Source organism: Pseudorasbora parva, chromosome 1, assembly GCF_024679245.1.
Source record: "Pseudorasbora parva isolate DD20220531a chromosome 1, ASM2467924v1, whole genome shotgun sequence".
NCBI lineage: Eukaryota > Metazoa > Chordata > Actinopteri > Cypriniformes > Gobionidae > Pseudorasbora > Pseudorasbora parva.
The window spans coordinates 64,597,784-64,741,962 of NC_090172.1; the positions used below are offsets into that span (position 1 = coordinate 64,597,784).

The 144,179-nt window shown below is 41.8% G+C and overlaps 4 protein-coding genes and 1 pseudogene across 4 annotated transcripts; 3 read left to right on the forward strand and 2 right to left on the reverse strand.

Moving 5' to 3' along the window:
• Positions 1 to 2,291: 2,291 nt before the first annotated feature.
• Positions 2,292 to 2,408, reverse strand: LOC137088869 (5S ribosomal RNA; annotated as a pseudogene).
• A 25,760-nt stretch (positions 2,409 to 28,168) lies between these two features.
• On the forward strand, positions 28,169 to 64,308 carry LOC137080530 (C-type mannose receptor 2-like). Its single transcript, XM_067447578.1, has 5 exons — positions 28,169 to 28,227; positions 52,033 to 52,071; positions 52,164 to 52,517; positions 63,404 to 63,748; positions 63,913 to 64,308. The coding sequence occupies exons 1-5, from the start codon at positions 28,218 to 28,220 to the stop codon at positions 64,275 to 64,277; spliced, it is 1,113 nt and encodes a 370-aa protein (XP_067303679.1). The 5' UTR covers positions 28,169 to 28,217; the 3' UTR covers positions 64,278 to 64,308.
• On the reverse strand, positions 32,232 to 33,862 carry LOC137087776 (zinc finger BED domain-containing protein 4-like). The gene is made up of 2 exons (XM_067452082.1): positions 33,409 to 33,862; positions 32,232 to 32,791 (listed from the first exon to the last, which is right to left on the reverse strand). The coding sequence occupies exons 1-2, from the start codon at positions 33,747 to 33,749 to the stop codon at positions 32,677 to 32,679; spliced, it is 456 nt and encodes a 151-aa protein (XP_067308183.1). The 5' UTR covers positions 33,750 to 33,862; the 3' UTR covers positions 32,232 to 32,676.
• A 43,472-nt stretch (positions 64,309 to 107,780) lies between the features above and the next one.
• On the forward strand, positions 107,781 to 125,668 carry LOC137080546 (C-type mannose receptor 2-like). The gene is made up of 3 exons (XM_067447579.1): positions 107,781 to 108,070; positions 124,571 to 124,915; positions 125,080 to 125,668. Exons 1-3 carry the CDS (start codon positions 107,827 to 107,829, stop codon positions 125,442 to 125,444), a joined length of 954 nt encoding a protein of 317 aa, XP_067303680.1. The 5' UTR covers positions 107,781 to 107,826; the 3' UTR covers positions 125,445 to 125,668.
• Positions 125,669 to 136,949: 11,281 nt separating this feature from the next.
• Positions 136,950 to 143,076, forward strand: LOC137087792 (C-type mannose receptor 2-like). The gene is made up of 5 exons (XM_067452083.1): positions 136,950 to 137,057; positions 140,837 to 140,875; positions 140,968 to 141,327; positions 142,110 to 142,457; positions 142,602 to 143,076. The coding sequence occupies exons 1-5, from the start codon at positions 137,039 to 137,041 to the stop codon at positions 142,964 to 142,966; spliced, it is 1,131 nt and encodes a 376-aa protein (XP_067308184.1). The 5' UTR covers positions 136,950 to 137,038; the 3' UTR covers positions 142,967 to 143,076.
• Positions 143,077 to 144,179: the final 1,103 nt, after the last annotated feature.

Genomic DNA, 144,179 nt, shown 5'->3' on the forward strand with positions numbered 1-144,179 from the left:
CCATGACTGGAGCATGGAGTGAAGATCGGACTAAACGGATGTGTTATTTTCAGAAAAATGTATTATTATTTTGGGGAATTATGGGAAATGTAGGGTTTGGCTTAACATGTGTTTGGATCATTTGTTGGGGGGGGTGATCTTGTTAATTTGATGGATATATTTGTGTGTATACCAATATTTTGTTTACTTTATGAATGCCTCCTGAAAAATTTGGAAAAACCTGACAAGATGGTAAAATAACACACTGTTTCTCCTGTTTCACTTCAGAGATGTAAATATTGTCCATCCTGAACGTCTAAATGTGGTGCGGACATAAACAAATGAGTGATGAAGATGTGTTTACATGCAAATGTTTTCATATTTTATAAACAGCAACAAAACAAACAGTAAACAGCAGGCATATGACCAAGCAAAATAAAAAATTTCACAAAGAGAAGATTTTTTTTTTTAAAGTGCTTTGATTTTAATTTTCTGATGTTTAATTTCCAAAATGAAATGAGAGTTATGGGTTAAAGCAGGGGTTTTCAAACTTTACGATGCCAAGGACCGCCATATATGATGCACCTTTATGGGGGACCCCCTTAAATCAATCAATATATTTTTATGTATTGAAAAACATTTAAACTGTTCGATAAATAGTAAGTATGATATTTTAAATACAACATTGTTTCCAAATTTAAATTGGATATACTTAAAGTTGGACGTATAAACCTGACGAAGGTGTTCAATTAAAAATGACTTGTACCAGCAACTTTCACAATAAATGTATGTACTTGTAAGCAGATTGTGTACCGCATTAAGAATTCTGCTCTACGAACCCAGTGAGCATGATAAGATGGGCTATAGTGAGAAAAATTCACTAGCAAGATACAAAGCAAACATACACAATTCTGAAAGGTAAACAAGGTGAGAAACGTTTAGAAATTAAACAGTTAGATTGGCCAGTAGACTTTATCCATTTTTGCTTTATCTTTTAATTATCAAACATTTTTCTGGGGACCCCTTAGAACCTTCTGGAGGACCCCTGGGGGTCCCCGGACCCCAGTTTGAAAACCCCTAGGTTAAAGTATTTATATAGAAGAAATTGTAATATGTACAGTATTATGAGCCCTTTTAACAGACCTTAAATCACCACACAGATAAACTTTGAGCATGTTTTAGAAAATATATGCTTAACGCTCTTTTTATTGTTAACCCTCCTCAGCTTTTGACTCTTAGATTCATTGAATGAAGTCCATGTTTTATTTGTGAAGATGGCATGTCTGAAAAAGACATCAGGTTTTGAAATGGATTATTAAAAGAGGTTAAAAAAATCAGGATCAGACTTATTTCAAGTGAACAAGATTTGATTGCATCTTTTTATCCTTCAGTTTCACGTCAGATATGTAAATATTGTCCATCCTGAATGTCTAAATGTGGCGTGACAAACAAATGAGTGATGAGGATGTGTTTACATGCAAACATATTCATATCTCATAAACAAAGAAACAGACAGCCTGCACACAGTAAACAAAACTATATAAGAATTTTCACAAAGAGATTAATTCTAAATTAAAATAAACAATGTTTTAATGTCTGCATTCCAGCCAATCACATTCAAGTATTCAGAGGAAATAAAGAGAGATTTATTCTGAAGTAGATGATGTTATTATTTCAGTGAATAATGCAAGTTTATTAACTTTTACTAACATTATAAATGAAATGAACCCAGTCCTTCAGATGAGATATTAAACTAAGGTCCTGACTCTCTGTGGTCATTAAAAATCCCAGGATGTCCTTCGGAAAAATGAGTAGGATGTAACTCGGGCAAATTGGCCCATTGGCCTGTTTGCCCATTGGTTTCATCACTCGGTCTCCTCTCCACCAATCAACTGGTGTGTGGTGGGTGTTCTGGTACAATATGGCTGCCATCACATCATCCAGGTGGTGCTGCACATTGGTGGTGGTTGAGGAGATTCCCCACTTCAATGTAAAGTGCTTTAAGTGCCTTGAAAAGCGCTGTGATGAAAAGCGAGTGATGAAGCCAATCAGGATATGGGGATTATTAGGAGGCCATGATGGACAGGGGCCAATGGGCAAATTTGGCCAGGATGCCGGGGTTACACCCCTACTCTTTTTCCGAAAGACATCCTGGGATTTTTAATGACCACAGAGAGTCAGGACCTCGGTTTAACGTCTCATCCGAAAGACGGTGCTCTTTTGACAGTATAGTGTCCCCATCACTATACTGGGGTGTTAGGACCCACACAAACCACAGGGTGAGCACCCCCTGCTGGCCTCACTAACACCTCTACCAGCAGCTACCTGGTTTTCCCAGTTGGTCTCCCATCCAGGTACTGACCAGGCTCAGCCCTGCTTAGCTTCAGTGGGAAACCAGTCTTGGGCTACAGGGTGATATGGCTGCTGGTTCGTTGTGTGAGCATGCTAGGGCAGCTCTCGAGGGAGCCGCCTGTATGCATTGTGAGAAGCTGACGTTAAAGGTTCTTCGCTCGCAGCTGGCCGTGAGCCCCATGGTTCTGGGCCCGCAGCTGCTGAGGCGGCCCGGTGTTGCAGATCATGGGGCTCACAACTGGATTTGAGACTGCCGAGGCACTTTCTCAATCATCCGCTGACAGTTCAGATGATCTCCCTCCTCGCGTGGAAGCCTGCGCTGCGGCATCTTCCCCCGGGGTGGGCGGTCCAATGCTCATGCTCTCCGGTTCTGAGGAACTGGATAAGTTTGACATCGAGGCGGGTGGTGAAGCTCATGTGTCGCCACTTCATCCACCCGTCCATGAGGAGCTGGTAGAGGTACTGACCCGTGCAGTGGCCAAGTTAAAAAACGATTGGCCACAAGAAACGCATGAAATCCACTCACCCAGCCTGCTGGGTGCTAGATGAGGGCGAGGGTCCCTATCCAGAGGATATTTTAAAGCTACGGAAAGTGACTGATCTGTCTCTCCGCATCACCAAGGAGACGGCCCGTGCCATCGGCCGCTCCATGGCGTCAATGGTGACTGTGGAAAAACACCTATGGCTAAATCTCTCGGGGATGAAGGAGAAGGGTAAAACCCTCCTCCTAGATTCCCTGATTTCGCCTTCGGGTCTGTTCGGCAATGCTGTTAACACCGTCGTCGACAGATTCCAGGAGGCAAAAAAGCAATCGGCAGCTTTCCGGCAAATTCCTCCCTCGCCGCTCAAAGCCTGGGAAGCCGTCATCCAGCTCCTCGCACCGGCAGGTGCAGAAAGAGAGCGTCGCTTTTAGAGCCCCTCCCCCGGGAGCCTGGCAACAAAGGCGGCGCTCTCACCAGCAGTCTTTGATACCGAAGGGCTATCTGAGGAACAACTTTCTGGCTAAGAAGGCTGCTGGGAAGAAGTCCTAGCTGCGGCAGGACTTCTGAGAGCTGTCCCTCCCGCGCGGGGGCAACTGAGGTTGCATCCCGTGCAGCACTCTTGGGAAAACTATGTAGTAATCGCGCCGTCACAGATGCTTCGGGCCACATGGTTTTACCATTGTAACAATAACGAGTCTCGGGGAATAATTTATTTAAATGGGACTCATATTCATGAGTCTATAATGTGACTCGCTGGTTGTACATTAGTTATTAACTTTATAACGGGACTTTTAATCCTGTTATTATCAAAGTCGATTTCAGTCATCCAGATTTTTCTCTCGTCTCGCGAGGGGAAAATGGGATTTCTTCATCGAGTATCAATCTTACAAACTCGAAGAAATTTTAATCTGTTTGATCAGGACAAATAATATTTCATAAGTTTGTACAATTTGTATTACTGAAATAGTAACACAAAATCAAGCTTAATTTGAAGCTAAGATCTTATGTCATCAGTGACTTCAAATCCATAAGCAAGACATTCACTTCAATGTAATTATTGGATTTTAATAGACACTAGAGTATACAAAACTACGATTTCACACAGGGTAAAAAATGCATATATGTGGGTAACAAAACAAACAACATACAAGGAAAAATCTAAACTTGACGAATAAAACAAAAGTAACATAGAATGAGAGAGAGAGAGAGAGAGAGAGAGAGAGAGAGAGAGGGAGAGAGAGAGAGAGACTGAGAGTGAGAGAGAAGAGAGAGAGATGGAGACAACTTTTATCACGCAGTTCTTTCCAAGAGGCCCCAGTTAAATTCATACTATTCCCGTAAACAGGAATGGTCAAGACAACCTTTAAGCGCAGTTTGATTGCGAAATAGGATACTTGCATTTAAGTTTTAGGTGTGTAGGTCTGTTGCATTTTCTTAAGGTTCTCCTCAAGGCAACGAAGCTTGGATGGCGTTCTTGGAGGAGTTTTCCGGGCGTGATTGCTGGTGTGTCTCTCGGGCAGGTTTGCCCATCTCTCCTTGCCCGCTCTCGTGCTCAATCGTTCATCTCTTCATCCCATCTCTCGAGTTGGAAGCGCCGAAGCGTGGGTCTGTCTTTGGCGGAAGGTGCTCGCAAAGAGACATTGTGGGTCTAGGTTTTTATAGATGAAATAGGCGGAGATAATTAAATCAGGAGATGAGTGGTCACAAGACCCCCTCTGTTCCTATTGAAAGCCCCCACTTCCTTGTGACTCAAACAAAGATGGGTGAGTTATTAAGAGCCGATCTTTCTTTCTTTTCCCGGAAAGTGTATAGTTTCATATTGATGATTTTGTTGCATATTTAAGCACCGAAATCGTCGCCGTTGGGCGTCTGCGATTCCAATGATACCATGAACGACAGTATTGACATTCGAGAATGCAGATATACAGAATTTACAGTTACTAGCCTACAGAAGTTGATTTTACACTCAGTAAACGTCCAAGTTACTTCAAAACATCATATAAAACATTGCATCATCACAATACATATATTTGGTACATTGAAGAGGTAATTTAATCTAAAAGTCCATATATTGCTGATCTGTGTGTTCTCAGAGCAGTTTCTCTATGTATGTGTGTGTGTATGGGTCAGAGGTCAAAAGCAGGGGGGTTGTTTGGATGACGTGTATGCTGCAACCCAAAAGGCCTAAGGTGTCCAGGACTTTAGCACACAAAATCCTTTCTTTGGGGATTATAATGTGGCGCCTCATCAGTTAATTAGTAGTATAGTTGCAGTACAAGGGACCTCTGTAGGGTGATTACATCATCCCAGGATACGTGATTATCTGAGCTCTGGTCATTCGGTCATATGGTTAATTATTAACTCACTACCATCTCCCATTGTCGCTACACCATGGACAGGTGCTGCTCCAGTCGCCTCGAAAAAGACCTGTGACTGGGCAGCATGTGTGTCCACACACCGAAAATCATTTCCAGCTGCTCCCTGCCGGGCATCTGCTTCAGGGGGCTGGGAACGAGGCTCAGTTAATACCCAAGAGGCTGATTCCCTTAGTACATTATCTCGGCGCATGAAAATGCCTTCCGAATGTATCACATGGGTCCTGTAGAAATAGGGTACAGACTGCAGTTTGGTCAGCCTCGTCTGAAATTCAACGGGGTGACATGAACTGCAGTGGTGCCAGAGCGGGTTTGGGTAATAGAACAAGAAGTAAAACCCTTGCTGGCAAAGGAAGCCATAGAAATGGTTCCGCAGTCAGAGAGGGAGGCCGGGTTCTACAACCGGTACTTTATAGTTCCAAAAAAGGTACAATATCGTGTACTTCTGTTCGGTCTAGCTCTTTCCCCTTGCACTTTCACCAAGTGCATGGATGCAGCTCTGGCTCTATTAAGACTTCAGGGCTAATCCACAGTCATACGAAATGGGAGTTCAACATCGAGATGTAGCTCTGGCCCACATTCAGTGCTTGGGGCTGAGACTCAATGCAAAAAAAGAGCGTCTTGACGCCGTCTCAGAAGACAAGTTTTCTGGGGATAATATGGGACTCGATTTCGATGCGGGCACAATTATCGCCCGCGCGAGTCGAGACCATTCTGGCGATAGTCTCAGGAAAAAGGCTGGGCCACAGTATCACTGTAAAACACTTCCAGAAAATGTTAGGGCACTTAGCAGCAGCGTCCAACGTAATTCCCTTCGGCCTGTTGCACATGAGGGCCCTACAGTGGTGGCTAAAGACCCAAGGGAAACCCTATCCGTATGATCACAGTAATGCCCTGATGCCTTCGGGCTCTAGAAGAACGTTTGGTTTCTGTCCCAGGGGCCAGTGCTGGAAGCATCATGTTGCCGGAAAACCATTTCAACAGATGCCTCCCTCACTGGTTGGGGCGCGGCCATGGAAGGCCACTTTGCGAGAGGTCCGTGGGAGGACCGTCATTCGTCCTGGCACATAAATTGTCTGGAGATGATGGCAGTCTACAAAGCTCTGAGGAGTTTTTTCCCGAACTCTGCGGGCACCACGTTCTGGTTCGCACAAACAATATGGCAGTCGTGGCCTACCTGAACCGCTGGGGGGGGGGTTAAGATCACGCTCTCTGTGCAGATTGGCGCATCTCATTCTCCTGTGGTCACAAGATAAATTGTTATCTCTCAGGGCAATGTGAAATATTCCGGGGATACAGAATCAGGGAGCAGACATCCTGTCGAGACCTCGAGGTTGTGGAGTCGATATGCAAAACGTTCGGCCCAGTGGAAGTGGATCTGTTCGCACCTTGAGAGACGTCCCATTGTCCACTGTTGTTTTCCCTTACACATCCAGCCTCACTGGGGTTGGATGCCATGGTTCAGACATGGCCAAGGCTGCGTCTGTATGCATTCCCCCTGATCGCTCTGCTCCCAGGGGTCCTGGAGAGGCCAGCTGTTGTGTGTTTTGGCTCGCCCAAGAAAGGGTTGCCTGCATCTACCCCTACTATTAGTAATTGGATTGTGCAGGCTATAGCCTTGGCATATAAGGTGCGCAATCTGCCTTCACCTATAGCCATGAGGGACCACCCCACCAGGGGCATGGCCTCCTCGGTCGCCCTTCTCTCTGGAGTCCCTATGCAGGACATTTCAAAAAGATCGGTACCAACTATTCGTGTTCCTGCTGCACCTCCAGAAGAAATGAGTGTACCGTTTGAAAAGCTCATTATCATTTAATGTATGCACTAAAATGGCTTGGTGAAAACAGAGCTGTTTTTGACCAGGTAAAATTAGTGTTTTCTTAAGGATAATTTTAATTAAAGTATATTACAAACTTTTCATTTAGACAATAAAGAATCATATTAACTTGTACAAAAATGGCATTATATGACCCCTTTAAGTCTGGAGATCTGGGATCTATTCTGATATCTGTTTTAAGATTATCTTCAGTGATATGAGCAAAGTTTTACATTTTAATCATCCTCTCTCATGTATTTTGGCTTGTTTACAACAACTCCTGTTTCACGAGTTCACTCTTAAATTACATTTATTATTACATTTTAAATTACATTTATTAAATGTATTTATTAATTATAGAGTAAATTTAAACGTGTATTTGGCGTGCTGACGGGGGGAGGGCAACACCAGGCATCTCAGTGGCTGCATTCAAAATCACATACTTCCCTACTACATAGTTGTCACAAGCTCCATTCATCATGCCTGTCTCCTCAGCACTACACCTCCCAGAATCCTCCCTGCTCACCATCAACCGCACCTGCCAGCAATTACACTTGCTATTTCACCCTACATCAGCAGTCATAATCCACATCACACGTGTAGTCTCGTCATTGTATACACTGAAAAGCCTGAATTACATACCTGTACTACTTACTAGTCTTTGATCATCTGTCTTCAGTCGTCAGCGTCCATTCTCCTGTTCTCCTGAGACTCTGTTTTACATCAGCATCTGTAATATTAAGATCCCCCTTATCATCCATCATCAAACTATACCAGCTTGCACAGGATGTAGACTCGGTCAGATGCTGGATTTTAACTCAAAACAAAAGTTGGATCCAAATTGAATGTTTGTTCGACATCAAGCTCTAATGTGCTCTTAACCCATTATACTCCATCACGTCTATTGCGGTCTCAAAACTCTGGCTGGTTGATAATACCTAGAATATCTAAATTAACTGCAGGCGGCCGATCCTTTTCCTATTTAGCTCCTAAACTCTGGAACAGACTTCCTAGTATTGTTCGGGAAGCAGACACACTCTGTCAGTTTAAATCTAGACTAAAATCACATCTCTTTACTATGGCATACACATAGAACATTTTTAACTCTCATTATTCAAATCAATTGACTGATTGTTAGGCTGCATTAACTATGTTAGCCGGAACCGGGAAAACTTCCCATAACACCTGATGTACTCTTTACATCATAAAAAGAGTGGCATCCACACTAATGTTAGTCTCTCATGTCATCCTCATTTGTCCTTGATTAAGGTCCATATTCATATTTACTGAAACAGACACAGTACGCGAACCGTGGGGTTTCAGTCAGGACCTTCACTAACGATCAACACACTCCATGCTGCTGCCATAAGACCACACACACCGATACATTGAAAATACAGTCATGCACTTTATGCACTACTGTTATCTACCCCGTTTTCAAAGTGCTTTTTGGAAAGGGAGCAAGAAACAAAAAAAAGTACACACAAAACGAAAAGGCAATTAAACTATTCATTGATACCACTTGTGGGGGCCAGAAGGAAACATGGCCCCACACAACACCCAACCCAGCACATTCACCTGCAGCACCATGGAGAGCATTACCAGAGGATTAGAGGGCAATTAGCAGCCACATAAAGGAGGGTGAGCAGAGGCTGTATGCTGTATGATAATACTGCACACCCAGTGGAGTGATCTTATCCCACCATATCCTGGAGAATAGAGGCCTAAGCAGAGGATGGGAGTAGTCTGAACCTCCCTTACTAACCCGACATCTCTTCTACCTCTCCCTTCCAGAAATAACCGTGATGCCATTTGTAGCTTCCTAGGAAAGGAAAAGCCTGAGTTATAGTTTTCTCCCCTGCCTTATGGAGAATAAAAGTTAAGTTGTTGCATTAAAACTCTGCCTGGTGAATTGTTCTCTTTAAGTAAATCTGTCTGGTATTCAAAGGTCACACACTGCATGTTTAGGCAACTGGTGAAATTAATCAAAATCAATTCACTGACACAAATGATCTCACTTAAACAACAAAAACACAGACCAACAAGAACATCAAAAGAAACACAGAAAAAACACAGCTTGTCAGCTACCGGCTTGACATCATGATGCACACAAAGCCCACTAGAACGCAGCCCATCATCAGCGCTGGCTCAGCTCAGCCCTGGTCATAGGGGTCATAGTTACCCTCAGTGAAGTGCCGCACAAATAATTTCCCGGCCTTGGTCAGGCCATCCGGCTTATGTGTAGGTCTTACCTTTGAAATGATCGTACTTCTCTCCAAAAAAATCACCTTGAAAAAGACACGCAAAGAAAAAAACAATACCTTATTTTACATAGATCGCACACAACCCACCAATGTTCCCACAGCTGATGACCCACATACTGTAGTATGGTTCTATCACTACACATCAAATTGTAATTGGCTGATGACCCACATCAGTCAAAGTTATGATCCATTGTAAAATGGCAGCTTCAACGGAAGGCTAGCTATACTACTAGTCTACGGGGCTGTGAGGGGTTTAGACAATAACTTAATAGACTTCTTAATAGACTTTTCACTCCTTTCCTCCACTTCTGCGGTCATCGTTCCTCTTAGCTGCATTCACTCATTTTCCAGTCATCTTGTATGTTATTGAAAATACAACTAAATACTTTGGGAAAGCGTCACATAAGCTGACTTCATACATTTTTATGAGTTATGTGTCACATACCTGTCCTGTCTTGTGTGCACATGTGGGTTTGGTTATTCTGAGCATGTGCTCATGTAATTGTCTGATCCGTCTCCCATTTTCATCTGATTAGTGTTTGATTTCTCCCACCTGTTCCCTCTTGATTTCTTCCCTTTATAAGCTCCTTGTGTTTGTCAGTCTGTGTTGGATCCTTGTTATGTCTATGTCTTACAATTTCCCGTGATTTCCCTCTTGGTATGTTTTTGAGTTATGTTACAGTTCTGATTGTGTTTTTTCCCCCTCGTGGGTTTTGTTTTGTATTAATGTTTATTTTCATAATAAATCACATTTTTGCGCATCTGAGTCTTCACCTTAGTTTTCTTATGTTGAGACTAGTGATGGCCAAATGAAGCGTTTCAAAGCATTATTGCTTTCTGATACAATTGTGTCGAAAATGGTTCGTTACTCGAAGCTTCATTCAGATAGAAATTGCAGCACCATCTCCTGGTGAAGTAAATGTAATGCAACAAAGCTGACAACCATAAAATGCAAGTAGGCTTATGTTCACGGCCCGTTTATTACGTGTTTACCGAGGCGATCGAAGCTGAAACAGTGTTAGTGCTGTGAAACTCATTTATGTAGGTACATTTTACAGATACTGAGGAATTTCATAATAAAACAAAACCTTGATAATAAAACATTAATGATGTGTGCGTGTGTAATTATTTCTTTAGACAAGGACAGAAGATCAGACCAGCTTTAAAAAGCTGGAAACCATCACAGAAATTCTAATGGTTTATATTAAAATACCAATAGGAACCGTTGGCTTTTACAATTTTAACCACTACAGATTTTCTTTTCTTTGTGTGTGGGACATATTCCATTAGGATGTGATGCCCCCACCAATAGAACCCAAAACATATCAGAAGAGACCCGCAGAGACCACAATAATTCCCATTACAACCAATAAAATTCCCATGAAAGCCATTAAATCCAATAGAATTTCAGTAAAATTGTTTTTTATTTATTTATTTTTTGTTTTATTTATTTATATATATTTTAGCATGGCAGTATCATGTGTGAAAGCACATAAGAAATACAGCCGGCAGGTTTCAAACCTGTCAACACTGATTGGTCTGTGAAAGCAGTCAGGTGGTTCACTACAGGTGTGAAGCAGTTTGTTTAATTCAGAAGGCATTTTCACGTGACTAGTGACGTAATGATACAAGCTCCGAAGCAGTGGTTCATTTCAAGGACCATTCGAGTTTGAAGCAAGCTTCGGAGCATCGGTGTAATTTAAAGGCGCTCTTCATAAACCATAAACCTTTCTACTCGCCACGAGTTTTCCTCGTTCGTTCTCGTGAATGTTTACATTCCTCCAGACGCGACACTGTGTGAACGCAGCACTGCAACAGCTGGCTGAACAAATAGCTGAAACAGAACAAAGGTACCCAGACTCTCTTTTAATCATTCTTGGATATTTTAACAAAGCAAATCTCTCCCGTGAACTGCCAAAATACCGACAGCACATTACATATCCCACCAGAGACAGTAATATACTGGACCACTGTTATACAACAATAAAAGATGCATATCACTCATATTCATTTATACCGACCTACAGGCAGAAACTGAAATCAGCTAAACCTGTAATAAGGACTGTAAATAGATGGACTAATGAAGCAGAGCAGGACTTACAAGCCTGCTTCGATTGCACTGATTGGACTGTTTTTGAAGCAGCTACCACCAATCTGGATGAGCTCACAGATACTGTAACATCATACATCAGTTTCTATGAGGATACATGCATTCCTACCTGGTCATTCTTATCATTCACTAATGATAAACCATGGTTTACTGGGAAACTCAAACAGCTTTGTCATACCAAAGAGGATGCTTACAGAAGTGGGGATAAGATCTTGTATAACCAAGCCAGGAACAGACTGACAAAGGAGATCAGAGTTGCTAAAACAAGCTACTCTGAAATGCTGAAAAAACAGTTTTCAACCTACGACCCTGTATCAGTCTGGAAAGGCCTGAGGAACATCACCAACTACAAGTCACCATCCCCCCGAGCTGTAGAGAATCCACAACTGGCTGACGAACTGAATGCATTCTACTGCAGGTTTGAAAAGCCCAGTCTCACACCCGCTCTGATCTGCACTTCACACCCTCACCATCACCTCCTGCACCCCCTCTCCTCCCCCCTCCTGCCATCCAACCTGAGCTAAAGGTCTGTGTGGAGGACGTGAGCCGAGTCTTCAAAAAACAGAAGACCAAGAAAGCTTCAGGCCCAGACGGCATCTCATCTGCTTGTTTGAAAGCCTGGGCTGACCAACTGGCCCCAGTCTTCACGCAGATCTTCAACAGATCATTGGAGGAGTGTGAAGTTCCCAGCTGCTTCAAACGCTCCACTATCATTCCCGTCCCCAAAAAAACTAAATGACTACAGACCTGTCATTCTCACGTCTGTTGTCATGAAGTTATATGAAATACTGGTGTTGGCCCACCTAAAGGACATCACTGGACCCTTGCTGGATCCTCTTCAATTTGCCTACAGAGCAAATAGGTCTGAGGATGATGCAGTCAACATTGGACTGCATTATATCCTGCAACATCTCGACAGACCTGGGACTTATGCAAGGATCCTATTTGTGGACTTCAGTTCGGCATTTAACCTGTTAAGCTGACTCCGAAATTTTGAAAAAAACCTAAGAAATGCATACTCAGACTAAAACAAATACAGTTTGTGAATCCTTTGCACTAAAAGCATAATTATGGTCTCATTTGAAAGCAGACACCTGGCAGTTTACTGTAAAGTCAAAATGATAATATTTTTTTTTTAAAAAAAAAGCTATAATAAGTTTCAAAGTTTTGTAAAGTTATTAGAAATTTATTTGTATGATATATCTTTATGAAAATAAAATTGAAGTGGGCCTTGGAGAAATCTAGAAATGCACTACAGCTAAAGCCACAAGTCTGACCATTTTATATTTCAGATCTGAAGATGATCAGTCTAATACTCTGAATTTTATTAAACGTTTTACAAGATCGTTTCATGTGATTTTACTTTGAGATATCTCTAAAATATCAACTGATGTTTATTGCCATGTCTTCTCAGCTTTCATTCAATCTATTGCCTCTATTGTTTAGAGGTGCAAACTGCCCCATTCAGTTTGTCTCCCCGGCACACATTCACACTTCTGCGGACTGGTTATGGCTCTAATTATTATTCTTTTGTCTGCATTATAATTACTAACGATTCTCTATTCAAACTGTTCTATTCAAACCTCATTTCTAAATCAAACCTCTCACTTTACCCTCACTGAGACTCTATCGAATGCATTTCGTCCAAATAAGCATTTCAGTAGTTTTACATTTAGAAAATGTTCATAAAAATAAAGTATTTACTCAGTGGCAGGTGCATCTAGGGCAAGCTAGCATGTTAGCTTAGCACACAAGCAAAACAACAATTTATACGATTAAAATCATGTTTTATTCAAAACTTGCTTCATATCACTTTATAATTTATAAGTCAAGTGTTTTATATAACAATATGTGATCTCATGTAGCTTCGGGTCAAAAAATCTGACAGAAAATATACAATGCTAAAAGCTATGTGGAATAGCATTGCATTATAAATATCATCTATTATGAAACCACCCAACATGGCATAAAGAACACAGACCAACCATATATTGCCGCGATTGTGTGTTTATTGTCTTAAAACGTGTCTATCTGCATAAAATAGCGATCTGGCGATCTCAGGAAGCTGTTTTGGTAATGTCAGATACTTCCTGAATGTCACATGGTGTGTCTGTTCTTCATCTATGCATATGGGAGTGAATTTTCAGTAGTACAGCTTTCCAGCGCCCTCCGGCTGCCAGAATGAATTGAAAACACAGCATAACACAGTCTACTGCGCTCATAGAGTTTAAATACACCTTCTGGTGCTACTTGGACACGTCATCAGTGAAAAACCCGGGGTCATGGGGTGTTTCGGGTCTTAAATCTTCATACACCCTCACCCGGGCGACCCAACCGGGGGTGATCAGTCCCCGGCTTGTGTCCAAGTGGCATGTTGCTCCACAGCACAGCCACCGAGAAGCCCTCTCTGCGGCCTCTAAGATGTTCGTGGTGGCTCTTTTCAATTGCAGTCCTTTCACTCCAAGGAGTTTGAGGGTTCGCAGGAGTGAGTGGCCAGCGAAGCCTCGGCACCCGACCTCGACTGGCTCGCAGTGAGTTTTCCAGCCATTGTAACGGCACTCCGAGCTGAGCCCTGCGTACTTAGCCCTCTTGCGCTCGTGGGCCTCTTCAATACGGTCTTCCCAGGGGACAGTTAGTTCCAGGATAACCACTTGCTTGGTAGATTCAGATGTTAGCACCATGTCTGGGCGGAGAGAAGTGACTGTGATGTTGCCTGGGAACTTAAGCTGTCTTCCAAGGTCAACCTGAAGCTGCCAATCACGAGCAGTGGAGAGGAGCCCCCCCGTAGAGCTATGCCGATGGAATTGTTCTTTTTGCCCAGCTCTAATGAAGGTGATTGTTTGTTTGGGGGCTGCCTGGGTCTTACTGAGCTGGATAGCTGTGCAGATGGAGTCCGCCAAGGCCTTTAGCACCTGGTCGTGGCGCCAGCGATACCGCCCTTCCCCTAGCGCTCTTGAGCAGCTGCTCAAAATGTGCTCCAGTGTGCCCCTCTTCTGGCACAGCTTGCACTCAGGAGTGTCTACCAGGCCCCAGGTGTGCAGGTTGGCTGGGCTTGGGAGGACGTCATAGAAGGATTGGACAAGAAACTTGATCCGAAATGGCTCTGCTTTCCAGAGCTCTGCCCAGGTTATTCTGCGTGGATCTGCATGTTCCCACCTGGTCCACGCTCCTTGTTTGGACATACTGGCCATTTTGGTATAGCGTTCTTCCTCCACCTCTGCTCGTATCTCGTCCTGAATCAGTCTGCGCCTCTCTTTTCCACGAGCCAGATCGTAACGTGGCTTGGGAAAACAACCAAGACCTGCTCTTCCCATTGCCACGGAGCCCAGCAGCGTTTTGTGCCTTAGTCGTGCCTCAGCTTTAGTGACGGCTTCTTGCGCCTGCCACTTTCTCCCGGTCTTCACAAGGATTCCTGCTGCTGCTACTTTTGTGTCTTTTGAGTCCCTGTACATCAATACCTCTCTGGAGCGGGTGACTTTAAACTCCTCTGATAGTCCACTCAAAGGAAGATGCAACTTGGTGGAATGGCCGTAAAGGGCAATGCTGCTCAAGGACCGAGGGAGCCCCAGCCATTTTCTGAGGAACTGGCTGATAGACTTCTCTAGAACCTCGACTGTTGATATTGGTACCTCGTAGACTAACAGGGGCCAGAGTATTCTTGGCAAGACTCCGTGCTGGTAGATCCAGGTTTTGAATTTTCCAGGGAGTCCAGATCTGTCGATTGCTATGAGCCAAGTAGTCAGGTCGCACTTGGTTTGTTTTATGGCAGCTGAGTCCTTCAGGGAGCTATCAAAGAACTTCCCCAAGCTCTTGACTGGTTTTTCATTCACTGATGGAATCATGGTCTCTCCCAGGGTAAAGCGGAAACGGTCGGACACTTTACCCTTCTTTAGGACCAGAGACCTGGACTTCGCAGGCTTGAAGCTCATCCTTGCCCAGGAGATGAGCCGTTCAAGCCCCTGGAGGAGCCATCTGCACCCTGGAACAGATGTTGTCATCACTGTCAAGTCGTCCATGAAGGCTCTTATGGGGGGCTGACGGGTCCCAGATTTTGACTTGGGACCTCTGCATTCCACCTCGGCCGACTTGACAATCATGTTCATGGCCAATGAGAAGAGAGATACCGAGATTGTGCAGCCAGTGATTATCCCCTTTTCAAGTTGATGCCAGGAGGATGTTAGGGTTAGGATGAGGATGCGGATCTTGACAGGAACATGGTGTTTTACCAGTGCGGTTTCAACGAGCTTGTCTGGAATAGACCTGTAGGCATTGGCCAGGTCAAGCCAGAGAGTTGCCAGATCTCCTTTGCTCTCCTTAGCCTCCCGGATCAGCTGTGTCACCACCCCTGTATGCTCCAGACATCCAGGTACTCCTGGAACTCCTCCCTTCTGGACTGAGGTGTCAATGTAGGAGTTCTTCAGGAGGAAGTCTGTCAAACGTTGGGACACGATTTTGAAAAAAATCTTGCCCTCAACACTGAGCAGCGAGATGATGCCAAACTGATCGATGTTGCAAGAGCCCTCCTCCTTCGGGATCCAGACTCCCTCAGCATACCTCCAGTGCGCAGCGACTTTCCCTCTCCGCCAGATCACCTTCAGGATCTTCCAGAGACGTCTGAGGAGCTGCGGGCACTGCTTGTAGACCTTATAGGGGATCCCGCTGGGACCGGGAGCAGAGCTGGATCTTGCCGCTGTAACGGCTTCTTTCACCTCTTTCAGCGTGGGTTCAGCACTGTCAAATTGGATCCCTGGTTCAGGTGGCGCCACCAAATCCCTGCAAGGTTCAAGGTCATGGTCCCTCAAGGTGTCACTAAAAGTGGTGTGGAGATGGTTGTCAATCTCCTCTACCGGGAGAGTGAGGTGGCCACTTCGCTTCTGACCCAGTAGTTCCTTGATAAAGCTGAAGGGATTGCCAATGAACGCACTACGTTTCCGAGCCCTTTCCTTGCCCTTCCTTCGGTGCCATTCCGCTCTCCTCAGTGAGATGAGTCTCTTCCTTATGATGTTTGTGAGTTCTGACAAGGCAGTCCTTTCCTCTTCCTTGGCCATCTTGAACTGACGTCTCAGGGATTTTAGTTCTTGTCTCAGCTGACTGATCATGGCTTCTCGCCTGTTGAGCTTCGCTGGATTCCTATCTCCTCTTTTTTTCCTGGACACCAAACCGCTCTACCCCCATGTTCATTATGATGGTACACATGGTCTGGAGTTTCTGGTCGACACTGCCCTTTGAGATGGATTCCAGACACTTGTCTACATCCTCGTCCAACTTAAGCCACTCCTTATTATTTGCGGCAGGCCACTTCACCCTGCGATGTTCCGATTTCCTGCTTGGTGGGGGGATTTGTGTAGCTTGGAGGTTCCAGGTACTGTGGGGAGATTCCGGACCCGGATCCTCCTCCGTCTCACCAGGTTCAGCCGCCGGCGCGACAGTAACTGCTGCCCCAGCTGCCGTACCTGAGCGTAGCTTCACTTGATCCCTCCTGAGACAGGCCATCTTTGCCTGGTGGCTCATAATCATACATCTGCGGATTTTGGATAAATATTGAATAAATAATACTTCTCTGTATAGAAATTTGAATCAAACATGTGAGAATCTATCAATATTTCTCCACATCTGCACACATTTGAAGTAAAAACCCTGAGGGAAGTTGTTTTGTCGAGAGTCTTCATGACGACCAAGGAGGAGTTTTTTATGAATGGGAGCAAATGACGCGCATATTACAATCAAAAGGTAGCGACGCCCAAGATCATATTCATAACTCCTGGCACATATTAACACATTACGGTCATAATACTACTTTGAGAATAAAACAGAGGTAAAAAAATTAAACTTTAGTCTTAGATCTTTTTAATGATGTATAGTTTGTCAAGGTAATTACTTACACCTGATAGTAATTTTGAGCTAATTTAAGAAAAGAGAGCTTCAGCACGTCCTCGTCCTTGTGACGGTTATCAGGTTTAATACCATCATGCCTGATCTCCTCACAGCCAAACTGACCCAGCTCTCCATACCATCCTCAATCTGTCAGGGGATCTCTAGCTTCCTGACAGACCGACAGCAGCAAGTGAGACTGGGTAAACTCACATCCAGCACTCTTACAATCAGCACTGGCACCCCCCCAGGGGTGCGTTCTCTCCCCACTGCTCTTCTCCCTGTACACCAATGACTGCACTTCTAAAGACTCCTCTGTCAAGCTCCTGAAATTTGCAGATGACACCACTGTCATCGGCCTTATCCAGAATGGTGATGAGTCTGCTTACAGACTGGAGGTTGAACAGCTGGCTTACTGGTGCAGTTATAACAACCTTGAGCTGAATGCGCTCAAAATGGTGGAGATGATAGTGGACTTCAGGAGGAACCGCCCAGCACTCCCCCCACTCACCATCATAAACAGCACTGTGGACGCAGTGGAGTCATTCAGGTTCCTGGGAAATACCATCTCTCAGGACCTGAAGTGGGACAATCACATTGACTCACAATGTGTGAATGACAATGTGAAAAGGGCTCAGCAGAGACTGTACTTCCTTCATCAGCTGAGGAAGTTCAACCAGCCACAGGACCTGCTGATTCAGTTCTACTCAGCTGTCATTGAGTCTGTTATATGCACCTCCATCACTGTCTGGTTTGGTTCAGCTACCAAATCAGACATCAGGAGACTGCAACGTACCATCCGGACTGCAGAGAGGATTATTGGTGCCCACCTGCCAACCCTCCAGGACCTGTACTCTTCCAGAGTGAGGAAGAGAGCGGGTAAAATCATGACAGACTCCACTCACCCCGGAAACCTCCTGTTTGAACTGTTACCATCAGGACAGTGACTCCGATCACTGGCCACTAGAACATCTAGGCATAGGAACAGTTTTTTCCCACAGGCCATTTCCCTCTTGAACAGTTAACCCCCACCCCACCCCCCAAGGCAAATGCCTGTAAGTGCAATTACTCCCACTTTTTAGTGCAATATCTCCTAAACTCAGGTGATCACTTATATTATTTATTATTTATATTTATTCTTACCACCCAAATACTGTAAATGCTCATAATCTATGTATTTCTGACTAAATATAACCGTGACCTTATACTGTTTATATTTTTCTTCATATTTTTCTTCTTAGAATTTTTTATTACTGTGTTGTATTTGAATTGTTTATGTGCACTGGAAGCTTCAGCACCAAACAAAAATCCTTGTGTGTGAAAGGCACACTTGGCAATAAAGCTCTTTCTGATTCTGATTCTGATTTTGGCATACAGTTCATGAAAACCCAAAATTCCTATCTCAAATTTTTTTTGCATATTTCATCTGACCAATAAAAGAAAAGTGTTTTTAATACAAAAAAAGTCAACCTTTTTAAATAATTATGTAGAGTTATGCACTCAATACTTGGTGGGGAATCCTTTTGCAGAAATGACTGCTTCAATGCGGCGTGGCATGGAGGCAATCAGCCTGTGGCACTGCTGAGGTGTTATAGAGGCCCAGGATGCTTCGATAGCGGCCTTAAGCTCATCCAGAGTGTTGGGTCTTGCATCTCTCAACTTTATCTTCACAATATCCCACAGATTCTCTATGGGGTTCAGGTCAGGAGAGTTGACAGGCCAATTGAGCACAGTAATACCATGGTCAGTAAACCATTTACCAGTGGTTTTGGCACTGTGAGCAGGTGCCAGGTCGTGCTGAAAAACGGAATCTTCATCTCCATAAAACTTTTCAGCAGATGGAAGCATGAAGTGCTCCAAAATCTCCTGATAGCTAGCTGCATTGACCCTGCCCTTGATAAAACACAGTGGACCAACACCAGCAGCTGACATGGCACCCCAGACCATCACTGACTGTGGGTTCATGACACTGGACTTCAGGCATTTTGGCATTTCCTTCTCCCCAGTCTTCCTCCAGACTCTGGCACCTTGATTTCCGAACGACATGCAACATTTGCTTTCATCCGAAAAAAGTACTTTGGACCACTGAGCAACAGTCCAGTGCTGCTTCTCTGTTGCACAAAAGTGGCTTGACCTGGGGAATGCAGCACCTGTAGCCCATTTCCTGCACACGCCTGTGCACGGTGGCTCTGGTTGTTTCTACTCCAGACTCAGTCCACTGCTTCCACAGGTACCCCAAGGTCTGGAATCGGTCCTTCTCCACAATCTTCCTCAGGGTCTGGTCACCTCTTCTTGTTGTGCAGCGTTTTTTGCCACACTTTTTCCGTCCCACAGACTTCCCATGGAGGTGCCTTGATACAGCACTCTGGGAACAGCCTATACGTTCAGAAATTTTTTTCTGTATCTTACCCTCTCGCTTGAGGGTGTCAATGAGGGCCTCCTGGACAGCAGTCAGGTTGGCAGTCTTACCCATGATTGCGGTTTTGAGTAATGAACCAGGCTGGGAGTTTTTAAAAGCCTCAGGAATCTTTTGCAGGTGTTTAGAGTTAATTAGTTGATTCAGATGATTAGGTTAATAGCTCGTTTAGAGAACCTTTTCAATGCTAATTTTTTGAGATTGGGGTTTTCATGAGCTGTATGCCAAAATCACCAGTATTAAAACAATAAAAGACCTGAAATATTTCAGTTGGTGTGCAATGAATCTAAAATATATGAAAGTTAATTTTTTATAATTACATTATGGAAAATAATGAACTTTATCACAATATGCACATTTTTGAGCAGGACCTGTATTAGGGCTGTTGGAACGAATTTCGGTAGTCGAATACAATTCGAATATTAAAAAAAAATAATACTAATCAAATGTTAAAACTACTATTCGAATGGGTTGAAAAAACAATAAAAAATTTAATTTGTTGACTATCTTTAAGGAACTTGTGGTAACAAATTGCTTGTCACTCCTGATCCACAATCTAAACATGGCAGACAGCGGTGAACACAAGGAGACAGAGATCATCACTCCTGGCAATCTTAGAAGTGATGTGTGGAACGTTTTTGGTTTCCCATCAAAAAATGGAAAAATAAGTAAAAAGACAGTAATCTGCAAAATATGTAAGGCTGTAATGAAATACCACTCCATCACGAGCAACATGAGGGCACACCTGATAACAGTACACCCTGGTAAGCTAGGCGAACAGTATGAGTGCGATCGACAACTACCGTTGAAGCAGGCAAGGATTACCGCTTTTTTGCCTTCCTCCTCATCACGCGGTTTACCCGCTGCCCACCAAGCAGTGATTACGGACAAATTGAAACAATTTATCTGCAAAGATATGAGACCAATTAACATCTCCCAGGGGTCTGGTTTTAAAGATTTTGTCTAAAGCCGGGTGCACACTGTGCGATTTTGGCCACGATTTGGCCGTCTGGGACAAATTTAGCAAATCCTAAAAGATTCCTCTGATCCTAGGCTAAACTCTGACGTCTTTAGTTTGATATGTTCACCGGCAGCCGATTAATGAGCGCTGCGATCAAATTTTACCTCAGACGAAATTCTGGCAGTGTCAGAAGATTTGGCACACAATCCTGCAGTGTGACTTCTCCTACGACGACAGTCAAATATCTCTGTTTTTCAAGACAAACTATGACCAAAACGAGAGCTAGAGATTTCTTTGTAGCCAGCATTTCAGCCCCGCGTGTAATGCAGCTCACCGTCACCGAACGCGTCATTCATTGATGATATAAAACTCCGGGTGAGTTTCTTGCGCGCGTCCGTTTTTAGCTCGCCTTCACTATTGTGCAGTCTGACATTACTGTCAACTGAGATCTTACAGTGTGACATGGCGATCATGTTTATACAGTCTAACAAGGGACATTCGCAAAGGATTTTAAAAAATCGCACAGTGTGCAGGACCCTTAAGAGCTTGAGCCAAGGTACACAGTTCCTAGCCGCGCAAGATTGCGGAAGAAAGCTATGAGGAAGATGAGGAGGGAGCAGCCATGGTGAAGGGGACACAGTGCAAGGAGAAAACCGCTCTCAGTGCTATGGCCGATCTTTTTGGGAGTGTTGATCTCCAAGGTACAGCCGCAGACGCATGGGGTGGTAAGCCTACCTTGGACATTGGCAATATGTTGCAACAAGAAATGCTGATCTACGAGAGTGAGACCCCGCTACCCACTGATGGCGATCCACTATCATGGTGGAAGACATCAGGGTCTAAGTACTCTCACATTGCCCAGCTGGCACGATGCTACTTGAGCATCCCAGGCACCTCGGTTAGAGCAGAAAGCGTTTTCTCCATGGCGGGGATTATAGTAAATTATAAAACGCTCTGCACTAGATCCAGAAAATGCAGATTGCCTTGTGTTTTTGGCCAACAACCTTTAGGACATAATCTTGCCCATGTTGATTATTATAGCCTAATGTTAGTGTCACTGTTACATGTTACTCACTTAACCAGCTTTGGTTTACTTTTGTTCTACATTTCTTTAATGCTAATTTATTTGGATAAGTTTGTATTTTCGATCAACAGTGACAAAAAACTTGTTCAAGATCCCTCTAAAGCCCCTTTCACACTGCGATTCCGGCAAGTACACGGATAATGTGACCCGGCATTTGTTCCCGGGCCGCTAGATTTGGTCCATTCACATTGCCAGCGAAATACCGTAATATGTGCACTTTCACACACAACCCGTAACGGTCACGGATTGAGTTGACACGTGACATCCGGACAGTGCCGTTTCTAGGCATAGGCAAACTAGGCGGTCGCCTAGGGCGCCAACAGCTGGGGGGCGCCAGTGAGCCCCCGCCCCACCAAGATTTTTTAGTTATTTCATATATATTTTATTATTAATATTTCATAGGCAAACTAGGCGGTCGCCTAGAGCGCCAACAGCTGGGGGGTGCCAGTGAGCCCCCGCCCCAACAAGATTGAGTTATTTCATATATATTTTATTATTAATATTTCATAGGCAAACTAGGCGGTCGCCTAGGGCGCCAACGGCTGGGGGGCGCCAGTGAGCCCCCGCCCCAACACAATTTTTTTAGTTATTTCATATATATTTTATTATTAATATTTCATACTTTTGCTATTTCGAGGCATTATGATTAGTTGCGATTATTGGAGTGAAGTCGCCATGGTGATAGTGGCGCTGCTGTAATAAAATGAGATTATGTAGAGAGTGGCAGGGAACGTCGTCATCCATGCTTTAGTTTCATCATCATGAAGAGGTCAAAGCCATCAGGGGCGCAGTATCGTACAAAGAAAAAAGAGGAAATATAAAAAAGAAAGCGAAATATACAAGTATGTTAGTCTACTTATTGGTTAATTGTTCTCTACTAAGCTGGTCGCTCTATCATAACGTTGAGCAAAACATTACACTGAATATTAGTAGGCTACTGGACGGACCACACGCCATGCTCATTTATTTCAGGTGCAGAACATTATAGCATAGTTAATTTGAATAAAAAAAAATTACATCAGAGATAGCCGTTTAGTGTAAATTGATCAAGTAATACTGTCATAACCATGGGCGTCACTAGCCCCTTTTTTATGAACTTATGCCTCAGCCCCCCCTAAAAAAAATATGTGATTAACCTTTAAAACATATGAAACTGGCGCGAGGCTTCGGCTACGGCTTCGTCCCGTCTTTCTTTGTGTCAGTGTGTTCTTCAATCCGCAGCGGCAACGAGTGACATGGTTTTCAAGCAATTGTTATCTAATTTTTTGGCCTTAAGAAAATCTTAAAATACACAAATGTAGATCATAGAAATCAATATTTTCTCGGGGAAGCATGCCCCCGAACCCCCCTAACATTTATGTTCTCAGTGATAATAAACCTGGCTACGAGGGTCCTATGCTTTATAAGTTATAGTTTAAAAGACGGGGGGGGGGGGGGTAATCATGCCTAGGATGTGACATATAATGTACGAGTCGAAAAAGATTGGTGCCAAAGAATAAGGAAAGGCAAAACGGAAGTGTCCTCATTGCTTTGTTAACATGGCTGTTGACCAGCAACTAGAGGCATTGTTGTTTATGCTAAATGCTCAAATTACTTCATGTTTTTCTATATTGACTTCTTTCCGGAGAGTTAATGAGATAACGTGTACGCTGGAAGCAAAGCTTGCTGAGAGTAGGAAACAATGTGAAGCCGAAACAATGTACAATGAAACAATGTAGAGCAACAAGTTTGTTCTGCAACTTGTTGCTCTAGGAGTTTCTACAATAACTACGTCATCACTACGTCACATCCGTTGCGGCATTAGTTTTGGCTTTTGTTCACACAGCGCTCATCCCGGATCGAACCCCGCAATGTTACTAGGTCCCCGACCCGGGTTCAATTCGGTTCAATTCGGTAATCAATTCCGGGACGTGGTTGCTTTCACACAGAAGGCGACCCGGCAATGTTCCGGGAATATTGCGGGTCCGACGTGCAGTGTGAAAGGGGCTTAAGATGTGTTGATATAATGCCTCTATATTTGTGACAATATCCAACAATTGACCATGCTCAGCATGCAAAACACAACAATGGTAACATTGTTTTTTTTTACACTTAAGACCATTACAAGTTCATTTGCTGTCGTTATTGGGGTTATACTGACAAAGGAGTTACAATTCCCCTGTGATTAATTTATTCGTGCTGCAATGCATTTTGGGAGTACACTTCCTTAGCTCACAGATAGAATTATGTCGACACAACTTGAATGGTTTAAGTAAGAACAACTTGATGCAATTAAGCTTACTTGATTGAGTGTTAAGTTCAGCTTACTTGAGAATTAAGGCAATCGGTTTCCTAATATTTTCCTAGTAATGTGAGCACTAATAGCTAGTTAAAGGGGGGGTGAAACACTCAGTTTCAGTCAGTGTCATGTCAATCTTGAGTACCTATAGAGTAGCATTGCATCCTGCATATCTCCGAAAAGTCTTTATTTTTTTTATAATTATATAAGAAAGATGCGCTGTTCCGAGTCTTTCCGAAAAAAGCCGAGCGGGTGGGGGCGTGTCGTGTGAGTGGAGCTAAATAATGACGTGTGCAGCAGCGCGCTGCAGTGAGGAAAGTGAGTCGCTCTGTGAGCAAAGTGATTCGCTCTGTGAGCAAAGTGATTCGCTCTGTGAGCAAAGTGATTCGCTCAGTGAGGAAAGTGATTCGCCCGCCGCGTGAGGAAAGTGATTCGCTCTGTGAGGAAAGTGATTCGCCCGCCGCGTGAGGAAAGTGAGTCGCTCTGTGAGGAAAGGGATTCGCTCTGTGAGGAAAGTAATTCGCTCAGTGAGGAAAGTGATTCGCCCGCCGCGTGAGGAAAGTGAGTCGCTCGGTGAGGAAAGTGATTCGCCCGCCGCGTGAGGAAAGTGATTCGCTCAGTGAGGAAAGCGATTCGCCTGCCGCCTGAGGAAAGTGAGTCGCTCTGTGAGGAAAGTGATTCGCCCGTCGCGTGAGGAAAGTGCTAATACAGATCGACCGCCGGCCTATCAGTGGGTAAGTCAGTAGCTACTGGTTATATCACCTGTTTAGCATCCTACAAGCCAGCTTTGATGGGCGTAGGCTGTTGCTTTCGCTCTCTCCCTCGCTCTCTCTCACGCGCTTCCGGTAGAATTGTCCGTAAGGCCCATACAAGGAAATTCCGCCCCCACTAACGTCAATGGGAACGCATGATCTCAAAAAACTTGCCGAAACTTATGACTAACCGGAAGTAGTATTTTTGACAAAGAAATACTCCCATCAAACGTCCACCTTAACTTTTGAAACTTTGTCTATGTTTAGTATGGGATTCCAAGTCTTTAACAGTGTAAAAAGATCAGTATGCATGAAACAGCATTTCACCCCCCCTTTAACACATCTAATAATTTTAAGATAAGTATACTTCATTAACAAGTTTTCTGTACAAATTATTACGTTTTGCCAGCTAAAAAATAATATGCTACTTTACTTGAATATTTTAAGGCAAATGGTTTCCTCACTTTTTTCTCACTATGTCAACTTATTACATTTATAACCACATTCTTTCCGGAACAGTTAGAATAGAATATTATGAATACAACAAAATAAACTTTTTTTTTTTTTTTGACAGGGCCTGCAGAGAAGTCCCTGATGGCCCACCAGTAAACAGACCTCAATATGCAAATAAGGAGAAAGAGTTGGACAAATACACAAATATGGAGGAAGTGAAATATGACATGGGGATTTTAGAGAAATAACCAAATGATGTGATGCGCTGAATGAGGGATGAGAGCAGATATAATAATCACGTAGTTTAAAGCTGCAGACAGAAACATCAGACTCAGGACAGAAACACACAACCTCTAAAGTAAGAACAACTCGCATGTTCATTCTTCACACACAATTAGACTTTGAGATGTTCATATTGTCTGAATGATTATGTGTTTCATTAATGCTGCTGTTAAGAAACTAAAACTGTCATATTTTACTCCTAAATGAATCAGTGAATGTTTGATTTCTGAGTTTTTCAATGTGTTTCTTCCTCAGAAATGGAGCAAACTCTATATTTGGTTCTTCTTCTCATTGGTGAGTGTGTTTGTAGTTTTATTTCTGGTTTATAGTTTCATCAGGTTTGACCCTGTTATGAAAAGCATTAAATCAAACCCTCTCTTTCACAGCTCTCTGCTCCGTATCTGAATGTGTTCAGCGTCAGTATCACTTTATAAACGTGTTGAAGAACTGGACTGAAGCTCAGAGATACTGCAGAGAGAATTACACAGATCTGGCCACCGTTGACAACATGAACGACATGAAGGAGCTGAACAAGAGTGTGACTGATGGAGATTTTCAAAATGTCTGGATTGGGCTGCAGAGGACGAGTGTTAATAAATGGCAGTGGTCTTCAGGTGATCCTGTACTCTATCTGAACTGGGGATCTGGACAAACAAATAATGGAGATAAGAGTTGTGCTATAATGAAAAATAGAGAATGGCAAGATGAGTCATGTGATCACCCCTGGCCTTTCATCTGCAGTTCATCTAACAACAGTAAGTGCAGCTCCATACAATCACAAAAACACTCATTTATAAAAAAAAAAAAAAAAAAAAAAATTTAATGCAATACGTCTACTTTTTAATGAGGTCATAAATATAGAAGAGACTGTTGATTTCATGAGTTCACACTTACATATAATTTATAGATCCTGTGGAAATCCTGAAAAACTTGACTCCACAACTGGTACGATTTTCAGTTCACGATTCAAGTAGGCATTTTTTTCTTGACGAGAAATTCTCTGGTTAACATACAATTCAATGGGATGGAACGAACTTTCTAAACCTGACATGCGCACTGCGAATTGTGAATTTTCCTGTGACGTCACCCGTGAAGGGGTCTATAACCACCCAATAGCAAAATATATGGGAGAGCGCTGCTTTAATGTGACTATATTGTATTACAATAGGTAACACTTCAAAGTCAATACCAAACCAAAACTAGTTAGCAAATCATTTATAATTGAAAGAATTTAATGACAAAATCTGGTTATGGTTACACTTTAAATAGTTACAAAACAGATGAATGAGATGATAAAACGTATACCATTAATCGTTCCCAGCATGTATAGAATGTTACCTGAGAGAGAGAGAGAGAGAAGAGCCAAAGAGAAGGCCCCTAGAAGAGAGCCAGAGAATAAAAGAGCAACAGTTGCAATCTTCTTTTATCTATCCCATGACCATGTGACTGAACCCCTGAGACATTCAAACTGACCAATCAGACCAAACTTCCCCCACTGTACTACAGGTGTGGCACCATTTGGCCTACGGGCCCTCAACATCTCTTTGTCTTTAGGAATCCCGAATGGAATAACATTTCAGAATCGCCATTTCACAGTATTACAGGGAAACATATAACAAAACATAATGGCGAAATATAAAGATGCAATACAATTACTACAAATTCAAAAGTGTTACTTAATTTTATATCAGCAAAGTCATCAAGAATATGTTCTGAATATCTAATATAACATCAGCTGTAGAATCAGTCTCTGAATGATCAGTGTTTCTGATGCTCCACCGCTGCTCTTATTCGCATCCAAACCATAAATCAGTGTAAGAATAATGAACAAACTGACTCCTGAATCTCTTTCTGTGTGTTTTTCTTAAAGTGAGCACAGGACTCGTCTTTGTCAATCAGATGAAGAATTGGAGAGACGCTCAGAGTTACTGCAGACAGAATCACACTGATCTGGTCAGTGTGAGGAACCAGAATGAGAGTCAACAGATTCAGAAGTTCATCAGTGATAGTCTCATATCTAATGAAGTCTGGATCGGTCTGTTCAGAGACTCATGGCAGTGGTCAGATCAGAGGAACTCCTCATTCAGATACTGGTTTACTGGTGAACCTAATAATGCTGAAGGTAATGAAAACTGTACAGTGATCAAACCGAACTCTCTGGGGCAATGGAATGATGACCCTTGCGGCAAGCAATATCCTTTTGTGTGTCATGAAGGTGAGCAGATCCTCTCAAACACACACAATCCATCCATCACCGCCAGATATCTTAAAGTTCACGCTACATGTCTGACATGACAGATTCCTCCACAGTGTTTGTTCTTCATGTTGTTTTTGATCAGTCTCTCTCTAGTTTTTGCTTGTGGTTTGTTTTGTGTCCAGATAAACTGATTCTGATCAAAGAGAACCTGACGTGGCCTGAAGCTCTGAGATACTGCAGACAGAATCATGTGGATCTGGTCTCGGTTCATTCAGAGGAGATGCACCGTCGTGTGATGAATGTGGTTAAAGGGGCGTCTACTGCGGAGGTGTGGTTGGGTTTACGTCACTCCTGCACTGTGGGCATCTGGTTCTGGGTGAGCGGAGAGACCGTGTGTTATCACAAATGGGCTCCAGGGAACGGCACAGGAGAGGAGGACTGTGAGCGTACAGTGAGATCTGGAGCAGTTCAGTCTGGAGGAGGAGAAGATCAGCGCTGGATCAGCCGTCCTGAGACTCACAAACTCAACTTCCTCTGCAGCAGATATGAGTGAAGGTTATGTTGGTCTTTCTTCTTTTTTTACCGACTGTTTTTCATTCTGTTTGATCATGCTCAGCAGGTAGTCCTTTTAAAATGCCTCTTCTGCTCATCATCTTTGTGATCGGTGTTTTATTTAATTAGATGAATTATACTCCTTATCGTATCTTGTTTGGGCTGTGGGTTCCTATAATGATCCTACTATTGTATTGTTATTTTATATAAATTGTATATATATATATATATATATATATATATATATATATATATATATATATATATATATATATATATTTACTTGCAAACACTTCTTATACTGTTATCATCAGATAATGTGCTTTTTGACTTGGTCGGTGTCTCGTAGGAGCGTGGCTTAGAGGAAAACAATCCTTTCCCCCTGACTGTAAAAGCAGAACATTAACCCAGTACGGTTTATGTAGAATCACTTCTGCCGCTCGACAGATCAAGATACAGTACATAGAAAACCTGAGCCGTATTGGGTCGGAATTGTCCATACAGTATGTGACTGGACAAAAAAAAAAAAAAAACAGAATGAATGAATGAGAGATTTGTCAGAATGGCCAGAGATAGCATTTTATCATCAAAATACACAATGGTCCACAAATAAAAATAAAACTTGTCTTGTGCTATGAAAAGGATATTTTCTGAATATGCTGTGTGCAATGCAAAGAGCATTTATTTATGTATATGTTTGTTTGGGCTAGAATAGAAACATAAAATGCCCAGAGAGAGTCTAATGTTAAATGTTCATTTACAGGTTTTTTTAGTTCACTACTTCATCAATAGACTGGGTGATTTATGTAGGCTATTATATTATGTAATATTTGGGGAAGCAGAATGCATTTTGACAAGAAATTGTCATTCAAGTGTCGACCAGTGTAATGGGACTGTATATGTCAGCTTGTGAGAAGAGGCACAAGTTAAGCTCTTCCTATAATGAAACAAAAAATAAAAGCTAAAGCCCGTTCGTTTAAACTAGGAGACCAAGTGTGGTTCTCTTTCCTGTGCCCGGCTCTGTATTTCAGGCACGATTCAGAGGGGCTTATACTGTGGAAAAGAAAATATCTGATCTGGATTATGTAATTTTAACCCCAGATAAGCGTCGGCATTCTCGCGTCTGTCATGTAAACATGCTCAAGCCATATCATAAGCATGAATGTGTTCAAAATGACTTGAGTAATCTTAACTTACCCGGTCGAGTCATCCGTGTTGCTCTCTTCACTGGTAGAGGACGATGACGCGGTGACTCCTCCGTCGCAGTGCGTGATTGAAGGTCGACTCAATAACTCTGCTATGCTATCGGTCATTGCAAAACATTTGCCTCATTTAACTTCCGTTCAAACAACTGAAATATTGTCGGTGATAGATGACTTCCCTGAGTTATTCGGAGATGATGCAACCGTAACTACAGTCCTGGAACATGATATAAATGTGGGTGATAAGGGACCAATTAAACAGCACCCATATAGGGTAAATCCAGAGAAGCGAGCTATCCTGCAATGGGAGGTTGAGTACATGTTAGAGAATAATATTGCTGAGCCTAGCTTTAGCCCTTGGAGCTCCCCGTGCCTGTTAGTTGGCAAACCTGACGGCACTCACAGGTTTTGTACGGACTACAGGCGTGTTAATGCCAACACTCTGCCAGACTGTTATCCGTTACCGCGGATGGATGACTGTGTGGACCGTGTTGGCTCTGCCACGTTTGTAACTAAGGTCAACCTCCTAAAAGGTTACTGGCAAGTGCCCTTTACACCTAGGGCGAAACAGATATCAGCTTTTGTGACCCCAGATGCATTTATGCATTATAAAGTTATGGCTTTCAGAATGCGAAACGCTCCAGCCTCGTTCCAGCGTTTAGTGAACATTGTTTTAAATCAGCACTAGGTAACTTTTGCTCTCGGGGTCCCCCTACAGTTGGGAAAAAAATAATGTCCTCAACTACTGTCGTAAGCTGTCAAACGCGCATGCATTTGTTGACATGACAACCCTGAGAGCCCTGAACTAGTTATGCGCGGGTCGTCTCATAACCCGCGGACCCCGTATGTCTATTTAATAGTCGCGGGTGCGGGGCGGGCTGTAAAAATATATACAGTGGTGCAGGGCGGGCCAAATAATGTCATAAAATTGCGTTGGTGCAGCACTAACCCCTCATTTACACTGAACACGTGTGCGGCGCATTACGGCTGCGACAAGGTTTTATTCCGTCCTCCACGCGGTGCTAACTCACACCGGGAGCATATCAGAAGCGGAGCGACTGGATCTGTGAGACCGCGTGATTTGCCTGTCTGACGTCTATTTCTTGTCTCCTACCAAGGATATATTGCCAATATACATGCAATACGTTTGGGAGTCTGCACAGAGTGTTTATTTTGAAACTGACAGGGATTTTTGACTTTTATTTTGTATTTCCGGTGCGACTTGGACGCGCATCCGTCAAAAATAGACTAGGCACCTATATTAAGCGAAGCGGCACGGAGAGCCGCTTCTGGGAAGCTTCTGAAACGCGCCGTGTCACGGCCGGTGTAAACACAAGCATTGACTAGAATGGGCGCGATCAGCTCCGGTAGCCGTGTCGCAGCCGTAATGCGCCGCACACGTGTTCAGTGTAAATGAGGGGTAACAGTTCCCCTTAACACTGCAGGAGGAGTTCACATGCAGGTGTTCTTCTGGCGGCGCGTGTGAAATGTCTTCATTCCAGGTACAGTCAGTGGCATATGCTTCAGCATGTCATATGAATATAATTTCATGGGTTTTATTTTTTTCAAACTCCAAATAATCTTGATGCTCACGTTTACAAGCCAGCATCATTATAGTAGTCTATTGGTTAGCGTTTTACAGAATCTATATGATACTTCAGTTCAATGTTTGAGTGGTAGGTAATCACCATGACAAGCAGGACAGCATCGGTCGGGCACGCCTCCTTCAGCTCACGCCAACGAGCAAACGCTGGTCACATGTTGATCCTCGTCCTGCCTTTAATCCCATCACTTTTTCGTTTCCTCTGCTTTTGCTTTCCTCCAACAAAACCTTTTCTTTCTTATTTGTCTGTGCTGCTTCGGACATGACTATATTATCCGACGAACAAAGTTGGGCTCGCACGTCCAAATTTAAGGAAGTGTGTGTGTTGGTGGAAGTGACGTATATGCCGTAAAGCAGTCGAATTTTGTAGTTCATTTTGTTCTCGGGTTACTACCCGAAACCCGAAGTTTAAAAGATGAATGAATAAAAACGATACAGACCCCATCAAGCTATGGCAGACGTGTCATTCAACCTATATATATATATCTTCACAAGCAGGTACGTCTAACATCGGTGGTAATTGTAGCGCCCCTTTAGCGTGTCTTCGCTTTTGCTTTATTGAAGTGCGCTCCCCAAATTCCTACTTGGTGAAAGATCTCTCTTTGAGTTATTAATTAATGCACCAATGTAAATTATTAATGTTTTCACTATATTTTGCTTTTTTATTTTACACCTAACTAAATTGCTATACTCTAATAAATATAATATTACTTTGACTGGAAAATAATTAGGTTACTTAAACACAAATAAATATGTTCACTAAAAACTAGGGATGGCCCGATACCATTTTTTCCCAAACCGATACGAGTACGAGTATTTACACTTGTGTACTTGCCGATACCGAGTACCGATACCGATATTTCTACCACGAAAGTAATTACAGGCTACCAGAAAAGAAGACAGAAGACTATTTTAGAACACAGGTTGGAAGACTGTTTTTATTTTCTCTGCTTGTTTAAACAAGTCTAAAATAAATAATAAGTAAAATAATAAATGTAAGCAATTTCAAATAAAAAATAAATTATATATATTTCTGTGTAAACAAAAAGCCTCAATACTGGCACTGTCTTCACAACTGACAAAATATAAATAAAAACGTATTGTACAGTCAACAATATGAACTCAACAATATATCAATGAAATGTTTGACAGCGTCTTCAGCTTTCAATTTAACTCAATTTCAATGTAACTGTTGTGTATTCTCAATTAAACTACTGCATATTTCAATTAAACAACAATTAAACTATGTGGCACAGTGACAGCTCCCTTATTTCAATTAAACAAACATTTCAGTCAGCAATGTGATCTGAACTAGCTTAGGTACTTTTTGGGAGAATGAAAGGCAGGTTCGTTTTGATGAACAAAATCATCTCTGCATGATCAGCTGTGATTCTGTTTCTGTCTTCATTCACAATAAGTGACACTGAGCTGAACAGCCTTTCACTGTCAACACTACTGCATGGTGCTGAGAGGTATCTGGATGCCATTTTGGCCAGAGTAGGGAAACTGACTTTGTTAACTGCCCAGTATTGTAGTGGTTTGTCTTCTCGAGAAATTGTGGTCTCCCCTAGGTATGTCTCTAATTGTGCAGTATAACCTGCTTGAGCTCTGTTTAGAGAGACTGGTGCTTGCTCATCTGCTATTTCATCAAATATACTGTCCAGGCTGCTGCTTGCCTGGTCCCTGCGTGGTTTTCTGGCAGGAGAGCATCTCCTTGGCATTTGCAGCAGTGCTGGTGTTAGAGAAAAAAAGATGTTTGTACCTATAACAGAGGGAGAAAAAAATGAGGCATCTGACAATAGGTAATTTGTTATAATAATATAGCCTAATCAAATAATTTATTAATGAAAATTAAATCCTAAAATGTACTTTTCAGCAAGACATTGGCAACTTAACTCGCTACTTAGCACACACACGCACACAGACACAGATACACACAGACACACGCTCACAGACACAGATACACACAGACACACGCTCATAGACACACACACACACACACACACACACACACACACAGACAGACAGACACACACACAGATACAGACAGACACACACACACACACACAGATACAGACCCACACGCACACAGACACACACACAGACAGATACAGACCCACACGCACACAGACAGACAGACACACACACACACACACACACAGATACAGACCCACACGCACACAGACACACGCACACAGACACACACACAGACAGATACAGACCCACACGCACACAGACAGACAGACAGACAGACACACACACACACACACACACACACACACACACATAGATAGATACAGACCCACACGCACACAGACAGACAGACAGACACACACACACACACACACACACACACACACACACACACACAACACCTACCTGGGGTCGAGTAGAGTAGCGATGCTGTAGAGGGGTTGTTCTTCCACATCAGAAAATCGTCTCCTGACAGCTGCAGCTAAAGTCCCTTTCATAGTTTTGATGCCATGGTCATCGTCGGTCTCTCTAGACAGAAATCGCTGCAATACAGTGACAGCAGGAATCACATCTGCTGCCATAGCTTCAGAAGAGCTAACTTTTCGCGTTAACTCCTCAAACGGACCCAGAACAGTTACAACCTTCTCCAGCAGTGCCCATTGGTGAGCCGTGAGATTATCAGGGAGTTCATGTTCGGACACAAAAACTCCTAGTGCCCGTTTCTGCTCAATCAGGGACTGGATCATGTAAAATGTACTGTTCCAGCCGGTCTGTACGTCCTGCTGTAGTCGTTTTGCAGGCTGACCAATTTCTAACTGAATGTCTTCAAGGCAGGAGTAGGCTAGAGGTGAATGTTTAAAATGGCCAACGATTTTGCGTCCGATAGCCAATGCATCAGCAACACTTCTCTGTGATAAAAGTCCTTCGTGGACCACCAGCTGGAGAGTGTGAGCGGCACAAGGTAGGCTGGTAGGAATTTCGTATCGCGGCTCCAGTATGCCAAGAAGATGTCGAAATCCTATATTTTCAAAAGCCGACAATGGCTGGTCATCAAGTGCAATAAAGTATGCAATTCCCTCTGTTATTTTTAGTGCCCTGTGGATTATCTCTGGACATCTTCTCGCGCTTCTGTAAAACCTGTGTTAATGTTGGCTGCTGAGTTGCTTGTTTAGCTTGACAAAATTGTGTGTATTCAGCACTATGATGCGTCTTCAGGTGTTTAATTAGATTGCTGGTGTTAAACGATGTACTTTCTTTTCCTCCTCTCGACACCTTAGCTGAACATAACTTACAGTCTGCCTTGCTGCTGTCATCATCCCTTATCTTGAAATGGGCCCAAACCGCCGACGTTCATATGGCGTTCATATGGCGTTCACCTAGACAAAACGGCGGCTCGCGGCGGCCAGTTTCGTTTCACAAAACGCACGTGGTATCGGTGCGTGGTATCGGCTCATTTTTATGAGTTCGAATACAAGTATATGAGGACGGTATCGACCCGATACCCGATGCCAGTATCGGTATCGGGCCATCCCTACTAAAAACCAAATTATTATACGCTAAATTATATTATTTACCTGAAATACATCACCTGTACCGATGTATCAAACCCAAAATATAAAGACCACCTTCACAGGAAATAGTTATGAACTATTTACTTAAAGAAAATATAAAATTTTGAAATATACAATTTGATTCAAATAAACAAATTCAGATAAATCACAACTCTCTTCCCATTAAATTCCCCAAATAAAGCCAATTCAAAGTCTAAAGCTAATGCCGGCAAATGACTACATGGCCATCAAAATGAATAAACAAAATGAATACCCTGATAGTCAAATGAATACTCGTGGCAGGCCTGTTGTGTAGCTTGAGATCGTTGAGACCTAAAACACAATGGTCGCTTCACGCCTCGGCGCAACATACAAAATAAACTCACGCAACAGAACTGATAAGTCGCCGCGTCGTCCTTCACCGCTCCCGAACACGGTCTTCCCGATACTCAACGGCCTTGAAGATTCCCTCCGCTCCTTCACAGTCTCTTCCTCGACGATTAGGCTTTTCAGGCGATGCACATAACACAGCAACTGAGCAGGCTACTCGCTAGCAACGTCCCGTTTTTTCTTCTTCTCGTGCGTGGAAACGAGCCGTCCCCACTTTCTCCTATGGGGCTCACTATAACTGCAAAGTCCACGATCTGAACGATCGCACTGTAACATAAAGTGTCTGTACCTCACTCTTCGTGCAGTATACAATATCACTTATGATAACAACTATTAAATTTGGTGTTTTACCGACTTTTTTAACTGTATCTGTCACAGCACAATCTTCACGTGTGTCTCCATCTCATAGCACCCTTTGTTTCTTTTTTTCTTCCTCATTACCTCTCACCCCGCTTCTGATTGGACACTCTCACGGGTAAATGCATTTTCAAACAACTTAATATATTAACACATATAAAGCATAATATAAACAAATGTATCAACGTGAAATGTATATTACAATAAAAATAACCAAAATAAAATATTGGGTTATTGCAATACTCTCTTTTTTTTCCCATAGGGCTACATAATGATTTTTTTTTTTTTTTTTGTATCTGGAACTCTATTGTCTGGGTTGGTTCGAACAGTGGGCTGAACACAGAACAAAAAGAGTTTACAATGTATGGCGACAGGTCACCATTTTGGGGTGAGGGTGTTACGTCCCTCAGCTCTGGTGTTTGTTGCTACACATGTTTGAGTGAGTGAGTCCATGCAGTGTGTCTCTTGATTGCAGATGAGCCACACCTGAGCGGAGCCTGTGTTAGCGCTATAAAAGATTTCCTGGAGCATTTCAGGGTGCGCACACGGATCCTTGAGAGTCTGCACAACCGTGCTCACCTGCTGGCTTTGGTTTCTGTTCAGCCTCCCACCCAGTAGAAAACGTTCTGAATTTGTTGTTGTTTTTTTTTTTGTTTTTTGTTAAACTACCTTTAAGGTCCACTTTGTTAAATAAAATACCCCTATATTACTTTTGATACGAGCTGGTTTGTGTGCATCTCTCCTTTATGTTAAGGGTGGTGTCCGACCACCCGTAACAGCCACATAGAAATATCTTGGATTACTGATTGATTCCAATCTCTCATTTAATGCTCATGTTGAGAAAGTGAGTAAAATAAAAAAATAAAAAATCAAGCTACATCTTGCAACTTTTAGATCAATCAGAGGTGAAATGTCTACAGAGGCAGCAAATATATTTTCACACTCTCTATATTTTGCTTGTCTCTCTGTAAAAAAAACTGGTTGTGTATTTTTTTTTATAGGCTGTATGTCTTGTGCCTTTATTGTTTTTTTTTTAGCTGTGTGCTTCGTGTATTTGTCATTTGCAAGTAATGTATTTTTTATTATTTTTTATTTGTTTTGCATTGTTATTAACTATGTATATTTGTGTCATATTTTATCGCTCTTTTCACATCTTGGCCAGGGGACTACAGATAAAAAAGTAGCCTCTTGGCTAATTCTGGCTTTTTAACTTATGTTTGTTCACGTGTTTTTTATAAAATTGCATTGTCCTCTTACAAATAAATGATTTTTTTTTTATATTTTTTAAATGAAATATTTTGCAACCTGTACATGTGGATGAACTATTTCAGATGAGCACAAGCTCAAATAAACTCATTTACAGGCAGCATTCTTGTGTCCTGACTTTTATATAAAACACACACACACTTCTCAGAACTTTGTGTGATGTGTATATGTTGTAATATAATATAGTGAACACTGTTAGGCGCTATTGCGTCACCATCTTCATTATAGACAGACACGAGTAAATCTCCTGTACTTTCTTTAACATGAAGAAATGAGAACGGGAGGTTACTTCCAAGGATCCAGGGGTTTGAACTGTTATCTTATCATTAAATCTTTTAAATTATATTTATATTTAAATTATATATGGGTCTCAAAAAATATTGACAGCGTGTTATTTTGAAATGGAATTTCAGTTTTGTGTAATCTTCATGGATTATAATGTGTAAAATTGCAAAAATATAAATTTGATTGGGGAACCAAGTACCCAGGGCCCGAGGCAGAGGGAAGTCAGTTTTCGATACATACATATACATGCACTAACATTTGTATAGAATTTACGTACAAATTGCTTATTTTGTTTACATTTTAAGTGTTTTATGATAAAAATGCAATACCCCACCCATTGGTATCACTATGGTATTTGGTACGGGGGCCCAGCAAGATGGTTTGTACCCAGGGCCCAAAATTTGGTGCTACTCCGCTGAGGACCGGATTTAACCACTGATTTCATGGTCGAATCTTCTCGGGTGTTATGAAACTCAATGTTTCACGTCTGCTTAATATTACTGTTATAGACGTGTTGCGGCGCTGAGCGGTCTTTAAAATTTGAACACATATATACCGACGGCGGCATTCAACGCCTGTCCACGGCGATTACATGTAAATTTCCCTCAAATCGTACATACTGATTTCACCCTGTGCTACAAGATACACTCATCGTGCAGCTCTTCTGTCAGAAGTCGATTCAAAATTGAGCTCGCGCGTATATAATGTTCACGTCTGCCTGGTGTGAGATAACGTTACCTGAGACACGGCGCTGAGCTTCAGTCCGGTGTGAGATCCTGAGACACGGCGCTGAGCTTCAGTCCGGTGTGAGATCCTGAGACACGGCGCTGAGCTTCAGTCCGGTGTGAGATCCTGAGACACGGCGCTGAGCTTCAGTCCGGTGTGAGATCCTGAGACACGGCGCTGAGCTTCAGTCCGGTGTGAGATCCTGAGACACGGCACTGAGCTTCAGTCCGGTGTGAGATCCTGAGACACGGTGCTGAGCTTCAGTCCGGTGTGAGATCCTGAGACACAGCGCTGAGCTTCAGTCCGGTGTGAGATCCCTGAGACACGGCGCTGAGCTTCAGTCCGGTGTGAGATCCTGAGACACGGCGCTGAGCTTCAGTCCGGTGTGAGATCCTGAGACACGGCGCTGAGCTTCAGTCCGGTGTGAGATCCTGAGACACGGCGCTGAGCTTCAGTCCGGTGTGAGATCCTGAGACACGGCGCTGAGCTTCAGTCCGGTGTGAGATCCTAAGACACAGCGCTGAGCTTCAGTCCGGTGTGAGATCCCTGAGACACGGCGCTGAGCTTCAGTCCGGTGTGAGATCCTAAGACACAGCGCTGAGCTTCAGTCCGGTGTGAGATACCTGAGACACGGCGCTGAGCTTCAGTCCGGTGTGAGATCCTGAGACACGGCGCTGAGCTTCAGTCCGGTGTGAGATCCTGAGACACGGCGCTGAGCTTCAGTCCGGTGTGAGATCCTGAGACACAGCGCTGAGCTTCAGTCCGGTGTGAGATCCTAAGACACAGCGCTGAGCTTCAGTCCGGTGTGAGATCCCTGAGACACGGCGCTGAGCTTCAGTCCGGTGTGAGATCCTAAGACACAGCGCTGAGCTTCAGTCCGGTGTGAGATACCTGAGACACGGCGCTGAGCTTCAGTCCGGTGTGAGATCCTGAGACACGGCGCTGAGCTTCAGTCCGGTGTGAGATCCTGAGACACAGCGCTGAGCTTCAGTCCGGTGTGCGACCCCCTTCAGGCACAATCGGCTTAAGAACGTGCATAAACTCTAGGCAGGTATTCTTTTAGGTTTATTTATCAAAATGTTCTTTTATATATTTGTGTGATGTTCTGTGTTTCGATCGCGGCTTTTAAATGTCATGAGAGAACGGTTAATTTACGAATGTGTAGTGTAGCCTAGTTTTGATCACTTTATTTAAAGTGGTGGCTGTGTGCCGTGTGTAAAGTAAAATAAAAATAGTCTTAGCCTCCTGCTGACTAGTGTCCTGCCCTTCCCAACCCGTTTATACCATTTATTTTTTTCCGGTCTATGGTTTACACACACATAGATGATTCGACTATCGGTCGACCATAGAGAGATTCGAAAATTCTGATTCGATTGTGTAAATCCTTAGTCGGGGACACCCCTATTTTCGAGCAAATATTTTTCACTTTTTTGCAGAATCTGTTAGTTGAGATTATGAAGAAGCCTCTCTGTGTTTGAGAAAGCAGTATTTGTATATTTAAAAGCGTACATTTTGAGGTTGAAATCGGCTTGTTTTCCAGAGATTCTAGCACGCAGTAGAGGCGCTATTTTTCCTGTTGCTTCAGTCATTGCTATGCAACCATGCAGCTTTACAGGGGGTATGGCTTCCCAGGTGAAACAGTCGTACTATTAAATATATTAAAAATATACTTGAAATGCAAGCAGTATGCTTATAATGCATTTGAATTTCCAACATACTTATTTGAAGTGCATAAAAAATATATTGAATTGCATTTTAATATATTTCTAAAAAGTACATTAAAAGTACTAAGGTAATAAATATACTCTTTTAATAGCCTATATATATATATATATATATATATATATATATATATATATATATATATATATATATATATATATATATATATATATATATATCATACAATCTGAACAAGTAGATAATACAGAAGACAAACAGAATGTGGGACCGGCCAGCCAAAGGAGAAGGCTGTCCGGCTGCCACATAAAACAAACAGAAAGTGTGCCCGAACAACTTATTTCATTGGAGGCAACGAGATCTGCAAGAATAATTTTCAGTTTCTTATGGAGTTACTTTCCATCAACATCAAAGTTTGTCGCTTTGTGTTCATTCTAAGAACACGTACACATTCTCTCATGTTTAGACCTTCCCATCTGATGTTATTATTTTAATCGTAATTGTTATCATCGTATCACTTGCCAAAACCCCCCATTACTATAATGGGCTTTCAGATGGTAATGTAAGCATCTGCTACCCTTTATTTTAAATAGTATGCGTTCCGATTTTTCAACCATGCAGCTTTACAGGGGGTATGTCTTATCTAAATGTAGCCCAATTGTCACTCCCAGCAGGTGAGAACTGCAAAACTTTAGAGGCTGTTTTCTCCCATTTAAACTTTTTTTAATTCCTACATTCAAATGGCAACAACGTCTCCAAATATTATCAGATTTCCATGTGTTACACATCATTGGAAAGCTTGGAGGCTACACTTTCAGAGGCCCTAGAACTGACTTGTATCCCTACTTTTCATGATTGGTCACATATCAGTCTGTGTGTAATGAATGAATGTAATATACAAATTTCACTTTTTGAATGGAATTAGTGAAATAAATAAACTTTTTGTTAATATTCTAATTATATGACCAGCACCTATACATGCTATTCTTGTCAATCCAGAGCCGAACAGCCCTATACGCTTACTACGCAAGCTGCGTAGGGCCCCACAAATTACTCAAGGCCCAGCCTCCCCCTCGTGTCAAAGCGCGTCAATCAATGTTAAACAATGATGATAAAATTAAGCGGAATTATCATTCTGGCCATGAAAAGAGAAAAAAAAACACCATAAGAGTGAATTGCGGGAACAGAAATCAGGTAAACTTGTGTTCTCTCCTCTCCAAGTTTGATGTCAGCAAATAACAGTACCCTAAAGTTAAGATGATGTGCATCTCTCTTCTGTTGTCTTGCTAACCTGGACAGGCAGGCTATGCATCTCTGGGTATGTCTAATGCCTTCAGGGCTGTGTTCTGTGTCTTTGTGCCTGAGAAATCAAATTATTGATGTTTTTTTTTTTTTTTTTTGATAAACGACAAAGGGCAACAGCGTTTGTTTACTGCATCTCAGAAAAGATACGCATTGCGCATGAACATAAGTGATGTGTCGTTCATGAACGATTCTTTCATTTTGAACGAATCTTTATTATGACTCGAGAACGTTGGGTTCTCTCAGAGATCGATTCATTTATTTTGTGTTGACCGCGAATGCACAACATCCCATATGTTCTGTACAGGAAACAGAAGTGATTAGTTCATCTTTCGAGTCTGGATTTAAGTCAATCGTTCATCATGTGTCATGACAGCCGTGTTGGATACAGTTATAGTTAATTCACAACTTTCCTCACAAACAAGTGCGTAGGTTTTTTTTTTTTTTGGCTAGTAGGCCTATAATTTTTGATTTTTCTATGAATCCTGGACACATTGGGTTGGTCAGAATGGATAGGCATAATAACAGTTTATTGCCCATATCTTCTGATGATTTTATGATAATAAATATATTACAACATGCAGTCAATAATACGACTGTAATGTTGTATATGTTGTCTTGTGAGACACTGAACTGGGAAGCAGTCATGTGACAAAAGAACGAGACTCAGAGTCAGAACCGAAGAACGACTTGAACGAGAAGACTCGAGAGAAGAACAAATCTCTTCTGTTTCCGGGGACTGCATAGTCTTGCCTATATGGGGCAGGGACTTGATGAACGAACGACTCGAAGACTCGAGATAATTAATCTTTGCTGTTTCCGGACGCATGTATTATATGAGGCTGTCACGGCCCAGATCAGATATGGTGACAAAACTAACAGCTTGACCCAGAAGTCACGAGGGGTGTACTATTCTTTCTAGGGAACAGACGTGATTAAGCCTTAAATGCATTACTTTTTCGCCAAATATTCTTACATATTCGGGTCGTTAGCGACCCGGATATATATTTAACATGGATAGACCTGTCGAGATAATATATAATACTCCTGATGTTAGAAAAACAGCTACAGAAGAATAAAACAGAACCTATTTCGTTACATTCGAGCTTGGAAGGGTTCAGTGTGGGCAGATGTTTAATACCATCATCATATGTCCTCGTCAGAGAGAGTTTGTTTACCAGTATATCTGCCTCATATTCGCGATCTCAAGCATTTTCTCCAAACTCATTTTCAATGTCTTCAAAATCAATATTTTGATAACTAACAGCTTCTTAAGCACATCCATCATCAAGAGACACTGACACTAATATCTGATTGTGTTTAGTACTTGCTCTCTGCTGTAAATCACTAACCCATTTCAAGTTTTGCAGATTATAATTATTGTTTCGTTTTCTGTCAGAGGTAACTATGAAGTGAAACGTCAAGTCATCACTGCATATCAGACATTGCCACCTTGTGGAATAAAGGTGAATTGCACCTTATTTTGTGATTATAGACTCATTTATCATTGTGCGTAAAAAAATAAATAAAATACAATCGTACACACCTCGGGTCGTTAGCGACCCTACACAATTTTGACAAAAATCTAGTGAAAAAACAGGCATTTAATTATAATTCTATTTTGTTTCTTGTTATATTGTTTAAAATGGATTGATTGAGGAATACTAAGAAGGTTAATGTCTAACTTTAAAAAAGTGAATGAGGAGGAGGGTAGTGAATGACGTGTCGGGTCATTAACGACCCGAGGTATGCATTTATGGGTTAAATGTGAAGTGACCAAAGAAGTAACGATTTGGATCGGGATGTGAGGCAAGCTAAGCAATTAATAAATAACTTCTATTCTCAAAGGTTGGCCATGACTGCATTAGCTTATAGTTTCTTTTTTCATTTTCAAAGTACTAAATGTGTTGAAAAATGTAAAAATGTAGATTCTGCTTAAATGATTGAAATGAACTAAATGACTTGGAAAAAAAATGTGTTAATTTTGCTGAACGAGATTCAGAGATCCGAGTCAGTAAAATGATCCGAACTTCCCACCACCAATGAACATGCGTTCATATACGCGTGCAGGAAACAAAACACACATTTTCCAGCAGAAATATCTGTGTGGATACCAGACCGACAGAACAATATATGGGCATGATGATCCTCCTCCTCATCATAAGTGCACATAGGATACATACTTTTAAAACAAGACAATGATTATCTTATCTTAGTCAATGTTTAACTCTAAACTACTGCACAAATTATGCAAGATGGAAAGCAATGTATTGACAATTTGATATTTGAATATTGATTTATAGGCTATATTGAATTTAAAATGTTGATATTAATTAGCTGGACATACCGGTCAATATGGATGCACATCCCTCAGTAAATAATAACCATAAATCAAATATTGCTTTATGCATAATATAAAACAAGGTAGCATGCTATGGCAAGCCATTTTAGCCTTTATCCATTCACAATTCATGCATTTTTAATATCAATAATTAAATGTTATTTATATAATTCTTGATATTAGGCATGGAATTTTTACTAGTAACAATGTCTTTTTGATATCAGGGATTACATGTTCACTTGTACAAAAGTGAATTCTCGATATCAACAAAGATGTCATCACTCACAGAGATTCTTCATATCTGAATCACTAGTTCAGTAGTTAAATATTACAGCAAGCCATAGTATAAATAGTATTTTATATTTGAAAATGTATAAAAGGAAATCTGGTGGAGCCAGTTTGAATGGGTCTGATGCTGCTTATAACTTTTGGTATCTATAATTTGCAGGTGCTATGGTTAAGTTTGTAAGTAGAGGAGATGGTGGATAATCTGCCAGTACTAGCACAGACCCAGATGATCCACATCCAGCCTCAGCCAGTACTAGCACAGACCCAGATGATCCACATCCAGCCTCAGCCAGTACTAGCACAGACCCAGATGATCCACATCCAGCCTCAGCCAGTGCTAGCACAGACCAAGATGATCCACCTCCAGCCTCAGCCAGTAGAGGCATAGACCCAGATGATCCACATCCAGCCTCAGCCAGTACTAGCACAGACCCAAATGATCCACATCCAGCCTCATCCAGTACTAGCACAGACCCAGATGATCCACATCCAGCCTCAGCCAGTACAAGCACAGACCCAGATGATCCACATCCAGCCTCAGCCAGTACTAGCACAGACCCAGATGATCCACATCCAGCTTCAGCCAGCACTAGTACAGACCCAGATGATCCACATCCAGCCTCAGCCAGTACAAGCACAGACCCAGATGATCCACATCCAGCCTCAGCCAGTACAAGCACAGACCCAGATGATCCACATCCAGCCTCAGCCAGTACTAGCACAGACCCAGATGATCCACATCCAGCCTCAGCCAGTACAAGCACAGACCCAGATGATCCACATCCAGCCTCAGCCAGTACTAGCACAGACCCAGATTATCCACATCCAGCTTCAGTCAGAACTAGCACAGACCCATATGATTCACATCCAGCTTCAGTCAGAACTAGCACAGACCCAGATGATCCACATCCAGCCTCAGCCAGTACAAGCACAGACCAAGATGATCCACATCCAGCCTCAGCCAGTACTAGCACAGACCCAGATGATCCACATCCAGCCTCAGCCAGTACAAGCACAGACCCAGATGATCCACATCCAGCCTCAGCCAGTACTAGCACAGACCCAGAGGATCCACATCCAACTTCAGCCAGTACAAGCACAGACCCAGATGATCCACATCCAGCTTCAGCCAGTACAAGCACAGACCCAGATGATCCACATCCAGCTACAGCCAGTACAAGCACAGACCCAGATGATCAACATCCAGCCTCAGCCAGCACTAGCACAGACCAAGATGATCCACATCCAGCCTCAGCCAGTACTAGCACAGACCCAGATGATCCACATCCAGCTTCAGCCAGCACTAGCACAGACCCAGATGATCCACATCCAGCCTCAGCCAGTACTAGCACAGACCCAGATGATCCACACATCCAGCCTCAGACAGTACAAGCACAGACCCAGATGATCCACATCCAGCCTCAGCCAATACTAGCACAGACCCAGATGATCCACATCCAGCCTCAGCCAGTACAAGCACAGACCCAGATGATCCACATCCAGCCTCAGCCAGTACTAGCACAGACCCAGATGATCCACATCCAGCCTCAGCCAGTACTAGCACAGACCCAGATGATCCACATCCAGCTTCATTCAGAACTAGCACAGACCCAGATGATCCACATCCAGCTTCAGTCAGAACTAGCACAGACCCAGATGATCCACATCCAGCCTCAGCCAGTACAAGCACAGACCAAGATGATCCACATCCAGCCTCAGCCAGTACTAGCACAGACCCAGATGATCCACATCCAGCCTCAGCCAGTACAAGCACAGACTCAGATGATCCACATCCAGCTTCAGCCAGTACTAGCACAGACCCAGATGATCCACATCCAGCCTCAGCCAGTACTAGCACAGACCCAGATGATCCACATCCAGCCTCAGCCAGTGCTAGCACAGACCAAGATGATCCACCTCCAGCCTCAGCCAGTACTAGCACAGTCCCAGATGATCCACACATCCAGCCTCAGCCAGTACAAGCACAGACCCAGATGATCCACATCCAGCCTCAGCCAGTACAAGCACAGACCCAGATGATCCACACCCAGCCTCAGCCAGTACTAGCACAGACCCAGATGATCCACATCCAGTACAAGCACAGACCCAGATTATCCACATCCAGCCTCAGCCAGTACTAGCACAGACCCAGAGGATCCACATCCAGCCTCAGCCAGTACAAGCACAGACCCAGATGATCCACATCCAGCCTCAGCCAGTAGAGGCATAGACCCAGATGATCCACATCCAGCCTCAGCCAGTACTAGCACAGACCCAGATGATTCACATCCAGCTTCAGTCAGAACTAGCACAGACCCAGATGATCCACATCCAGCCTCAGCCAGTACAAGCACAGACCAAGATGATCCACATCCAGCCTCAGCCAGTACTAGCACAGACCCAGATGATCCACATCCAGCCTCAGCCAGTACTAGCACAGACCCAGAGGATCCACATCCAACTTCAGCCAGTACAAGCACAGACCCAGATGATCCACATCCAGCCTCAGCCAGTACAAGCACAGACCCAGATGATCCACATCCAGCCTCAGCCAGTACTAGCACAGACCCAGATGATCCACATCCAGCCTCAGCCAGTACTAGCACAGACCCAGATGATCCACATCCAGCCTCAGCCAGTACAAGCACAGACCCAGATGATCCACATCCAGCCTCAGCCAGCACTAGCACAGACCCAGATGATCCACATCCAGCCTCAGCCAATACTAGCACAGACCCAGATGATCCACATCCAGCCTCAGCCAGTACAAGCACAGACCCAGATGATCCACATCCAGCCTCAGCCAGTAGAGGCACAGACCCAGATGATCCACATCCAGCCTCAGCCAGTACAATCACAGACCCAGATGATCCACATCCAGCCTCAGCCAGTACTAGCACATACCCAGATGATCCACATCCAGCCTCAGCCAGTACTAGCACAGACCCAGATGATCCACATCCAGCCTCAGCCAGTACAAGCACAGACCCAGATTATCCACATCCAGCCTCAGCCAGTACTAGCACAGACCCAGATGATCCACATCCAGCTTCAGCCAGTACAAGGACAGACCCAGATGATCAACATCCAGCCTCAGCCAGCACTAGCACAGACCCAGATGATCCACATCCAGCCTCAGCCAGTACTAGCACAGACCCAGATGATCCACATCCAGCTTCAGCCAGCACTAGCACAGACCCAGATGATCCACATCCAGCCTCAGCCAGTACTAGCACAGACCCAGATGATCCACATCCAGCTTCAGCCAGCACTAGCACAGACCCAGATGATCCACATCCAGCTTCAGCCAGCACTAGCACAGACCCAGATGATCCACACATCCAGCCTCAGCCAGTACAAGCACAGACCCAGATGATCCACATCCAGCCTCAGCCAGTACTAGCACAGACCCAGATGATCCACATCCAGCTTCAGTCAGAACTAGCACAGACCCAGATGATCCACATCCAGCTTCAGTCAGAACTAGCACAGACACAGATGATCCACTTCCAGTCTCAGCCAGTACAAGCACAGTCCCAGATGATCCACATCCAGCCTCAGCCAGTACAAGGACAGACCCAGATGATCCACATCCAGCCTCAGCCAGTACTAGCACAGACTCAGATGATCCACATCCAGCTTCAGCCAGTACTAGCACAGACCCAGATGATCCACATCCAGCTTCAGCCAGTACTAGCACAGACCCAGATGATCCACATCCAGCCTCAGCCAGTACAAGCACAGACCCAGATGATCCACAACCAGCCTCAGCCAGTACTAGCACAGACCCAGTACAGACAGATTCAACAACAGTAAAGCTAAATCTTCAACAGTAAATCTTAATATTCTATAGAAAATGCTCTTCAATAAATATTCTTTGTTTGAACCTTATTCTTTGACTGTTACACCACTGCTTATTGTAAACATGACACAAAATAATCAGTTAAATACAATGAGAAATGATTTCAGTCAACTATTTGTTGCTAATTATATCAAATTAACATTGCACAGTTTAGCCAGACTTCTTTTAACTGTCATCTTGAGATACATCACATGATGGCACTCGCTTAAAAAAAAATAAAAAAGTAATCTGTAAGAAACGTCTCTCCTGTGTCCTGATGGTGGAATCTGTCACACAGTTGCTAGGCCAGTGGTTCCCAAACCTGTCCTGGAGGACCCCCAGCACTGCACATTTTGCATGTTTCCCTCATCAGACACACCTGCTCCAACTCATCAGCTCATTAGTAGAGATGGCAAGACCTGAAGTGTGTCCCTGCGTCCCAATTCGCATACTATCCATCCTAAATAGTATTCGAAAATAGAATTAGTATGTCCCAAATCGTAGTATGTTGAAAAGAGTATTCCAAAGATTCCCGGATGGTTTACTATTTCCGGTCCGAATTCACAGTATGGATCGATGGGCACTCTAACGGCTGATATTGCCCACAACCCATTGCGAGTTGGACGAGGATTCGATTAGAACTACAAACGCGGATAAAAAGCGTTAAAAAACTACAAACATGACGGATGTGCGAGTTCGACGGTTAGGGTTAAGCATGCGGTTAAGTAGAGAAGTTTAGATAAAGGGGTTTGAGTGACCCTATCAATATTTAACCTGACAAAAATATATTTATTCAGTGTTGTCCACATTATATTTCACATGCAGCAGCATTATGAACTTTTGTAATGACACGTTTGGCCATTAACTTTTTAATGCATCATTATATTTAAACTGCAAACACATGTGGAGAGTCTCTGCATTAAAGACCCACACATGGCAGATCAACGAGCGGCTACATTTCTCTCCGATACGGTAGGAGATTAAACTGAATCTGGAGGATTTGAACTGTGACGAATCTGACGATGATTGACAGGTTTAAATGGTGACGGGATGCACGTAACTAAGCGACAGAGTCCGTTAAAGATGGCGAAGTAGTATGTCCCGAAGCTTGCATACTTTTCTGCTACACACTCAAAAGTATATACTTTTTCTTCACAAAAAGAGTACATACTTTTAGGACGTAGTACAAGTAGGCGAATTGGGACGCAGCAAGAGTGTCTGATGAGGGAGACATACAAAATGTGCAGTGCTGGTGGTCCTCCAGGACAGGTTTGGGAAACACTGTGCTAGGCGACAGGAGCAGTGGGACTTTGAAGGATGAAGCTCTGAACTCGAACACCGTTATGGAGTAACTTTCCTTTTGTTACAAATTATTAAGACGAAAGTGAAATGAAATATAATGAAATATGACTAGAACAATAACACACTGTTTCTCCTGTTTCATGTCAGATGCAAATATTGTCCATCCAGAACGTCTAAATGTGGCATGACATAAACAAATGAGTGATGAGGATGTGTTTACATGCAAATGTGTTCATATTTTATAAACAGCAACAAAACAAACAGTACACATCAGGAATATGACACAAAGCTAAATAAGCATTTTCACAAAGAGACAAATTCAACAACAACAAAAAAAATGTGCTTAGATTTTCCACATTTAAATACAAGTTATGGGTTTAATTGATGTAGTATTTATATAGAATAAAATGTCCTGTTTAATACTAGGAGATATACATATATCCTATATCAGTGGTTTTCAAACCTGTCCTGGAGGCACCCCAGCCCTGCTCATTTTGTGTGTCTCCCTCATTCATCACCCCTGATTCAACTCATCAACCCGTTAGTTGATGTAAAGATAAAGATGAACATATGTTCCAGCCTGAACGTCTAAATGTGGCATGGACATAAGCAAATGAGTGATGAGGATGTGTTTACATGCAAACATATTCATATCTCATAAACACACAGATAGACTGTCTGCTCACAGTAAGCACCAGGATTTCCACAAAAAGCTTAATTATAAAAAAAATTACAATTTTTTTAATGTCTGAGGAAATAAAGACATTTATTCTGAACTAGAAGATGTTATTATTTCAGTGGATAATGAGAGTTCATCAACCTTTACTAACATTTTTAATGAACTGAATGATGTCTTTAATGAATGAGCACTTTAATGTCTTCATCTCTAAACGCCTGCCGTCGTCTTGTCCATTATTGTCAAATAAGTCTCACTACACCAACTTCATTGCTAAGAACTTATTTATTAAATGATTCACAACAGTCTCCGTCTGCATCAACACACTCTCGTTCTGTATTCTGTTACTACCCTCTTAGTCCCGCCCACAGTCACTCTCAACCTATCCCAATACCAGGCTAGGTTGTCAATCAACAAATGCAAGTATACTCTCTATGACAATTATAATAAATAACACAAGGAAACATCTCTCCTTTCTGCTTGTCATGTCTTTTTTTAATTTATGAAACCTTCCTCTCAACACACAAACTCATTCCTTTATCTCACACACACTTCTCTCTTTGACTGGAGCCTCAAACTGAGGTTTTTAAAGGCTCTCAGTGCCCAGTATCACCGTCTTCACTGATGAACTCACCGCTCATCAATCAGATCATAAGTGGGTTGTGCGGTTCACACATTCAGTCCAAATCCTGATCATTTGCCTTTTGCTGATCATTTTTAATCATAGCCATGGCAAAAATGAAACACGGCAGTTTAATTAAAGGACAACTCCGGTTGAATTTTTACGTTTTTCTTGATCATTATATCTCTGTGAGTACAGTCTATAGAAAAAAAACCGAACATGATTGGTGCTTAGATCACGGAGTTATTACAGTTAATGCCCAGAGCCCCCCCTCAGCTAAAACAGCAGCATTGGGGGCATAACGTAAAGGATCTGTAATCCTCATAATCCTCTGTAAGAACTTGTAATAATAGCATATTATTAGCAAAAAAGAGCAAAGGATCCAGTGTGTATCTGCATTTTCACTCGTCAAATGATTACATTTCCAACGTGTTTTCGCCTCGATGAGTAATGTAGCCAATCACAGACATGTTTGTAGATTTCTACAACGCAGTTGGCCAATCACAGGTGTTGAATTTGGAATCCACTCACCGCTCGAGTGTTTGTCCTGAGTTCAGTAACACGTGTGTCTGGAAGTGCAGACATCTGATTAATATAGCGGAACTTTGTGAGATTGCGTTTATTGAATGAGTGACAGCTTTTAGCGATTATAAAGGGAGCGCCCTTTGCGCTCTCTAGGCAATATAATCATTATTTATTTTTATTAATAGGTCTATAATTTTTTCAGAATTTGAATAAAACTTTTGTTTTCCATTCGTGACAAGCGGCCCCATACACGCTTCAATACACTGACCCATCATATACATGCGGGATTCACTCAAGAAATGTGATGACTGCAGTTGTAAATATTATAAATGTCGAAATCAGACTCATAAAAATGTCAGGAAAAGACGATTCCTGGCTGCATGTCATTATCCATGGATCACTGAATCTGTGGTAAGTTGTAAGGAACACTATATCGAGCCCAACCTTTTCCTCTAGTAACTTCTGTCACGCAGCGGCTCTTCTGCCACTCAGCCCCGGCTGAGGAGTGTTCCGGCGGGAAAGTGACGTCGATGCATTCAGGAATGATGCAGGAAATAAGGCTGTCTTACAGAAAGCTCACCCCTTTAATGAAGCTTCAGGGGCTTAATGGCGCAAAGGTGGGAACTACGCATGAGTAAGACCACTCCTGCGCTGATATTATAGGTCAAATTGCCCAGCAAATGCGGAAGAAGTTTGTTTCCAATATTCGGAAGCTCAATTAAAAAAATTATCATCACCATTGACGAAAGCACAGTACATGGTCATGCCTATCTCATCGTATGTGAGATGTGATGTGAGCCTTCACACACAGGATTAGATGATGAGTTTTGGGGGAAACACGCTCATCAGCATCGCCACAGATGGGGCTGCAGTTCTCACTGGAAAAACTGAAGTGACTTTCCAAACATCCAGTCCATACATTGCTTGGCCCATCGCATTGAACTGGCTTTCCATGATTCTTTGAATGTGGTTGCTGGATGTAATCATTTTGAGTTTTTCATTGCCAAGCTGTATTCTCTGCACCACCAGTCTGCAAAGATTGTGAGATTGTTTGAGGAAGCAGCTGCAGATCTGAATATGCAGATTTGGAGAATTGGACAGATATTCACCATCAGATGGGTGGTGAGTAGTTTCAGTACTCAATCCAGTCCCCTTCATCACATCATGTCTGGGGCGTTCTATCACTACACATCAAAATGTGATGACCCACATCAGTCAAATATATGATTCAATGGAAAATGGCAGCTTTAACGGAAGGCTAGCCATCCTTCTACTGCCGGTCCACGGAGCTGTGATGTGTTTAGATGATGATATATGGAAAAAGCAGCTCATACTCACAAACAATAATCACATTTATTTCTGGAAATATAACTGGAACGCACTGAAATAGACAGCAATTGCATTTAGACACGTTCAGACACATTTAATTGTGGAGAATTGTTTTATTTATTTTATTTTGACAGTGCCAGCAGTGAAGGCCCTGATGGCCCAACACTGAACAGATGTCAATATGCAAATAAAGAAAGAGTTGGACAAATACAGAAATATAGAGGAAGTGAAATATGACATGGGGCTTTCTCTAGAAATAACCAAATGATGTGATGCGCTGAATGAGGGATGAGAGCAGATATAATAATCACGTAGTTTAAAGCTGCAGACAGAAACATCAGACTCAGGACAGAAACACACAACCTCTAAAGTAAGAACAACTCACATGTTCATTCTTCACACACAATTAGACTTTGAGATGTTCATATTGTCTGAATGATTATGTGTTTCATTAATGCTGCTGTTAAGAAACTGAAACTGTCATATTTTACTCCTAAATGAATCAGTGAATGTTTGATTTCTGAGTTTTTCAATGTGTTTCTTCCTCAGAAATGGAGCAAACTCTATATTTGGTTCTTCTTCTCATTGGTGAGTGTGTTTGTAGTTTTATTTCTGGTTTATAGTTTCATCAGGTTTGACCCTGTTATGAAAAGCATTAAATCAAACCCTCTCTTTCACAGCTCTCTGCTCCGTATCTGAATGTGTTCAGCGTCAGTATCACTTTATAAACGAGGGGAAGACCTGGACTGAAGCTCAGAGATACTGCAGAGAGAAATACACAGATCTGGCCACCGTTGACAACATGAACGACATGAACGAGCTGAACAAGTGTGTGACTGATGGAAGTGGTCCGTATGTCTGGATTGGGCTGCAGAGGAAATGGCAGTGGTCTTCAGGTGATCCTGCGCTCTATCTGAACTGGGGATTTAAACAACCTGATGGCAAAGACGAGTGTGCTTTTATGAAAAATGGACAATGGGAAGATGGGAAATGTAGTGACAGATGGACTTTCATCTGCAGTTCATCTAACAACAGTAAGTGCAGCTCCAATGACAACAAACATTAATTTATAAAAATATAAATTTTAATGAAATACTACTTCTACTTTGTAATGTGGTCATACATATAAAAGAGACACTTGGCACTTTAAAAATCACACTTTAACTTCTATATAGAAAATAAACTGATATTGAACGCATGCTTAAATGTTTTGTTGATAGCTGTGGGCTTCTGCTATTAGACAGCCTACAAAATTATATGTTCATCCAAAATGATATGCTACTGTAAATTATAAATAAAATAAAACAAAAGTCAAAACCATTGTTTTGACCAACATAAATTGTAATGAATTAGTGAATGAATCAAATTTTCATCATCAGTTGAACATTGCTCAATCCTGTTCCGAGGTTCAGTAACACCACTTTCTACAGCCAGATTGACCACAGAATGTTCTGAACAACATCCACAATAATATTAGCCAGCTGGAAAACTTATGGTCAAATATCACTTGTTGGTGTTACAGTAACTTCTCTGTCCTGAGGTAGCTTTAACAGCATCAATAGTGTAATATTTTGTTTATAATCAAAATATAGTAATTGAACAAAATGGGAGTTTTTACAAATGTGCCAAAGTCAGTGATCTAGTGCTGTAAAGTCAAATCAGTGTGTGTCTTAACACTGAACTTTTAAGAAGACAAAAATGTTGGCCCTCGTCTCCGTCGAAGTTGCCCATCCCTGATGTAGAGCATGGACAAGTACTATGAAAATGTATTTTTTTTTTTTTGTATCTGTCTTCCGAATGAGTTGTTTAGGCAGTTCAGACTTGATTCTTTCTTTGGGTAAACATTATTTACCCATTTACATTCACAGACAGCTATAATAAACACTTGAAGAAGAAAAAAACATTATAGAGGCACCTCTGGGGTTCTTCATTTATGGGTCACACCCATTTTTTCCCATTGAAAAAAAAAAAAAAAAAAAATATATATATATATATACATTTTTTAATTAAAGCTGTATTTAATTTTAGATACAGGCCTTAGCCTGACAAGCCAGACCCACATCAAGATGTTTGGTCTGGAAACTCACCATTGACAGCTCAATCTGAGGGGCGGATAAACAGTTGTCTTTCAAACTCCCTCTGCACGCGATAGGATAGCGCTACACCAACCAGAGCAACAAAGGTGAAGCAGAGCTCGCTGACAGATTAAACATTCGCCGTATCCGGTCGGCTAAACTCCGAACACATCTTCCCTTTTTAAGAATGACTTCAGTGCCGTTCTTTGTTCTTTTCTCAGAGAAAAGCTTAACTCCAAGTCTTCCAGAGTCGCGGTCAAAGCTGATTCGAAAGACCGCCGTTCGCCAGTTTCTGTGTTTACTAGAAGCACGCAAACGCAACTCGTCCGTCGTCATTATGGCCCCACCCACCGACTCTATACACGATGTGATTGGCCCGGCAAGAGTTAGGGGAATACAGCTCAGAGCTGTATTGAGAGTTGCTAGACGACACTCGCGGCAGATTAGATTTGCTGCTGCTAGGGTGCGTCTAGATTTCTAGGCTAGTCAAGCCTAGGACTCATTAAAACAATTTTTCCAATTTTATTGGTGCCATCTGGTGAACACATTGAGCATTTTTATCATGCAATAGCACATTTTTGCCACTTTAGTGGATTTACAGACCCAATGTGTGCATGTGTGTGGATTTTTTTTTGTCTGTTTTGAACTCTTGATGTTTTAGAGATTCACTGTTGAGTCCTTTTTCTCTGCATCCTGGCTGATTTGTAGATTATACGCACAAAAAACTCTATTTTTATATTTTGGCCAATTTCCCATTCATTTCCTATGGGGGTCATTTTATGACCCGAAGGTCCTGAGTGTGACTATTTTTTTTTTTTACAACCACTTACATTTTTCAAATCCTGTCCCCAGTTTTTTTTGGGGTGTTCATATACCAAGTACCAATAAAGTCACCAAGTTTCGGACCATTCTGATGAAGCTACGATTTAAAAAAAATAAAACGCTTCGGGTCATTTTTGGAGACACCCCTCGCTGCAGCCTGTAGCACGATGACGTCGCTGGATCAGATCCAATACGTACTGGATGGGGGATCGTTAAGGTGACGTCATTCATACCGATCTCTGAGTTAATTTATAATGCGTATGCGCTAGTCTTGACATGCATGATCAATATTGCATATTGCATTGTACTGTGTAGCTGTAGTACTGCTATAGTATTAAGTAATTATTGATGAATAAATCATCTTTTCATAAATGTGATGCTTAAATTATCCTAGTTTCGCTGTACATGCATGCAAAACAGTTACAATGTTAATATATTCTGATCATACTTGCTGTTGAGGGGAAGGAAAAATGAGTCAAGTAATTGTCTCTGTAATTTTAATCCTCAAGGTACAATGCAACACGATCTGTAAAGATCTTAAAATACCAGTAGCCTACACATTCAAGGGAAAATGCAAAACGTGTCCTGATGGCGTGAGCATGTTATTAATCATTATTTTTGAGCGAGCGTTTTGAGTATTTATCTATCCAGAAAAACTCTCCTGCGCATTCACTGATGTCCCCAGAACTCTCCTGCGCATGCGTATATGACGTCATTGAATTGTGAATGAAAACACTGTGTATGTGGCGCGTCCAGTACGTGTTGGATCTGATCCAGTACGTCATCATGCTACAGGCTGAAGCGAGGATTTTTTCCATTTTTGAACTGAAGTTCCGGGAAGGCAGCGCTGCATTTTAACCGATTTGAACGCAGAAATGACGGGAAGCATCAAAAGTCACAAAAGTGGATCTCCACAGTCACTGATATCAGGACATCACAAAATCAACAATGTTACTAAAGAAGTGTGTTTTTGACGGAGCGGTCCCAGCGATAAAGGTTCGGTCCTGCTTTGGAAGCAGGCGGTGAGTAAAACTGCTTCAAATGTCTGTGCTGTCGGCTATCGTCGCGTGAGTAAACATTAGTAAACGACATGATCGTGTATAACGTTAGTTAATTTATCAATGGAGCATGCGATCTATGGTGTGTGTTTAAATACATTTGTTTAGCTGACCACTATAGGTGTCAGTTTGATTATTGTAAAACCACCCAAACATAAACCTAGCGTTCTCACAAAGCGTGCTTCGTCATTCAAATGCGCTAACGGACTCCATTGTTGTTCTCTGTATAACTTTACACTAGTCTGACGTGCAAAACCGCTTTGTTTGCTACTGCTAAGGTTTAATCGCATACAATAGTCCATAAACCGAATGATGTCCTCATAAACTGCGAGTAAACACACACAAATGTTGACAGGCCACTAAATACAGTCCATACCACAGAGACAGACGTCCTGCTGTTGCTGTTTCTCCTGTTCAATTTATTTCAGCCTCCGAATGATTCTGGATCATATCTGTATTAGTGGAATCTGATCGATAACCATGGTTTATTAGAGTAACGTCTCCACGCTTGAGGACGTCACCGCTTTGTGCGCACTCGTCATTCTTTATCTCCGCCCACTCAATACGCCTCCAGCCGCTCGTTTTTTTTCCAGAAAAGACTCGGTACAGCCTGGCTTTCTTTTATAAATATAATAAAACTAAAGACTTTTCGGAGATATGAAGGATGCAATACTACTCTATAGGTACTCAAGATTGACATGAGATTGACTGAAACTGAGTGTTTCACCCCCCCCCCCCCCCTTTAAGCAAAAACAAAACACAAAGTCTCAGTGGACTGTGCTTTAGTTAAAATATGCTGAACACAAAACATCTTTTGTCACTAGGGTTGGGCATCGAGAACCGGTTCCAACTTGGAACCGTTTAAAAAATAACGATTCCATTGGAATCGTTTAGAAAATTTCTTTTTGGTTCCGATCATCGGTTCCAAACACGCAAGTTTTGGTTTCCATGGCCACCTGATTTCCGGTGCTTGCGCGCCCACTTGTTCTTTTAGCCATGGAAGCCCGGTAAACGGCGCTCTGAAGTGTGGATTTATTTCACTTTTAAAAAGCCTGGGACGGCACAGTGCAACTAGTGTTGTCAAAAATATCGATACTGAAATATCTGAAAAGATACGATAGCCTGCTCAGTTTCTACAGTATCGATCCCAGCTGCGCCCTCCTCTCCTCTCCTTTCCTCTCCTCTCCTCTCCTCTCCTCTCCTCTCCTCTCCTCTCCTCTCCTCTCCTCTCCTCTCCTCTCCTCTCTGACCGACAGCGAGTTGACACGCAGCCGCACTCACTATTCTCACTCAGCCCGGTTAACCCTCTGAACACGGCGAACGCGCATTCTGCTGGACTTTTCCTTACGACAGCATGTGAGTGTTAGTGTGTGTGATCGGTCTGAATTTCACGCGGGATTGCACATAATTCTACGAATCCCCGCAGATTTCAGGCTCACATCTGAAGCGCACACACACACCGTAATAAAGCCCCCTCTGACATACAAGTGCAAATATTTGCTTCTTTTTCCAGCTTATTATTGGTCAAATACACTCAAACAAATTCTCAGTGCACATCTTGACGAGTATTAATGTAAACACAGTCTTAAACAATTCAGGAAGAAATGAAGAATGAGTAACAGGAACAGTGTTCAGGATCCATGAGTGCGGCGGTTCTTAAAGGGACCGCAGTTATTTGTTATTCAAAGTCAAACTACAAAAAGACAAATGATCACACTGCTCTTGACTGATCAACTTGTGTAACTTTAATGGTTTTTGAAACTATTTAATTTTTTGCAAAAAACATTATCCAATGTTATTTTAAAGTTAATTAGCCCACTTTGCATTTTTTAATTCAGCTTCTTACCTGAATGTTAGACCTGCCTGAAAAAATAAAGCTGTCTATTTCATTTATATCTTTTATTCTATTGTATTTATTTGTGCTATTTTTGTAATATGTTTATTTGTTCTTATTTTATTACTGTTTAGTCGTCTTTTTAAATTCAATTTACCATTCGAAATCAAGCTTACTTGTGCTGTGTGTAAACTATTGCAACACAATTACCCCGTTGTAAAAAATACATTGAGTTAGCAAATATTTGTGAGAATTTTAATAGTAATTGATCAATGTTTATATATGAGAAAAAGCTTAAAAGCTTTATCATATAAAGTGATCTCTTCAGAAGAAATTTTTGATTGCCTAGACTTTCAAAAGACAGACAAAAAAAATAATTATATATAAAATATCTAATTGACAGTATATGCAGCGTTTTCCCCCTGTGGTATTGAAAAAAGCATTGAATATCGATGTGACATGTTTTGACTCCACCGCTCAAAGAATCGGAATCGAGAATCGAAAAGAACCGGAATCGAAAGTAAGAATTGGAATCAAAATCGTTCAAATCAAAACGATGCCCAACCCTATTTGTCACTGTAATATTACTTTAGTCAGAATAGCATACCAAATAGAGACACCAGAATGTTAATGAGAAGTCTTCCAGAAGTGCAGAGCTCAAAGGCTAGAGGACCTGGATGGAGTCGTTAATATCATGGATGACATACTTTGTGGGGAGAAAATGTAGAACAGCATATGATATCAAGCCCGTAAGGCTCAGGCAGCTTCTAGAGAGAATCAGGACTATAAACCTTAAATTAAATTGTAAATGCAAGATCAGAATGGCAGAAATAAAGTACATAGGACATGTACTGAGTGGAGAAGGTTTGAAGCCAGACCAGGAAAAAATCAAAGCAAAAGTGAAGATGCCTAAGCCACAAGCGACAAGACAAAGCTGCCTTGATGAGGTTTCTTGGCATGGTTCAATATCTTGTGATGTTCGTCCCAAACCTATCTGAGATTAGTGCGCCGCTAAGGAAACTCCTGGGAAGTAGTGTAGCGTGGCACTGGGAAACTTCACAGCAAAAGAGTTTTGAGTTGCTGAAGTTACAACTGAGCAATGCACCAGTTCTCAGATTCTTTGATGTCAACAAGGATGTGACTCTTTGTGTTAATGCAAGCTCACAGGGTTTAGGTGCTGTCATCTTGCAGGATGGACATCCTGTAGCATATGGTTCAAGATCCCTGACTGACTGCCAGAAAAGGTATGCTCAGATTGAAAAATTGTGTATGGTTGTGAAAAATTCAGCCAGTACCTATATGGCAAACCAGTAAGAGTGCAGTTAGATCACACGCCACTAGAGACAGTGTTCAAAAAGCCTCTAGAAAAAGCACCGACATGACTACAGAGGATGTTGTTGAAAATTCAACCCTATGATCTGCATGTAACCTACAAACCAGGAAAGGAGTTGAAAATAGCAGATACGCTTAGCAGAGCCTACCTGGAGGAAAAAAACAGAACAACTACTGGACAGTGACTTGGAAGTACATCAGTTATCAGAGTGTCTACCGATTTCAGAAGAGAAACTTGAAGCAGTCAAGAAAGCTACAGAAGCAGACAGAGAACTGCAGATGGGGATGGCAGTAGTCAAGACAGGATGGCCTAAACAAATCAGATACGTGCCATCTGAAATAAGAAAGTACTGGACATTCAGAGAAGAGCTGACCCTCTCAGAATGACTACTGTTCAAAAACCAAGACTTGTAGTTCCACAAAGTCTATAAGCAGAAATGCTGCAAAGGATTCATGAAGCTCATTTGGGCGTTAAGTGCAAAGAGAGAGCAAGAGATGTATTGTTTTGGCTCGGCATGGGAAAACAAGTTGAAGAGGTGGTGTCAAAGTGTGCTGTGTGCAATACTTTCAAGAGGAACAATACCAAGAAACTTATTGTCAGTCATGACCTACTGGACAGAGCATGGGCAAAGGTAGGAGTTGACCTCTTTCACTTCAACGAAGCAGATTCCCTATTGTGTGTGGACTACTTCTCAAAATTTCCGGAAATTGCAAAGTTGACAGAGACAACAAGCCAGCATGTAATAACTGCACTGAAATCAATATTTGCAAGACAGGGGATTCCAAATGACGTTGTTTCAGATAACGGACCGTAGTTTGTGAGTGCTCAATTCAGAAACTTCAAAGATGACTGGGAGTTCAAACACTCAACTTCAAGTCCAAGATATCCTCAGTCCAATGGTCAAAGTGAAAGAGCTGTACAAAACCATCAAAAACCTCAAGGAAGTGCAAGAAAGTCAAGGGGATCCTTACATTGCTCTTCTTGAATACAGGAATATACCACTAGGAGGAGTGAAGTTGTCTCCTGCACAGCTTCTTATGGGATGTAGATTAAAAACCAGATTGCTAACAGCAAGTAAGCTGCTACAATTGCCGCAACTGCACAAAGATGTTCAGCAAAGCCTAAAGGACAGGCAGTTGCTATACAAGAAAAAAATACAAGCAAAAGTTCTACTTTGATCATAGGGCAAGAAACCTGCCTACTCTGAGTGAAGGAGAAAGAGTGAGACTGAGAGCTGAGAATCGTTGGCAGCCAGCGGTAGTGGTAAAAAGTCTTGACAAGCCGAGGTCATACCTTGTTAAAACACAGGGTGGAGAAATCTACAGAAGAAATCGAAAACACCTGCTCAAGACAAGAGTCGAGTTTCCAGAATTCACCAGTGTTGTGCAATTTACTTCCAAACTGTAATATGTTATAGATTATTTATTACTGCTATTTAAAAGTAATTCTTTACATTACAATATTACTGTCTCAGAATTGTAATGCGTTACATTACTCCTGTATTACTTTTGAGTTACTTTCACCAAAATAACTACAGAAGTAGCTCTAAACATTCTAAAGCCGGGTGCACATTGTGCGATTTTGCCCATGATTTGGTCGTCTGAGACAAATTTAGCAGATCCTAAAAGATTCCTCTGATCCTAGGCTAAAATCAGACGTCTTTGATCGTTAGTTTGACATGTTCACCGGCAGCCGATTAATGAGCGTTGCGATCAAATTTTACCTCAGACGAAATTCTGGCAGTGTCAGAAGATTTGGCACAGAATCCTGCAGTGTGACTTCTCCTACGACGACAGTCAAATATCTTGGTTTTTGAAGACAAACTATGACCAAAACGAGAGCTAGAAATTTATTTGTAGCCAGCATTTCAGTCCCGCGTGTAATGCAGCTCACCGTCACCGAACGCGTTATTCATTGATGATATAAAGCTCCGGGTGAGTTTTCTTGCGCGCGTCCATTTTTAGCGTGCCTTCACTATCGTGCAGTCTGACATTAATGACAACTGAGATCTTACAGTGTGACATGGCTTACATCGGGGATCATGTTCGTACAGTCTGACAAGGGACATTCGCAAAAGATTTTGAAAAATCGCACAGTGTGCAGGACCCGTAAGATGTTGGCTACCACAGAGCATTTTACATCCAGTAGAAGGCGATATGATGAAGCATAATGACTGTGGGCTATCCAGGCTAACAATAGAGAATTTGCTCAAGACAATGCAAGAAATCATGACAGACAGAATCACAAACGATCCAATTGTGTTATAAGTATTGTAGAGGTAAAGTGATTTTCTGGCAATATCTGGGAATAGCTTCTGTTAGACACAACAGAACTCTGTGTAAACTCTAAGTTGACAAAATTGCGACATCGATAGAATTTCGGTTTTAGACAAAGGTTGCATTTGACTGCATTTACATTTGACTATAGCCTACATTCTTGTCCTAATCTGTAATAAACTCTAAGCAATGCGCATTCCATCTCGCGAATGTACAGTAGAGATGTGACGGTGGGGACATTTTCCCACCGGTTAATCAAAGTGTGATGTGACAACACCGGTAATAACAGGAACATGCGCGTCACCGCTCAGGCATTAATAACGGGAGGGGATGCAAAGCGAGTGCTTTCAATGAATTACTATGAAATTTATGCTTCCATGTGAACTGAAAACGCGCCAGTGCGCGCACACCGTGAATGACAGCTCATCAGTAAATGCGCGCTCTGTGCGGCCAAGCAGATTTGAGTTTCGGTTTTAAATTATTCTAATTTTCTATTATTCTATCCTATTATTCTTAATGAAAAACACAACACAATGACAAACTCCCTTTATTAGGCGCTTTTACATTTCAATTTGAAACTAAATCTTCCGCGATCATCTGTCAGCTCAAGATCTGACTCCTGCTGCGACGCTCGTTCGGAGCAGACAACTTCAGTTTTTATTTGAAGTCTCTAACTGAACTAAATTGCTTTATTACTATAAAAAATCAAAACCACGGTGTGCAGAAGTCTTATTCTGTCATCTTCACCCAAGTGTTTAGTTTGGTTTAGCAGCGCGCGATCGTCTCTCGTCCGTTCTTCGACGCCCTCGCTGTTGTGCTATTCTTTTAAACGACAGAGCCTTTAAACCTGTGTATCGCAAGCGTTACTGAAAATGTAAAATATTACTGAAAATTCATTAGTAATGCCTTACACTACTGCGTTACTTAAAAAAGTAATAAGTTACTGTAATGTATTACTTTTGTAATGCGTTACTCCCAACACTGGAATTCACACATTCAGGACTCATTCAATCCAGTTATAACTGACGGTATTCCTGATGTGGAGGTTACAAAACAGGCGTTGCCACCTCTACCAACACCTGAAAAGACGTCTTCAAGGCCTGAAGGTGTTATGGAAGAAACTGTGAAAGTGACACGTTCTGGTAGAGTGGTTAGACCTCCAAAGAGTTATTCTTGCTAAAATACACTAGTTGTTAACTAAAGTAAAGTAGACACAGAGTTCTGTTCAACTGTAAATTTGTTCTTGTGTATTAGATTTAAGTTACAATACTGACTTTCTAATTTGCAATTAGATTTTGTTACAAGGTTGGGGTAAATGGTGTTCAAAAGAAGAACAAAAAGGAGATGTGATGTATGCTGGTACTTACCACTAGGTGGAGCCCTGTACACTTGTGTCCTTGTTGTGACATTAAAATGACAGAATAAGAAAACAGTTACACAATGAACAACTCGTGGTGTGTCGTGTCTTTATTATATCTTTATTTTCCTAAGTGTTAAGCCTAAACAGCTTACTAGGAGTTACTAAAAGATATCACAAATACGTCAGAGCTCGTGTTTTAGAGCAAAGCAAACACTGGAGTGAACAAATCACTAAAACGCGCTGTGAGTCTATTCTCTCTGGTGTATCAGCCTGGCCTTACATTAGCACTGTTTGGATGAATTAGATCACTGGATTACTGAAAACTTTCCCAGAGTTTAATGCTTAATCTCATAATCAGAGAATCAGGTTAAATAGTTTCGCTAGTTCACAATTACATCAAAGTAAATACATTTAGTAAAGATTATTTGTATTTGGCGTGCTGTCCGGGGAGGGCTCTAGGCTCAGAATTTGGCCTGAACCCTGGCCAAATATATATATATTAAATTATAACGCATTATTACAAGCTTACCGTTGTGAATCGGGCTGAGGTGAGGAGATAGTTTTGAATATTGGAATATTGGCTCAAATTGATTTTGGAGAATTGTTTTAAACAAAAAAAAGTTACGGACTGCAGCTTTAAGTGAACTCACACAAACACATTGTCCATTAAAAAAAAGAACAAAAAAAGAACAAAAAAAAAGAACAAAAAATAGAAACTAGAAAAACTAGATACATGACAAACAGTTACATTTTTAATTTATCAACAATATGTATTTGTATATTTTGCTAGTCTAAAATATAACATTTAGGATTTAAATTTTACTGACGTAGATTAGTTAATAATCACATTAACCTAAATCTTCATGTTTCTCTCATTCAGATCTTTGTGTCTGAATCCAGTAAACATGTAACAAAACATAATGGAGAAATATAAAGATGCAATAAAATTATCACACAATTCACAAATGTTATTTTATGTTGTGTCAACAAAATCCTCAAGAATATGTTCTGAATATTTAATATATCATCAGCTGTAGAAATTCTTTGAATGACACGCGTTTCTGATGCTCCACCGCTACTCTTATTCACATCCAAACCATAAATCAGTGTAAGAATAATGAACAAACTGACTCCTGAATCTGTTTCTGTGTTTTTCTTAAAGTGAGCACAGGACTCGTCTTTGTCAATCAGACGATGAATTGGAGAGAAGCTCAGAGTTACTGCAGACAGAATCACATTGATCTGGTCAGTGTGAGGAACCAGAATGAGAATCAACAGATTCAGAAGTTCATCAGTGATAGTCTCATATCTAATAATGTCTGGATCGGTCTGTTCAGAGACTCATGGCAGTGGTCAGATCAGAGGAACTTCTCATTCAGATACTGGAGTGCTGGTGAACCTAATAATAAGGCAGGAAATGAAAACTGTACTGCAATCAGTACGAACTCTCAGGGGCAATGGATAGACGAGTTTTGTGACAACCAATATCCTTTTGTGTGCCATGAAGGTGAGCAGATCCTCTCAAACACACACAATCCATCCATCACCTCCAGATATCTTAAAGTTCACGCTACATGTCTGACATGACAGATTCCTCCACAGTGTGTGTTCTTCATGTTGTTTTTGATCAGTCTCTCTCTAGTTTTTGCTTGTGGTTTGTTTTGTGTCCAGATAAACTGATTCTGATCAAAGAGAACCAGACGTGGTCTGAAGCTCTGAGATACTGCAGACAGAATCATGTGGATCTGGTCTCGATTCATTCAGAGGAGATGCGGCGTCGTGTGATGAATGTGGTTAAAGCGGCGTCTACTGCGGAGGTGTGGTTGGGTTTACGTCACTCCTGCACTGTCGGCATCTGGTTCTGGGTGAGCGGAGAGACCGTGTGTTATCACAAATGGGCTCCAGGGAACGGCACAGGAGAGGAGGACTGTGAGAATACAGTGAGATCTGGAGCAGTTCAGTCTGGAGGAGGAGATCAGCGCTGGATCAGCCGTCCTGAGACTCACAAACTCAACTTCCTCTGCAGCAGATATTAAGTGACAATGATTTTTTTTTTCATAAAGGCATTTTTTTAAACTAGCAATCACTTCTTATAATTTTTTTCATCAGATAATGTGCGGGGTATGACTTGGTCTGTGTTGTGTCATAGGGGCGTGGCTTGGAGGAAAACAATCCTTTCCCCCTGACTGAAACGTTAACCCAGAACGGTTTATGTAGAATCACTTCTGCCGCTCGACAGATCAATATACAGTACATAGAAAACCTGAGCCGTATTGGGTCGGATTGTCCATACAGTATCTGTGACTGGACAAAAAAAACAAACAGAGAGAGCATATTCTCATCAAAATACACGATGGTCCACAAATAAAAAAAAAACTTGTCTTGTGCTATGAAAAGGATATTTTCTGAATATGCTGTGTGCACTTTAAAGAGCATTTATTTATGTATATGTTTGTTTGGGCTAGAATAGAAACATAAAATGCGCAGAGAGAGTCTAATGTTAAATGTTCATTTACGTTTTTTTTAGTTCACTACTTTACAGCCACCGTCTTCATCAGTAGACTGGGTGATTTATGTAGGCTATATATCATGTAATATTTGGGGAAGCAGAATGCATTTTGACAAGAAACTGTCATTCAAGTGTCGAACAGTGTAAAGGGACTGTATATGTCAGCTTGGGAGCACGAAGTAACATTAGTCCAGCTCTTCCCATAATGAAACAAACAAACAAAAGAAAAAAACATTTAAATGTTCAAACATCAACATCCTCATGCTTTCTGTTGCCATGTGCCATCTCATAGAGATAAGATGCTCTTTGAGTTCTGTGACAAGTGTGACTTAATTGGCAATTAGTGAAATATTCGACTGGGTAAACCGATTTGATTTCGGCCAGCAGCTAATGTAAATTTTTCTGTCCTGCTTCTGTTACAAATCTACAGGGACCAATCACAAACCAGCTTATCCACCTGGTGCTATTGGCGGATTTAACACGATGTTGGATAGAGAAGTGACGTCTTATTGGTTGAAGGACTATCCAATTGCGTTCAGAGTCATTTGATCTATGCCCGTTGATCACACCTCTTGTGCAGTAGAAGACACAGAGCAGACTCCACTGACCAATGTTCAATCTTAAAAGGTTCAGCTTGGTCTGGGGATAGCCAGACAAACGAAGTCCCTTTACAATAATCCCAGCATCATGTAATGAAAATGTTAAATTGTAATGGATGTATTTTCACAGCTCTGTCTGTTTATTCGGCCTTCAGATTTAACCTATTAGAGGTGCAGAACGCCACACTGCAACTTCTCGGCATTGCACCAAGCAAAAATCATTAAGAGTAAAGATCTAGAGCTTGTTCAAGGTGCTTTCATTCGAATAGTTTGCTTTCCCCCACGGCATAAACCGATATGACATTTTCGTGGGCGCTCCCAGTAATGCAGACCAAGTCTATATCAAAGTACGATGATCATTTCTGTACCTGAAGAGTATCATAGGAGACTTTTTAATATACATTTTTTAAATACTAATGTGCACTGTAAGACCTCATGAAATCAAAATGAGTTTTAATATGTGGCTTTATTTACCTTTCAAATGTAGAGTCATTCACTTCCAGAAACACAACTCAATATTTCTGACACAAACTGTTCAAATGTACTTACAGTCAACTAGACTGTAAGATCAAGTAGAAGATCATGCTTCAAGAATGTGGAGTAAAGCATATTGGCAAAAAGTAAAGCACAAGCCACGTCAGTTGATTTCATGGGATCTTGTCATTCTGGTGGTGTGGATACTTTCTTCTACTCAATCCTGTGTGTTTAAAATATTAATATCATTACAACGTGATTGTATATGTGTCTCAATTAACTAGAGATAACGCTGTTGCATCTACTGTTTTTGTTTGTAAAATCAGTAGGGTCTCTCAGGACACTGAAATAAATGTTGCAGGTGAAAAATTTCAGATGGACACACAGTAATATCTTGGATTACTGATTGATTCCAATCTCTCATTTAAAGCTCATGTTGAGAAAGGGAGTTAAGAAAAAAAATCAAGCTACATCTTGCAACTTTTAGATCAATCAGAGGTGAAATGTCTACAAATATATTTTCACACTCCATTGCATTTAGTCATTTATTGCCAAACAGTTTGTTCATAGACAAAGCCCTCTGCACAAAAGCCCCTTCAGCCAGTCAGCCCGGTCTTTGAGGGGCGCTAGTGAGTTGAACAGATTACCAGATTAAGGCCCCATCCACACAGAGACGCGTTTAGCTGTATACGTATACATTTTGTACCGTATCAGCATTTCGTCCACACATCATCTTCCGCTTTCGTGTGTACAGCGAATCCGTATATTTTCTGAAACGGTGATGTCATCACACTACGTCCAGCACAGCGAAAGAGTTAAGGGATACAACTACGGGCACTGGGCATGCGCACATCAGTATCGCGTCATTTAATTACCGTATCTGCATACCTCTAAGAGTATGTTTTGGGTTGGGGTAGGTGTAGGCATTAATAAAACACATCTGTTAAGTAGCAAATGTTTTATTGTTATTTTATTGTGAGATTTTGCCTCACCTTCTGACCACTGATATACCCCTTCCCTTCTAGCCACAACTCTTCTTCTCCGTTTTTAGTGTATTTCTGTGGCAGAATTACAGCGCCACACACTGGCCTGGCATGCAAACTACATCGTTTTTAGTCGGTTTCGGTAATCTCGTGTGGACGCAGATATTTCTTGAAACGAGGGAAAAAAAGATTGGATTGGGAAAGCGCTGGCTTCGTGTGGACAGGGCCTAAATCAGACAGGTAACTACTTAAAAGTAAAAAAAATGTTTTAAAAACATTTCAGATTGATACATATATCAGTCAATACTAAAGAATTGAACCTGCTTTGTCTCTCCGTAAAAACTGGTTGTGTATTTTTTTTATAGGCTGTATGTCTTGTGCCTTTATTGGTTGTTTTAGCTGTGCTTCGTGTATTTGTCATTTGCAAGTAATGTATTTTGGATTTGTTTTGCGTTGTTATTAACTATGTATATTTGTGTCATATTTTATTGCTCTTTTAACATCTTGGTCAGGGGACTACAGATAAAAAAGTAACCTATTGGCTAATTCTGGATTTTTACTTATGTTTCTTCATGTGTTTTTATAAAATTGCATTGTCCGCTTACAAATAAATTAATGAAAAAAAAAATACAATTTTGAAATATGGTTCTTTAAGTTGAGTATAAAATATTTTGCAACCTGTACATGTTGAACTATTTCAGATGAGCACAAGCTCAAATAAACTCATTTACAGGCAACATTCTTGTGTCCTGACATTTATAAAACACACACACACACACACACACACACACACACACACACACACACACACACACACACACACACACACACACACACACACACACACACACACACTTCTCAGAACTTTGGTTAATGCAGACTCTCTCATAAAGGACATGTTTATGTTGTAATGTAATATAGTGAACACTGTTAGGCGCTATTGTCACCATCTTCTTTATAGACAGACACGAGTAAAAGGCAGATAAATCACGCGGTCTCCTGTACATCTCCAACACATTACATGAAGTCAGACTTAAAGCCCCACTGTGTATCTTTTTTAGTTTATTCTTAGCTTAAAACACTTATTTCTTTCAAAAATGTATGTGCTCATTACACAAATGTATGTGTTCAGAAGTAAAGATATTTACTTCTTGCAAGTAATAAAGTATTCTCGTAAGTTTATAATATGCCATTGAAAATACATACGGGTGAGGGGTTCGAATGCCGGTCGCCATGTTGCCCCTCCATCTTGAAAGTACATTAGCCAAAGAGGGACATACAGCTCTCTCCACACTTTTTTCACACACTACTGCTTCTGTCATCCCCCAAATCCTCACTTGTTTGACTCTCAAGGGGCGTGTCTGAAGAACGTGGCTGTTCAGCTCCCATTCATCGGTAATGTAATGTGCCGTTACATTCAGGTTGCTTTGTGTAGCCCTTGACGTCCAGCCGTCTGTTGTCAGAGCAACCGCTGTTGCTTTGGCCAATTGGTTCTCTGTTTGTGCTTTTGTTTTTTAGTACAAAGCAGGAATTACTGGCTGAAATGGGCTCGTGAAGGAACATTGTAACGGGGCTCAATTACTTTAAGCATGTTCTTAAAACTCCGTCTGCAGTGCGTATGCAGTGCGTTTTGCACTGCGTATGCGGTGCAGGAGCCGCACGCCCTGTTGTCCTTCCACATATGTTGCGTTTTCAGTCCACAACCGTTAACATGGGTACAGAAAAAATACGCACCGCATAGACTACGCACTGCAGACGGAGTTTGTGTGAAACGGGCGTAAGGTCTCATATCCGCGGCTATAAATGTCTTTTGCCATTTGAATAAGTTGGAAATGTCTGTCTTAATGCTGCGGGGATAGTTTGTGGCTGTTTATTCTTTTTATCGTCTTGTTGTCGGCGTAAATGAGTTGATTGACATGACATGAGTTATTCCCGCTGCTGTACCATCATGTAGCAAATGCGACATACCGTTGTTTTTTAATCCATCACTCTTGCCAACACCATCATAGCTTACAGAGAATCCAAAGTTCACCAACACACCAGACCCGTTGGTTATTGGAGGATCTTCTATTTCTGGTCTGTTAAACGCAATAGCCATTTTGCCACGAGCATTCAGCGCATACTGAGCAAGCGAGCACCTGACTGAGCAGTCTAAAACATATTTGTTTTTTGTTTTTTTCTCTTAGTCAGGGGCATTGCCTGTTATGTCGTTTTGGTTATTGGCTTCCTTGTTGAACGCATAATATTATATTTCACATACTTTTTTATTTTCCAAATCTAATTAATTAGACCAAGAACCGTTCGGTACATAATGCGTACCGCGTACCGAACCAAAAGCCTCGTACCGAACGGTTCAATACGAATACGCGTATTGTTACACCCCTTATATATATATATATATATATATATATATATATATATATATATATATATATTACATTATTATTATAAAGTTATACATAAGATGAGTGGGGTCTTTATTTAAAGTGAATTTAGTATCATTTTCAATGACCGCAGATTTCTAGTGTAGTCTATTTACTTGAACTTCTTAGGTAGTCTAATATCTTTCAAACGCAGCCAAAATCAGAATTTGAATGACCTGAATAAAGCTCTCTCTACGGGCCTGACGCGCGATGCCGCGCTGAGTGATATATCACTGTCTTACGCAAATAAAAATATTGCAAAGCAGCTACTACATCATACAATCTGAACAAGTAGATAATACAGAAGACAAACAGAATGTGGGACCGGACAGCCAAAGGAGAAGCAACAAACAGAAAGTGTGCCCGAACGACTTATTTCATTGGAGGCAATGAGATTTGCAATAATACTTTTGTTCCTTATGGGGTGTGTTTCCATCAACGTCAGAGTTGATCGGTTTGTGTTCATTCTAAGAACACATACACATTCTCTCATGTTTAGACCTTCCCATACCTACCTAATGTTATTAACTTTAATCCAATCACTGTCCAATCACAATTCCCATGTTGTGATTGGACAACAGCTTAGCGCACTTTGCCCGGAAAGGTCCCGCCTCTTACCATAATGGGGAGACGCAAGCGCTGAATGCGCGCTCTTCTCCACGTGGGAGAGCAACGAGACCCCACCCCCGAATTTGCGTGTTCTTGTGGGCGGAGGGTTCGTCAACAAACGGTTCTAGTGACGTCATCAAAGCAGGAAGTGCAGCGGTGTAGTCCAAACCGGCCGTTCGCTGTAGGCTTTGAAAGGGAACTTCTGTTAAATAAAATATCTCGCTTTGCATTGAACTTTGAGCTTTATAATTGTACAGGTATTATTTATGCTCTAACAGCAACATTACACACTAACTAAAGTTTGAAAGATGGAATCGCGAAGAACGGGACCTGTAAGGTTTTGAGAAAGCGAGAGAAACATTAAAAAAAATTGTTTTAGCAATTCAGAAATTCTGTAATAGTATGCGGTCTGATTTTTCCTGTTGTGTTTGTCGTTACTAGCAACCATGCAGCTTTACAGGGGGTGTGGCTTATCTAAATGAGATGTAAATGAGATGTAAACAGGTGAGAACTGCAAAACTTTAGAGGCTGTTTTCTCCCATTTAAACTTTTTTAAATTCCTACACCCAAATGGCAACAACGTCTCCAAATATTATCAGATTTCCATGTGTTACACATCATTGGAAATCTTGGAGACTACACTTTCAGAATCTGAATAACTCAAAATGCCAGAGGAAACTGACTTGTTTCCCTACTTTCCATGATTGGTCACATTTCATTCATTAAGCTAGGAACACACCAAGCCGACGCCGATCAACTAGTGGCGACGAAAGCAAACTGCTGAGTCGGCTCACGTTGGCTCACGTCGGCAGCGTCTTGGGTCCAAAGCGGTCCAAAGTTGCCCTGACACACCAAGCCAACGCTCGACATCAGACGGCCAATAGCGCGTCCGTTCTGCGCCTGCGTTAGAGGAAATACCTTTCCGTCCCAGCTGGTGGCAGTAGTCTGTTTTCGTTATTCGAAGCGGGAAACCGGAAGAGCTATAAAGATATCAGCTGTCGTTTTCGTTTCCCCACACAGACGGATTCGTGCATTTCAGAACGTTGCAAATGGCATTGCCGTTGTCAGCCCTTGGTCTTTTACTTGTGGAAAAGGAAAGGTAGAAGCGGAAGCGAAAAATACGAGGAACGCTCAATAATGGGTGAAACCATGGATACCCGAAGTCGAAATGTGAAACCATAGATTATTACACTTTTTCACCTATCAATGAACCATAACAATAACAGGGCATAGCTCAAACAATACCCTGCAAATTGGCTCATTCAGATGCATTGTGGAAGTTAATGTGACACAATCTGAACAATGGCCACTTACCCAAAGGATTGTTAAAATAAATATATATGTATGACGCATTCTGTCTGATTTACAGTAAAGTATGTTTGTGACAATGCTTGGTGCTAGTTCAATGAATTATGACAGAATTTGTATATATTTTTTTCATTGGAAACATGCCTATGGTGACATTTCTTCAAAATGATATCATGCTGCTTCTTGCACATCACATAACAGCAGTTTGGAAATGAAATCTCCAGTGGCACAGAAATGTTAATGAAAATAATGTAACACTAAACCATACACTGAACTTAACTGACAGTAACCATGCTAACTATTAATTTACAGATATTGCACTTTGATAACATTGTATTGTGGAAGTAACAAATTATGAAAATATGTCTCTATTAATTGAAAATCTATTTATTCTTAAATTAAAACATCAATATAGATGTGTTTATTGTGTTTATTTACCCTGCTAGTTAGATGTCAAATAGCAAAATAAGGGTTAGAATTCTGCATCATCTTGTGTCTTGTGATCCTTTTTTACATAAAGAACTGTGAATGCAAGTACCCAAAGTCAAAGTTTTTTATTTTCCAATGTTCAGTACAATGGGCACAAATAGCTCTATAGAGAATAGCTATAAAAGTAGCTATATGTGTAGATTCAGCCAAGGGTGTACTGGGCCGTAGCTCAGCCTTAGTGAAGCTGGGCTCCTCACGGGGGCCAATCCAGGTGTCACTGTTGGTACCATCTGAGGGTGAACAGGATTCACTTTCAGACAAAGGTTCCTTAAAGACACAATCAAAATGTGAACAATGTGATACAATAGATTCTTACACTTGTTCACCAATAACCCATAACAATAACAGGGCATAGCTAAAACAATACCCTGCAAATTGGCTAAATGGATCTATTCAGATGCACATTGTGGAAGTTGATTTGTTGAATTACTTGTAAATAGACCCATCTGAACATTCATTGGCCACTTTACCAAAAGCAAAATGTTCATTTGTTCAAATGGAAAGAAAAAATAAATAAAATAAATTATACACACACACACACACACACACACACACACACACACACACACACACACACATATATATATATATATATATATATATTATGTGTGTGTGTGTGTGTGTGTGTGTGTGTGTGTGTGTGTGTGTGTGTGTGTGTGTGTGTGTGTGTGTGTGTGTGTGTACCCTGATAGTTAGATTTGAGGTGCACTCCTTCCTTTTTGTGTGAGGTTCTAGAAACTGCAGGTGGGTCTTCTGAGCTCCAGAACTTCCTGAGGGTCCATGTTTCTTGTAACACATGTACTGGGTTCGCAATGAATCCCACCGCTTCTTGAGCTCTTTCTCTGAGGGACAAAAAAAAAAAAAAACATTACGCTGAGTTATGTCAATTTCATGGCTATTGTAATGTTCATTTTTGTTCTACTTTTAACTGGATGTATTCTGGATGACAGCATTTTTTTTTACAGTCGCTAGAACACATTTCTCAATACATTTAGGTCACTTTTGCAAAACTCTCCACACAGTTAGTACAACCGAAATATATGAGGGCTAAACTGTGGATTTATCATTGCTTTTGGACATGAAGACATGCATTAAGTGTTTTGATATATTTAGTGCATTTTGAATGTGAAATTAACTGCTGTGCAAAGATGAAAGTTGCACACAACAATCTAACATGCAGTTTTTAAAAAAATATGGACTACTGAAGAAGAAAAAACTATTGCAAAAAAGGAAATCTTACCTGACATGATAACTTTATTTGCGATCTCACGCCGCAGTTCTGCTTTCGCCACACAGTTGACATAACGTTAACATTTTCCCGTAGTGTGATACTAAGCTGGCCTTTGCTGAATCATGCTGATCAGTTTGTCTTCACTTGCCTCGGTCTACACAGCCATATATATTAACATGTGTTAACATGTATCGTAATGAGGAATATAATCAAATGAGACGACAGCTTTCTTTTACTGTCTATGGAGGAGACAGGCGTTCTGTGTTCCCTCTTGACTCTGTCGTTTACTTGCTTTGTCACTTCCGTTTTATTTTCTCGTGCACTGGTTCGCTAGCTGAACAGCAAATCAGAACGATCATATGTCCCGACTGACCGACATGCGGCGACGCCGATTTAACATGTCGAATCGGCTGAAAAACAGCCGACGAGGACCAACGCCAGCCGACGGCGTGGAACTGTGTGGAACACACCGAGGAAACTTAGTTGGTCGACGCACAAAAACTGCCCAACGGCCGACCGTCGGCTTGGTGTGTTCCAGCCTTTACACACAGATTGATCGTAATATACAAATTTCACTTTTTGAATGGAATTAGTGAAATAAATCAATAATTAATATTGTAATTATATGACCAGCACCTATACATGGTTTTCTTGTCATTCACCCAGAGCCGAACAGCCCTATACGCTTAGTACGCAATCTGCGTAGGGCCCCACAAATTACTCAAGGCCCGCCTCCCCCTCGTGTCAAAGCGCGTCAATCAATGTTAAACACTGATGATAAAATGAAGCGGAATTATCATTCTGGCCATGACAAGAGGGAAAAAACACCATGAGAGTGAACTGCGGGAACAGCAATCAGGTAAACTTGTGTTCTCTCCTTTCCAAGTTTGATGTCAGCAAATAACAGTACCCTAAAGTTAAGTTGATGTGCATCTCTCTTCTGTTGTCTTGCTAAGCTGGACAGGCAGGCTATGCATCTCTGGGTATGCCTAATGCCAGCCGGCAGCCGCTTTCAGGGCTGTGTTCTGTCTTTGTGCCTGAGAAATCAAGTTATGTTTTTGGTTTTTTTGATAAACGACAAAGGGCAACGGTGTTTGTTTACTGCAGCTCAGAAAAGATTCGCGTTGCGCATGAACATAAGTGATGTGTCGTTCATGAACGATTAGTTCATTTTGAACGAATCTTTAATATGACTCGAGAACGTTGGGTTTTCTCAGAGAGCGAATCATTCATTTTGTGTTGACCACGCATGCGCAACATCCCATATGTTCTGTACAGGAAACAGAATTGATTAGTTGATCTTTCGAGTCCGGATTTGAGTCAATCGTTCATCAAGTCCCAGCCCCATAGACAAGGCTATCCAGTCTGTACCAGAAACAGAAATTATTCGTTCTCTTGAGTCTTCGGTCTTAGTCTCATCCTTTTGTCACGTGTCATGACAGCCGTGTTGGATACTAAATAGTTAATTCACAACTTTCCTCACAAACAAGTGCATAGTTTTTTTTTTTTTTTTTGGCTAGTAGGCCTATAATATTTGATTTTCCTATGAATCCTGGACACATTGGGTTGGCCAGAATGTATAGGCATAATAACAGTTTATTGAACCATATCTTCTGATGATTTTATAAGTAAGGGATAATGTCCACCCAGCCGGTTCTTATCGCAGAATAAACCCCGACAGAGTGATGCTCCGCTTCGCGTCGGGGTCCTGATCACTCTGTCGGGGTTTATTCTGTGACATTATCCCGCTTATTACACGGCTACTAGTCTCAAATAAATTAGACACAAAATATTGTCTTGAGATTAAATATTTTATTAGCTCTTACGCAAAGCTTCCGCAAAGAAAAACATTTCCAACCTGCTTTAAGCCTTTATCTATTGCTGCTAAATGTTGAAAAATTAATGCTGAAAGGGTTAGTTCACCCAAAAATGAAACCAAGCCTGATTTACTCACCCTCAAGTCATTATAGGTGTTTATGACATTCTTCTTTTAGACAAATACAATCGGAGTTATATTTAAAAAGTCCAGGCTAACGTTAATCCCAGCAGTAGTTGTAGTTGTTTTTGAAGTCCATAAAAATGCAGCTGTCCGTCAAATAACGTGCTCCACACGACTCCGATGGGTTAACAGAGCCTTCTGATTCCAATCGATGCGTTTGTGTGAGAAAAATATCCATATTTAAAACGTTATAAAGGAGACCTGCCCTGAAGTCTTCCATTGTAACCCAGGCTGTTTAAGCCACAAAATGGCGCCAGCGTTAAGCATAGAAGTAGAACCGGTCAAGATAACTCGCAGTACCCGGATGAGCGGCTGTTATCTGGAAATAACATACCGCTGGAATGCGCGATTGATCAATCAGAATCAAGTATTTCACAGAGCCGTGTAATAATAATAAATATATTGCAACATGCAGTCAATAATACGACTGTAATGTTGTATATGTTGTGACTTGTGAGACACTGAACTGGGAAGCGGTCATGTGACAAAAGAACGAGACTCAGAACCGAAGAACAACTTGAAGAACGACTTGAACGAGAAGACTCAAGAGATGAACAAATCTCTTCGGTTTACGGTGACTGCACAATGTCTTTTTGATATGAGTGATTACATGTTCACTTGTACAAAAGTGAATTCTTGATATCAACAATGATGTCATCACTCACAGAGATTCTGGATATCGGAATCACTAGTTCACTAGTTAAATATTACAGCAACCCATAGTATGAATAGTATTTCATATTTGAAAATGTATAAAAGGAAATCTGGGGGAGCCAGTTAGAATGAGTCTGATGCTGCTTATAAAATGTGTTATCTATAATTTGCAAGTGCTATGCTTAAGCTTGTAAGTAGAGGAGATGCTGGATCATCTGCCAGAGTACAAGCACAGACCCAGATGATCCACATCCAGCCTCAGCCAGTACTAGCACAGACCCAGATGATCCCCATCCAGCCTCAGCCAGTACTAGCACAGACCCAGATGATCCACATCCAGCCTCAGCCAGTACAAGCACAGACCCAGATGATCCACATGCAGCCTCAGCCAGTACTAGCACAGACCCAGATGATCCCCATCCAGCCTCAGCCAGTACTAGCACAGACCCAGATGATCCACATCCAGCCTCAGCCAGTACTAGCACAGACCCAGATGATCCACATCCAGTCTCAGCCAGTACTATCACAGACCCAGATGATCCACATCCAGCCTTAGCCAGTACTAGCACAGACCCAGATGATCCACATCCAGCCTCAGCCAGTACTAGCACAGACCCAGATTATCCACATCCAGCCTCAGCCAGCACTAGCACAGACCCAGATGATCCACATCCAGTCTCAGCCAGTACTATCACAGACCCAGATGATCCACATCCAGCCTTAGCCAGTACTAGCACAGACCCAGATGATCCACATCCAGCCTCAGCCAGTACTAGCACAGACCCAGATGATCCACATCCAGTACTAGCACAGACCCAGATGATCCACATCCAGCCTCAGCCAGTACTAGCACAGACCCAGATGATCCATATCCAGCCTCAGCCAGTACTAGCACAGACCCAGATGATCCACATCCAGCTTCAGCCAGAACTAGCACAGACCCAAATGATCCACATCCAGCCTCAGCCAGAATTAGCACAGACCCAGATGATCCACATCCAGCCTCAGCCAGTACTAGCACAGACCCAGATGATCTACATCCAGCCTCAGCCAGTACTAGCACAGACCCAGATGATCCACATCCAGCCTCAGCCAGTACTAGCACAGACCCAGATGATCCACATCCAGCCTCAGCCAGTACTAGCACTGACCCAGATGATCCACATCCAGCCTCAGTCAGTACTAGCACAGACCTAGATGATCCTCATCCAGCCTCAGCCAGTACTAGCACAGACCCAGATGATCCACATCCAGCCTCTGCCAGTACTAGCACAGACCCAGATGATCCACATCCAGCTTCAGCCAGTACTAGCACAGACCCAGATGATCCACATCCAGCCTCAGCCAGTACTAGCACAGACCCAGATGATCCACATCCAGCCTGTGCCAGTACTAGCTCAGACCCAGATGATCCACATCCAGCCTCAACCAGTACTAGCACAAACCACATCCAGCTTCAGCCAGTACTTGCACAGACCCAGATGATCCACATCCAGCCTCAGCCAGTACTAGCACAGACCCAGATGATCCACATCCAGCCTCAGCCAGTACTAGCACAGACCCAGATTATCCACATCCAGCCTCAGCCAGCACTAGCACAGACCCAGATGATCCACATCCAGTCTCAGCCAGTACTATCACAGACCCAGATGATCCACATCCAGCCTTAGCCAGTACTAGCACAGACCCAGATGATCCACATCCAGCCTCAGCCAGTACTAGCACAGACCCAGATGATCCACATCCAGTACTAGCACAGACCCAGATGATCCACATCCAGCCTCAGCCAGTACTAGCATAGACCCAGATGATCCACATCCAGCCTCAGCCAGTACTAGCACAGACCCAGATGATCCACATCCAGCTTCAGCCAGAACTAGCACAGACCCAAATGATCCACATCCAGCCTCAGCCAGAATTAGCACAGACCCAGATGATCCACATCCAGCCTCAGCCAGTACTAGCACAGACCCAGATGATCTACATGCAGCCTCAGCCAGTACTAGCACAGACCCAGATGATCCACATCCAGCCTCAGCCAGTACTAGCACAGACCCAGATGATCCACATCCAGCCTCAGCCAGTACTAGCACTGACCCAGATGATCCACATCCAGCCTCAGCCAGTACTAGCACAGACCCAGATGATCCACATCCAGCCTCAGCCAGTTCTAGCACAGACCCAGATGATCCACATCCAGCCTCAGCCAGAACTAGCACAGACCCAGATGATCCATATCCAGCCTCAACCAGTACTAGCACAAACCACATCCAGCTTCAGCCATTACTAGCACAGACCCAGATGATCCTCATCCAGCCTCAGCCAGTACTAGCACAGACCCAGATGATCCACATCCAGCCTCAGTCAGTACTAGCACAGACCTAGATGATCCTCATCCAGCCTCAGCCAGTACTAGCACAGACCCAGATGATCCACATCCAGCCTCTGCCAGTACTAGCACAGACCCAGATGATCCACATCCAGCTTCAGCCAGTACTAGCACAGACCCAGATGATCCACATCCAGCCTCAGCCAGTACTAGCACAGACCCAGATGATCCACATCCAGCCTGTGCCAGTACTAGCTCAGACCCAGATGATCCACATCCAGCCTCAACCAGTACTAGCACAAACCACATCCAGCTTCAGCCAGTACTTGCACAGACCCAGATGATCCACATCCAGCCTCAGCCAGTACTAGCACAGACCCAGATAATCCATATCCAGCCTCAGCCAGTACTAGCACAAACAACATCCAGCTTCAGCCATTACTAGCACAGACCCAGATGATCCACATCCAGCCTCAGCCAGTACTAGCACAGACCCAGATGATCTACATCCAGCTTTAGCCAGTACTAGTACAGAACCAGATGATCCACATCCAGCCTCAGCCAGTACTAGCACAGACCCAGATGATCCACATCCAGCCTCAGCCAGTACTAGCACAGACCCAGATGATCCACATCCAGCTTCAGTCAGAACAAGCACAGACCCAGATGATCCACATCCAGCCTCAGGCAGTACTAGCTCAGACCCAGATGATCCACATCCAGCTTCAGCCAGTACTAGCACTGACCCAGATGATCCACATCCAGCCTCAGCCAGTACTAGCACAGACCCAGATGATCCACATCCAGCCTCAGCCAGTACTAGCACTGACCCAGATGATCCACATCCAGCCTCAGCCAGTACTAGCACAGACCCAGATGATCCACATCCAGCCTCAGCCAGTACTAGCACAGACCCAGATGATCCACATCCAGCCTCAGCCAGTACTAGCACAGACCCAGATGATCCACATCCAGCCTCAGCCAGTACTAGCACAGACCCAGATGATCCACATCCAGCCTCAGCCAGAACTAGCACAGACCCAGATGATCCACATCCAGCCTCAGCCAGTACTAGCACAGACCCAGATGATCCACATCCAGCTTCAGCCAGAACTAGAACAGACCCAGATGATCCACATCCAGCCTCAGCCAGAATTAGCACAGACGCAGATGATCCACATCCAGCCTCAGCCAGTACTAGCACAGACCCAGATGATCCACATCCAGCCTCAGCCAGTACTAGCACAGACCCAGATGATCCACATCCAGCCTCAGCCAGTACTAGCACAGACCCAGATGATCCACATCCAGCCTCAGCCAGTTCTAGCACAGACCCAGATTATCCACATCCAGCCTCAGCCAGAACTAGCACAGACCCAGATGATCCATATCCAGCCTCAACCAGTACTAGCACAAACCACATCCAGCTTCAGCCAGTACTAGCACAGACCCAGATGATCCACATCCAGCCTCAGCCAGTACTAGCACAGACCCAGATGATCCATATCCAGCCTCAGCCAGTACTAGCACAAACAACATCCAGCTTCAGCCATTACTAGCACAGACCCAGATGATCCACATCCAGCCTCAGCCAGTACTAGCACAAACAACATCCAGCTTCAGCCATTACTAGCACAGACCCAGATGATCCACATCCAGCCTCAGCCAGTACTAGCACAGACCTAGATGATCCTCATCCAGCCTCAGCCAGTACTAGCACAGACCCAGATGATCCACATCCAGCCATTGCCAGTACTAGCACAGACCTAGATGATCCACATCCAGCTTCAGCCAGTACTAGCACAGACCCAGATGATCCACATCCAGCTTCAGTCCGAACTAGCACAGACCCAGATGATCCACATCCAGCCTCAGCCAGTACTAGCACAGACCCAGATGATCCACATCCAGCCTGTGCCAGTACTAGCTCAGACCCAGATGATCCACATCCAGCCTCAACCAGTACTAGCACAAACCACATCCAGCTTCAGCCAGTACTAGCACAGACCCAGATGATCCACATTCAGCCTCAGCCAGTACTAGCACAGACCCAGATGATCCATATCCAGCCTCAGCCAGTACTAGCACAAACAACATCCAGCTTCAGCCAGTACTAGCACAGACCCAGATGATCCACATCCAGCCTCAGCCAGAACTAGCACAGACCCAGATGATCCACATCCAGCCTCAGCCAGTACTAGCACAGACCCAGATGATCTCCATCCAGCCTCAGCCAGTACTAGCACAGACCCAGATGATCCACATCCAGCCTCAGCCAGAACTAGCACAGACCCAGATGATCCATATCCAGCCTCAACCAGTACTAGCACAAACCACATCCAGCTTCAGCCAGTACTAGCACAGACCCAGATGATCCACATCCAGCCTCAGCCAGTACTAGCACAGACCCAGATGATCCATATCCAGCCTCAGCCAGTACTAGCACAAACAACATCCAGCTTCAGCCATTACTAGCACAGACCCAGATGATCCACATCCAGCCTCAGCCAGTACTAGCACAAACAACATCCAGCTTCAGCCATTACTAGCACAGACCCAGATGATCCACATCCAGCCTCAGCCAGTACTAGCACAGACCTAGATGATCCTCATCCAGCCTCAGCCAGTACTAGCACAGACCCAGATGATCCACATCCAGCCATTGCCAGTACTAGCACAGACCTAGATGATCCACATCCAGCTTCAGCCAGTACTAGCACAGACCCAGATGATCCACATCCAGCTTCAGTCCGAACTAGCACAGACCCAGATGATCCACATCCAGCCTCAGCCAGTACTAGCACAGACCCAGATGATCCACATCCAGCCTGTGCCAGTACTAGCTCAGACCCAGATGATCCACATCCAGCCTCAACCAGTACTAGCACAAACCACATCCAGCTTCAGCCAGTACTAGCACAGACCCAGATGATCCACATTCAGCCTCAGCCAGTACTAGCACAGACCCAGATGATCCATATCCAGCCTCAGCCAGTACTAGCACAAACAACATCCAGCTTAAGCCATTACTAGCACAGACGCATATGATCCTCATCCAGCCTCAGCCAGAACTAGCACAGACCCAGATGATCCACATCCAGCCTCAGCCAGTACTAGCACAGACCCAGATGATCTCCATCCAGCCTCAGCCAGTACTAGCACAGACCCAGATGATCCACATCCAGCTTCAGCCAGTACTAGCACAGACCCAGATGATCCACATCCAGCCTGTGCCAGTACTAGCACAGACCCAGATGATCCACATCCAGCCTCAGCCAGAACTAGCACAGACCCAGATGATCCATATCCAGCCTCAACCAGTACTAGCACAAACCACATCCAGCTTCAGCCAGTACTAGCACAGACCCAGATGATCCACATCCAGCCTCAGCCAGTACTAGCACAGACCCAGATGATCCATATCCAGCCTCAGCCAGTACTAGCACAAACAACATCCAGCTTCAGCCATTACTAGCACAGACCCAGATGATCCACATCCAGCCTCAGCCAGTACTAGCACAAACAACATCCAGCTTCAGCCATTACTAGCACAGACCCAGATGATCCACATCCAGCCTCAGCCAGTACTAGCACAGACCTAGATGATCCTCATCCAGCCTCAGCCAGTACTAGCACAGACCCAGATGATCCACATCCAGCCATTGCCAGTACTAGCACAGACCTAGATGATCCACATCCAGCTTCAGCCAGTACTAGCACAGACCCAGATGATCCACATCCAGCTTCAGTCCGAACTAGCACAGACCCAGATGATCCACATCCAGCCTCAGCCAGTACTAGCACAGACCCAGATGATCCACATCCAGCCTGTGCCAGTACTAGCTCAGACCCAGATGATCCACATCCAGCCTCAACCAGTACTAGCACAAACCACATCCAGCTTCAGCCAGTACTAGCACAGACCCAGATGATCCACATTCAGTCTCAGCCAGTACTAGCACAGACCCAGATGATCCATATCCAGCCTCAGCCAGTACTAGCACAAACAACATCCAGCTTCAGCCATTACTAGCACAGACCCAGATGATCCACATCCAGCCTCAGCCAGTACTAGCACAAACAACATCCAGCTTCAGCCATTACTAGCACAGACCCAGATGATCCACATCCAGCCTCAGCCAGTACTAGCACAGACCTAGATGATCCTCATCCAGCCTCAGCCAGTACTAGCACAGACCCAGATGATCCACATCCAGCCATTGCCAGTACTAGCACAGACCTAGATGATCCACATCCAGCTTCAGCCAGTACTAGCACAGACCCAGATGATCCACATCCAGCTTCAGTCCGAACTAGCACAGACCCAGATGATCCACATCCAGCCTCAGCCAGTACTAGCACAGACCCAGATGATCCACATCCAGCCTGTGCCAGTACTAGCTCAGACCCAGATTATCCACATCCAGCCTCAACCAGTACTAGCACAAACCACATCCAGCTTCAGCCAGTACTAGCACAGACCCAGATGATCCACATTCAGCCTCAGCCAGTACTAGCACAGACCCAGATGATCCATATCCAGCCTCAGCCAGTACTAGCACAAACAACATCCAGCTTAAGCCATTACTAGCACAGACGCAGATGAACCTCATCCAGCCTCAGCCAGAACTAGCACAGACCCAGATGATCCACATCCAGCCTCAGCCAGTACTAGCACAGACCCAGATGATCTCCATCCAGCCTCAGCCAGTACTAGCACAGACCCAGATGATCCACATCCAGCCTCAGCCAGAACTAGCACAGACCCAGATGATCCATATCCAGCCTCAACCAGTACTAGCACAAACCACATCCAGCTTCAGCCAGTACTAGCACAGACCCAGATGATCCACATCCAGCCTCAGCCAGTACTAGCACAGACCCAGATGATCCATATCCAGCCTCAGCCAGTACTAGCACAAACAACATCCAGCTTCAGCCATTACTAGCACAGACCCAGATGATCCACATCCAGCCTCAGCCAGTACTAGCACAAACAACATCCAGCTTCAGCCATTACTAGCACAGACCCAGATGATCCACATCCAGCCTCAGCCAGTACTAGCACAGACCTAGATGATCCTCATCCAGCCTCAGCCAGTACTAGCACAGACCCAGATGATCCACATCCAGCCATTGCCAGTACTAGCACAGACCTAGATGATCCACATCCAGCTTCAGCCAGTACTAGCACAGACCCAGATGATCCACATCCAGCTTCAGTCCGAACTAGCACAGACCCAGATGATCCACATCCAGCCTCAGCCAGTACTAGCACAGACCCAGATGATCCACATCCAGGCTGTGCCAGTACTAGCTCAGACCCAGATGATCCACATCCAGCCTCAACCAGTACTAGCACAAACCACATCCAGCTTCAGCCAGTACTAGCACAGACCCAGATGATCCACATTCAGCCTCAGCCAGTACTAGCACAGACCCAGATGATCCATATCCAGCCTCAGCCAGTACTAGCACAAACAACATCCAGCTTAAGCCATTACTAGCACAGACGCATATGATCCTCATCCAGCCTCAGCCAGAACTAGCACAGACCCAGATGATCCACATCCAGCCTCAGCCAGTACTAGCACAGACCCAGATGATCTCCATCCAGCCTCAGCCAGTACTAGCACAGACCCAGATGATCCACATCCAGCTTCAGCCAGTACTAGCACAGACCCAGATGATCCACATCCAGCCTGTGCCAGTACTAGCACAGACCCAGATGATCCACATCCAGCCTCAGCCAGAACTAGCACAGACCCAGATGATCCATATCCAGCCTCAACCAGTACTAGCACAAACCACATCCAGCTTCAGCCAGTACTAGCACAGACCCAGATGATCCACATCCAGCCTCAGCCAGTACTAGCACAGACCCTGATGATCCATATCCAGCCTCAGCCAGTACTAGCACAAACAACATCCAGCTTCAGCCATTACTAGCACAGACCCAGATGATCCACATCCAGCCTCAGCCAGTACTAGCACAAACAACATCCAGCTTCAGCCATTACTAGCACAGACCCAGATGATCCACATCCAGCCTCAGCCAGTACTAGCACAGACCTAGATGATCCTCATCCAGCCTCAGCCAGTACTAGCACAGACCCAGATGATCCACATCCAGCCATTGCCAGTACTAGCACAGACCTAGATGATCCACATCCAGCTTCAGCCAGTACTAGCACAGACCCAGATGATCCACATCCAGCTTCAGTCCGAACTAGCACAGACCCAGATGATCCACATCCAGCCTCAGCCAGTACTAGCATAGACCCAGATGATCCACATCCAGCCTGTGCCAGTACTAGCTCAGACCCAGATGATCCACATCCAGCCTCAACCAGTACTAGCACAAACCACATAAAGCTTCAGCCAGTACTAGCACAGACCCAGATGATCCACATTCAGCCTCAGCCAGTACTAGCACAGACCCAGATGATCCATATCCAGCCTCAGCCAGTACTAGCACAAACAACATCCAGCTTAAGCCATTACTAGCACAGACGCATATGATCCTCATCCAGCCTCAGCCAGAACTAGCACAGACCCAGATGATCCACATCCAGCCTCAGCCAGTACTAGCACAGACCCAGATGATCTCCATCCAGCCTCAGCCAGTACTAGCACAGACCCAGATGATCCACATCCAGCTTCAGCCAGTACTAGCACAGACCCAGATGATCCACATCCAGCCTGTGCCAGTACTAGCACAGACCCAGATGATCCACATCCAGCTTCAGTCCGAACTAGCACAGACCCAGATGATCCACATCCAGCCTCAGCCAGTACTAGCACAGACCCAGATGATCCACATCCAGCCTGTGCCAGTACTAGCTCAGACCCAGATGATCCACATCCAGCTTCAGCCAGTACTAGCACTGACCCAGATGATCCACATCCAGCCTCAGCCAGTACTAGCACAGACCCAGATGATCCACATACAGCCTCAGCCAGTATTAGCACTGAGCCAGATGATCCACATCCAGCCTCAGGCAGTACTAGCACAGACCCAGATGATCCACATCCAGCCTCAGCCAGTACTAGCACAGACCCAGATGATCCACATCCAGCCTGTGCCAGTACTAGCTCAGACCCAGATGATCCACATCCAGCTTCAGTCAGAACTAGCACAGACCCAGATGATCCACATCCAGCCTCTGCCAGTACTAGCACAGACCCAGATGATCCACATCCAGCTTTAGCCAGTACTAGTACAGACCCAGATGATCCACATCCAGCTTTAGCCAGTACTAGTACAGACCCAGATGATCCACATCCAGCCTCAGCCAGTACTAGCACAGACCCAGATGATCCACATCCAGCCTCAGCCAGAACTAGCACAGACCCAGATGATCCATATCCAGCCTCAACCAGTACTAGCACAAACCACATCCAGTTTCAGCCAGTACTAGCACAGACCCAGATTATCCACATCCAGCCTCAGCCAGTACTAGCACAAACCCAGATGATCCACATCCAGCCTCTGTCAGTACTAGCACAGACCCAGATGATGTGGTGGACTCCTCTAAACAACTCTTCAAATTCACCCAGAATATCTTTTGAGGTGTATCTTTATATTTCAAACGTCCTTTCTATTACACATCACAAAATAAAATGTGCACAAATGTGTCCTTGCTTTTGATACAGAATCACTGATGAACACCTTTGGTTTAAATAAGAAGAGAGAAAAGGAAAATAAACGATGCAATGGTTGATTTGAACCCAGAACTGAAGCTCAGACACAGCCCAGATGATCCATATCCAGCCTCAGCCAGTACAAGCACAGACCCAGATGATCCACATCCAGCCTCAGCCAGTACTAGCACAGACCCAGATGATCCACATCCAGCCTCATCCAGTACTAGCACAGACCCAGATGATCCACATCCAGCCTCAGCCAGTACTAGCACAGACCCAGATGATCCACATCCAGCTTCAGTCAGAACTAGCACAGACCCAGATGATCCACATCCAGCCTCAGCCAGTACTAGCACAGACCCAGATGATCCACATCCAGCCTCTGCCAGTACTAGCACAGACCCAGATGATCCACATCCAGCTTTAGCCAGTACTAGTACAGAACCAGATGATCCACATCCAGCCTCAGCCAGTACTAGCACAGACCCAGATGATCCACATCCAGCCTCAGCCAGTACTAGCACAGACCCAGATGATCCACATCCAGCTTCAGTCAGAACTAGCACAGACCCAGATGATCCACATCCAGCCTCAGCCAGTACTAGCTCAGACCCAGATGATCCACATCCAGCTTCAGCCAGTACTAGCACTGACCCAGATGATCCACATCCAGCCTCAGCCAGTACTAGCACAGACCCAGATGATCCACATCCAGCCTCAGCCAGTACTAGCACAGACCCAGATGATCCACATCCAGCCTCAGCCAGTACTAGCACAGACCCAGATGATCCACATCCAGCCTCAGCCAGTACTAGCACAGACCCAGATGATCCACATCCAGCCTGTGTCAGTACTAGCTCAGACCCAGATGATCCACATCCAGCTTCAGTCAGAACTAGCACAGACCCAGATGATCCACATCCAGCCTCTGGCAGTACTAGCACAGACCCAGATGATCCACATCCAGCTTCAGCCAGTACTAGTACAGACCCAGATGATCCACATCCAGCCTCAGCCAGTACTAGCACAGACCCAGATGATCCACATCCAGCCTCAGCCAGTATTAGCACAGACCCAGATGATCCACATCCAGCCTCAGCCAGTACTACCACAGACCCAGATGATCCACATCCAGCCTCAGCCAGAACTATCACAGACTCAGATGGTCCACATCCAGCTTCAGTCAGAACTAGCACAGACCCAGATGATCCACATCTAGCCTCAGCCAGTACTAGCACAGACCCAGAGGATCCACATCCAGCCTCAGCCAGTATTAGCACAGACCAAGATGATCCACATCCAGCCTGTGCCAGTACTAGCTCAGACCCAGATGATCCACATCCAGCCTCTGCACATCACAAAATAAAATGTGCACAAATGTGTCCTTGCTTTTGATACAGAATCACTGATGAACACCTTTGGTTTTAATAAGAAGAGAGAAAAGGAAAATAAACGATGCAATGGTTGATTTGAACCCAGAACTGAAGCTCAGACACACACCACCACTGGATCAAGTACTTGAAATCCATACTTGAGTAAAACTAAAAATGTTTTACCAGAAAAAAACTTTGATAGAAGTTAAAGTCATTGGGTCTGTGCTAGTACTGGCTGAAGCTGGATGTGGATCATCTGGGTCTGTGCTAGTACAGGCTGAGGCTGGATGTGGATCATCTGGGTCTGTGCTAGTACTGGCTGAGGCTGGATGTGGATCATCTGGGTCTGAGCTAGTACTGGTAATAGAAAGGACGTTTGAAATATAAAGAGACACCTCAAAAGATATTCTGGGTGAATTTGAAGAGTTGTTTATAGGAGTCCACCACATTCAGACAAAGCCTGAGGTCACGCCAGGGATTCATGCTCCCAGGAGAGTTACATTAGCCTTGAAAGAGCTTATCATCTTAAAATGCTTGAGGTTGTTTTTGCAGCAATGCTTACACAGCAAAATCTCCAGTGTCAAACGAACAACCCTTAACCCTAATGCTTAATTAGTTTGAGTAGGACAAACGTAAAGAAATTTACGTTACGTACGGAGGGGTAGTGATTGCAGTACCAGTTTTGGCCACAATCTTACATACACTTCCTTTAAGCTTCACTGTCTTTTTTTTAATTTGAATTTCAGAATTCTTGTTCTATATTGCGTTCAAGTCAGAACTTTCTTTACCATTTTAACAAAATAACCCCTTAAACAAAAGGTAATATAACCACAATTAAACCAGTCAACAAAACTGAAATTTCACACTGAAATGGAAAAAAATATATAATTCAAAATATACATTTAACTCACACTCAATAAACAATACCCTTGTTATAAGTCTTTGTCTGAATTGTCTTTCGAATACTGTCCAGAAAGAGTGAGTGCCAAATCGGTTCAGTCCTACCCGCTCAAAGAAATATCCATGGGAAAGAGAACTGTCCTCCTGAAGAAAGTTGACACAACGCAATGCAACAAATGTCCTTGATACAGCAAGTGTGTTTTCCCCAGGTTCAGGAATCAGCATTTCATTTTGGTGGCTCGCCATCTCAAATCCATGAGAGAGGTTTTCAACTCAATCAATAAACCTGACCTGTTTTACCAAAACAGTGCTGTTAATATTCAATATCAACTCATCAACTTCTTCTTGTTCTTTAAACTGTGTTCAAACATGCGTCTTAACCTCATGTGCCCTCTAGCTGGCGTTAAAATACTGACAGTGTCGTGTTACGATGTATGACTGTCGTTACCAATCAAAATGAGTGTTCATTTTAATGCAATCTGTGGATTTTTGCCACCATTTGTCATATTTGCATTTAGCAAAAATATATATATTTTAAATTTACAACTACACCCACCCCATCCCTAAACCTATCCAGTGATTAATAGTGCATACACACTTTATGAACACGTGTTCCCTGGAATCAAACTCACAATTTCATGATCACATGCTGTTGTATAGTGCAATGCTTTACCAACTGAGCTATGCAAATCTTGAAATTTGACTCACATAAAAGGGAAAAATTATTTAGGTAACATTTTATTTTAAATTTTAGTTATTAACTATTTGCTTATTAGCATGCATTTAACTAGGATATTGGCTGTTTGTTAGTACTTATAAAGCACATCAATGCCTTATTTTTCATGACCTTATTCTACATCCCTTAATCAACCCTAAACCAGAACTTAAATGCTACAAAAACTACCTTACTAACTAATAAGCAGTAAATTATTATTAGCAGGTCCCCATACTAAAGCGTTACCAAGATTCAAAATGAAAGTGTCCTGCTGTCAATAGGAGCACAACTTTAGAAAACACTCCTATCCGTCATATTACATGAATTAAAATATAGTCGATAGGTGCACAACTTTGGAAAACGCTCCTATGGGTCGTATTTTATTAATTAAAATATAGTCGATAGGTGCACAACTTTGGAAAACGCTCCTATGGGTCGTATTTCAAGGAAATGAAAAACAACCTATAGGCGTATTGGTTGGAGGACATGTTGCAACTTTCATGACAAACATGTTATCTTGCAGGCTTATTGAGAAATCTATATTATACTCATATTGATGTGCAAATCAATATTCATAAGCAAAATATATCACTCAACATTTCAAAACAAACCATATTAACATGAAATATAGAGAGAGGAGCAATTCAATTGACTGATAGACAACTACTCTGTTAGTGTTTGTAACTTTTCTCATTTGATTGTTTGTTCATTTGTTGTTGGATAAGTGTGTCTGTGTAGTGCTTAGGTGTGTATTATTAGTTTTGGTATATTCTCTCGGTGTGTGTGGGAGTTAGCATTTGTTGAGTTAGCATTTGTTTGGTCATTGCCACTTTGGGAAGCGAGTTTGTTGGGGGCGTGGCCAGCGAGGTATTAAAAGCCTTGTGTGTTTGAGACATTTTGGCTAGAGAGGAGCAATTCAATTGACTGATAGACAACTACTCTGTAAGTGTTTGTAATTTTTCTCATTTGATTGTTTGTTCATTTGTTGTTGGATAAGTGTGTCTGTGTAGTGCTGAGGTGTGTATTATTAGTTTTGGTATATTCTCTCGGTGTGTGTGGGAGTTAGCATTTGTTGAGTTAGCATTTGTTTGGTCATTGCCACGTTGGGAAGCGAGTTTGTTGGGGGCGTTCCCAGCTGCTTTCAATAACGATACTCAAGTGAGTATAAATAGCGTGATAGTCCGCGGCAGCGGAAGCGGCAGTGTGAAGCCCTCCTTGTGTGAAGACCGACGAGTGTAAAGACTTCAACTCTTCCCAGTGCAAGACCGACGAGTGTAAAGACTTCAACTCTTCCCAGTGCAAGACCGACGAGTGTAAAGACTTCAACTCTTCCCAGTGCAAGACCGACGAGTGTAAAGACTTCAACTCTTCCCAGTGCAAGACCGACGAGTGTAAAGACTTCAACTCTTCCCAGTGCAACTCCTCCCGAGCAAGGACCCCGGCAAGGCACTTGAGTATCATCTTCCTTTTCATTATTTGTGTTCGGCTCTAATTCCTATCTGGCCTTTTCACCATGTGCTTTCAAATCTCAACTATAACTACTAGCACTCGTAAATCACGCTCCGTACGCACGAGACGCCGTAATCCTAATAATTTGCGCTATATCCTAACATCCTCTGCTACTTTACTCTTTATTCCAATTGGTCTCTGGAATTGCCAGTCGGCTGTAAACAAAGCAGACTTTATTTCATCTATTGGGACTCATTCTCAGCTTAGCCTCATGGCCCTAACTGAGACCTGGATCAAACCAGAGGACACTGCCACTCCTGCAGCACTCTCAAGCAATTATACTTTTTCACACACTCCTCGGCCTATTGGGAGGGGTGGGGGTACTGGTTTGCTTATCTCAAATGATTGGAAATTTGATCCATTACCGTCTCTACCGGCCAATTCATTTGAATCGCACTCAATCACTATTACTCACCCTGTTAAAATCCATGTGGTAGTGGTCTATCGTCCTCCAGGTCACCTCGGTAACTTTGTGGAGGAGTTGGATGTGTTACTTTCTAGCTTCCCTGAGGATGGCACTCCACTGATTCTGCTTGGCGACTTCAACATCCATCTTGATAAACACCTAGCTGCAGACTTCAGCACTCTACTGACTTCATTTGACCTTAAGTTAGTATCTACTACGGCTACTCACAGATCAGGTAACCAATTAGACCTGGTCTACACACGCAACTGCTCCACAGACAACACTTTAGTTACTCCATTACACACCTCAGACCACTTTCTCATCACTCTTAACCTCATACTGACTCCTGATACAAAACGTACTCCTACACAGATTACCTTTCGGCGTAATCTACGCTCACTCTCTCCCTCTCGCCTATCCACTATGGTTTCATCTTCACTCCCTCCACCTGCTCAGTTCTCAGCACTGGACACTAACAGTGCTACCGACACTCTTTGCTCCACTCTAACATCCTCCTTAGACAGTTTTTGCCCCCTTTCATCCAGACCAGCCCGCCCCACCCCATCTGCCCCCTGGCTGTCTGAAGTTCTCCGTGAACATCGCTCTGGACTCAGGGCGGCAGAGAGGAAATGGCATAAATCTAAAAACAATACTGACCTTGCCTTTTATCAGTCTCTTCTCTCTTCTTTCTCTACAAATGTCTCCACTGCTAAAACAACATACTACCACAACAAAATCAACAATTGCTCTGACTCTCGCCAACTCTTTAAAACATTCTCCTCTCTCCTTTGTCCACCTCCTCCCCCTCCTTCATCAACTCTTACAGCTGATGACTTTGCATCATTTTTCACCAACAAAACAGCTCTCATTAGCAAACAGTTCTCCTCATCACTAACTGACACGCACATCTCAACAACTAACACAAACACGCTTCCATCCTTCTCTCCACTCTCCGAGGCAGATATTTCTAAACTCATCCTTTCCAATCACCCTACTACCTGTCCACTTGATCCTATTCCCACTCACCTCCTTCAGGCTATTTCTTCTTCAATCACTCCTGCACTCACTCACATTGTCAACACTTCTCTTCACACGGGCACCTTTCCCACAGCATTTAAGCAGGCTCGGGTAACCCCACTGCTTAAGAAACCCTCTCTGAATCCAGCACTTTTAGAAAACTACCGACCGGTATCCCTTCTGCCTTTCATTGCAAAGACCCTTGAGCGAGTTGTGTTCAATCAACTCTCTACGTTTCTTGAACGGGACAACCTCCTAGACAACAACCAATCCGGCTTCAAAAGCGGCCATTCGACTGAGACTGCCTTGCTCTCGGTAACTGAGGCACTGAGACTGGCAAAAGCAGCTTCCAAATCCTCAGTGCTCATTCTGCTGGATTTGTCTGCTGCTTTTGACACAGTTAACCACCAGATCCTCCTGTCAACACTTAAGAGGACGGGGATCTCAGGATCTGCTCTCCAGTGATTCAGGTCTTACCTCTCTGGTAGGTCCTACAGGGTGTCATGGAGAGGTGAAGTGTCTAAGTCTCATAATCTAGCTACTGGGGTTCCACAGGGCTCAGTCCTTGGACCACTTCTCTTCTCCATCTACATGTCATCATTAGGTTCTGTCATTCAGAAACACGGCTTCTCCTATCACTGCTATGCGGATGACACTCAACTCTACTTCTCATTTCAACCAGATGATCCTACAGTCAGTGTTCGTATCGCTGCCTGTCTGACAGACATTTCTGACTGGATGAAAGAGCATCATCTTAAACTCAATCTTGCAAAGACAGAATTACTTGTTTTCTCAACCAACCCAGCACTTCATCAAAATTTCTCCATTCAGCTTGGTTCATCGACCATAACTCCATCAAGGACAGCAAGAAACCTTGGAGTTGTGATTGATGACCAGTTAAACTTCACTGACCACATTACTGCAACAGCCCGGTCCTGCAGATTTGCTTTATACAACATTAGAAAGATTAGACCCTTCCTATCAGAACAGGCTGCACAACTCCTGGTTCAAGCTCTTGTTCTCTCCAGACTGGATTATTGTAATGCTCTTCTGGCTGGGCTTCCAGCATGCACTATCAAACCCTTGCAGCTGATCCAGAATGCAGCGGCGAGAGAGGTCTTTAATGAGCCGAAGAGAGCGCATGTTACGCCTCTCTTCATCAAACTGCACTGGTTGCCAATGGCTGCTCGCATCAAATTCAAGGCACTAGTTATCGCCTACAAAACAACCTCTGGCTCTGCACCAATATACCTAAATTCACTTGCTCAGACTTACACACCCTCCAGAAGCTTGCGTTCTGCGAGCGAGCGGCGCCTCGTGGTTCCATCCCAAAGAGGCATGAAATCGCTCTCACGGACATTTTCCTGGACCGTTCCTACCTGGTGGAATGACCTGCCGATCTCAATTCGTGCTGCCGAGTCTGTAGCCATTCTTAAAAAACATCTTAAGACACATCTTTTCCATTTGCACTTGACCAATACAGAATAGCACTTACTGATCACCACAGCAACGACCAAAAGCGCACACTCCTGGATCATATCTACGTCTCTCATCCGGATTTGTGCCTTCAGGCGGGTATGTTACATAGTTATCATAACTATCAGAATCCAGTGTTCTGTATATTGCGTACGTGAGTTTTTGTTGTAGATGGCTATTGCTGCGCGTTTAGCTAGAATACAAAACCAACCCATTGGGCCACTGAATCTGCATTAACGACAACAGCTGGGGCAACAGCCTTAGTCCTAATGGGTTGTAGCTATCTTAGCTATCAAAATCCAGTGTTCGGCACTTTGCGGACGTGAGTTTTTGTTGTAGATGTCTGTCTTTATTTAAAAAAAAAAAAAAAAAAAAATTGTTGTGTATTTTGCTAATTAATTGAGATTTCTTACAGCTCTTACAGGTTTTTGGCCTTGTCTGTTCTGTTGCTTCTATTACTCTCCCCTTTTTTGTAAGTCGCTTTGGATAAAAGCGTCTGCTAAATGATTAAATGTAAATGTAAATGTAAATATGCAAACGATTTTACACCATGCATAATGATACACAGAAAAATCATTTGGAGTGACATTTACTTAAAAAAAGCTAGGCAACTTTTTTCACACAGAAAGTCCTTGTAATATTTACTCGAGCTATTCTAAGTAATATTTACTTACTAGAACCCCTTATATTTTAAGTAAAATTACCCAAGTGAATATTGCTGATATTTCTGAGTTTGGTGTGATGCACCCAGAATGCATTGTGGCATGAAGCATGTCACCATTGTTGAGAATCATAGGCTGAATCTTGATCTCTGTGTGTGAGAAAAGCTTGCAGGAGTTCAAAGTGCTTCGTGTACAGTCTGTTATAAAACGTATTCAACTTTTCTGGTTAAAACTGTGCTGGATCTTTTCTAGAATAAAACAAGGTTAATAGTGTATTGCTCATACAGTCATAAGATCAGTGAATTAAGCCACTAGACAATGATCATATTCTGATCATCAAGTGGCCAAAAGCATCTGATCGTGTTTTCTCTGCTTTTCTTGCCATAGCAAACCCAGACACAGCAGTGAGAGAAACACTAAGGCCGGAGACACACTGCAAGCGTGGCGTTTCTGCTGCTTGTCAGCCGCGGGGCAGCTGCCTGGCGTTTTCTCTGTCTTTGCACACCAGAAGCGTGTCTGACGCGGCGCTGTTGCTGCTATTAATTACAGGGAAGCCCTATACTTCATGTTAAACATAAATATATTGCCTATTGATACAGCAAAGACAACGTCGGCAGTAGCCTATTGACCATATGGTATTGACAGCAAAATAGGCTACAGAACATTTTGTTCTGTATTGACAGGTTTAATATTTCAAAATCGATAATTATGTTGTTTTTTATTATTACAATTAGGCCTATATCTGCATTTATGTTAACCTACAGACTTTCAAACATGAAAATGTCATTTATTACATTACATTAATATAACATACATTAATATGTATTCGTGTCAAAATGGCATATAAACATCTTTTCCTATGCTATTTTGCCTAGAAACGCTTCCAACACGCTCGCGTGTCGCCTGAAAAATAGGCGTCTCTTCTATTTGAAGCATGCACATGTTTTCTGCGCGGCTCAGACCGCGCGGATGCCGCAGGCAGAATGCAAGCTCTAACTGGTTAACATGGGAGCCGAACTAAAAACGGACACGCCACGCAGCCGAGACGCTCATGACACGCTTGCAGTGTGTCCCCGGCCTAACATTAAAAAGTCGCCAAACTGCCCAACTAAAGAAAACACTAATCGCCATAATGGTGACATAAAAAAACTCTATTAATTCTCAATAAGAGCTTATGTAGCTTTAGCTACCGTTATTGTGATTAAAACTCGCGTTCAGTTAAAAGTCAAATCTTATTGAGAATAAGTCAGCCAAAAATGACCATCTCTGCCACCACTAAACAAGTGGGAACTTTTTGTAAAAAAAAATAAAAAAATAAAATCTGTGCGCATTTTCAAATGCACTTGGCTTTTTAGATTAAAATTTACTTAATATTTTAGGTGCTGTAACTATAAAACATTAAATATTATTTGTAAATATATGATAAAATGTACTCTTTTTTCTCAGTTAAGTTATTATATGAACAGACTGTGTACATTTTACTTAAGATATATAGTTCCAACTTAAACTTGATTTTACAATGTAATAATTACATGAATTAATGTAATAGATTTTACCATACCACAAAGTAATTTTTTTCAGTGTATGCAGGGTAACAAAATACATCTTTCAAAGAAAATAAAACAGATAAACTCACCAAATCACGAGTTTCACAGTTTTTAAACACCCGCTTCAAAAGTGAAACAAGTAAATTAATGATCAAGTAGCTGAATTAAAAGAAGCGCTGTAGTTTGGAAGACTTGGATTATCCGTGCTATTTGACAGCTGCCTACAGAATTAAAAGATCTCCCTCTGTTTGTTTTCTGTCTTGCTGTGTGATACCCTCACGAGGGGCGACCAGCATTTCAAACATGCCAGAAATTCATCTGACCATCTGATTTCAGATCACAAAAGGTTGATTGCCTCTCGTTTCCCCTGTACACTGCACAAACATTTCACGACAAAGCTGAATATTGGCCCAAGTCGCACAAGACTGAATTCAGCTCGAAATCTGACAAAATCACAGTGTATGAAAATTTGAGATTACATGATATTTTTTAAGCGAAATGTATGAAATAACTTAATTCAGATCAATTAAATTCATGATTACACAATGAAATCTGTTCTGCTTACTTAAACTTTACATTTCTGAACTTAACCGTTAGTGACAACTGACTTTTTCAAGTTTATCTCCAGCCCTAATTAAACACACCTGAAGCAGGTAATCAAGTTCATTACGTACAATGGAAGTTTCCAGGTAGGTGTGTTGGAGCTAAACTCTTCATGAAGAGGAATAAACACTTCTGAGCTATGACCATTACTATAAACTATATCTCAGCTTATTTTCTATAAAACTATGTAGCGTTCAAGTAACATGTTTATCTTAAAAAAATCAGTGATCAGTGTTTCCTTTAGTTGGGTAGTTTGACTTGACTTTTTAAAGGGGCGGTGAAATGCTGTTTCATGCATACTGAGCTTTTTACACTGTTAAAGACTTGAAATTCCCATCCTAAACATAGACAAAGTTTCAAAAACTAATGCTGGACGTTTGATGGAGTATTTCTGTGTCAAAAATACTCCTTCCGGTTTCTCACAAGTTTCTGAGAGTTTTTTTCGAGTATGGGTCGACTTGACGTTAATAGAGCGGAAGGTCCTTGTATGGGCCGTACGGGCTCTTCTCCCGGTAGGGTGCGTGCGCGCGTGCGTGACTAGAACGAGAGAGGAAATGCACGCCCATAAACACTCTCAGCTGCAGATACAGTCGTCCGTGAACACTTCTGCGTGCCGCGCTCCACTTTATTCCTATGGGTGACGTCGAGCGACTTCAACGCTTCAGCACAGCATTCTGGGAAGGCAGCGCTGCATTTGAACTGATTTGAACGCAGAAATGACGGGAAGCTTCACAACATCGCTTCAGTCGCATCGCAAAGTGGATTTCCACGTCACTGCTGTCAGGACTTCACCAAATCATACCAAAGAAGTGTGTTTTTGACGGAGCGGTCCCAGCGATAAAGGTTCGGTCCTGCTTTGGAAGCAGCCGGTGAGTAAAACTGCTTCAAATGTCTGTGCTGTCGGCTATCGTCGCGTGAGTAAACATCAGTAAACGACACGATCGCGTGCTTCGTCATTCAAATGCGCTAACGCTTACTCCATTGTTGTTCTATGTATAACGTTACCCTAGTCTGACGTGCAAAACCGTTTTGCTTGCTACTTCTAAGGTCTAGTCGCAAAATAGTCCATAAACCGAATCATGTCCTCATAAACTGCGAGTAAACACACACAAATGTTGACAGGCCACTAAATACAGTCCATACCACAGAGACGGACGTCCTGCTGTTGCTGTTTCTCCTGTTCAATTTATTTCAGCCTCTTTGATTATGGATCATATATCTATTAGCTGAGATCGATAGCGTTGGGTTTCTCCACGCTTGAGGACGTCACCGCTTTGCTCGCAATCGTCATTCTTTAGCTCCGCCCACACGATACGCCTCCAGCCGCTCGTTTTTTCCCGGAAAGACTCAGTAAAGCCCATATTTCTTTTATAAATATAATAAAACTAAAGACTTTTCGGAGATATGAAGGATGCAGTACTACTCTATAGGTACTCAAGAGTGACATGAGATTGACTGAAATTGAGTTCAATTCCACCAATGGGCTTTAGTTTTATAGGACTCCGACAGGATCACGGCCGTTTCAGAAGAACCGGCGGTACCTGTGGCTGCAGGCGAATAATGCATTGATTGGAACGAGGACATAAAAATGCTCGCATAAAAAAAATTCATTTGTAAAACATTTACTGCACTTGAAACTTAATTATTTATAATAAACCTCCCAACATTGGCTGCCACTGGTGTGTATAATGTACCCCCCATCCCCAGATTATCATATCAATAATCACAGTACTTTTCAATTTCATTTGTAATGATTTTATTAATAGTTTAATTGCAAAATAACCATCTGAGAAATGTACGCAAGCAACATAGTTGCTACACTCTAAAAAATGCTGGGTTAAAAACAACCCAAGTTGGGTTGAAAATGCACCGACCCAACAATTGGGTTGTTTTAACCCAATGGTTGAGTTGTTTTAACCCAATGGTTGAGTTGTTCTTACCCAGCAATTGGGTTGTCTTAAGCAACATTTAACCCAACCACTGGGTTAAAACAACTCAACCATTGGGTTAAAACAACTCAATCATTGGGTTAAAACAACTCAACCATTGGGTTAAAGCAACTCAATCATTGGGTTAAAACAACTCAACCATTGGGTTAAAACAACTCAATCATTGGGTTAAAACAACCCAATTGTTGGGTCGGTGAATTTTCAACCCAACTTGGGTTGTTTTTAACCCAGCATTTTTTAGAGTGTATAAAGTACTATAGCATTACAAAATTAAACTTTAAACAGAAGTGTGTCGACACGAATCAATAACAACATAAAATGTAAGGAAAAGGATAAATGTATGTCTGTGTGAAGAATAAGAATAAATGTAGAAAATTGTATTGGACATTCTGTACATGCCCACAGACAACGTATTCATAAGCATCCAGTGATTTATATGCTTGTCTCGGGTGTACACGCTCGGTTTCTCGACTAAATACGTATATATCCGACCACTAAGTCTTCTATCCACTCCACTATAGTTTAGGATTTGGTAGCCGAATACCATTTGATAAAGTCAACTTTTTAAAATAACTTTCTTGGTTTGTGTTGCTTAATCCGCTCACGTAGCTTGACATGCTGCTGATTCTCGCCACAGTTTGTTGCCAAAATGCGCGCATACGTTGCTGCGTCATCATTGTATACAAACAGTAAAAGGGTCTATTGGAGCTTGACATCAAACATGGGTTAAGACGTCAACCTGATTTACATTTAAAGGGGTGGTGTCATGCGATTTGACTTTGTTAACTTTAGTTAGTGTGTAATGTCGCTGCTTGAGCATAAACAGTATCTGCAAAGTTCCAGCGCTGAAAGTTCAATGCAAACGGAGATATTGTCTTTTAAAGTTACGGCAGTTTATTGACTACAAAAATGGCCGGTTTGGACGACAACGAGCTTCTTCCGGGGTTGGTGACATCATAAACCCTCGCTAGTCTCCGCAGATGTGACTTCTGCCCGTAATGGGAAGGGGCGTGGCCTTAACCTGTGCTTGGCACTTCAGCCAATAAAAATACAGGAAACTACATTTGGCCATCTGACCAATCTAAGACCATTGCGTTTTTCAGAGGGATGAGCTTCATAGAAGCAGGAAGCAAACGAGCCGTTCAAAGGACAGTGGAGACAGCGGTGTGGAAGAAAGGGAGAATAGAAGAAAAATACGCCATAAAAAAAAAAAAAAAAAAAAAAAGAAGTATTAAGACATGTTATACTGCAGCCCATAAACACAACCAAGCCTAGAAAAAAAAAAAACACGGAACCACCCCATTAATCAAAATTTGACGTCTGCCCGATAACGTCCAGGGCCTGCTGGGGTTTAACCAGGACTCCATTACAGGCTAAAAAAGGGACTATTTAAAATCTAATGGGAAAACACTGTAGGCTAACTGTGCTGTGGCGGAGGTGTTGTGTGCGTTACACCACGGCTTATTGTAAACATGACACAAAATAATCAGTTAAATACAATGAGAAATGATTTCAGTCAACTATTTGTTGCTAATTAGATCAAATTAACATTGCACAGTTTAACCAGACTTCTTTTAACTTTCGTCTTGAGATACATCACCTGATGGCACTCGCTTAAAAAAAAAAAAAAAAAAAAAGTAGTCTGTCAGAAATGTCTCTCCTGTGTCCTGATGGTGGAATCTGTCACACAGTTGCTAGGCCAGTGGTTCCCAAACCTGTCCTGGAGGACCACCAGCCCTGCACATTTTGCATGTTTCCCTCGTCAGACACACCTGCTCCAACTCATCAGCTCATTAGTAGAGATGGCAAGACCTGAAGTGTGTGTGTCTGATGAGGGAGACATACAAAATGTGCAGTGCTGGGAGTCCTCCAGGACAGGTTTGGGAAACACTGTGCTAGGCGACAGGAGCAGCGGGACTTTGAAGGATGAAGCTCTGAACTTGAACACAGTTATGGAGTAACTTTCCTGTTGTTACAAATTATTAAGACGAAAGTGAAATGAAATATAATGAAATATGACTAGAACAATAACACACTGTTTCTCCTGTTTCATGTCCGATGCAAATATTGTCCATCCTGAACGTCTAAATGTGGTGCGGACATAAACAAATGAGTGATGAGGATGTGTTTACATGCAAATGGGTTCATATTTTAGAAACAGCAACAAAACGAACAGTACACATCAGGAATAGGACACAAAGCTAAATAAGCATTTTCACAAAGAGACAAATTCAACAACAACAACAAAAAATATGTGCTTAGATTTTCCACATTTAAATACAAGTTATGGGTTTAATTGATGTAGTTTTTCTATAGAATCAAATGTCATGTTTAATACTAGGAGATATACATATATCCTATATCCGTGGTTTTCAAACCTGTCCTGGAGGCACCCCAGCCCTGCTCATTTTGTGTGTCTCCCTCATTCATCACCCCTGATTCAACTCATCAACCCGTTAGTTGATGTAAAGGTAAAGATGAACATATGTTCCATCCTGAACGTCTAAATGTGGCATGGACATAAGCAAATGAGTGATGAGGATGTGTTTACATGCAAACATATTCATATCTCATAAACAAACAGATAGACTGTCTGCACACAGTAAGCACCAGGATTTCCACAAAAAGCTTAATTATAAAAAAAAATTACAATTTTTTTAATGTCTGAGGAAATAAAGACATTTATTCTGAACTAGAAGATGATATTATTTCAGTGGATAATGAGAGTTCATCAACCTTTACTAACATTTTTAATGAACTGAATGATAGATATGAGCACTTTAATGTCTTCATCTCTAAACGCCTGCTGTCGTCTTGTCCATTATTGTCAAATAAGTCTCACTACACCAACTTCATTGCTAAGAACTTATTTATTCAATGATTCACAACAGTCTCCGTCTGCATCAACACACTCTCGTTCTGTATTCTGTTACTACCCTCTTAGTCCCGCCCACAGTCACTCTCAACCTATCCCAATACCAGGCTAGGTTGTCAATCAACAAATGCATGTATACTCTCTATGACACCTTCCCCTTTTAAAGAAACACATTATGGTAACCGTAATTCTTATTATCAAATTAGCATTTGATCATATTCACTTGAACTATAATGAACATTTTAAACACTTAACATTGCATTTACTTGAGATGCATAACTCACATCCACTAGACTAGACCATAGTGTGCTCAGATCTCAGTTTACCCATAACTATAAATTTAGTTTAACAGTTGGTTTTATTACTCTGCCGGACCTGGTCACCGTCACTCCTTGTGTTTCACTTGGTGTCTGCGACATTGGCTTATCCGCGTCACTGCTGATGTGCAGTTTTTCAAGCTTCTGCGGACTCCTCGCTATTGTTTCACAACTGTCATCGGCCTTTAAACATTCCGCAGGCACTTTCTGTAAATGTCTGCCCTTCCCCTTTTGGAGCCTGTAACGCGAACGAACGCGGAGCACTCTCCTGCGCTCTGACCAGCACTGGACCTTTCCACGACTTTTCCCGGTCCAGTTTCATCAGCACCGCGTCACCAGGCTTCAACTCAGGTAGGTCAAGCACACCGTGTCTCCGATTAAAGTAGAAGGCTTGTTGTGTTTTAGCAAAAGCGTCTCTTTCTCTCACCAACAGTCTATTAGGCCACTTTGGCTGCAGGTTTTTCTTCAACGTAGGCAGCGTCGTACGAAATTTCCTGCCCATCAATAAATCAGCAGGACTTGCCCCTGTAGATGAATGTGGCGTTGCACGGTAACACATCAAAGCGAGGAGCGGGTCGTCCTGTTTGAGGATGCGCTTGGCTACTTGGACTGCACGCTCGGCATGCCCGTTTGCTTGCGGGTTGTGCGGGCTCGATGTGACATGTTCAAAGTCGTATTTTCCTTTAAATGCCGTCCATGCCTCGCTAGTAAACTGCGGACTGTTATCACTTATAATCTGGTCCGGCACTCCGTATCTCGCAAAAGTAGCTTGTAGTCTATTTATCACCTGCGTCGTCGTTGTCTTTGGCAGATGAAGGATCTCTATAAACCGCAAGTAATAATCCGAAACAATCAGATACATCTGGCCCTTGTTCTCGCAAATGTCTATTGCGACGCGCTGCCACGGTCTCTCAGGTAGCGGGGTTGACTTCAGTGGCTCTTTCCTTTGTGTTTTCCTGTTTTCGCGACAGAACATACACAAGTCAACTTTGTTATTTATATCCGATGAAATACCAGGCCACCACACGGATGAATTCGCCCGTTCTCTGCACTTTGTCAACCCTAAATGACCCTCGTGGATGCGCTCAAGGATGTCCTGTCTCAGTTCACTTGGAACACAAATGCGTCTGCCCAGAATTATCAGTCCTTCACTTATGGACAGTGCATCTTTCACAGAGAAAAAGTCTCGAATACCTTCTGGTACGTTTCTTACGTGCTTAACAATCCCTGTTTAACAAACTTACTTACTAGTTGTAACTGTTCATCTCTTTCAGTCGCTGCTGCAATCAGGCTCAACTTTGACTGTGACACGGGCAAGCCGGCTATAACTGCGTCAACGTAACAGGCTATCTCGTTCACTGTTGGTCTGCTCGTTGTATCTTCGCCTACTGGACTTCTCGACAGCGTATCGGCTACTACCAGTGTCTTCCCCGGTGCGTATTCCGCTGTCACTGCGAATCGCATCAGTCTCATTAAAAGTCTTTGGCAGCGTATTGGTACCGCGTCCAAGTCTTTTTTATTAACCAGTGGTACGAGGGGTTTGTGGTCTGTAATTAGGCGAAATCTGTCCAGGCCAATGAGATACTTCTCGAATCTCTCACACGCCTATACTCCGGCCAAACACTCTTTTTCAATTTGCGCGTACCTGGTTTCTGCCTCATTTAACCTCCTCGAACAATATGCCACCGGCTTCCAGCTGTCTCCATGCAGCTGTAGTAAGACTCCTCCAAGCCCGTAGCTACTCGCGTCTACTGACACCGCCGTGGCCTTCCCCGAATCATAGTACGCGAGAACAGGTGCAGTCATTTAAGTTTCTTTAAGCTTTTGAAAAGCGCTTTCTTGAGACTGGTCCCACGTCCATGATGCAGTCCCTTTTAATAGGTCAAACAGCGGCCCGCCCACGGTCGCCAAGTCTGGAATGTAGCGTCCCATGTAGTTTATCATCCCCAGGACTCGTTTCAACTCACTCACATTTTGTGGGGCTTGCAGCTCTGAGATAGCTCTTACTTTCTCCGGGTCAGGCCTGACTCCTCTCTCGTCTATGACGTGTCCCAGGAAATAAAGCTCCTTCTGTCTGAGGATACTCTTCTCTTTGTTGAGCTTGAGCTCTGCGCGCTCGATCCTCTCCAGAACGCGCCTTAGACGCTCGTCGTGCTGTTCTTGGGTATCGCCGTGAACGATTAAATCGTCCATGTAGACCGCAACTCCCTCTAATCCTCCTAGTAGTTCGTTCATTTTACGCTGAAATATTTCTGGCGCTATGCTAATGCCAAACGGTAAGCGCTTAAAACAATACCTAGCAAAAGGCGTTATGAACGTAGTGAGAAGACTGCTCTCACTATGTAGGGGAATTTGCCAAAAGCCGCTCGCGGCGTCCAATGATGAGAATATTTTGGATCCGGCGAGTTTGGCAAGAATTTCGTCAGTCGTGGGTAGGATGAACCGTTCTCTTTTTACATTTTCGTTGAGTTTTTTCAAGTCTACGCAGATGCGCACTTTCCCGTTAGGTTTCATCACCGGTACCATTGGTGCGCACCAGTCCGTTGGTTGCGTTATCTTTTCAATGACTCCGTTCTCCTCCATTCGTTGGAGTTCGGCCTTAACTTTGGGAAGTAATGGTAACGGCACTCTTCTCGTCGTGTGGACTGCGTATGGCTCTACGTTCTCTTTTAGATTTATTTTAACTGGTTCAGTTCTCATTGTTCCCTGTTCACCGAATGCTGCGCTTATTTCCTCGATTCTTTTAACTAACCCCATCTTTACTGCTTGTTCTCTGCTTAGCAAATTGTTCATGGTGTCGCCCTCCATGACGTGAATTGTGAACTTGAACTTTTTACCTTTGTACTCCGTGGTCGTTTCAAATTGTCCCAAACAATTTATCCTTCCACCTGGGCTTTCATATTTCGCCAGTGTCTGACTCAGCTTCACTTTACTTCCAAGTGAGTTAAAAGTCTCTTCATTCATAACAGTCACGTCAGCTCCGGTATCAAGTTTAAATTTTACTGGCGAGCCTTGCACGTTCAATTTCACAAACCAGTTCTCTGTGTCGTCAGCCCCAGTTTTGCTTACCGTTCCCAGGTAATATGAATCGTCATCACTTGGCTGTGTGTGCGTTCCTCTTATTACTTCATTAACTGTCCTTGAGTAACACATACGTTCCCAGTGTCCTTTCTTTTTACATTTTCGACACTCAGTTTCTGCTGCGGGACATTTTTCCTTGTAGTGATGTTTCGTTTTTCCACACTTTCCGCACCTGCCGCCGACCGTTCTATCGTTTTTCCCCCTCGCTGGCTTCTTTTCACCCCATCTATCTTTCCTTTCAGGTCGTCTGCGTGTAACCTCCTGAACACTGCTTGGTGTACTTTCCTCCTGTTGGCTCACCTGCTGAGCGATGTCCTCCGCCTGCCTCACCATCAGCACCGCCGTGTCTAAGGTAAGGTCTGTCATCAGCTGTAACCTTCTTGAAAGCTCTTTATCTCTGATGCCAACCACAAGCTTATCTCTGATGTTCTCTGTTTTCTGGGCACCGAACTCACAACTCTCTGCTAATTCGTAGAGTGCACGGATGAACATCTCTGCCTTTTCCCCCGGCCTTTGTATGCGTTGGTAAAAGCACGCCCTCTCGTGGATGATGTTCTTTTTCGGGATGAAATAGTCATTAAACTTGTTCAGCACGGCGTCGAATTCTTTTTTCTGCTCGTCTCTCTCAAACGTGAACGAGCCGAAAATGTTTTCTGCCTCTGGTCCCATGGCATATATAAGGGTACTCACTTGTACCTCGCCATCCTCCTCTGTGAGTTTCGAGGCTATCCTGTACCACGTGAAGCGCTGTCGCCATGCGGCCCAATCTTGAGGTCTATCAAAGGTGAAGTTCGTGGATGGAGCAAATTTTGCCATTCTTACTACTCCACAACTTCTGACACCATGTCAAATAAGTCTCACTACACCAACTTCGTTGCTAAGAACTTACTTATTCAACAATTCACAACAGTCTCCGTCTGCATCAACACACTCTCGTTCTGTATTCTGTTACTACCCTCTTAGTCCCGCCCACAGTCACTCTCAACCTATCCCAACACCAGGCTAGGTTGTCAATCAACAAATGCAAGTATACTCTCTATGACAATTACAATAAATAACACAAGGAAACATCTCTCCTTTCTGTTTGTCATGTCTTTTTTTAATTCATGAAACCTTCCTCTCAACACACAAACTCATTCCTTTATCTCACACACACTTCTCTCTTTGACTGGAGCCTCAAACTGAGGTTTTTAAAGGCTCTCAGTGCCCAGTATCACCTGTCTTCACTAATGAACTCACCGCTCATCAATCAGATCATAAGTGGGTTGTGCGGTTCACACATTCAGTCCAAATCCTGATCATTTGCCTTTTGCTGATCATTTTTAATCATAGCCATGGCAAAAATGAATCACGGCAGTTTAAGTAAAGGACAACTCCGGCAAATTTTTTGCGTTTTTCTTGATCATTATATCTTTGTGAGTACAGTCTATAGAAAAAAAAAACGAATCGGATTGGTGCTTAGAACACGGAGGTATTACAGTTAATGCCCAGAGCCCCCTCAGCTAAAACGGCAGCTTTGGGGGCATAACGTAAAGGATCTGTTATCCTCATAATCCTCTGTAAGAACTTGTAATAATAGCATATTATTAGCAAAAAAGAGTGTGTATCTGCATTTGCACTCGTCAAATGATTACATTTCCAACGTGTTTTCGCCTCGGTGAGTAATGTAGCCAATCACAGACATGTTTGTAGATTTCTACAACGCAGTTGGCCAATCACAGGTGTTAAATTTGGAATCCACTCACCGCTCGAGTGTTTGTCCTGAGTTCAGTAACACGTGTGTCTGGAAGTGCAGACATTGGGAAAATAAGAGCTTCATTGTATACCAGCTTCACTGATTAATATAGCGGGACTTTGTGAGATTGCGTTTATTGAATGAGTGACAGCTTTTAGCGATTATAAAGGGAGCACTCTTTGCGCTCTCTAGGCAATATAATCATTATTTATTTTTATTAATAGGTCTATAATATTTTCAGAATTTGAATAAAACTTTTGTTTTCCATTCGTGACAAGCGGCCCCATACACGCTTCAATACACTGACCCATCATATACATGCGGGATTCACTCAAGAAATGTGATGACTGCAGTTATAAATATTATAAATGTCAAAATCAGACTCATAAAAATGTCAGGAAAAGACGATTCCTGGCTGCATGTCATTATCCATGGATCACTGAATCTGTGGTAAGTTGTAAGGAACACTATATCGAGCCCAACCTTTTCCTCTAGTAACTTCTGTCACGCAGCGGCTCTTCTGCCACTCAGCCCCGGCTGAGTAGCGTTCCGGCGGGAAAGTGACGTCGATGCATTCAGGAATGATGCAGGAAATAAGGCTGTCTTACAGAAAGCTCACCCCTTTAATGAAGCTTCAGGGGCTTAATGGCGCAAAGGTGGGAACTACGCATGAATCAGACCACTCCTGCGCTGAAATTATAGATCAAATTGCCCAGCAGAAGAAGTTTGTTTCCAATATTCACAAGCTCAATTAAAAAAATTAGCATCACCATTGACGAAAGCAGAATACATGGTCATGCCTATCTCATCGTATGTGAGATGTGATGTGAGCCTTCACACACAGGATTAGATGATGAGTTTGGGGGAAACACCTCATCAGCATCGCCACAGATGGGGCTGCAGTTCTCACTGGAAAAACTTAAGCGTGACTTTCCAAACATCCAGTCCATACATTGCTTGGCCCATCGCATTGAATTGGCTTTCCATGATTCTTTGAATGTGGTTGCTGGATGTAATCATTTTGAGTTTTTTATTGCCAAGCTGTATTCTCTGCACCACCAGTCTGCAAAGATTGTGAGATTGTTTGAGGAAGCAGCTGCAGATCTGAATATGCAGATTTGGAGAATTGGACAGATATTCACCATCAGATGGGTGGTGAGTAGTTTCAGTACTCAATCCAGTCCCCTTCATCACATCATGTCTGGGGCGTTCTATCACTACACATCAAAATGTGATGACCCACATCAGTCAAATATATGATTCAATGGAAAATGGCAGCTTTAACGGAAGGCTAGCCATCCTTCTACTGCCGGTCCACGGAGCTGTGATGTGTTTAGATGATGATATATGGAAAAAGCAGCTCATACTCACAAACAATAATCACATTTATTTCTGGAAATATAACTGGAACGCACTGAAATAGACAGCAATTGCATTTAGACACGTTCAGACACATTTAATTGTGGATAATTGTTTTATTTATTTTATTTTGACAGGGCCAGCAGAGAAGGCCCTGATGGCCCAACACTGAACAGACATCGATATGCAAATAAAGGGAAAGAGTTGGAAAAATACAGAAATATAGAGGAAGTGAAATATGACATGGGGCTTTTTAGAGAAATAACCAAATTATGTGATGCGCTGAATGAGGGATGAGAGCAGATATAATAATCATGTAGTTTAAAGCTGCAGACAGAAACATCAGACTCAGGACAGAAACACACAACCTCTAAAGTAAGAACAACTCACATGTTCATTCTTCACACACAATTAGACTTTGAGATGTTCATATTGTCTGAATGATTATGTGTTTCATTAATGCTGCTGTTAAGAAACTGAAACGGTCATATTTTACTCCTAAATGAATCAGTGAATGTTTGATTTCTGAGTTTTTCAATGTGTTTCTTCCTCAGAAATGGAGCAAACTCTATATTTGGTTCTTCTTCTCATTGGTGAGTGTGTTTGTAGTTTTATTTCTGGTTTATAGTTTCATCAGGTTTGACCCTGTTATGAAAAGCATTAAATCAAACCCTCTCTTTCACAGCTCTCTGCTCCGTATCTGAATGTGTTCAGCGTCAGTATCACTTTATAAACGAGGAGAAGACCTGGACTGAAGCTCAGAGATACTGCAGAGAGAATTACACAGATCTGGCCACCGCTGACAACATGAACGACATGAAGGAGCTGAAGAAGAGTTTGCCTGATGGAGGAGGTCTGTATGTCTGGATTGGGCTGCAGAGGACGAGTGTTAATAAATGGCAGTGGTCTTCAGGTGATCCTGCGCTCTATCTGAACTGGGGATCTGGACAACCTGATGGCAGAGACGAGTGTGCTTTTATGAAAAATGGACAATGGGAAGATGGAGGATGTAGTGACAGACTGACTTTCATCTGCAGTTCATCTAACAACAGTAAGTGCAGCTCCATACAATGACAACAAACATTAATTTATAAAAATATACATTTTAATGAAATACTACTGATACTTTGTAATGTGGTCATAAATATAGAAGAGACTCTTCAAATTTGTTCTATATACTATATTCTATAAACTTCTATATAGAAAATAATCTGATATGGAACGCATGTTTAAATTTTTTGTTGATAGCTGTGGGCTTCTGCTATTAGACAGCCTACAAAATTATATTTTCATCCAAAATTATATGCTACTGTAAATTATAAATAAAATAAAAACCATTGTTTTGACCAACATAAATTGTAATGAATTAAAGAAAGAATAAAATGTATCATCATCAGTTGAACATTGCTCAATCCTGTTCCGAGGTTCAGTAACACCACTTTCTACAGCCAGATTGACCACAGAATGTTCTGAACAACATCCACAATAATATTAGCCAGCTGGAAAACTTATGGTCAAATATCACTTGTTGGTCAGTGGTGGGCCGTCAGGGCCAGCAGGGCCTTCTCTGCTGGCCCTGTCAAAATCATTATATATATATATATATATATATATATATATATATATATATATATATATATATATATATATATATATATATATATATATACAGTAGCGTACCGTGGGGTTTCAGTCAGGGCCTTCACTAACGATCAACACGCCCCACGCCATAACAACACGCACACACAAACACACACACACACACACACACACACACACACACACACACGATCAACAAGCCCCACGCCGTCGCCATAACAACACACACACACACACACCCACACGCACAGGTTTGTTTTTGTGACATATGGGGACATTCCTTAGGCGCAATGGTTTTTATACCGTACAAACCATATTTTCTATCCCCCTACACTGCCCCTGCCCCTGCCCCTAAACCTACCCATCACAGGAAACATTCTGCATTTTTACTTTCTAAAAAAAACCTCATCCTGTATGATTTATAAGCATTTTGAAAAGTGACATGGCCAATGTCCTCATATTTCACCCTCTCTTGTGTGTCATAATACACACACACACACACACACACACACACACACACACGCAAAATACAATAATGCACTGTACGCAATACTACTACGAACTTTGCTTTCATAGTGTTCGTTGGGAAGGGGGCAAGCAAAAAGTACACGCGAGACAAAAAGGCAATTTGACTTTTTATAGATGATACTGCACTCACGTGTCACCGTTTAGGCAAATGGTGAAAAGAATCAAAATCAGCTGGCACAAATACTCTTAAACAAACAAAAATACGGACCAACAGAACATACAAAGAAACAGAAAAAAACACTGCTTGCTAGCTAACATTACCGGCTTGACATCATGATCAATCATTCGCACGCAGCCCGTCATCCGCGGCGGCCATTATTTATTTCACACAGAATTCTCACAACCCGCGAAAAGTTCAGACGGCTGATGACATCAGCAGGAGGTAGCACACCGACACGTCGCTGGGCCTCTGGGCCGTTCTATCACTACACATCAAATTTTGATTGGCTAATGACCCACGTCAGTCAAAGCTATGGTCCAATGGAAAATAGCAGCTTCAATGGAAGGCAAGCTATTCTACTAGTGCTGGTCCTCGGGGCTGTGATGCGTTTAGATGATGACATATGGAAAATACACCAAAAATAAATACATTCTTTCTGGAAATATAATCGTAACTATATATATATATATATATATATATATATATATATATATATATATATATATATATAATGATTTTGACAGGGCCAGCAGAGAAGGCCCTGCTGGCCCTGACGGCCCACCACTGTATATATGGCCCTGACTGAAACCCCACGGTACGCTACTGTTGTTGGTGTTACAGTAACTTCTCTGTCCTGAGGTAGCTTTAACAGCATCAATAGTGTAATATTTTGTTCATAATCAAAATATAGCAATTGAACAAAATGGGAGTTTTTACAAATGTGTCAAAGTCAGTGAGCTAGTGCTGTAAAGTCAAATCAGTGTGTGTCTAAAAACTGAATTTTTAAGAAGATTATGACAAAAATGTTGGCCCTCGTCACCATCGAAGTTGCCCATCGCTGATGTAGAACATGGACAGGTACTCTGAAAATGTATTTTCTTTTTTTTGTATCTGTCATCCGAATGAGTTGTTTAGGCAGTTCAGACTTGATTCTTTCTTTTAGAAGACAATAACATTATTTACCCATTTACATTCACAGACAGCTATAATAAACACTTGAAGAAGAAAAAAAACATAATAGAGGCACCTCTGGGGTTCTTCATGTATGGGTCACACTCAGGACCTTCGGGTCAAAAATGACCCGAAGGGCCTAATTAAGATAAAAATTAGGTGTTCTTTTTTGGTGTTTCGAGATAATTTTATGATTTTGACCCATTTTTTCCCATAGAAAATTATATACAGTCCCTGACAAAAGTCTTGTCGCTTATCTATTTTCTAGAAATACCTGATATTAACCTGACTTTTAATTAATTAATTGGTGTTAGAAATAGCTCATATGAAAAGCTAAAACCCTCTCAAATGATGTTTAATGCACTGAAATAAATAATGATCACAAAAAAATATTTATCATTTAATCAAGACAGAAAGGTCAAATTTTGGCAAGACAAAAGTTTTGTAGCCTATACGGAAATTGAACAAATTTACTGCAAATACAAAAATATGTCAGCAAATTAAGTTGTGGCGCTGTGAGATCCAAATGTAATATCTTGTATGACTTCCATGAGCTTGAAGGACTGCATCCATGCGGTTTGGCAAGGATTGATACAATTTATTGATGAAGTCATCAGGAATAGCTAAGAAAGCAGTCTTGCATGTCCCCCAGAGTTCATCAATATTCTTTGGTTTCGTCTTCCATGCGTCCTCTTTCATCCTACCCCACATATGCTCAATGATGTTCATGTCTGGTGACTGGGCTGGCCAATCCTGGAGCATCTTGATCTTCTTTGCCTTGAGGAACTTTGATGTGGAGATGGAAGTATGCGATGGAGCACCGTCCTACTGCAGAATTTGGCCTCTTTTATGGTTGGGAATATAAGAGGTAGCTAAGATTTCTTGGTATTTTAGACTATTGATGTTGCCTTCCACCCTGCAGATCTCTCGCACACCCACATTGAAGGTGTCACATCTGCAGTGGATCTGGTCTTCAGCCTCTTGATAATCAAAACTTTAGTCTCAGGGTGAATCTTAGGCATGTTTGCAGAAGTCTAGTTGCAGTTGATGTGAAGGTCTAGCGTACTGGGGTTCTTTTTATACACACTTGAGACCTAATTGATCCATTATTAGTCACAGGTGAAGCTCATATGACAAGGTGACAACACTTATGTCTTTGCAAAAATTGACTCAATGGGCTTTCCCAAGCTGTGAATATTAGAATACTTTTTGAAAGTTTAGTTTTTCACTGAAACATTATCACAAAAGCTGGTGGGATTAAAATGAGCCATTTCTTGTAAAAAAATCTTGATTAGAAATATATTTCAGCGGCACTTTAGGTCAATTTGTACACAAGCGACAAGACTTTTGTCAGGGACTATATATATATATATAATATTTTATTTTATGTTATTATTATAATTATTTTATTTTTTTATTTTTTTATTAAAGCTTTATTTAATTTTAGAGTCAAGTCTTAGCCTGACAAGCCAGACCCACATCAAGATGTTTGGTCTGGAAACTCACCATTGACAGCTCAATCTGAGGGGCGGATAAACGGTTGTCTTTCAAACTCCCTCTGCACGCGATAGGATAGCGCTACACCAACCAGAGCAACGAAGGTGAAGCAGAGCTTGTTGAGAGATTAAACATTCACCGTATCCGGTCGGCTAAACTCTGAACACATCTTCCCTTTTTAAGAATGACTTCAGTGACGTTCTTTGTTCTTTTCTCAAAGAAAAGCTTAACTCAAGTCTTCCAGAGTCGCGGTCAAAGCTGATTCGAAAGGCCGGCGTTCGCCAGTTTCTGTGTTTAGAAGCACGCAAACGCATCTCGGCCGTCGTCATTATGGCCCCGCCCACCGACTCTATACACGATGTGATTGGCCTGGCAAGAGTTAGGCGATTACAGCTCAGAAGGGTATTGAGAGTTCCTAGACGACCCTTGCGGGCAAATTAGATTTGCTGCTGCTAGGATGCGTCTAGATTTCTAGGCTAGTCAAGCCTAGGACTCATGAAAACAATTTTTCCAATTTTATTGGTGCCATCTGGTGGACACATTGAGCATTTTTATCATGCAATATTTTTTCCACTTTAATGGATTTACAGACCCAATGTGTGCATGTGTGTGGATTTTTTGTTTGTTTTGAACTCTTGATGTTTTAGAGATTCACCCCTTCACTGTTGAGTCCTTTTTCTCTGCATCCTGGCTGATTTGTAGATTATACGCACAAAAAAACTGTATTTTTATATTTTGGCCAATTTCCCATTCATTTCCTATGGGGGTCATTTTATGACCCGAAGGTCCTGAGTGTGACTTTTTTTTTTTTTTTACAACCACTTACATTTTTCAAATCCTGTCCCCAGTTTTTTTTTTTTGGGGTGTTCATATATCAAGTACCAATAAAGTCACAAGTTTCGGACCATTCCGATGAAGCTATGATTCAAAATAAATATAATTATAAAACGCTTCGGGTCATTTTTGGTGTTCATCTCCTGTTAGAGATGATGTTGTAAACGCATGAATAAATCATTTACAAATCTTTATCACCATTACAAATGATCTGTACAAGTATACAAGGCATTTACAACGCTTTCTGCGTCCCCTAATCTAAAGTGTAGACTATTCATCACTTGTAAATGTTTTACACGTCATTTGTAGATATTTCTCACCCGTTGCAAATGCGTCCATTGGTTGCTACAACAAATGTAACATTAAATGTGAAAATTAAATTCTGCTATTCCTCACCTGTTGCAATAGAAATGTGTAAATAGGTAATTCATCGAAATACTGAAAGCATTTAACTCCAATTCGTCACAACCAATCCCTTCCCTAAACCTACCCGTTTGTGTTTAAAAAAAAAAAAAAAAAAAACTGGCAGATACGACTGCAGGAACAATTTATTCAAAAAGTACAAATATTCCAAGTGTCCCGAGGCCAAACGATTGGTTTGTGTGAAGTAAATCCCCAGAAGCGATCAGCAGCGTCGAGTCCATCCACCGGCCAATGATTAATGATCAACATATTTCAAAATCTGCCGCCTGGAAGAAACGTCACGTCAGCTTTGACAGCATTGGCTGGCGTGTGTCTCGTGACCCATTGCGTCATTACGTCAGCTTTGATTGTAAAATGCCATTGGCTCTCGTGTGTCATGTGACCGATTGCGTCATGCTAAAGAGTCAGGACAGGAGTATTATTTGAATGAGAAATATGCGTTCATAAAGGGATCATCATTTCAATGATTAAAACATTAAGATCAACTCTGTTCTTCAGATAAAGATATCGTATGACTTCAGAAAACGTTGAATACAACATGAGCTAATACTTTTATACTGTTTTTGGTCAGTTTTTGCAATAAAAAGTAGCCTATTTATATTTATAAAATCATGTCTACTTTTACAAATGCAAAGAATTAAATGCATCTTGATCTGATATATTGGGATATGCATCAATACATTATATGGGCTACTCATCATTTACTAATGGTTTGATCATCATTTGTTCATGATTAACAATTTATTGAGATAATGGTATATTGACATTTCGGTGATTAATAATATATTAACTAGCAACTTAACCATTTACTAAGGATCTGTTTGATTATTTTATTATTATTTTTTTTTTTTAAAGATAGGCCTAACTTATGACAGATTTTTAAATCGTTACCATATTAATCATTTATGAATGTATAATCATGATTTGTAAATGATTAGTTTATCATTATCTAATAACTTGTAAATAATTTATAACTGAATCTACAAAACATACAAAAAAGTAACATTTATGAAATGCATTGTCATGTTTTGTAAATCATTAGTTCATTATTAACGAATCATTTGTAAATCACATATACCTGAATCTACTAAATATAAGTAAAATAATTAACAAATCACTCATTAATCATTAATGAACGCGTAGTCATGTTTCATAAATCATTAGTTAATTATTTACTAATCACTTGTAAATGACTTGTAACGGAATTTACAAAACATTCATAAAATGTTAGCATATCACTTGATAATCATTTATGAATGTTTTGTAAATTATTAGTTCTTCATTAACTAACCACTTATAAATGACTTACAACTGAACGTTATTATAAAGTGTTACCAATATTTTTTGTAAAATCAATAAATATATTTTTGCCCTATAATATTTTTTCTTAAATTTTTTTGGGTGTTTTGAGATAATTTTGATTTATAATTAATATTTATGCAATAATTATGACCCATTTTTTCCCATGGAATATAGTAGAAAATGTATATTTTATTATTATTATTATTATTATTATTTATTTTTAAAGCTGTATTTCATTTTAGAGGCAAGCCTAGGCCTCATGAAAGCAATTTTTGATTGATTGGTACCATCCAGTGGACACATTGAGGATTTTTATCCTGCAATAGCACATTTTTACCACTAGTGGATTTACAGCTCTCTGTAGAAAGGCTTGTGAATTCTAGTTATTTTCATAAACAGGTGCTGCAATAGGCCCGGAGGTTACTAAGGAATAATTATATCCTTTGATCTTCTACTCTCTCTCTCTCATTCTCTCTCTCTCTCTCATTCTCTCTCTCTCTCTCTCTCTCTCTCTCTCTCTCTCTCTCTCTCTCTCTGTGTGTGTGTGTGTGTGTGTGTGTGTGTGTGTTCAAGAGAGAGACATAGTGTATGACTTTTTTCATTTTGAATCCAATGTCTCTTCTTAATTTGATTAATTGATTTCATTGAATTTCACATTTCTCTGTTACAGTTTCACCAGTCTCATATTTCCCTATGTGTGTTTGTTTGTGTGTGTGCGTGTGGGAGTGAGTGTGTGTGTCTATTTTGCAACCTTGATTGCTTACATGCTTTCATTGCTGTGCACTTTATTCCTTACATTGATGAATAATTGCTTTTTTATCACAAAATTAGCTTTTTGAATGACACGCGTTTATTTGTGTGTGCATGTGTTTTTGTGTGTATAAGTGTGTGTGTGTGTGGGGGGGGGGGGGTGAAATGTTGTTGCATACTGAGCTTTTTACACTGTTAAAGACATGGATTCCCATCCTAAACATAGACAAAGTTTCACGTTTGATGGAGTATTTCTGTGTCAAAAATACTCCTTCCGGTTTCTCACAAGTTTCGGAGAGTTTTTTCGAGTATGGGTCCGCTTGACGTCGACAGAGTGGAAGGTCCTTGTATGGGCCGTACGGGCTCTTCTCCCGGAAGGGTGGGTGGGTGCGCGCGCGTGACTAGAGCGAGAGAGGATTTTTTATTTTATTTATTTATTTATTTTTATTTTTTAAAAGTGGCTTTTTACTACCACTTGGTGTTTTGTAGCACTTTGAGATTGTAAAAATGTAAAGTGCTTTACAAATAAAATTCATTATTATTATTAGAGGAAATGCACGCCCATAAACAGTCTCTCAGCTGCAGATCCAGTCGTCCGTGAACACTTCTGACGCGCCACGCTCCACTTTATTCCTATGGGTGACATCAAGCGACTTCAACACGTCCGCATAGCTTTCCGGGAAGGCAGCGCTGCATTTGAACCGATTTGAACGCAGAAATGACGGGAAGCTTCACAACATCGCTTCAGTCGCGACGCAAAAGTGGATCTCCACAGTCACTGCTATCAGGACATCACAAAATCAACAATGTTACCAAAGAAGTGTGTTTTTGACGGAGCGGTCCCAGCGATAAAGGTTCGGTCCTGCTTTGGAAGCAGCCGGTGAGTTAAACTGCTTTAAATGTCTGTGCTGTCGGCTATCGTCGCGTGAGTAAACATCAGTAAACGACATGATCGTGTATAACGTTAGTTAATTTATCAATGGAGCATGCGATCTATGGTGTGTGTTTAAATACATTTGTTTAGCTGACCACTATAGGTGTCAGTTTGTTTATTGTAAAACCACCCAAACATAAACCTAGCGTTCTCACAAAGCGTGCTTCTTCATTCAAATGCGCTAACGGTTACTCCGTTGTTGTTCTATGTATAACGTTACACTAGTCTGACGTGCAAAACCGCTTTGCTTGCTACTGCTAAGTTTTAGTCACATACAATAGTCCATAAACCGAATCATGTCCTCATAAACTGCGAGTAAACACACACAAATGTTGACAGGCCACTAAATACAGTCCATACCACAGAGACGGACGTCCTGCTGCTGCTGCTGTTTCTCCTGTTCAGTTTATTTCAGCCTCCGGATCTGATTCTGGATCATATCTGTATTAGTTGAATATGATCGATAGCCATGGTTTATTAGAGTAACGTTTTCTTCTCCACGCTTGTGGACGTCACCGCTTTGTGCGCACTCGTCATTCTTTAGCTCCGCCCACACGATACGCCTCCAGCCACTCGTTTTTTTTCCAGAAAAGACTCGTTACAGCCTATATTTCTTTTATAAATATAATAAAACTAAAGACTTTTCGGGGATATGAAGGATGCAATACTACTCTATAGGTACTCAAGATTGACATGAGATTGACTGAAACTGAGTGTTTCACCCCCCCTTTAAGCAAAAACAAAACACAAAGTCTCAGTGGACTGTGCTTTAGTTAAAATATACTGAACACAAATCATCTTTTGTCATTGTAATATTACTTTAGTCAGAGAAGCATACCAAATAGAGACACCAGAATGTTAATGAGAAGTCTTCCAGAGGTGCATAGCTCAAAGGCTAGAGGACCTGGATGGCGTCGTTAATATCATGGATGACATACTTGTGTGGGGAGAAAATGTAGAACAGCATGACGTAAGGCTCAGGCAGCTTCTAGAGAGAATCAGGACCATAAACCTGAAATTAAATTGTGAAAAATGCAAGATCAGAATGGCAGAAATAAGGTACATAGGACATGTACTGAGTGGAGAAGGTTTGAAGCCAGACCAGGAAAAAATCTAAGCAAAAGTGAAGATGCCTAAGCCACAAGCCACAAGACAAAGCTGCCTTGATGAGGTTTCTTGGCATGGTTCAATATCTTGCGAAGTTCGTCCCAAACCTGTCTGGTTCAGTGCGCCGCTAAGGAAACTCCTGGAAAGTAGTGTAGCGTGGCACTGGGAAACTTCACAGCAAAAGAGTTTTGAGTTGCTGAAGTTACAACTGAGCAATGCACCAGTTCTCAGATTCTTTGATGTCAACAAGGACGTGACTCTTTCTGTTGATGCAAGCTGAGAGGGTTTAGGTGCTGTCATCTTGCAGGATGGACATCCTGTAGCATATGGTTCAAGATCCCTGACTGACTGCCAGAAAAGGTATGCTCAGATTGAAAAATTGTGTATGGTTGTGAAAAATTCAGCCAGTACCTATATGGCAAACCAGTAAGAGTGCAGTCAGATCACACGCCACTAGAGACAGTGTTCAAAAAGCCTCTAGAAAAAGCACCAACATGACTACAGAGGATGTTGTTGAAAATTCAACCCTATGATCTGCATGTAACCTACAAACCAGGAAAGGAGTTGAAAATAGCAGATACACTTAGCAGAGCCTACCTGGAGGAAAAAACAGAACAACTACTGGACAGTGACTTGGAAGTACATCAGTTATCAGAGTGTCTACCGATTTCAGAAGAGAAACTTGAAGCTGTCAAGAAAGCTACAGAAGCAGACAAAGAACTGCAGATGGGGATGGCAGTAGTCAAGACAGGATGGCCTAAACAAATCAGATACGTGCCATCTGAAATAAGAAAGTACTGGACATTCAGAGAAGAACTGACCCTCTCAGAAGGACTACTGTTCAAAAACACGAGACTTGTAGTTCCACAAAATCTATAAGCAGAAATGCTGCAAAGGATTCATGAAGCTCATTTGGAAGTTGTTAAGTGCAAAGAGAGAGCAAGAGATGTATTGTTTTGGCTCGGCATGGGAAAACAAGTTGAAGAGGTGGTGTCAAAGTGTGCTGTGTGCAATACTTCCAAGAGGAACAATACCAAGGAACCTCTTGTCAGTCATGACCTACCGGACAGAGCATGGGCAAAGGTAGGAGTTGACCTCTTTCACTTCAACGAAGCAGATTCCCTATTGTGTGTGGACTACTTCTCAAAATTTCCGGAAATTGCAAAGTTGACAGAGACAACAAGCCAGCATGTAATAACTGCACTGAAATCAATATTTGCAAGACAGGGGATTCCAAATGATGTTGTTTCAGATAACGGACCGTAGTTTGTGAGTGCTCAATTCAGAAACTTCAAAGATGACTGGGAGTTCAAACACTCAACTTCAAGTCCAAGATATCCTCAGTCCAATGGTCAAAGTGAAAGAGCTGTACAAACCATCAAAAACCTCAAGAAAATGCAAGAAAGTCAAGGGGATCCTTACATTGCTCTTCTTGAATACAGGAATATACCACTAGGACGAGTGAAGTTGTCTCCTGCATAGCTTCTTATGGGATGTAGATTAAAAACCAGATTGGCAACAGCAAGTAAGCTGCTACAATTGCCACAACTGCACAAAGATGTTCAGCAAAGCCTAAAGGACAGGCAGTTGCTATACAAGAAAAAATACAAGCAAAAGTTCTACTTTGATCATAGGGCAAGAAACCTGCCTACTCTGAGTGAAGGAGAAAGAGTGAGACTGAGAGCTGAGAATTGTTGGCAGCCAGCGGTAGTGGTAAAAAGTCTTGACAAGCCGAGGTCATACCTTGTTCAAACACAGGGTGGAGAAATCTACAGAAGAAATTGAACAAATCACTAAAACGTGCTGTGAGTCTATTCTCTCTGGTGTATCAGCCTGGCCTTACATTAGCACTGTTTGGATGAATTAGATCACTGGATTACTGAAAACTTTCCCAGAGTTTAATGCTTAATATGATGAAGATGCATATGATGAAGAGGCAAGGGTGTCGGCCCCCGACCCTTTCATTCCCCCGTCAGGGGAGCATGAGTCACCACTACACCTTCCGTAGCGACCTCACTGGTAGACCAGACGTGGCGGTATTGGACCCCACATTGGTCTTAAAACGGGGGAATGAAAGGGTCGGGGGCCGACACCCTTGCCTTTTCATCATATGCATCTTCATCATATGCATCTTATCCTTTTAAATGATTTTTTTATATATATATATCCTCCTCATGAATTAAATAATCAGTTATTATCCTTTCAAAGTAATGAATTATTGACAATCAATTTTATGTGATCATTAATACATTTAACTATTATTTAAATATGATTTCGACTCTTTGTCTACTGTATTGGTTTTCTAATTTGCTTTCCAGAGACGGTCTGACAAAGACAGTCTGACCGAGACTGTCTGACCCCTATCTCTGTGCCCTTACATAGATAGCCTGACTTCTATCTCTAAGTCCTGACCAACAGGGCCTTGGAGAGAAAGTTAGGACTTCCAAGAAATGAATCCTGTCTGCTAGTAACCCCAGGACGGAAAGGGGTGGGAGAATTTTTAGTCTCCCAACTGTGATTTCTTCCCTTTCATATACTGTGATTTTTCCCATTGATAGAATTACATTTTTTTGTCTTTCTACTGCTTTATACTTCTTTATAGAATAAGATAGAGGACATTAGTCCTATTTTTCTTTCTGGAGATTCTTTTGTCATGTGGTGTTGACATTTTGTCCTGTTGATAAGCTCACATGACGCACCAACCTTGGAGGGGAGATGTGTCCTAGAGTCTTGTGTGTGTGTGTGTTATTACGTGTTCTGTGCAGGTCTTTCTGACTGGAGTGGACCACGTGTCATTATACCATAGACCTCTCGGCACCTTTCTAGGACTCCCCCCCCAAAGTCAACGCTTCCCCAATCTTGGGATTGTCTGATGTATACATCCTGATTACCAACAACAACATCTATCTATTCTCGCGTGACATATTGTTTAGACTTAATGCCAATCAGTAATATTCCACGTGTCTATAATGATGTAAATCCTGTTTTTGGAATTGGTATAATTGGTGTGGTAATTCTGTGTAAGGTAAAGTCTGGCCTGCGACCTCCTTTGAGAGACTCTGAAGCTGGCTCTACCGATGAAACTGCAAACTATTCTTCAGTAAATTCTCTTCATTTGATTGAACATCCTGACTCCTGGTCTTCATTCTATCTCTGGTCCTATCTCTTGGTTCAACTCATAATCAGAGAATCAGGTTAAATAGTTTCACTAGTTCACACTTACATCAAAGTAAATAGAGTAAAGATTATGCGTATTTGGCGAGCTGTCCGGGGAGGGCTCCAGGGCTCAGAATTTGGCCTGAACCCCAGCCAAATATATATATATATATATATATATATATATATATATATATATATATATATATATATATATATATATATATTAAATTATAACGCATTATTACAAGCTTACCGTTGTGAATCGGGCTGAGGTGAGGAGATAGTTTTGAATATTGGAATATTGGCTGAAATTCATTTTGGAGAATTTTTTTAACCAAAAAAAAGTTACGGACTGCAGCTTTAAGTGAACTCACACAGGCACGTTGTCCATTAAAAAAAAGAACAAAAAATAGAAACTAGAAAAACAAGATACATGACAAAGAGTTAAATTTTTAATTTATCAACAATATGCATTTGTCAATTTGGTAACACTTTACTTGAAGGGGTGTGCATAAGACTGACATGACACCTTCATAATCATGACATGACACGTGTCATGAATATGAAGGAGTTTTTATGCATGTTTATGACAACTGTCATTAAGTGTCATTCGCTTAATTATGTCATTTTTAATGCAATGATGACATTTCGGAGTTGTCTTTGTTATGACAACTTGACATAAACCAAAACATCATAACCTGTCAGTGTCTTTGTCATGACAACTTGACATTACCAAGACAACATAACCTGTCATAAACAGACATGAAATGACATAGCAGATTAATTATCAAATTTAAGAAACTACTTAGCTTTTTGGGTTTACATTACATTAGTTGCTAGGCAACGTGGGGGAGAGGATGCTGGCGTTGTCTGTTCGCTGCTTCTCCACCCACAAATCATGTTAACTTTACTATTAACTTTAGATTTTATTATATTTTCTTATGTTTGTGACTAGTCTAACAGAGCTACTATTGGGACTGTTGCTGATTGCTGGCAGCCACTGAGAGGACGTTGTTTGCCGTTTTTTCACCGCTTCTCTTCTGTTTTTGTTTGAATTTGTGGTTGGTTTTGGCTTGAAGGACATTTGATGTTGCTCGCTGCGGCTGCTCTCTCTTCTGGGTGTCGGCTGCTCACTGGTGGTCTCCCTCGGGCTTGAACTGCATGGTGGCTGAAGTTTGCTCCATGCTAGCGTCATCAGCGTCTGGCATGATGTTGAGATGTAATTTTTACTCGTAATTCATGTATTGTTATTTTTTCCCTTTGTTGCAATTTGAGATTCTTCGGAATGAAAAGTGCGTTATAAATAAAATCTATTATTATTATTAAACTGTCATGTGGTTGGTTTTGACATTGGCTGTCATTAGGCTATTATAATGTCATGATTTTTTTATAAATTTAATTTGTCATTAACATGTCATTAAGTGTCAAATTATTTCATAACATTGTCATGAATATATTTCTGGACCTAAACTACAGTGGTACAAGTTGAATTTGTCATTAACATGTCATTAAGTGTCAATACTCTGTCAAATTATTTTATAACAGTGTCATGAATATTTAGCTTGACCTGAAATATGGTATCATAGAGGAAATCGTACAGAGTCATTAAAAACTATTAATATAACTCAAAATGATAGAGTGGCATAGACATATACACCTATATGATGATGTCTATGGTGGCACCACTGGTTATGTGTACGCTGTGTACGCTGTAACAGTTGTTGGCAGAGCCTCAGTCAGGTTAGTTTGTTGAGGTGTTTAATGTCAATTTAGTTTGCAGTAAGTAAAAACAATTCACAACAACGTTATTTTGGGTTTAATATACTTTATTTAAACTTTCGCTCACTCTTTAACGAATAGTTTGAGTTTATTCTTACCATTCTGTTTGTTATGGTGGAGTCTCGTGTGCTGGTGCACCGTCAAAAGGGGTTCGGGCGGAAACGTTGGCCCTATATAATGTTCCCGGCTTAGGATCTAGCCACAACCATTCCTTGTTCAGCCCGGGGTGGGGCTCTAAAGACTATTTCTCTTATTTTTATACATCGGAAGATAATTTATAAAGTGAAGTCATTTGACAAAGTGTTATTTTTCTGTGTTTGTTTATGTGTGTATATGATGTTGATATATATATATATATATATATATATATATATATATATATATATATATATATATATATATATATATATATATATATATATATGTTTATTTTGTGTAATGGCCATTATCCATTGGCCATTACCCTCCCCAAAGCAGAGGAGGGTCATGATTCAAGCTGAGGTCCGACACCTGGAGGAAGAAAGGCGCAAGTCTAGGGCTGTCGAACTCGGTCTGCAAGGTGCCTGGACAAAGTGGGACCTGCCAAAGCGGAAGATCACGTGGTCTGAGATCTGGAGACTGGAGCCTTTTCGTATCTCCTTCCTGCTCCGTTCAGTGTATGACACCCTTCCATCACCAACAAACCTCCACAGATGGGGAATGAGGGAGGACCCATTGTGTAGGCTATGCGGAGGGAGGGGAACAATGGCGCATATACTGGCAGGATGCAAAACAGCTCTTAGCCAAGGAAGATACAGGTGGCGACATGACAACGTCCTCAGTGCACTGGCTGACATCTTGGAGCGGGAGAGGCAGAAAAAGCGCCAGACCATTATAAGGCCGGTAACAGCCATTCAGTTCATCAGAGAGGGGGAGAAACCACCAGCCCCAAGAAGATTAAGAAGAGCCTCTTGCAAGCAGCACAATCCTGGGAGATGAGGGTGGACCTGGGAAGGAAACTAGTCTTCCCCCAGGTTGTGCAAACACAGTTGAGGCCAGACATGGTCTTATGGTCGGAGGAGGCAAGGAAGCTAATCTTGATTGAACTGACGGTTCCATGGGAAGACGGGTGCGAGGAGGCCTACGAGCGGAAAGCCACCAAGTATCAGGACCTCGTTGAGCAGTGTAGGGCCAAAGGGTGGCAGACCTGGCTATTCCCGGTTGAGGTCGGGTGTAGGGGTTTCCCGGCACAGTCTGTGTGGAAAACACTCACAGCTCTGGGTTTGGCAGGTAGGGAAAGGAAGGTAGCTGTTCGTAGGTTGGGTGAGGCAGCAGAAAGAGCGTCTTGCTGGCTCTGGAGTAGGAGGGAGGAGTTGAGCTGGGGGCCAGGAGGAGGTGGGCAGTGACTGGCCACCACTGCCGACCCGCCAACTGGAGGGTGTTGTGGTTCAGGGTCGAAACATCCCGTGAAAGTTGGACGCCACCTGACGACATCTTCTCCTGGCTGAAAGCTACTGCCATGTACTACAGTCAGTGACTGAATTAGATAGCATCAGTTAGATGTTTCCAATAGTATATATATATATATATATATGTTTATTTTGTGTAATGGCCATTATTTGTGTACGTGTTTTCCCCTTTTTGCGTTAATTGGTGCTGGTCACCTGTGTATAAATTCATGCCTTGTGTTTTTAAGAGTCAGTTCTGTGAGAGGGCAGGTCTTAAATTAAATGATTGATTTTATTTCTCGAACTCCTTTTCATATTTTTAAGACATTTGAAATTGTCTATTATCTAACCTTCTGTTGAAGCTGGTGGAGGAAACTTAAAAAATAAAATAAAACATTGTGAACTGAAAAATATTAATGATGCTGTTATTAAAAAATAATTTGACAGCGTATTAACACCTAATTACATTTTAATGACAAATTAAACTTTTGCCACTGAAAAAAATGTATGACATTATAATGGCCTCAGTCAACATCAAACCAACCACATAACAGTTTAAGGTTAACCCTATAAGCTAAGTAAGTTTCTTAAATTTGATAATCTGTTATGTCATGTTTATGACAGGTTATGTTGTCTTGGTAATGTCAAGTTGTCATGACAAAGACACTGACAGGTTATGATGTATTGGTTTATGTCAAGTTGTCATAAAGACAACTCTGAAATGTCATCATTGCATTAAAAATGACATAATTAAGCGAATGACACTTAATGACAGTTGTCATAAACATGCATAAAACTCCTTCATATTCATGACACGTGTCATGTCATGATTATGAAGTTGTCATGTCAGTCTTATGCACACCCCTTCAGGTAAAGTGTTACCAAATTATCACACAATTCACAAATATTACTTTATGTTGTGTCAACAAAATCATCAAGAATATGTTCTGAATATTTAATATATCATAAGCTGTAGAAATTCTTTGAATTACGTGTTTCTGATGCTCCACCGCTACTGTTATTCACATCAAAACCATAAATCAGTGTAAAAATAATGAACAAACTGACTCATGAATCTGTTTCTGTGTGTTTTTCTTAAAGTGAGCACAGGACTCGTCTTTGTCAATCAGATGATGAATTGGAGAGACGCTCAGAGTTACTGCAGACAGAATCACACTGATCTGGTCAGTGTGAGGAACCAGAATGAGGATCAACAGATTCAGAAGTTCATCAATGATAGTCTCATATCTAATAATGTCTGGATCGGTCTGTTCAGAGACTCATGGCAGTGGTCAGATCAGAGGAACTCCTCATTCAGATACTGGAGTGCTGGTGAACCTAATAATGCTAGAGGTAATGAAAACTGTGCTGCAATCAGTAAGAACGTTTGGGGGCAATGGATAGATGAGCCCTGTAACAACCCATATCCTTTTGTGTGTCATGAAGGTGAGCAGATCCTCTCAAACACACACAATCCATCCATCACCTCCAGATATCTTAAAGTTCACGCTACATGTCTGACATGACAGATTCCTCCACAGTGTTTGTTCTTCATGTTGTTTTTGATCAGTCTCTCTCTAGTTTTTGCTTGTGGTTTGTTTTGTGTCCAGATAAACTGATTCTGATCAAAGAGAACCGGACGTGGTCTGAAGCTCTGAGATACTGCAGACAGAATCATGTGGATCTGGTCTCGGTTCATTCAGAGGAGATGCAGCGTGAGGTGATGAATGTGGTTAAAGCGGCGTCTACTGCAGAGGTGTGGTTGGGTTTACGTCACTCCTGCACTGTGGGCATCTGGTTCTGGGTGAGCGGAGAGACCGTGTGTTATCACAAATGGGCTCCAGGGAACGGCACAGGAGAGGAGGACTGTGAGAATACAGTGAGATCTGGAGCAGTTCAGTCTGGAGGAGGAGATCAGCGCTGGATCAGCCGTCCTGAGACTCACAAACTCAACTTCCTCTGCAGCCGATATTAAGTGACAATGATTTTTTTTTTTCATAAAGGCATTTTTTTAAACTAGCAATCACTTCTTATAATTTTTTCATCAGATAATGTGCGGGGTATGACTTGGTCGGTGTTGTGTCATAGGGGCGTGGCTTGGAGGAAAACAATCCTTTCCCCCTGACTGAAACGTTAACCCAGAACGGTTTATGTAGAATCACTTCTGCCGCTCGACAGATCAATATACAGTACATAGAAAACCTGAGCCGTATTGGGTCGGATTGTCCATACAGTATCTGTGACTGGACAAAAAAAACAAACAGAAACAGCATATTCTCATCAAAATACACGATGGTCCACAAATAAAAAAAAAACTTGTCTTGTGCTATGAAAAGGATATTTTCTGAATATGCTGTGTGCACTTTAAAGAGCATTTATTTATGTATATGTTTGTTTGGGCTAGAATAGAAACATAAAATGCGCAGAGAGAGTCTAATGTTAAATGTTCATTTACGTTTTTTTTAGTTCACTACTTTACAGCCACCGTCTTCATCAGTAGACTGGGTGATTTATGTAGGCTATATATCATGTAATATTTGGGGAAGCAGAATGCATTTTGACAAGAAACTGTCATTCAAGTGTCGAACAGTGTAAAGGGACTGTATATGTCAGCTTGGGAGCACGAAGTAACATTAGTCCAGCTCTTCCCATAATGAAACAAACAAACAAAAGAAAAAAACATTTAAATGTTCAAACATCAATATCCTCATGCTTTCTGTTGCCATGTGCCATCTCATAGAGATAAGATGCTCTTTGAGTTCTGTGACAAGTGTGACTTAATTGGCAATTAGTGAAATATTCGACTGGGTAAACGGATTTGATTTCGGCCAACAGCTAATGTAAATTTTTCTGTCCTGCTTCTGTTACAAATCTAGAGGGACTAGTCACAAACCAGCTTATCCACCTGGTGCTATTGGCGGATTTAACACGATGTTGGATAGAGAAGTGACGTCTTATTGGTTGAAGGACTATCCAATTGCGTTCAGAGTCATTTGATCTATGCCCGTTGATCACACCTCTTGTGCAGTAGAAGACACAGAGCAGACTCCACTGACCAAAGTTCAATCTTTAAAGATTCAGCTTGGTCTGGGGATAGCCAGACAAACGAAGTCCCTTTACAATAATCCCAGCATCATGTAATGAAAATGTTAAATTGTAATGGATGTATTTTCACAGACTGTCAGAACTGAAGAACAGCTCTGTCTGTTTATTCGGCCTTCAGATTTAACTTATTAGAGGTGCAGAACGCCACACTGCAACTTCTCGGCATTGCACCAAGCAGAAATCATTCATTATCCTTACAAAGAGTAAAGATCAAGAGCTTGTTCAAGGAGCTTTCATTCGAATAGTTTGCTTTCCCCCACGGCATAAACCGATATGACATTTTCGTGGGCGCTCCCAGTAATGCAGACCAAGTCTATATCAAAGTACGATGATCATTTCTGTACCTGAAGAGTATCATATGAGATTTTTTAATATACATTTTTTAAATACTAATGTGCACTGTAAGACCCCATGAAATCAAAATGAGTTTTAATATGTGGCTTTATTTACCTTTCAAATGTAGAGTCATTCACTTCCAGAAACACAACTCAATATTTCTGATACAAACTCTTCAAATGTACTTACAGTCAACTAGAAAGTAGAAGATCATGCTTCAAGAATGTGGAGTAAAGCATATTGGCAAAAAGTAAAGCACAAGCCACGTCAGTTGATTTCATGGGATCTTGTCATTCTGGTGGTGTGGATACTTTCTTCTACTCAATCCTGTGTGTTTAAAATATTAATATCATTACAACGTGATTGTATATGTGTCTCAATAAAATGAAATATTGTTCTTAAAGTTAAGTATAAAATATTTTGCAACCTGTACATGTTGTTGAACTATTTCAGATGAGCACAAGCTCAAATAAACTCATTTACAGGCAGCATTCTTCTGTCCTGGCATTTATAAAACACACACACACACACACACACACACACACACACACACACACACACACACACACACACACACACACTTCTCAGAACTTTGGTTAATGCAGACTCTCTTATGTGTGACGTGTTTATGTTGTAATGTAATATAGTGAACACTGTTAGGCGCTATTGTCACCATCTTCATTATAGACAGACACGAGTAAAAGGCAGATAAATCACGCGGTCTCCTGTACATCTCCAACACATTACATGAAGTCAGACTTAATATGTTAAACAATGGGTTAGTTGAAGACCCCAGGAGCTCTGCGCTTAGAAGCAAACCTAGTCGAGAATGAGAGAGGATGGATCCAGGAGTTTGAACTGTTATCATACCATGAGTGGAAAGATGGAGAAGTTTGACAAAATAAAGTGTGCCACTCGGCCTGTGAACTATGGGGAAGCTCGGCTCTCTAAACAATACATGGGCTCTCTTGAAAACGTGATTTGTAAATTTTTTGGGGGGTCTCAAACAATATTGACAGTGTGTTAGTTTGAAGTGCAATTTTATTTTTCTGTAAAGTGATCATTGTGGATTATTATGTGTAAAATTGCAAAAATAATTCATTCATGCATGACGGTGATTTAAATCTAATTCACTTTAATAAAGATAACTACACATGCTATTCTTATCATGACCATCGTGGCGCTGCAGTGCAAATGAATATCCACTTCTAGGATTTCTGGACGAACAGCGAAGGAGGCTGACCCCAGGCCTCTGTGGTCGATTCTGTGTTAAGGTAAGGCATGTTATTCCCAATGATGTGTTTTGTCTGGGTTACTATAGGTTTGCGTGACTATCAATGTCTTATAGTTGAACAGAGGAATTATGGTATTCTTCTGTAGTCTGACGAGAAACTTAAACCGTTGTTCATGTGAACTCAAAAAGTGCATTGTTTATTGAGTGGCTGTTTGACCTATCAATTCATGTCGATAAAGTATAATGGGGCAAATCCTGTATTGGGATTTATCCAATATAGCAAGGCCGTAACCATGTGTTGAACATTGGGGGAACCAATTTATTTTTTATTTTTATGAAGCATAAAGAAACTGAACAGTGAGTTAAATTCTAGGTCTCATTCTAGTTGGGAAATAATCCTTTTGGGACAATTTGCAAACAATATTTCCGATAATTTATGTTAAGTATATTATTAATCCCAAGATTCTTTGCATTAGTGAATAAATGCATAGATCTGCAACAAGAATTTGAATTACTTAGTCTGGTGTTAGAATTTTTGTAAACCGTGTCAAAGAGTCCGGGTTCTACTCGACCCTCATATAGTTTTTCTTCATTAAAATCAGCGATGTTCAGTGCTTGTATATGAAGAGCAGGGGCATGTTTGTGTGCATTTTGTTTTGTGATTTTGCAGAGAAGAATTAGCCTGACAAGCCAGACCCACATCAAGATGTTTGGTCTGGAAACTCACCATTTACAGCTCGATCCAAGGGGCGGATAAACGGTTGTCTTTCAAACTCCCTCTGCACGCGATAGGATAGCGCTACACCAACCAGAGCAACGAAGGTGAAGCAGAGCTCGCTGACAGATTAAACATTCGCCGTATCCGGTCGGCTAAACTCCGAACACATCTTCCCTTTTTAAGAATGACTTCAGTGCCGTTCTTTGTTCTTTTCTCAGAGAAAAGCTGAACTCCAAGTCTTCCAGAGTCGCGGTCAAAGCTGATTCGAAAGACCGCCGCCGTTCGCCAGTTTCTGTGTTTACTAGAAGCACGCAAACGCAACTCAGCCGTCGTCATTATGGCCCCGCCCCCCGACTCTATACACGATGTGATTGGCCTGTCCAGATTGAGAGGAATACAGCTCAGAAGGGTATTGAGAGTTCCTAGACGACACTCGCGGGCAGATTAAATTTGCTGCCGCTAGGGTGCGTCTAGATTTCTAGGCTAGAGAAGAATAGTCTCTCTCTGCAACTGCATTAAAGATAGATTGACACACTCGTCTGTGTGTATAAGCATAAAGAGTAAACCCCAATTTACAATTTGGACAATTTGGGCATTTCTAATTATATACAAATGCCTATGGTTGTTACAGCCCTGCTATATAGTGCATACACTCTTTTACAGGCCTCGAGTGTGTGAGAAACACTTAATGCTCCTCACACTATAGTACACAAATACACTGCACATTCATGATGAACTGAAATAGCACGCTTTACAAATCTCTCATGCGTTGAGTCCACGGGATCAGCGAGTGAAAATATATCTGTGTACAGGGTCAGAATGTAGAGGAATTAATGTGTAATGTCATGATTGTTATCATATTTGCATTCGTTTTTATCCATTTTGTTCACGTTTATACATTAGTTATCCAGCAAAATTGCATATTTTAACTGTAATTGGTTCACATTCATCCCAAAAAGTGAAATCTAGAAGATTGCACATTTTAGAGAATTACATTAATCGGAAGCAAAGAAATCACGTTTAGAAGAAAAACACAATTTTGTAGCGTAGATAACAAACAATATGTAAATAGGACATTGTGTGTTTTCCTGGGTTTTTCTTCAGTGTGTGTTTATGTGTTCGTGAGTCTTTATCTCCATGCATGTCACGCCTCCCAGAGTTACAGTTTATCTGTCTTCTATAAATCTAATAAAACTTAATTTTTTTAGATATGAAGGATGCAATATTACTCTGTAGGTACTCAAGATTAATTATGAGATTGTGAAACTGTGTTTAAAGATCTTTAAACATCGACAGAAATTATATGAAAAATTCATAATGTAAACTAGAGATGTATTCAGGCCGTTGAACGCCCCGGGGTCAGCAACGCCTTTACAAAGTATGCCTGTACAAAGACAACGCTATGCAGTCTTACATTTCAGGTCATAGAGCTAAATACTGTAATTCTGGGAAAAAGCAGCGCAACACAATGTGTCATACAAAGGATGTATGAAATATAGAGACACCTAAAAAGATATTCTGGGTGAATTTGAAGATTTGTTTAGAGGAGTCCACCACATTCAGACAAAGCCTGAGGTCACGCCAGGGATTCATGCTCCCAGGAGAGTTACAGTAGCCTTGAAGAAGAACTGACAAGTATTGAAGTATTGGTGACAATAGTAAAACCCTGCAAGATTATGATCTGTATAGACCTTTGAGATCTAAACAGAGGAAAAATATCCTCTTAAACTGCTTGAGGATGTGTTTGCAGCAATGCTTACACAGCAAAATCTCCAGTTACAAACGATCAACTCTCAGTGAACACACTGTAATTCCTAATGCTCAATACTTCATTGGTTTGAGTAGGACAAACTTAAACAAATTAGTTCTGTTATATTACCTGTTATGAGTATTTAGAACATTCTTTTTATTTTGAGTTCACAGCACTGACACATTTCAAGTAAAATTGAACTCTTTCATTGTTTTGAGTTGTACAAACTTATTTAGTTTAATTTAGAGCAACTTAAGTTAAACTGGAAATGGGCTGGGATTTTGTATTTCCCAGCATGATTTGCTAATGGAAGAATAAATGATAAAATTAAGTGTTATAAAATGTTTTTGTGTGCAATATTATTCGTAAGTGAGATTTAGAAGTGACTGATGTTTTGTTATGCTAATTTTGTTCTAAATTGAGTTAATGTGGGTTTTTGGAGAGTCGTGAGCCCCTTTCACACTGCACATCAGACCCGCAATATTCCCGGAACACCTTCTGTGTGAAAGCAGCCACATCCCATAATTGATTACCGAATTGGGACCTAGTAACATTGCGGGGTTTGACCCAGGACGAGCGCTGTGTGAACAAAAGCCAAAACTAATGCCGCAACGTGTACGTAGTTATCGTACGACTCCTAGAGCTTGTTTCTTCAATAACACAACCCTGCAGTGCCAGAAGAGCTCGTCGGTGTTTTAAACGCAGAGAGTGTTCGTATACAAAAGAAACTAAAATTAAACAAGCAGAAACGTGCGCAAACTGGACACAAGACGAGACCACGGAGCTCCTTACTATCCGCGCTGAAGCTGAGGTCGCTCGCCGTTATACGTCACATCCGGATGTCACGTGCCAACTCGACCCGGGACCGTTACGGGTTGTGTGAGAAAGCGCACATATTACGGTATTTCGCTGGCAGTGTGAATGGACCAAATCTAGCGGCCCGGGAACAAATGTCGGGTCGCATTATCCGTGTGTTTGCCGGAATCGCAGTGGGAAAGGGGCTAGGGTAATTTGGGTCGATAGGGTGAGTGGCTCAAGCTGTTTGAGAGCAGGCGAGTTACATATTTTAGGTGGCTCATTCAGTAATTGCTATACCATGCTATTGTTAACATGTTAGCAAATTAGCATGTTGACATTTTCTGAAATTAATTTGTTATGGCTACATAACAAGTTAACCCTAACTCTAACCCTAGACTGTAAACCCTAACACTAATTAGTTTGAGTAAAGCCAACTCAAACTAAACAAATTAGTTCAAACTAATTACCTTTTATGGGTGTATAGAACTTTCATTTTCTCTCGAGTTCTTAAAACCGATACATGTCAAGTCATTTAAATAGGTTTGTTTTTTGTTTTTGAGTTTTGGGAACTTGTTTCTTTTAATTTAGACCTCAATTTAAATAGATAATTGAAACTGAGCTGACATTTCTGTTTCCTAGCATGCTTTGCCATGACACAGAAAAGGCATCATAAATGCTTAAATTAAGTTTTATATAATTTATTTTATTTTTTCCACAGTAGGGAATTTACAGTATATCTTCATGGAAAATGATCTTTACTTAATATCCTAATGATTTTTGATGTAAAAGAAAACCCTATAATTTTGAAACATACAATTACTGGGCTATTACCACAAATATACCCATACACAAGCTAATTATTAAGAAAATAAAGATTGTTATACATTTTCTGAATATATGTTAATGTAGATTATATTTCTTTGTCTTTGTGAGAATATATGTCCTGAAAGGTCGTTCGATTTATTGACTGGTTTGAGACTTCACTAACATAATTCTCACACAAAATCGGCACAGAGCATGATATCCACAGACAAGTAAATTAATGATCAAGTAGCTGAATTAAAAGAAGCGCTGGATAGGCTACACGGTGGTTTAGAAGACTTGGATTATCCATCTTATTACACGAACTGAAGGCACAACAGATTGCTGCTATTTGACAGCTGCCTTAAAAGAGCTACCTCTGTTCGTTTTCTTTCTTGCTGTGCAATACTCTCACGAGAGCGACCAGAATTTCAGACATGCCAGAAATGAATCTGACCATCTGATTGCCGATCTCGAAAGGTTTAACGGTTTCTCCTTAACTCTGCACAAATACCTCATGACAAACAACACACGACAAAGCAAAAAATCAGCCCGATCCAAAAGTCACACAAGTCAGAATTCGGCCCGAAATCGGACAAAAATCGCAGTGTATGACCAGCTTTAGCTAGTTAAAGCTAGCCAAGTTTCTACAACTAAAAATTTGAGATTACATGATATTTTTAAGTTAAATATGTGAATTAACTTTAAAGGTCTCATGACATGATATTTTATTTTATAGGTTTTTCAACATAAATATGAGTTCCCCTAGCCTGAATATTGTCCCCAAGAGCCTAGAAATGTTGATCAGTGTAAACCGAGTTCTGGCTGTCTTTCTCTGGCTTCGAGAAAAGGAGAGCCCAGACGTGCTGAACTTGAATTCTCCTGTTATGCCGTCATCAGGAAAGGTTTCTTCGCCCTCCTCTGCTTTGCCCGCCCAGAGAATTAGTAGAGAATGGATTCAGTTTCAGTCGCGATGTCAGCAGCACAGGCTTTACCATATTGATTCGACAGCACCGCCACAGTGAGTTACAGTGTTTATTAATGTCTGACCTGGGATGATCAGCGATGTGTAGATAATCATTTAAGTTCACACAGACTTTCTTTCTAAATCGTTTAATACTGTCAGTCTGGCCATCTTGAATCAAGCCAGTGACTACTGGTCACGACGTTTCTTTTAAGTAGCATTCAACAAATCTGTTGCGATCAAAGAACACTCTTTATAATGTTCAGATCTGTCAATCACGTATAACAGATGCTCTTGCTGTATTCATGTCGATGTCGTGTTTGCTGTTAGCTGCGGTGAAAGCATTTTGTGAGAGAAATAACGTTGCAAAGTTCACTCGTGTTTGTTCAGAGTTCTCAGATACAAACAAAATAAATTTGCGCTCTCAACAACTCGGTACAATAACACTTCCTCAGCAATCTTTCCCCAGCTCTCCCTGTCTCTGCCTGGACTGGCAGCGCTGCAGCTGCTCTGGCCTGACTAAACCACGCCCCCTCTGCACGTAATCTCATTTCAAATGCAGACGTCAGCCAATCACAACATTGGGTGTTTTCACTGACGTCTCACCGCAGACAAGCCCCTTGAAACAGAGCATTCAAGACAGAGCGCTAATATCAGTATATAAAAAATGCCTTTTATTTCTAAATTATGACTTTTTTATGTAAAAACCATACTTACAATATGAGTACACCTCAGGAAACATTATAAAATAATAAAACAATCCATGCCATGGGACATTTAATAAAATTGTATGATTACACAATAAAATCTGCAAGTTCTGTTTACTCAAACTTTAAATTTCTGAACTTAACCGTTTGTGAAAACTGATTTTTTCAAGTTTATCACCAGCCCAAATTAGACAACAACTGAAGCAGATAATCAAGTTCATTACGTACAATGGAAGTTTCCAGGTGTGTTGGAGCTAAACTCTTCATGAAGAGAAAAACACCTCTGAGCTATGACCATTACTATAAACTATATCTCAGTTTATTTTCCATGAAACTAGTTCACCCCAAATTTATTATCATTTACTTACGTTTTTCCAAACATGTAGGAGTTTCTTTATTCTGCTAAAGATATTTTGAAGAATGTTGGTAACCAGACAGCTGACACACAGTTGTGAACTGCCGCCATTTTTAAGTGTGTTCCACTTTGTGAAGTGGAGAAGGGAAGTTTATATGGACAGACCCTCACTCCCTCAATTTTGACAGAGGGTGTGAGTCTACTTCATATGTACACTTGACTTCAGGCTGCTCCATATACCACATATGGATAGGGAAAGCTCTGTCTTCGTGTGAATGTGGCATACATTTCTCATCAAGATCTCATCAAAGGAGGATTAAACAACTCCACAAACAGCATTACCAGCTTCACACATTACTAACCAGACTTAGGCCCCATTCAAACAAAGCCAGAGCTTTCCCAATCCAATCTTTTTTCCCCCTCGTTTCAAGAAATATCTGCGTACACACCGAATCACCGAAACCGACTCAAAACGATGTAGAATACATGCCAGGCCAGTGTGTGGCGCTGTAATTCTGCCACAGAAAAAACAGTAAAACAGAGAAAAAGAGTTGGCTAGAAGGGGTATAGTGGTGGTAGGAGGTGAGGCAAAATCTCACGATAAAATAACAATAAATACATTTGCTACTTAACAAATGTCTACACCTACCCCAACCCTAAACCTACCCTTACAATAAAGCAAATGCGATAATTAAATGACACAATACTGATGTGCCCATGCCCAGTGCCTGTAACTGTATCCCTTTAACATTTCACCGTGCCAGACATAGTGTGATGAAATCACCGGTTCACAAAATATACAGATTGGAAACGCAAGATTGTTCTTGTTGGGTTTTTTTGTTGCAAATTTATCCACTCTGGGACCCGGTTTCAGAAAATATCAGATTCATGTTTCCAATCCGTCGGATCCGTGTGGATGAAACACTGATATGGTACAAAATGTATATGTATACAGCCAAATGTGTCTCTGTGTGGACGGGCTACTTTATTTATTTTATTCATCTTTAGAAGCTACTATTGAAAAGTAACATATGTTTAAACATTTTGATATTTTATTGAAAATAATAGTTTAGTTTGATATCACCATTATGGAGATCAGTATTTCCTTTAGTTGGGTAGTTTGACTTGACTTTTTAACATCAGTTTTTCTTTTGCTGCTGTAATTGTGTTTGTTAGCAGGATAAATGCGATCAGATGATGTGATGCTGAAGGTAAAGATATAGAGGTCTGATGTTTATTTTTTTTTATGTGGTGTTTATTCTGCCCAACATTGGAGCTTGACATCAAACATGGGTTTAGACGTCAACCTGATTTACATTCAACCAAATATTGACATCTGCCCGATGCCCGTTCACATCCAGTGCCTGCTGGGGTTTAACCAGAGCTCCATTACAGGCCTAAAAAGGAACAATATAAAATTGAATGAGAAAAGGCAGCTACTGTGGATGATGTGTTGCGTGCTAGGCGTTACACCACTGCTTATTGTAAACATGAAACAAAATACTCGGTTATAAACAATGAGAAATTATTTCAGTCAACTATTTGTTGCTAATTAGATCAAATTAGCATTGCACAGTTTAGCCAGACTTCTAAAATAAAAAAATAAATAAAAAAAAACCTTCTGGCCTATCTTTGTAGTCTGTCAGAACCGTCTCTGCTGTGTCCTGATGGTGGAATCTGTCACACAGTTGCTAGGCGACAGGAGCAGTGGGCGGGAACAGCTGGTGATGTAAACAGTGAATCCACCTTAGACCAGAACGTTCACTTCAGTCTTCAAAGACTTAGAGGATGAGGCTCTGAACTGGGACACAGTTATGGTGTAACTTTCCTGTTGTACAGTAAAACTAACAGATTAATAAGACTGAATTAAATGATCATGTTGTGTTCTCTCAAGTGTTGTCAGATAACGCATTGAGTTAGTGTTCAGTGATGCACAGAGTTTGATTGTCCTGAAGCATTCTGTTATGTCTGATGAATGTAGGGGTTCGTTTTCTCGGGTCTAGTAAAAGACGGAAAAGTTGATGCAATTCTCTGTGTCAGTGTAATCCTTATCCAAACATAACAGATAACTTATTGTTTCTCCTTCTGTTTCACATCAGAGATGTAAATATTATCCATCCTGAACGTCTAAATGTGGTGTGGACATAAACAAATGAGTGATGAGGATGTGTTTGCATGCAAAATATTTTACGAACAGAAAACAGCAGGCATAGGACAAAGCAAAATAAGAATATTCACAAAGAACATTTTTTTTAATTATATTTAATTTCCAAATTTAGTTTGTTTATACACAATTATTGAAGTTTTTATGTAGAAGAAAATGTCATATTTTCAATATTAGGAGAGAACCAACTTTTATTCAAAAACTTATAACATGGTGCTCATTCAGAACATAAATCACCACACAAATAAACTTTAAACATGTTTTAGAAAAGATATGCTTAACCCTCTTTTTATTGTTATCCCTCCTTACCTTTTGACTCTTAGATTCATTGAATGAAGTCCAGTTTTTTTTTTTTTGCTTAGATGGCATGTCTAAAAAAAAACAGGTTAAAAAGTTGCCCTTTTGACACAAGATCAGACTTATTTAATGTGAACAATATTGGATTGCATAATTTTTACCTTTCAGTTTAATGTCAGAGATGTAAATATTGTCCATGAACGTCTAAATGTGGCGTGACAAACAAATGAGTGATGAGGATGTGTTTACATGCAAATGTCACAGGTCGGAGCGGACCACAGATGATGCGAGTCACGCCCCTCCCTAGTTTCCACCTCGAGGAGGTCCCAAGAACACCCCAATGACCAGACACGCGAGAGGTTAAGTGAATATTAAAACAGACTTTATTAAGTTACTTAAAATATGGAAAAGGGTGGGGGAAGGGAGGCTAAAGTCCAACTCTGTACTTGGGGAGTAACAGTCTCGAGTACTCCCAGACTCTGTCGCAGGGGATCTCAGGTGAGTCCTTCACTCCTGGTTTCTACTTGCAGGACAACTGTCCAGGGCCTTCTCCTTTCTTAGACGAAATAGACACAAGTGGTGAGTATTGGAAGCTTGAATGCACCCTGAATACCTGCTGCTACTCGTGACGAACTCCGAGGCGGCCCAGTGGGCTGAACTTCCAGTCGTCCAGATGCCGATGGAACTGCACAAGAACATACAGGTAAGTATGACAAGACTGGACACGGACGGTGGACAGAGGGGCCGCAGGTAAATCTGTAGACAAGACAGCTGGGGCTTCACTTGGGCATCCAGGCGGGTGTACAACACAATATGCTGGCTTTAGCTTTGGGCATAAGGTAAGTACATCAAAGGTAACTGGGGCTTCAGTTGGGCATACCGGCGGGTGTACAACACAATATGCTGGCTTTAGCTTTGGGCATAAGGTAAGTACATCAAAGGAAACTGGGGCTTCACTTGGGCATAGATGCAGGTGTACAACACAATATGCTGGCTTTAGCTTTGAGCATACAGGGTAACAGGAAAGGATGTAACTCACAGACCTTCGAAGGAATAGACGTCAGGCATTCCTGTTCTGCGGCTTCAACCAACTGCTGATAGAGATCGGATCGAAAGCTGCTGCTGCGTTGAGCCGAACGCGGCCTCCACTGATGTCGCGCACAGGTAAGTTGTTTCACCCGGGGTGTTACACTGGGTGGGTCGCACACTTCCCTCCTTTTTCCTCCAAACGACAGAGCGAGAGATACAGACAGGGGCGAACCTTTTAAGAACTCCACAACAGGTAATACACGCACAGCTGATTTCCTCCTAACAGCAGCCAACTCCTCACCGTCTGTGCTTCCCACTATATCCACACTGTTCTTACTTGAAATTGTTTCCCACCACTGTCACGTGGAGACTGAAAGATCAGGATGTCATCGTCGGCATATAATTGGAGATGATTCCTTTGCCCGCCTCAGTGCTTACTTCCTTCACAGGATTTCGTCAGGTTGACAACACAGACACAGCACCACACTGCAATTTTCAAGTGTATACACTCACAGCAAAGGACAAGGACTCACCCACTGCACTCCACACACTCTTGGTGAATTTAGGGTCAAAACCCCGTCTGACCAAGGATTTGTCCTGGAAATCGTAGAGACACTGATGCAACAAATGTTCAGGTTTAAAAGTCGCTGCCACGACACCCCAATGTCTTCTCTCACTCACTAGTCCTGGCTCACCCACAATCTTCCACCACGGTGGGGCCGCTTTCATACAATGTCACAGACTCACCAAAAAGGCTCACAGATAGTTCATTCGAGCTGATTATGCTACTGTATAATGAAATCAAATCAAATCAAATCAAATTGCCGCTCAAATCCCGCCAATTTGAGCGGTAGTCTCTAATTGGCGGGCACTGCAGCGGAAGTCTCAAATTGGCAGGGCACTACAGCACCAGCGTCAATGCAGCAGCAGTGTCAAGCAGAGCACTGCAGCAAAGTATCAAGTAAAGTGAAGCATGACACAGCAGCATTGATTAAGCAAGACTTGCAGGCACAAGTTTTATTGAGTTTATAAGGGCAGCTATCTTAAAGAGAAGTGAGATTTAGATGGGCTTGTTTGATGAGTCTGAGGTCAGATCAAACCTAAGTCTGAAAGGCGTCTGAGGACCACCGACCCAGTAGTTTGATTTGATGGTCTGGCAGACCTTTTTGAGCTGCGGTGGTGTCTGCTTCAATACGAAAGGAGTGAGATGAATACAAGTGAGCTTTGATACCAGATTGGGTGAGGATGTTTAAACTTTTTGTAGAACCAATGCCTGGTGACAGGAAGGTTATTCTCATCAATGAAAAGCAGGTCGAGCTGAGAGGAGATCTGAGCCTCCCTGTGCGCAAGGAAGAAGAAAAGAGATTGATATGGCTGGATGAGTGTCAGGAGATTGAAGATATGGATGAAATTGACAGTTTTTAATTAATCAGTTTTGCTGTGTTTGATCAAGAAATGGATGTTGTCCTTGTTTAAAACATGGAGGTCAGAGAAGGTTGGATGGATGGCTGGGTTGAATTTAGAATTGGTTGTGAATTCAGAAAGTAATCCAAAAAAAGGCCAGGTTAAACATAGCATCCAGAGTTCTTCCTGTGAAACCAGAGCAGTAAAGGTCAGGCATTTAGCTAAAAGATCACTGGTTAGTGGTTGCCTGGAATAAGGATGAGTAGGGTTGTTTTTTTGATATCCTTTGATTAGGAGTGTGATCTGGGGGTTTGTTATGGCATGACATCGATGGTCGTAGATTAGTTTGAAGACAAAATGAATGCCACTGAGGTAGACTTTTTATGGCACTGGGTTGGATGGATCTGGTGGAGATGTAGGATGAATGAAGAAACTGATAGGAGGGAAAAGTTGGGGAAAATCTGGTTGTAGGAGAAATGGAATTGTTTGAAACCTCTCCAAGATGTCCAGTAACATTACAGTGTTCTGGCTGAGATGGTGTGAAATATTAAATCCAGAGATGGGGTGTGGAGTTGTTTGAGTGGGTAAGTAACTGAAATATCATGTCTGAATAGGGAGGAACTGGGGTTGGATTTGGTTACGTCTCCTGGGCTAATACGTGAATTTCTGAAAGAGAAAGCAAGAGAGAGCATCAGAAATTTGGTTTTGGTGGCCTGGAATAGGAACGGCTTTTAAAGGGAATTGTTTACAGGCAGATAACCAGCTGAGGCGTCTCAAGAGGGGCATGATTTCAGGGGAATTTGAAAGGCCTTTGTTAATGCAGTGTACAGTGGTTAGAATATCACAGTGTAATGTTTTTATAAGACCATTTGTGACCCCACAAATATGCAGCCAAGTGTCCAAGCAGGGATAGCAAATCTCATTTGCTGCACTTAGGTGGGGGAAACAGTGAGAAAGTCATCCAAAAGTTAAACGTACTGCAAAAAAAGAATTTTCCTCTCCAGCGAATGCCAAAATGGTGCCAAAAGTCTGGATGTATGGGCATGGCTTTAAATGCTGATGCAATGTCAACTTTGCTAACCAGGCTCTGTAACCAACGTTTTTGATTAGGTGAATGGCCTGGTCTATGTTATGATAGCACAAGGAGAATTGTTCTAGCCTAGCGGGATGAGGCTGTTTATGCCTGGATGAGTATTATTGTGGGGATCTATGATCATGCCTTTTTTTTTTTGTTCAACAAATTGAACAAGGATGTATTGCAAGTTGGGTTAGTAACATTAGAGCAGCTGTTTATTTGTGACATTAAGATTATTATTATTACTGACACAAAAGTCAATATGCAAATAAAGGGAAAGAGTTGGAGATACACAAATATAGAGGAAGTAAAATATGACATGGGGCTTTGTCTAGAAATAACCAAATGATGTGATGCGCTGAATGAGGGATGAGAGCAGATATAATAATCACGTAGTTTAAAGCTGCAGACAGAAACATCAGACTCAGGACAGAAACACACAACCTCTAAAGTAAGAACAACTCACATGTTCATTCTTCACACACAATTAGACTTTGAGATGTTCATATTGTCTGAATGATTATGTGTTTCATTAATGCTGCTGTTAAGAAACTGAAACTGTCTTATTTTACTCCTAAATGAATCAGTGAATGTTTGATTTCTGAGTTTTTCAATGTGTTTCTTCCTCAGAAATGGAGCAAACTCTATATTTGGTTCTTCTTCTCATTGGTGAGTGTGTTTGTAGTTTTATTTCTGGTTTATAGTTTCATCAGGTTTGACCCAGTTATGAAAAGCATTAAATCAAACCCTCTCTTTCACAGCTCTCTGCTCCTTATCTGAATGTGTTCAGCGTCAGTATCACTTTATAAATGAGAGGAAGACCTGGACTGAAGCTCAGAGATACTGCAGAGAGAAATACACAGATCTGGCCACCGTTGACAACATGAACGACATAAACGAGCTGAACAAGTGTGTGACTGATGGAAGTGTTGAGTTGGTCTCGATTGGGCTGCAGAGGACAAGTGTTAATAAATGGCAGTGGTCTTCAGGTGATCCTGCGCTGAACTGGAGATCTGGACAACCTGATGGCACAGACGAGTGTGCTTTCATGAGAAATGGACAATGGGAAGATGGAGGATGTACTAACAACCTGACTTTCATCTGCAGTTCATCTAACAACGGTAAGTGCACCTCCAATGACAACAAATATTAATTTATAGAAACATGAACCATATACTGTACACAAATGTATTTCAATACTAAATGTTGTTACTTTTTAATATGGTCATAAATACTGGTGGAGACATAGTGGAGAGTGTGGATATGTGTTCACTTTCAACTTCTGTATAGAAAATAAATTGACATTGAACACATGTTGATCTATTGTTGCTGATAACTTTGGGAATCTGCCATTGGAGAGCCTAGAATTTTATGTTCCCAGCTAAATGTACATTGTAAATTCCAAATAATTTAATGCATACAATTTTTACATATAATAGACATACAACAACTTGCTTGTTCGGAGAACAAAGTTCAGTTCTCGTCCTGTCAGTGCGATTGTATTGTGTTCACTTGGTACCCATTCAATAAAAATATAATATAGTAATTTTAATAAGCATATTAATCTGCAGTGGAACATCTTCATGTGTTTGATGTTTCTCTTATTCATATCTTTGTGTCTGAATCCAGTATTCCACAGAAAACGTGGAACAAAACATAATGGAGAAATAAAAAGATGCAATACAGTTTTCACAAAGTACTCAAATTTCAAGTTCCTTAGTATTAGCAACATCATCAATATATTCTGAATATTTTATATATCATAAGCTGTAGAGTCTGAATGACACATGTTTCTGATGCTCCACCACTGCTGTTATTCAGATCCAAAACATAAATCAGTGTAATAATGAAGAATAATGAACAAACTGACTCCTGAATCTGTTTCTGTGTGTTTTTCTTAAAGTGAGCACAGGACTCGTCTTTGTCAATCAGATGAAGAATTGGAGAGACGCTCAGAGTTACTGCAGACAGAATCACACTGATCTGGTCAGTGTGAGGAACCAGAATGAGAATCAACAGATTCAGAAGTTCATCAGTGATAGTCACATATCTAATGAAGTCTGGATCGGTCTGTTCAGAGACTCATGGCAGTGGTCAGATCGGAGGAACTCCTCATTCAGAAACTGGAAGTCTGGTGAACCTAATAATCAGGGAGGTAATGAAAACTGTGCAGTGAATGAACCGAAGGCTCTGGGACAATGGCATGACGTCACTTGCAACCACCGAGTATTTCCTTTTGTGTGTCATGAAGGTGAGCAGATCCTCTCAAAGACACACAATCCATCCATCACCTCCAGATATCTTAAAGTTCACGCTACATGTCTGACAACATTCATGCATGTTGTTTTTGATCAGTCTCTCTCTAGTTTTTGCTTGTGGTTTGTTTTGTGTCCAGATAAACTGATTCTGATCAAAGAGAACCGGACGTGGCCTGAAGCTCTGAGATACTGCAGACAGAAGCATGTGGATCTGGTCTCGGTTCATTCAGAGGCGATGCAGCGTCGTGTGATGAATGTGGTTAAAGGGGCGTCTACTGCGGAGGTGTGGTTGGGTTTACACAACTACTGCATCATGAACATGTGGCTCTGGCTGAGCGGAGAGAACATGTACTATCAGAACTGGGCTCCAGGGAACGGAACGACACCGGAAAACTGCAACCTCGAGAAGAGAAAAGGAGCAGTTCAGTCTGGAGGAGACCAGCGCTGGGTCAGCCGTCCTGAAACTCGCAAACTCAACTTCATCTGCACAAATTATGAGTGAAAACATGTGAATGTTTGTTTTCTTGATTAGTTTTTTGTACTTTCATATATTTGATTTATCTTTATTAATTTCTGAGTGAAGCTACTAATTGTGTTATTTCTGTATGTAAATTATCATGACATAATGTGATCTTATTAAAGTTTTCTAACATCAATTATTACTTTTCTTTAGATGTCTAAAATACTAGAAGTAAAATACTAACACAATATATGTGTGTTTTAAGATTCTCTTTGCATGGTGTGTTTATGTCCTTATGTTTTTCACAAATTTTGTCTGTAGTAGGGCTGCACGATTTGGGGAAAATATATAATTGCGATTATTCTGGGTAAAATTGCGATTGCGATTTAAAATGCGATTATTGTTATTATTATTTTTTACAAATGAAAAGCGTATGTATATAACATTTATGTTTTTATATTAATATGACTAATAATAATTATTATGATTATTATTACTGCAAAAAATATTTGTAAAAATAAGAAATATTACCATTACAATAACATTTTCATAATTACAAATAAAAAAAGAGTATGTCAGAATAAAAATAACAATATAATACTAATACTAATTATTATTATTTTTGTAAAATTTTAAAGAAAACTTATTTTACAAAAAAAAAAAAAACTGCTGGGTTACCTATTAATATGCAGACAGCCTATGACTAAAAAACATTAGAAAGGTCTAAGCCTAAGGAGTTATTGTAATATTGATTAGCCAAACGTTTTTAATTCATACTGAAAGCCAGAGGGCGCCCTTGAGTGGAAAACGCCACATTTGCGTCAGAGAAGTAATTGACGTTAGTTTTCAGGAAATCCATAGCTGTGTCTCATTTCGTTTAATTTCGAAGGCTGCATCCTCCGGAGGACACGTCCTGTGTAGGATGCAGTTTACGGAGTGTCCTCAATCAGAATTAAACGAGACGTCCTTCGTAGGACACACAGGCAGAAAGTATCACGTTGCTATGCCAACAAGCTCAGCCTCGTTGCGCTCTCACGCCAGTTTATATGAATGAAAATTATTTATAACTTGAAAATTACTATGAAATGTTTCTTGTCGACAGCAATGTACTGTTCTAAACGTTTAAAAAGCACTAAAGCGTCGTAATCCTGTTAAGCACAACTATCTGTTTGAGGTAACATAGAGCTTAAAAAATAAAAACAAGCTTGAACTTACATTTTAAACACCACACCTACGCTCGCATGTATATCTGGCA

Bases quoted from the DNA above. Each gene is read 5' to 3' on its own strand.
- LOC137080530 (XM_067447578.1), top strand. The intron at 52,072-52,163 runs GTGAGTGTGTTT...TCTCTTTCACAG, and splicing joins TTTGGTTCTTCTTCTCATTG to CTCTCTGCTCCGTATCTGAA. The intron at 63,749-63,912 runs GTGAGCAGATCC...TTTTGTGTCCAG, and splicing joins TCCTTTTGTGTGCCATGAAG to ATAAACTGATTCTGATCAAA.
- LOC137087776 (XM_067452082.1), bottom strand. From the start codon at position 33,749: ATGATCCAGTCCCTGATTGAGCAGAAACGGGCACTAGGAGTTTTTGTG. The intron at 32,792-33,408 runs GTAGGTGTTGTG...CCTCTGTTATAG, and splicing joins GCTACTCTACTCGACCCCAG to GTACAAACATCTTTTTTTCT.
- LOC137080546 (XM_067447579.1), top strand. From the start codon at position 107,827: ATGAACGACATGAAGGAGCTGAAGAAGAGTTTGCCTGATGGAGGAGGT. The intron at 108,071-124,570 runs GTAAGTGCAGCT...TTTTTCTTAAAG, and splicing joins CTGCAGTTCATCTAACAACA to TGAGCACAGGACTCGTCTTT. The intron at 124,916-125,079 runs GTGAGCAGATCC...TTTTGTGTCCAG, and splicing joins TCCTTTTGTGTGTCATGAAG to ATAAACTGATTCTGATCAAA.
- LOC137087792 (XM_067452083.1), top strand. The intron at 140,876-140,967 runs GTGAGTGTGTTT...TCTCTTTCACAG, and splicing joins TTTGGTTCTTCTTCTCATTG to CTCTCTGCTCCTTATCTGAA. The intron at 142,458-142,601 runs GTGAGCAGATCC...TTTTGTGTCCAG, and splicing joins TCCTTTTGTGTGTCATGAAG to ATAAACTGATTCTGATCAAA.